This window comes from Cherax quadricarinatus, unplaced genomic scaffold (assembly GCF_038502225.1).
Source record: "Cherax quadricarinatus isolate ZL_2023a unplaced genomic scaffold, ASM3850222v1 Contig1190, whole genome shotgun sequence".
NCBI lineage: Eukaryota > Metazoa > Arthropoda > Malacostraca > Decapoda > Parastacidae > Cherax > Cherax quadricarinatus.
This window is the reverse complement of record NW_027196216.1, coordinates 1-102,066: the sequence shown is the minus strand read 5'-3', so window position 1 is coordinate 102,066 and position 102,066 is coordinate 1. Positions and strand designations below refer to the sequence as shown.

The following is a 102,066-nucleotide window of genomic DNA, read 5'->3' as shown; positions in this document are numbered from 1 at the left end:
ATATTATCATTGTACTACTGAAGGTTACAGGTTCAGGATCATAAATTTGTTCTACTGAAGGTTACAGGTTCAGGATCATAAATTTGTACTACTGAAGGTTACAGGTTCAGGATCATAAATTTGTACTACTGAAGGTTACAGGTTCAGGATCATAAATTTGTACTACTGAAGGTTACAGGTTCAGGATCATAAATTTGTACTACTGAAGGTTACAGGTTCAGGATCATAAATTTGTACTACTGAAGGTTACAGGTTCAGGATCATAAATTTGTACTACTGAAGGTTACAGGTTCAGGATCATAAATTTGTACTACTGAAGGTTACAGGTTCAGGATCATAAATTTGTACTACTGAAGGTTACAGGTTCAGGATCATAAATTTGTACTACTGAAGGTTACAGGTTCAGGATCATAAATTTGTACTACTGAAGGTTACAGGTACAGGATCATAAATTTGTACTACTGAAGGTTACAGGTTCAGGATCATAAATTTGTACTACTGAAGGTTACAGGTTCAGGATCATAAATTTGTACTACTGAAGGTTACAGGTTCAGGATCATAAATTTGTACTACTGAAGGTTACAGGTACAGGATCATAAATTTGTACTACTGAAGGTTACAGGTTCAGGATCATAAATTTGTACTACTGAAGGTTACAGGTTCAGGATCATAAATTTGTACTACTGAAGTTGTACTACTGAAGGTTACAGGTTCAGGATCATAAATTTGTACTACTGAAGGTTACAGGTTCAGGATCATAAATTTGTACTACTGAAGGTTACAGGTTCAGGATCATAAATTTGTACTACTGAAGGTTACAGGTTCAGGATCATAAATTTGTACTACTGAAGGTTACAGGTTCAGGATCATAAATTTGTACTACTGAAGGTTACAGGTTCAGGATCATAAATTTGTACTACTGAAGGTTACAGGTTCAGGATCATAAATTTGTACTACTGAAGGTTACAGGTTCAGGATCATAAATTTGTACTACTGAAGGTTACAGGTTCAGGATCATAAATTTGTACTACTGAAGGTTACAGGTTCAGGATCATAAATTTGTACTACTGAAGGTTACAGGTTCAGGATCATAAATTTGTACTACTGAAGGTTACAGGTTCAGGATCATAAATTTGTACTACTGTACTACTGAAGGTTACAGGTTCAGGATCATAAATTTGTACTACTGAAGGTTACAGGTTCAGGATCATAAATTTGTACTACTGAAGGTTACAGGTTCAGGATCATAAATTTGTACTACTGAAGGTTACAGGTTCAGGATCATAAATTTGTACTACTGAAGGTTACAGGTTCAGGATCATAAATTTGTACTACTGAAGGTTACAGGTTCAGGATCATAAATTTGTACTACTGAAGGTTACAGGTTCAGGATCATAAATTTACTACTGTACTACTGAAGAATGTTACAGGTTCAGGATCATAAATTTGTACTACTGAAGGTTACAGGTTCAGGATCATAAATTTGTACTACTGAAGGTTACAGGTTCAGGATCATAAATTTGTACTACTGAAGGTTACAGGTTCAGGATCATAAATTTGTACTACTGAAGGTTACAGGTTCAGGATCATAAATTTGTACTACTGAAGGTTACAGGTTCAGGATCATAAATTTGTACTACTGAAGGTTACAGGTTCAGGATCATAAATTTGTACTACTGAAGGTTACAGGTTCAGGATCATAAATTTGTACTACTGAAGGTTACAGGTTCAGGATCATAAATTTGTACTACTGAAGGTTACAGGTTCAGGATCATAAATTTGTACTACTGAAGGTTACAGGTTCAGGATCATAAATTTGTACTACTGAAGGTTACAGGTTCAGGATCATAAATTTGTACTACTGAAGGTTACAGGTTCAGGATCATAAATTTGTACTACTGAAGGTTACAGGTTCAGGATCATAAATTTGTACTACTGAAGGTTACAGGTTCAGGATCATAAATTTGTACTACTGAAGGTTACAGGTTCAGGATCATAAATTTGTACTACTGAAGGTTACAGGTTCAGGATCATAAATTTTATTACCTTAAGTGTAAACCACCTTGTATCATGGGATATACTAGGATAAACCATCTTGTATCATGGGATATACTAGGATAAACCATCTTGTATCATGGGATATACTAGGATAAACCATCTTGTATCATGGGATATACTAGGATAAACCATCTTGTATCATGGGATATACTAGGATAAACCATCTTGTATCATGGGATATACTAGGATAAACCATCTTGTATCATGGGATATACTAGGATAAACCATCTTGTATCATGGGATATACTAGGATAAACCATCTTGTATCATGGGATATACTAGGATAAACCATCTTGTATCATGGGATATACTAGGATAAACCATCTTGTATCATGGGATATACTAGGATAAACCATCTTGTATCATGGGATATACTAGGATAAACCATCTTGTATCATGGGATATACTAGGATAAACCATCTTGTATCATGGGATATACTAGGATAAACCATCTTGTATCATGGGATATACTAGGATAAACCATCTTGTATCATGGGATATACTAGGATAAACCATCTTGTATCATGGGATATACTAGGATAAACCATCATGGATCATGGGATATACTAGGTAAACCATCTTGTATCATGGGATATACTAGGATATACCATCTTGTATCATGGGATATACTAGGATAAACCATCTTGTATCATGGGATATACTAGGATAAACCATCTTGTATCATGGGATATACTAGGATAAACCATCTTGTATCATGGGATATACTAGGATAAACCATCTTGTATCATGGGATATACTAGGATAAACCATCTTGTATCATGGGATATACTAGGATAAACCATCTTGTATCATGGGATATACTAGGATAAACCATCTTGTATCATGGGATATACTAGGATAAACCATCTTGTATCATGGGATATACTAGGATAAACCATCTTGTATCATGGGATATACTAGAGTAAACCATCTTGTATCATGGGGATATACTAGGATAAACCATCTTGTATCATGGGATATACTAGGATATACCATCTTGTATCATGGGATATACTAGGATAAACCATCTTGTATCATGGGATATACTAGAGATATCATGGACCATCTTGTATCATGGGATATACTAGGATAAACCATCTTGTATCATGGGATATACTAGGATAAACCATCTTGTATCATGGGATATACTAGGATAAACCATTGTATCATTGTATCATGGGATATACTAGGATAAACCATCTTGTATCATGGGATATACTAGGATAAACCATCTTGTATCATGGGATATACTAGGATAAACCATCTTGTATCATGGGATATACTAGGATAAACCATCTTGTATCATGGGATATACTAGGATAAACCATCTTGTATCATGGGATATACTAGGATAAACCATCTTGTATCATGGGATATACTAGGATAAACCATCTTGTATCATGGGATATACTAGGATAAACCATCTTGTATCATGGGATATACTAGGATAAACCATCTTGTATCATGGGATATACTAGGATAAACCATCTTGTATCATGGGATATACTAGGATAAACCACCTTGTATCATGGGATATACTAGGATAAACCATCTTGTATCATGGGATATACTAGGATATCATGGGACCACCTTGTATCATGGGATATACTAGGATAAACCATCTTGTATCATGGGATATACTAGGATAAACCATCTTGTATCATGGGATATACTAGGATAAACCATCTTGTATCATGGGATATACTAGGATAAACCATCTTGTATCATGGGATATACTAGGATAAACCATCTTGTATCATGGGATATACTAGGATAAACCATCTTGTATCATGGGATATACTAGGATAAACCATCTTGTATCATGGGATATACTAGGATAAACCACCTTGTATCATGGGATATACTAGTGTAAACCATCTTGTATCATGGGATATACTAGGATAAACCATCTTGTATCATGGGATATACTAGGATAAACCATCTTGTATCATGGGATATACTAGGATAAACCATCTTGTATCATGGGATATACTAGGATAAACCATCTTGTATCATGGGATATACTAGGATAAACCATCTTGTATCATGGGATATACTAGGATAAACCATCTTGTATCATGGGATATACTAGGATAAACCATCTTGTATCATGGGATATACTAGGATAAACCATCTTGTATCATGGGATATACTAGGATAAACCATCTTGTATCATGGGATATACTAGGATAAACCATCTTGTATCATGGGATATACTAGGATAAACCATCTTGTATCATGGGATATACTAGGATAAACCATCTTGTATCATGGGATATACTAGGATAAACCATCTTGTATCATGGGATATACTAGGATAAACCATCTTGTATCATGGGATATACTAGGATAAACCATCTTGTATCATGGGATATACTAGGATAAACCATCTTGTATCATGGGATATACTAGGATAAACCATCTTGTATCATGGGATATACTAGGATAAACCATCTTGTATCATGGGATATACTAGAGTAAACCATCTTGTATCATGGGATATACTAGGATAAACCATCTTGTATCATGGGATATACTAGGATAAACCATCTTGTATCATGGGATATACTAGGATAAACCATCTTGTATCATGGGATATACTAGGATAAACCATCTTGTATCATGGGATATACTAGGATAAACCATCTTGTATCATGGGATATACTAGGATAAACCATCTTGTATCATGGGATATACTAGGATAAACCATCTTGTATCATGGGATATACTAGGATAAACCATCTTGTATCATGGGATATACTAGGATAAACCATCTTGTATCATGGGATATACTAGGATAAACCATCTTGTATCATGGGATATACTAGGATAAACCATCTTGTATCATGGGATATACTAGGATAAACCATCTTGTATCATGGGATATACTAGGATATCTTGTATTATGGGATATACTAGGATAAACCATCTTGTATCATGGGATATACTAGGATAAACCATCTTGTATCATGGGATATACTAGGATAAACCATCTTGTATCATGGGATATACTAGGATAAACCATCTTGTATCATGGGATATACTAGGATAAACCATCTTGTATCATGGGATATACTAGGATAAACCATCTTGTATCATGGGATATACTAGGATAAACCATCTTGTATCATGGGATATACTAGGATAAACCATCTTGTATCATGGGATATACTAGGATAAACCATCTTGTATCATGGGATATACTAGGATAAACCATCTTGTATCATGGGATATACTAGGATAAACCATCTTGTATCATGGGATATACTAGAGTAAACCATCTTGTATCATGGGATATACTAGGATAAACCATCTTGTATCATGGGATATACTAGGATAAACCATCTTGTATCATGGGATATACTAGAGTAAACCATCTTGTATCATGGGATATACTAGGATGTATCATGGGATATACTAGGATAAACCATCTTGTAAGTCGACTGGTGTGGGTCGCATCCTGGGGGACAAGATTAAGGACCCCAATGTAAATAAGTTAGACAGTCCTCGATGACGCACTGACTTTCTTGGGTTATCCTGGGTGGCTAATCCTCCGGGGTTAAAAATCCGAATGAAATCTTACCTTATCTTATAAGGATTACAATGCTAAGTTTACAGAATTTGGTTATTGTGTGGTTTACATGTAGTAAAATAATTACAAAGTGTACCACTAGAACACCTAGCATGGCTAGGCATTTCGGGCAGACTTAGATTAATTCTTAAATTTAAAATATTACAAAATTATGTTTATTATTAAAGATTAACCGGTATTCTCCCGGCCCGGGCCTTTTCCAAGTGGTGGCCCGGCCTTGGCTCCCTCTTTAGGGAGTGTCTGAGACCTAAGTCTCCCATGGGAGGAGGCACAAGTACCTCCTCATCTTTGGGACCAACTGTCCCCTCTGGTCTGCCATCCCCGCCCCAGGGGAGCTAATGGGAATGACAATGTTTTGAGCTGTAAGCTCGGGCTCAGGCACCTACCCTACCCCAGAAGGGTTAGGCATGGTGTCGATGCAAAATTATGAGGTAAGTTGGTATTATGGCTAAGTGACTAAATACTAGTTTGTGAGTTTAGCAATGTGAATGCTTTTGTTTTGGCACTATACATAGTTTCAGTATTGGAGTATCACAGGCCAACTTATGACTAGTTAAGATTCATTATTTTGAGATTGAGATTGATATTTCTGTTTATGGTCAAATGGGTGAGTGAGTGTAAGTGTGAACCACCAGGTGGTATTCGTGTAGTTAGTTGACAGGGTGTATCAGGGAGATGTTTTCTGATGGTAGTTTTGAAGGTGATGAATGTGTCTGCAGTTCTAGAGTTCTCAGGTAGGGTGTTCCAGATTTTAGAGCCTTTGACATACATTGAATTTTTGTAAAGGTTTAATCGGACACGGGGAATGTCGTAGAGATGTTTGTTTATACTTAAAAATATTATGGAATAACTTTTGTCATGGATTCCAAAACTGACAGAATCTCATTGTTGAGATATATATATGGTGGGCCCGGTGGCCTGGTGGCTAAAGCTCCCGCTTCACACACGGAGGGCCCGGGTTCGATTCCCGGCGGGTGGAAACATTCGACACGTTTCCTTACACCTGTTGTCCTGTTCACCTAGCAGCAAATAGGTACCTGGGTGTTAGTCGACTGGTGTGGGTCGCATCCTGGGGGACAAGATTAAGGACCATAATGTAAATAAGTTAGACAGTCCTCGATGACGCACTGACTTTCTTGGGTTATCCTGGGTGGCTAACCCTCCGGGGTTAAAAATCCGAACGAAATCTTATCTTATTACCGGAGCTCAGTTTATATTAGTTTCCTCGACTCACACATTACATTGTCTTGTGTTTTCTTTACTATGTTATATGTATCATTTGCTACGTTTTCTTTGATATATAACCAGGCAAACTTTTATATTTGGTAGTTTCTTTTTCCTTCGTTATATTCTCCATAAATATCACCAGTTTGTTGGAACTCTAAATGAAGATCATGGATAATACGAACTAACCTACTTACAACCTGGATAATACGAAATAACCTACTTACAACCTGGATAATACGAAATAACCTACTTACAACCTGGATAATACGAACTAACCTACTTACAACCTGGATAATACGAACTAACCTACTTACAACCTGGATAATTCGAACTAACCTACTTACAACCTGGATAATACAAACTAACCTACTTAAAACCTGGATAATACGAACTTACCCACTTACAACCTGGATACTAGGAACTCACCCACTTACAACCTGGATAATACGAACTCACCCACTTACAACCTGGATAATACGAACTCACCCACTTACAACCTGGATAATACGAACTCACCCACTTACAACCTGGATACTAGGAACTCACCCACTTACAACCTGGATAATACGAACTCACCCACTTACAACCTGGATAATACGAACTCACCCACTTACAACCTGGATAATACGAACTCACCCACTTACAACCTGGATAATACGAACTCGCCCACTTACAACCTGGATAATACGAACTCACCCACTTACAACCTGGATAATACGAACTCACCCACTTACAACCTGGATAATACGAACTCACCCACTTACAACCTGGATAATACGAACTCACCCACTTACAACCTGGATAATACGAACTCACCCACTTACAACCTGGATAATACGAACTCACCCACTTACAACCTGGATAATACGAACTCACCCACTTACAACCTGGATAATACGAACTCACCCACTTACAACCTGGATAATACGAACTCACCCACTTACAACCTGGATAATACGAACTCACCCACATACAACCTGGATAATACGAACTCACCCACTTACAACCTGGATAATACGAACTCACCCACTTACAACCTGGATAATACGAACTCACCCACTTACAACCCGGTGGCCTGGTGGCTAAAGCTCCCGCTTCACACACGGTGGGCCCGGGTTCGATTCCCGGCGGGTGGAAACATTCCGACACGTTTCCTTACACCTGTTGTCCTGTTCACCTAGCAGCAAATAGGTACTTGGGTGTTAGTCGACTGGTGTGGGTCGCATCCTGGGGGACAAGATTAAGGACCCCAATGGAAATAAGTTAGACAGTCCTCGATGACGCACTGACTTTCTTGGGTTATCCTGGGTGGCTAACCCTCCGGGGTTAAAAATCCGAACGAAATCTTATCTTATCTTATCTTATAATACGAACTCACCCACTTACAACCTGGATAATACGAACTCACCCACTTACAACCTGGATAATACGAACTCACCCACTTACAACCTGGATAATACGAACTCACCCACTTACAACCTGGATATGATTGCTACAATGTGTAATTCTCAAAGTATCCACTGTACTGTATATACTGGTATACCGTATACTGTATATACTGGTATACCGTATACTGTATACACTGGTATACCGTATATTGTATACACTGGTATACTGTATACTGTATATACTGGTATACCGTATACTGTATATACTGGTATACCGTATACTGTATATACTGGTATACTGTATACTGTATATACTGGTATACCGTATACTGTATATACTGGTATACTGTATATACTGGTATACTGTATACTGTATATACTGGTATACTGTATACTGTATATACTGGTATACTGTATACTGTATATACTGGTATACCGTATACTGTATACACTGGTATACCGTATATTGTATATACTGGTATACCGTATACTGTATATACTGGTATACCGTATACTGTATATACTGGTATACCGTATACTGTATACACTGGTATACCGTATACTGTATATACTGGTATACTGTATACACTGGTATACCGTATATTGTATATACTGGTATACCGTATACTGTATATACTGGTATACTGTATACACTGGTATACTGTATACTGTATATACTGGTATACCGTATACTGTATATACTGGTATACCGTATACTGTATACACTGGTATACCGTATACTGTATACACTGGTATACCGTATATTGTATATACTGGTATACCGTATACTGTATATACTGGTATACCGTATACTGTATACACTGGTATACCGTATACTGTATATACTGGTATACTGTATACACTGGTATACCGTATATTGTATATACTGGTATACCGTATACTGTATATACTGGTATACTGTATACACTGGTATACTGTATACTGTATATACTGGTATACCGTATACTGTATATACTGGTATACCGTATACTGTATACACTGGTATACCGTATACTGTATATACTGGTATACCGTATACTGTATATACTGGTATACCGTATACTGTATACACTGGTATACCGTATACTGTATATACTGGTATACCGTATACTGTATACACTGGTATACCGTATACTGTATATACTGGTATACCGTATACTGTATATACTGGTATACCGTATACTGTATATACTGGTATACCGTATACTGTATACACTGGTATACCGTATACTGTATACACTGGTATACCGTATACTGTATATACTGGTATACCGTATACTGTATACACTGGTATACCGTATACTGTATACACTGGTATACCGTATACTGTATATACTGGTATACCGTATACTGTATACACTGGTATACCGTATACTGTATATACTGGTATACCGTATACTGTATATACTGGTATACCGTATACTGTATACACTGGTATACCGTATACTGTATATACTGGTATACCGTATACTGTATATACTGGTATACCGTATACTGTATACACTGGTATACCGTATACTGTATATACTGGTATACCGTATACTGTATACACTGGTATACCGTATACTGTATACACTGGTATACCGTATACTGTATACACTGGTGAGCGCAGAAGAGTTTACCCCTCAAGGGAGATTCCTTGACGCTGGTGAGGGGCTCTTGATCTAGGGAATTGGATCTGTGCTCCAGTTCCCTGAACTAAGCCTGAATACCTTCCATCTCCCCTTCCCCACAGGGGCGGTATAATCCTACGGGTTTAGCGCTCCCCCATGAATATAATAATTACAAAAGTTCACCAGGTGCCATTCATCAGTTTCACCAGGTAAGAACTGCCATCCTACTTGCTCATCAGTTTCACCAGGTAAGAACTGCCATCCTACTTGCTCATCAGTTTCACCAGGTAAGAACTGCCATCCTACTTGCTCATCAGTTTCACCAGGTAAGAACTGCCATCCTACTTCGGCTCATTTCAAACCCAGCTTTATCTAAGGTATACTACCACTCCCAGGATGCCACCCACAACAGTTTCCTAACACCCAGGTACCTATTTACTGTTAGGAGAACATGGGCAGCAGGTATAAGGAAACATGCGGATCATTTCTACCCATGCTGGAGATCGAACCACGAACCCTCAGAATGTGAGCTGAGTGCGTTGCCAGCTAAGCTTTCTACCAATACAAACAGTGATAGTCTCTCGCTTTTCCAGGTTTAATTAAGTTTAATATGTTTATTATGCACCCCATACCCATCCTGTGGGCGGTAGTCACCCCATACCCATCCTGTGGGCGGTAGTCACCCCATACCCATCCTGTGGGCGGTAGTCACCCCATACCCATCCTGTGGGCGGTAGTCACCCCATACCCATCCTGTGGGCGGTAGTCAAAAGATTACAGAGGTACATAATGGGTCCAGAGACTGGGCCTCAAAGTTTTGATAGCTGAGCAAGTTACAGAGGTAATGAATTCACAATTTACAAAGGTAATGAACTCACAATTTACAAAGGTAATGAACTCCAGGTAGGTCTAGTCACAATCATGACAAGTTACAAAGGTATTTACAGATTACAGAGGTACACAATGGGTCCAGGGACTGGGCTCCCAAAGTTGTGATTTTCCAGGACAATCACCGAGTCAGAAAATGGTATTAAGAACTTTTATTTTTTTCAACAAAAGATCAGAGTCCTATGGAAAAAAAACTTGCAGCTGGATCGTAGTTGTCTCAATAACCATGTCCACAAATTTCGAAAATTTAAGCAGTAACAAAAATAAAACACTTATGCACTACCATACATTTACATTCATATCTATGAAAAAAAAATTTCTGGAGATATAAATATTGCCGTAATAAAAAGGAAGGTTCCAAGAAAGTCCGTTGTTAATAACCAAGCCACTGCGGGACACTAACAACAAGAGCCTAGTTGATCAGGGCACTCATTGATGATGCGTGAACTTTTTAAGCTAGGCCTTTGTGTCTTGATAAAACCCTCGAAACAGGTCACGGGTGTGTCAAAGGTAGGTGACAGTATTATAAATACTGATTGTGATATGTTGCATAATTACTGAACTCTCTCTTGTTCATATTTAACAGACCTTTGTGTTGTTATAGTCTTATTGTGGTGTTAAGTTACTCTGGTAGGTGTTAGGTTAGTGCTGAGTTACTACTGTAGATGTTACGTTGGTACTGAGTCTAGTAGGTGTTACGTTAGTATTGAGTTACTCTAGTAGGTGTTACGTTAGTGCTGGGCTACTATTGTAGATGTTACGTTAGTACTGAGTTAGTCTAGTAGGTGTTACGTTAGTATTGAGTTACTCTAGTAGGTGTTACGTTAGTATTGAGTTACTCTAGTAGGTGTTACGTTAGTGCTGAGTTACTATTGTAGATGTTACGTTAGTACTGAGTTAGTCTAGTAGGTGTTACGCTAGTGTTGAGTTAGTCTAGGTGTTACGTTAGTATTGAGTTACTCTAGTTTACCTGGAGAGAGTTCCGGGGGTCAACACCCCCGCGGCCCGGTCTGTGACCAGGCCGCCTGGTGGATCAGAGCCTGATCAACCAGGCTGTTACTGCTGGCCGCACGCAAACCAACGTACGAGCCACAGCCCGGCTGGTCAGGAACCGACTTTAGGTGCTTGTCCAGTGCCAGCTTGAAGACTGCCAGGGGTCTGTTGGTAATCCCCTTATGTATGCTGGGAGGCAGTTGAACAGTCTCGGGCCCCTGACACTTATTGTATGGTCTCTTAACGTGCTAGTGACACCCCTGCTTTTCATTGGGGGGATGTTGCATCGTCTGCCAAGTCTTTTGCTTTCGTAGTGAGTGATTTTCGTGCGCAAGTTCGGTACTAGTCCCTCTAGGATTTTCCAGGTGTATATAATCATGTATCTCTCCCGCCTGCGTTCCAGGGAATTCAGGTTCATTAACCTCAAGCGCTCCCAGTAATTTAGGTGTTTTATCTCCGTTATGCGCGCCGTGAAGGTTCTCTGTACATTTTCTAGGTCAGCAATTTCACCTGCCTTGAAAGGTGCTGTTAGTGTGCAGCAATATTCCAGCCTAGATAAAACAAATGACCTGAAGAGTGTCATCATGGGCTTGGCATCCCTAGTTTGGAAGGTTCTCATTATCCATCCTGTCATTTTTCTAGTAGATGCGATTGATACAGTGTTATGGTCCTTGAAGGTGAGATCCTCCGACATGATCACTCCCAGGTCTTTGACGTTGGTGTTTCGCTCTATTTTGTGGCCAGAATTTGTTTTGTACTCTGATGAAGATTTAATTTCCTCGTGCTTACCATATCTGAGTAATTGAAATTTCTCATCGTTGAACTTCATATTGTTTTCTGCAGCCCACTGAAAGATTTGGTTGATGTCCGCCTGGAGCCTTGCAGTGTCTGCAATGGAAGACACTGTCATGCAGATTCGGGTGTCATCTGCAAAGGAAGACACGGTGCTGTGGCTGACATCCTTGTCTATGTCAGATATGAGGATGAGGAACATGATGGGAGCGAGTACTGTGCCTTGTAGAACAGAGCTTTTCACCGTAGCTCCCTCGGGCTTTACTCTGTTGACGACTACTCTCTGTGTTCTGTTAGTGAGGAAATTATAGATCCATCGACCAACTTTTCCTGTTATTCCTTTAGCACGCATTTTGTGCGCTAGTACGCCATGGTCACACTTGTCGAAGGCTTTTGCAAAGTCTGTATTTATTACATCTGCATTCTTTTTGTCTTCTAGTGCATCTAGGCCTCTTCAAGGGGGGCTCCTTGGCGTGGTGAAGAGGCTCTTGGTCTGAGGAATTAGCCCTGTCGGTCTTCTTCCTCAGACCGAACCTAATTACCCCCCATTCTCCCCTCCCCTATCCCATCCTCCCCATCCTCCCCTTTTTCCATTCCTCCTCCTCCTCCTCACCCCTCCCTTTTGCCCTTCCTCTTTTTAGCCTTCGTGATTTCTCCCACAGGCGCGCTAGTTCCTAGGTAGGGGAAAGGACACCGGGGTCCATCCCATTCCGTTGAGGTTTCTTGGCGGTGGCGTAGTTTGCCGTGGAATCTGGATTGCCTAGGGATGTCCCGATCCCTCTCCGGTATCCCGGAGTAGCTTTGGGTGTCTTTTGGGCGACGGGTGTATCTCTGGAAGCCACCTTTCGGATTCCGGGGGTGGTGGCTGAAGGAGGTATGCTTTGTGGCGGATATCCGGCCGCCCTCTCTTTTGTCCACCGAGGTAGCTCGGCAGATGTGAGGTTGCTATCCCAGATTGCTGGTTTACTGGCATGAAGGGTAGGGTATGGCACGGGTTCCATGCTGCATCTGCGCTACTAGCGGTGTCGAGTCCTCTTGGGCGCGGAGGGAGATTTCTGGCCCTTTCATTCCTCCTAGGAACTATCCCTCCCCGGTCCCCCCTTTTTTTTTTTTCTTTTTTTTGTTTTTATTTTCTTTTCTTCTTTCTTTTTTTTTCTTAAAAACAAAAAGAAAGAAGTAACCTAACCATGGCAGCCCTAGACCATGAACCTAGTACCCCCGGGCCCCTTCTTGATACCGCACCCCGTTCTGACCCCGCCTCGTCTTTGGACCACTCTTCAGACATTCCTCATGCCTCTGTACCTATTGCCGGTGCTGTTTCCTCACCCGCTTCAGGTACTGAGGCCTCGACTGACTCCTTCGATTTATCAGACCTTCGCTCTCCTCTGACTATGCTTCCGGCCTCTCCCTCTACGGTGCGGCAATTTTCAAATCGCCGACCCGTTCCACGTCGGACCAACTCTGGTCCCACGCCTAAACGTCAACGACAATTACCTGCTGATGATACTTCTCCACCTTCACCTTCTCGTTCTTCTCAGAAACGATTGACACGTCCTTCACTACCTTTCCACGCTCAGTTTCAGACTGAACAGTGGACTAAATTCTTCACTTTACGACCAACTTCCTCTACTGCCTATCTTTCTGACCATAGTATTGGCAAGGCACTCCTACGCCATGTTGGTAAAGATATTTCTTTTCATGCTCTTAAGAGCGGTACGCGCATCATTACCGTACAGAATGCTACCCAGGCTCGTGAGCTCTCTCGTCTTTCCCATATAGATACTGTTCCTGTCACCCTTGAAAAACATCATTCCCTCAATTCTTGTAGTGGTACCGTTATTCTGCCCCATACCATAGTTCAACAAAATTTCCAGACATGTGGCACCGACATTCTCGAACAGCTGGAACTCCAAGATCTCCCAATCCTCAAGGTAGACACTTACGTTCTTCCTGCCCGTGGGCGGAGACGATACCCTAGCAATGTGGCTCGTTTAACTTTTGACAGCCGAGAACTCCCATCCTCCGTTTATATAGCAGGACATCGGTTACAAGTTCGAAAGGTGATCCCTACACCACAACAGTGTAGAAATTGCTGGCGATTTGGCCATCCAGCGAAATATTGCAGATCTATCGCCGAATGCCCAGTCTGTGGTGCCGATGACCATTCTAATACGTCTTGCAATCGATCTCCCTCTTGCCTTAACTGTCATGAGGCTCACCCTTCGTACTCTCGCCGTTGTCAGGTCTATTTAAACGAGCGGGAAATCCGTTACCTCAAAGAGACAGAAGGTCTCCCTTATGCCATGGCAGTTTCTCATCTCCGCCTCCAAGGGAGACTCCCACGTGTTTCTTATTCCCGTGTTTCAAAACGTCCCCCCACTTCTGGTATCCCATCTTCTACACCCACCTCTGTGGTTACCTCTCCCATAATCACTCCTGTATCTAATCCTTTTGCTGTCCTCGGCTCAGACGTCCCTACTTCAACGCCTCAGTCTAATCTCGCTTCTTCGAGTTCTCTCTTACAAGCCTCAGTATCGACGAGACCTCGTACGACACCTCTTCCCAATCGTCCCTCTACTTCTCAAAAGTCAAAAAAAGGTCCGGTAACACCTCCTACCCATCTTCCACCTCCTCATTTTACCCTCCCTGTCTCTGTCCCTAGTTCTTCCCCTCTCACTGGCTCGGTTACAAGTGCAGAGGTTCACCCTCCTCCTCGTAATGTACCTTCCTCCCCTGTTCCCTCCCAAGTTTCTTCCTCTTCTGCCACCTCCCAGGTTCCTGTCTCTTCTGTCCCCTGCCACGCTTCTCCAGTTCCCTCCACCCTTTCGCCCCCCCCTACCTTGGTACAGTCCAATACAGTTCCAATCTTTACTCATCCTCCCCCTACCATTCCCAATATTGTCTCCCATACGACATCTCTGAATTCCGAAACACTTGAAGCAATCTCTGAATATATTGCAGAGACCAAACCATCAATGGACACTGATCCACCTTCCGCTCTTTCTCTCTCCTCTGCTCCATCTGCGCAACTCCTTTCTTCACAGCGCACCGTTCCTTCGCTGCTTGAACATTTTCCACTGCCTCCGCATGTGGACTTTTCTAACCCTTCTAGTCCGTAGGAACCCTTACCTGCGGATTTCAAGTATCTTTATCATTGCCAATCATGGCCTTTTTACAGTGGAATATACGCGGCCTCAGGGGTAATCGGGGTGAGCTTCAGATGTTACTCTCCCAGTTTGCCCCTGTTGGTGTTTGCTTACAGGAACCAAAATTACACTCTGCTGTTATTTCTCACATCTCAGGCTATAATTTGTTGTATTCTTCAGATCCTTTTCCTGATGGGACCTTTAATGAAAGTGCCCTTCTTCTCCGCACTGATATTCCGTACCATCAACTATTTATTCATACTTCGCTGCATTACACAGCAGCCCGTATCCACTTACATAGGTGGTATACGCTCTGTTCTTTATATCTCTCTCCTTCTCGGGCATTATCTATTCCGGATTTTGCCTTCCTTGTTTCGTCATTACCGCCACCGATTCTGTTACTTGGTGATTTTAATGCCCACCATTTCCTCTGGGGAGGGTCTCACTGTGATTCCCGTGGAATTCAGTTAGAGGCTTTTCTTGCCACCCACCCCCTCCATGTTTTAAATACAGGTACTCACACCCATTTTGATCCTCGGACTCATACTCTCTCTTGCATCGATCTCTCAGTTTGCTCTTCCTCCGCCGCATTAGACTTTACTTGGTCTGTTCTCCCGGACTTACATGACAGTGATCATTTCCCAATCATTCTTTCTTCCCCTTCATATTCGCCACCTCTTCGCACCCCACGCTGGCAATTTAATCGGGCAAATTGGAACCTTTACTCACACCTGACTGTTTTTAAAGAGGTTCCTTCTTCGTCCTCCATCGATGAGCTTTTACACCTCTTCTCGTCCTCCGTTTTCACCGCAGCTTCTCATTCTATACCCCAAACTTCGGGCAGGCATTCTCAGAAATGCGTGCCTTGGTGGTCTCCTGCTTGTGCTCGTGCAGTACGTTTGAAACGCGCTGCATGGGGCAGGTACCGGTACAATAGAACCACAGAGCGACTCCTTGACTTTAAACAGAAGCGTGCGATCGCTCGCCGTGTCATCCGTGACGCTAAACGCACTTGCTGGCGAGATTATGTCTCCACCATCACCTCTGCTTCCTCTATGAGTGCAGTCTGGAAAAAAGTACGAAAACTGAGTGGTAAATATTCTCCTGACCCGGCTCCTGTTCTGCGAGTTGCCGGTGTTGATATAGCAAACCCACTAGATGTTGCCAATGAAATTGGCAATCATCTGGTCCGTATTTCTCAGGGACTCCATCTATGCCCCTCATTTCTTTCCTCAAAGTCTGCCAGAGAGTTAGCACCCTTGGACTTTTCTTCTCTCAGAGAAGAACAGTATAATGTGCCTTTTACACTTCAAGAACTGGAGGCAACACTCTCAGCTTGTCGATCATCGGCAGCTGGGCCCGACGACATTCATATTCGTATGCTACAACATTTACATCAGTCAGCCCTTGCAGTCCTATTACGCCTTTACAATCTTATTTGGTCACAAGGAGTTCTTCCACAGCTGTGGAAATCCGCCATTGTTCTCCCTTTCCGCAAACCAGGCACTACGGGACATGAAACCTCCCACTATCGTCCCATTGCTCTTACCAGTGCAGTTTGCAAAGTAATGGAACGTCTAGTAAATAGACGTTTAGTGTGGTATTTAGAGACACACAACAGTCTCTCCACTCGTCAATATGGCTTTCGTAAGGGACGTTCTACCATAGACCCCTTACTGCGCTTGGATACGTATGTTCGTAATGCCTTTGCGAATAACCACTCAGTTATTGCCATATTTTTTGACCTTGAGAAGGCATATGACACAACTTGGAGGTATAATATTTTAGCCCAAGTCCACTCCTTAGGCCTTCGAGGCAATCTACCATCCTTCCTTAAGAACTTTTTAACTGACAGGCATTTCCGTGTTCGGGTTAATAATGTGCTCTCCCCGGACTTTGTCCAAGCTGAAGGTGTCCCCCAGGGATGTGTTCTGAGCACAACACTTTTTCTCCTTGCTATTAATGATTTGGCCTCTAGTCTTCCATCAAATATTTGGTCATCACTCTATGTTGATGACTTCGCTATTGCCTGTGCAGGCGCTGACTGTCACCTCCTTACAGTTTCTCTCCAGCATGCAGTCGACCGTGTTTCCAATTGGGCCACCACACATGGGTTTAAATTTTCCAGCACTAAAACCCACCAAATCACTTTCACTAGACGCTCTGTCATCTCTGATCATCCTTTGTACCTCTATGGCTCACGTATCCCTGAACGTGATACAGTCAAGTTTCTGGGCCTCCTCTTTGATCGTAGGTTATCCTGGAAACCTCACATTACCTCTCTGAAGGCAACTTGTCACAGCCGGCTGAACCTTCTTAAAACCCTTGCTCATCTTTCGTGGGGAGCTGATCGTCGAACCCTCCTTCACCTACATTCCACCCTTATTTTATCGAAACTTGATTATGGTGACCAGATCTATTCAGCGGCATCTCCTGCTACTCTCTCTAGCCTTAACCCCATTCATCACCAAGGATTACGTTTATGCCTTGGTGCTTTTCGCTCTTCCCCTGTCGAAAGCCTCTATGCAGAAGCGAACGTTCCATCCTTATCCGATCGCCGTGATGCCCATTGCCTGCGCTACTATGTACGCTCTCATGATCTCCGCAATCCTTCCATTTATAGAATGGTCACTGATATTAGTAGACATTCTTTATTTGTTCGCCGCCCCTGCTTACTCCGTCCCTTCTCTCTTCGCCTTCATTCGCTCTTGTCTTCTCTTCAACTACCACCTTTCTATGTACATGTAGCATCTCACTTTTCCCTACCCCCCTGGGAAGTTCCAGCTGTTCGAGTCTGTTCTTTCTCCCTCCCTTGCTCGAAAGCCCAACTGTCTACGGTCGCTTCCCGCTCTCTTTTTCTTGACCACTTTCACTCTCATTCTCATGCCATTGCTGTGTACACAGATGGCTCTAAGTCTTCTGACGGCGTAGGATCCGCAGCAGTGTTTCCGGACAGCGTCGTACAAGGGCATTTACTATCTTCAGCTAGTATTTTTACTGCTGAATTATATGCCATCCTTACAGCACTTATCCGTATTGCATCTATGCCTGTGTCATCATTTGTGGTTGTCTCAGACTCCCTTAGTGCTTTACAGGCTATACAAAAATTTGATACACCTCACCCCTTAGTCCTCCGTATCCAACTTTGGCTACGCCGCATCTTTACTAAGCATAAAGATATTGTTTTTTGTTGGGTCCCTGGTCATGTTGACGTACAGGGCAATGAACAGGCAGACACTGCTGCGCGGTCAGCAGTACATGACCTACCAGTTTCTTATAGAGGTATTCCATGTACAATGACGACTTATATGGTTTGGCCTTGAATGTTGCTTCAGGATTTTTGTGAAGTTTTGAACTGCCAGTCTTTATGAGACAATGGTTGACTGGTATCAGGAAGTTAGTCTTTCTGTCAACCCCGCAGTATCTGTGAATCTCAATGATGTTTCACGTTATTACACGTGGGTGAAAATCCGTAAAGTGCCTTTCGAGGCCGAAGAATCGGATCTACGTGCAGCTTTCGACAAATTTGGCAAGATATGTATGGCTATGGTCAGGAGGGGTCTGACGGGCTGTAAGCTGGGCTTCCCGAAGGAACATTCACATTGAAGATGACGCTACGACATCCGATACCAACCTATGTTATCTTGGAAGACTTCTGCATCCATGTGATGGTGACTTACATGGGGCAACAACCTACCTGTCACTTGTGTGGGGCGTACAATCATATCGCTGCACAGTGTGATCGCCGACAGGGCCCCAGGGATGATGGGCGACGCACGGAGGCCCAGGAGGAATGTGAAGAAGCGGCTCCGCCTTGTGCGTCAGTGCCTTGGCAGGGCGCGGTGTGGTGTGTGGAGGTGGAGAGGACTGAGATGACAGAAACTGCTTGTGACACACTTTCCAGGGGACCTCCTTAGGACACAAACCCTGAGGATGGCAAGGATGTACCGGCAGTGGACGTCAGTGACATGGAGGCCTTGATCGCCTCTGTCTTGGATTATCTGTTGGGTACCCAGGGCGTGAGTGCTGTGCCGGATATTGCACTAGATCTTGGGTCTGCTGTAGATGCAAGCAGAGTGGAGGACAGTATACCGGAGGTTGGTATTGCTGCAGACTTGCAGATTCACACTGTGGAGGCAGATGTACATCAGGCCTGCCCTCCAGAGGATTTGAAGCAGGTGGACAGTAGGTCAAGGAAATGTGCAGCTGCTGCTTCTGACATGGAGGACATGCTGACACCTGCTCAGCAAAAGGGTAAAATGATGTGGGTAGATGTGACACTGAGAGGTCCCGGTGGTCCTAAGGGGCTGGGCCTGGTGAAAGGAAATTCTAAGGGGTGGGGGGGACACAGGGGGAGTAACAAATGGACAAGGAAGAAGGGTGTGTCAGTGTCAAAATGGAAAACCCCCTTTGTCTGTTTTAGGTGCCTAACACTTAATATCAATGGTTTAAGGTCTGCAACCCCTCAGGGAAGGTTACTTGATGCTGGTGAGGGGCTCTTGATCTAGGGAACTGGATCTGTGCTACAGTTCCCTGAATTAAACCTGAATACCTTCCATCCCTCCTTACAGGCGCTGTATAATCCTACGGGTTTAGCGCTTCCCCCTTGATTGTAATAATTGAGGTCTACAAGGAAGTGTAAATGGTTCCATGAATTTTTAGTATGTTACATGGTAGATGTGTTTGTGCAGAAACACAATTATAAGCCAGGATATGAGTTAACGATGGAGGGGTTTCATGTGAATGTGGCGCACATGACAAGATTGAAAGGAGGTGTGGTAATCATGATTAGGGAGACTAGCCCGTTTGTTGTGTGGCATTGTGAAGAGGGTGATCAGGGTTGAGGAGTTATGGGGGAGGGATAGGGCTGCCTTTGTGCGTGTGTATGGACTGGCAGAGGGGGATGGTCGTGTGAAGAATTGGCTCATGAGGGAGGTATTGGTATATCATCTGAGGTCACTTACTGCAGTGACAGTCATAGGTGGTGATTGGAATTGTCATCAGGGGTAAGAATGTGGAACCACGGGGTATGAGGTTTTGTTCTGTGGTTATGGGGGATTTGTTGACTGGGGTGGGGGTAGGATTAATAGATGTGGGGGATGCTGAGGGGGCTTGAGCACACTTTTGTATGTCGTGGGTATGTGGCTAGGCTTGACAGGCTGTATGTGCCTCACACAGTCTAAGTACAGCGAGTAAGCATGTTGGACGTGGCTTTCTCTGACCATCGGGTAGTCTTGGTGGATTCAGGGTGGGAGGGATTGCCTAGATGATATGGGAGTTATTGAAAATTGAATATCTGGCTGCTACAAGGGGGGATGATGGGCAGGAGTCATTTATAAAATTGTGGGTGAGTTTGTGGAATGGGGCACCTGAGGAGGGGTATTTGGTTAGTTGGTGGGAAACAGTGGCTAAGACACACATCAGGAATTGCTATGTTCGACATGGGTGGGAGGAAAATCAGCTGGCATATGGGCTTAAAGGGTATCTTGAAGAACAGCCAAGGGATTGTTATAAGGGTGGAGGTGCAGGCTACCCTGTTGTGGAAATTGAGGGGTTAAAAGATACTATATGGGTCTTGCAAAGTGATCATTTCAATGGTGCATGGGTGTTGGGAGGTTTGGAGGAGGTGCTCTGGGGGGATCAGACATTGGCTTGTGATTTGAGGGGGTAGAGACAGAGGAGAGTGGCCACAGAAGTGATGGGATTGTGTGTGCAGGCCGAGATGGAGGGGTATCGGGAGGGTCAAGTGTTGGTCATGACAGAGGGTATGGGTGGTTATGTTGATGCATGGCTTAGGTCATATATGATGAGTGTGGGTATAAGTGAAGCAGTTCTATGGGACATGGGGAGAGGTTGGATGCAATGTGTGCTTTAGAGGGAGGATAGGGAGGCTTTAGGGGGTCCTATTCTAGAGAGTGAGGTAGAGCAAGCATTGTTGGGCATGAGCTCGGGTAAAGCACCAGGCATAGATGGTTTGCTGAGTGATTTTTATGTCATGCATTGGGGGGTTTTAATAAGGTTGTTTAATGCAATGAAAGGGATGGGAGTGACGGGGAACAGTCTACTGTGCAGGATTATTGGGCTATATCACTCATGCGTGGCGATTATAAGTTATTTGCGAAAATTTTAGGAAATCGATTGAAAGAGGTAATTGATATGGTTATAGATGAGGGTCAATATGTGGGTACTGGGTAGGTCTATGTATGAGGGACACAGGTTGATAAGAGGCTTTATAGAGCAGCAGCAGGGGTCGGAAGGGGGCAGAATGTTAGCGTTGGATTGGGGGGCGGCATATGATAGTGTAGAAAAAGGAGCGTTATGGAGGTTTATGAGATTGCAGGGGTTTGGGGAGGAAATCATGTCTTGGGCAAGGATCTTGTATCAGGGTGTGTGTGTGTGTGTGTGTGTGTGTGTGTGTGTGTGTGTGTGTGTGTATGTGTGCAGTCAATGGGAGGGTGGTGACGAAAGTTCAGATGGGTAGGGGATTGCAACAGGGTTGTTCTCTCTCGCAATTATTGTTCGCATGTTTACAGGATACGTTTTATAGGGCGGTTAAGTAGTGCATGAGGGGGAGGTGGAGGGTGAGGACTGCGCTGGGTGTCCAGGTATTGTGGGTTACGTTGATGATACAACGTTTAAGGCGTGTGTGGGTGGTTGTGGCTGTGTTTGGGGAGGCAACGGGGATGAAAATTAATGTTGCAATGTCAAGTTTATAGAAATTGGGGACTGGGTTCAGGTGGAGGGGGGTGATGGGAGCAGGTGAAGTGTTGTGGATCAGGTTAAGATTTGGGGGGTTGTGTATTTGAGGAATGCAAGGGAGATAAGAGGAGTTAATTCAGAGAGGGTTGTTGATTGTGTGCTGGGGCGACTCGAGGAACTGTGGCCAACACATCTCACTTGTACCAAAGGGTGATCATGACTAGCGTACTCCTGTACAGTAAAGTGTGGCATGTTGCTGTCATGTAGCCTTTGGTGCCATGTGATGTTAGGCGATTGTTGCATAGGGGTTTTCGTTTTATCTGGGGTTCAGGCTGTGATTGGTTAAGTAGAGGGGTGGTCATGCTTTCACTTAGCCAGAGTGGGTTGGGGCTTATTCCATGGGAATGAAGATTGATGAGTGTGTATGTGAAAGGGAGTTTCCTGTGGGAGGGAGGGTTGGGGGATATGTAGGGTGCATGAGGATTTGTGACAGTGATGGGGGGGTAGGGATTTACAGGATTGTGAGGACATGTTGAGTGCTTTGATGATAGTTCAGAATCCGGTGCATATGAAGATGGGGGTTCTCAGGAGGGTGGGGAGGGGTCGGGAAGTGGCTTCTGTGGGGGGTACGGGAGGTAGTGCTTCGATTTTTTTACATGGGATTTTGCCATGATGGGTAGTTTTATTTAATAGGAGGCTGAGGGAAGTGTGAGAGTGCTGTGTGTGCAGTGGGAACGACACAGCATTTCATGCAGTTCATTTTTATGAAAGTCTTGGCGTTGTGAGGGAATGGTTCGGTCGTGTGATTCGGTTAGTGTGGGGGGTTGTCAGTCTTGCGGGTGCTAAGTTTGGATATGGGAGGGTGGGAGTGCAGGTTCAGAATGCAATGGTGTATTTGGTAACAGATTTCGTACTTATTTCTTGGGCAATTCGGGATGCTGGAGTGGACGAACTGAAAATGGCGTTGGCTGCATCTTTTTACTGGTCTAAATGCCGTAATTGGGAGTTATACGGGGAAAGATGGGAGACGGAATTTACGCTGGGTTACAGGGATTGTGCGATGAGGGCTTTATGGAATTTGTAATGTCAGGGGCTTGACGGACTAGTCTTCCAAGGGGATGGACATTGTGAATGGACATTGGCAATGCTAGTTATGTGTGTTACGTTTGTGTGCCAGGGGATGCTTCAGTGTAAGTGTGAAGATTTAATCTAGCGTGTCATAGTATTTCTGTCTGTTCTTTATGTTTCACTCAACCATATGGTTGCTATGTATGGATCGTGGCGCTTGGGGTATAGTGCTATGATACTGTATTTTTGACAGGCCTCGGGGTTGTAGCTGTATAGGCCTGTAGGCGTATTGTTAACTCGCATGACATTGTGTTTTGTATTGCATATCAGGTGTGATAATTTCAGAGTGCGTGCACTGGTTGGCCTCTTTCATGTTTTTCGTATTTATGTTCATTTGGCATGTATTGTTTTATTGTCTTTATGTATGGTGTTTTGGTTTTAACAAACACTGCATTACTCTGTATACTTTTTGTGTATTGCTATTTTATGATACTGTTCCGTGTTCCCAGTTTGTTTAGATGTGTGAGTCAGGCTTCTGCCTCACTCCTAATCGAGTGGTAATGTATGGTAGGTGTGTGTGTATGTGTATATTACGTCCTTCTTGTAACTGTGTTATTAGAAGGACGTGGGTGTTAGGGGTATTTATGGTTTGCACTTGTAGGTTGGTCCCCACCTTCATTCAAGTGAAGGCAGTGTATACACGTTAAGGGTAACGTGTGTAATACATATAACTCGTTATGTACCGGTTATATGTTGTGGCACTCGTATGGAATATTGTATGTACTTACGGATTATACACTCCTCAGTGGGGTATAATTAACTTTCAAGGCCGTAGCTAGGGCTTCATTTATGTTATACTTGTGATTTCTGTAATTGTTTATGTTTCTATTTTGTTATTGTTTTGTGATTGTTTACCTATACTGTTGGACGCAGTTGTCCTGTGTGTTGTGTGAGGTAAGAAGCGTTCTCGGGTTTGTTCATCATCTAAGCCTTATGTATGACATGGTAGGGATTTTAAATAAAATATTAAAAAATATTACTGAACTCTCTCTTGTATAGAGTTACTCTCGTAGGTGTTACGTTAGTATTTACTCTAGTAGGTGTTACGTTAGTATTTACTCTAGTAGGTGTTACGTTAGTATTTACTCTAGTAGGTGTTACGTTAATATTTACTCTAGTAGGTGTTACGTTAGTATTTAATCTAGTAGGTGTTACGTTAGTATTTACTCTAGTAGGTGTTACGTTAGTATTTACTCTAGTAGGTGTTACGTTAATATTTACTCTAGTAGGTGTTACGTTAGTATTTAATCTAGTAGGTGTTACGTTAGTATTTACTCTAGTAGGTGTTACGTTAGTATTTACTCTAGTAGGTGTTACGTTAATATTTACTCTAGTAGGTGTTACGTTAGTATTTAATCTAGTAGGTGTTACGTTAGTATTTACTCTAGTAGGTGTTACGTTAGTATTTACTCTAGTAGGTGTTACGTTAGTATTTACTCTAGTAGGTGTTACGATAGTATTTACTCTGGTAGGTGTTACGTTAGTATTTAATCTAGTAGGTGTTACGTTAGTATTGAGTTACTCTGGTAGATGTTACGTTAGTACTGAGTTAGTCTAGTAGATGTTACGTTAGTATTGAGTTACTCTGGTAGATGTTACGTTAGTACTGAGTTAGTCTAGTAGGTGTTACGTTAGTACTGAGTTAGTCTAGCAGGTGTTACGTTAATATCGAGTTAGTCTAGTAGATGTTACGTTAGTATTGAGTTACTCTGGTAGATGTTACGTTAGTACTGAGTTAGTCTAGTAGGTGTTACGTTAGTACTGAGTTAGTCTAGCAGGTGTTACGTTAGTACTGAGCTAGTCTAGTAGGTGTTACGTTAGTACTGAGCTAGTCTAGTAGGTGTTACGTTAGTATCGAGTTACTCGGGTAGATGTTACGTTAGTACTGAGTTAGTCTAGTATGTGTTACATTAATATCGAGCTAGTCTAGTATGTGTTACATTAATATCGAGTTAGTCTAGTATGTGTTACATTAATATCGAGTTAGTCTAGTATGTGTTACATTAATATCGAGTTAGTCTAGTATGTGTTACATTAATATCGAGCTAGTCTAGTAGTCTAGTAGTTACGTTAGTATTGAGTTACTCTGGTAGATGTTACGAGTTAGTCTGTAGGTGTTACATGAGTTAGTCTAGTAGGTGTTACATTAATATCGAGTTAGTCTAGTAGGTGTTACATTAATATCGAGTTAGTCTAGTAGGTGTTACATTAATATCGAGTTAGTCTAGTAGGTGTTACATTAATATCGAGTTAGTCTAGTAGGTGTTACATTAATATCGAGTTAGTCTAGTAGGTGTTACATTAATATCGAGTTAGTCTAGTAGGTGTTACATTAATATCGAGTTAGTCTAGTAGGTGTTACATTAATATCGAGTTAGTCTAGTAGGTGTTACATTAATATCGAGTTAGTCTAGTAGGTGTTACGTTAATATCGAGTTAGTCTAGTAGGTGTTACATTAATATCGAGTTAGTCTAGTAGGTGTTACATTAATATCGAGTTAGTCTAGTAGGTGTTACGTTAATATCGAGTTAGTCTAGCAGGTGTTACGTTAATATCGAGTTAGTCTAGCAGGTGTTACGTTAATATCGAGTTAGTCTAGCAGGTGTTACGTTAATATCGAGTTAGTCTAGTAGGTGTTACGTTAATATCGAGTTAGTCTAGTAGGTGTTACATTAATATCGAGTTAGTCTAGTAGGTGTTACATTAATATCGAGTTAGTCTAGTAGGTGTTACATTAATATCGAGTTAGTCTAGTAGGTGTTACATTAATATCGAGTTAGTCTAGTAGGTGTTACGTTAATATCGAGTTTAGTAGGTGTTACGTTTTCCATGTTCATGCTCGTGTTTTTTCTTATAAGACATTACCAAATTTACGTTTTTTGTTGGTGTTACTGTAACTAGTGTTGGTTCTTACCTGACCTTTTATGTACGAAACATTCTGGATAACAAAGTCTTTTAAAAGGAACGTTTACAATACTTGTAGACTATTTAGTTGGTTTAGAAAGACACGTAAGCAAACACTATAACATATTAGACAACGTTTCGGTCCTGGGACCTTGATCACTTCTAACATACAGGACCGAAACGTCGTCTAATAAATATGTTATAGTGTTTGCTTACGTGTCTTTCTAAACCAACTAAATAGTCTACAAGTATTCTAAACGTTCCTTTTAAAAGACTTTGTTATCCAGAATGTATTTATTACCAAGGTTTATACCAGACTATTTAGTACATTCAGTGTTGCCATCTCTTCCCCTCCCGCTCCCTCATCTTTTTTGTCTATTTTCATGAGTACCAGAATAATATCTATTGGGTATTGATAAGAGATGATAGTTAATGTAATCCTATATCATATTAGTGACTAGTAGAGTCAATATGCGTTATTTATACTTTCTAACCGTTTATTATTTTGGTTGTTATGGTGTATATCTGAAGAGGGTTCCGGGGGTCAACGCTCCCTCGGCTCGGTCTGTGACCAGGCCTCATGGTGGGTCAGGGCCTGACCAACCAGGCTGTTACTGTTTGCCGCACGTAAACCGACGTACGAGCCACAGCCCGGCTGGTCAGGTACTGACTTTAGGTGCCTGTCCAGTGCCTGCTTGAAGACAGTCAGGGGTAATACCCCTTATGTATGCTGGGAGACAGTTAAACAGTCTTGGGCCCCTGACACTTATTGTGTTGTCTCTTATCGTGCTAGTGGCACCTCTGCTTTTCATTGGGGGGATGTTGCATCGTCTGCCGAGTCTTTTGCTTTCGTAGGGAGTGATTTTCGTGTGCAAGTTTGGTACCAATCCCTCTAGGATTTTACAAGCGTATATAATCGTGTATCTCTCCCGCCTGCGTTTTAGGGAGTACAGGTTCAGGAACTTCAAGCGTTCACAGTAATTGAGATGCTTTATCGCAGTTGTGTGTGCCGTGTAGGTTCTCTGTACATTTTCTAGGTCAGCAATTTCACCTGCCTTGAAAGGTGCTGTTAGTGTGCAGCAATATTCCAGCCTAGATAGAACAAGCGACCTGAAGAGTGTCATCATGGGCTTGGCATCCCTAGTTTTGAAGGTTCTCATTATCCATCCTGTCATTTTTCTAGCAGCTGCGATTGATACAATGTTATGGTCTCTGAAGGTGAGATCTTCCGACATGATCACTCCCAGGTCTTTTACATTTGTTTTTCGCTCTATTGTGTGGTTGGAATTTGTTTTAAACTCCGATGAAGTCTTAATTTTTTCACGTTTTCCATATAGGAGTAATTGAAATTTCTCATCACTGGACTTCAAGTTGTTTTCTGCTGGCCATTTAAAGATTTGGTTGATGTCCGCCTGGAGCCTTGCAGTGTCTGCAGTGGAAGACACTGTCATGCAAATTCGGGTGTCATCTGCAAAGGAAGACACGGTGCTGTGGCTGACATCCTTGTCTATGTCAGATATGAGGATGAGGAACAAGATGGGAGCAAGTACTGTGCCTTGTGGAACAGAGCTTTTCACCGTAGCTGCCTCAGACTTTACTCTATTTAGTAGTAGTAGTAGTAGGGAGTAGTAGTAGTAGTCAGGGGTACAAGTACCATGTAGTAATAAAAGGGTCAAATTTCTAACAACTGATAGTCTTCTCACTGTTAACAACTGATAGTCTTCTTACTGTTAACAGCGAATAGTCTTCTCACTGTTAACAACTGATAGTATTCTCACTGTTAACAGCGAATAGTCTTCTCACTGTTAACAACTGATAGTATTCTCACTGTTAACAGCGAATAGTCTTCTCACTGTTAACAACTGATAGTCTTCTCACTGTTAACAACTGATAGTATTCTCACTGTTAACAGCGAATAGTCTTCTCACTGTTAACAACTGATAGTCTTCTCACTGTTAACAACTGATAGTCTTCTCACTGTTAACAACTGATAGTCTTCTCACTGTTAACAACTGATAGTCTTCTCACTGTTAACAACTGATAGTCTTCTTACTGTTAACAGCGAATAGTCTTCTCACTGTTAACAACTGATAGTCTTCTCACTGTTAACAACTGATAGTCTTCTCACTGTTAACAACTGATAGTCTTCTCACTGTTAACAACTGATAGTCTTCTCACTGTTAACAACTGATAGTCTTCTCACTGTTAACAACTGATAGTCTTCTCACTGTTAACAACTGATAGTCTTCTCACTGTTAACAACTGATAGTCTTCTCACTGTTAACAACTGATAGTCTTCTCACTGTTAACAACTGATAGTCTTCTCACTGTTAACAACTGATAGTCTTCTCACTGTTAACAACTGATAATCTTCTCACTGTTATCAACTGATAGTCTTCTTACTGTTAACTGATAGTCTTCTCACTGTTAACAACTGATAGTGATGTGCAACACTACGGACGTAGTGTTGCACATCACTACGGACGTAGTTATGCACATCACTACGGACGTAGTGTTGCACATAACTACGGACGCAGTGTTGCACATCACTACGGACGCAGTGTTCCACATCACTACGGACGAAGTGTTGCACATCACTACGGACGCACTGTTGCACATCACTACGGACGTAGTGTTGCACATCACTACGGACGTAGTGTTGCACATCACTACGGATGTAGTGTTGCACATCACTACGGACGCAGTGTTGCACATCACTACGGACGCAGTGTTGCACATCACTACGGACGTAGTGTTGCACATCACTACGGACGCAGTGTTGCACATCACTACGGACGAAGTGTTGCACATCACTACGGACGCACTGTTGCACATCACTACGGACGTAGTGTTGCACATCACTACGGACGTAGTGTTGCACATCACTACGGATGTAGTGTTGCACATCACTACGGACGCAGTGTTGCACATCACTACGGACGTAGTGTTGCACATCACTACGGACGCAGTGTTGCACATCACTACGGACGTAGTGTTGCACATCACTACGGACGTAGTGTTGCACATCACTACGGACGCAGTGTTGCACATCACTACGGACGTAGTGCTGCACATCACTACGGACGCAGTGTTGCACATCACTACGGACGTAGTGTTGCACATCACTACGGACGCAGTGTTGCACATCACTACGGACGCAGTCTTGCACATCACTACGGACGAAGTGTTGCACATCACTACGGACGCACTGTTGCACATCACTACGGACGTAGTGTTGCACATCACTACGGACGTAGTGTTGCACATCACTACGGACGCAGTGTTGCACATCACTACGGACGTAGTGTTGCACATCACTACGGACGCAGTGTTGCACATCACTACGGACGTAGTGTTGCACATCACTACGGACGTAGTGTTGCACATCACTACGGACGCAGTGTTGCACATCACTACGGACGTAGTGTTGCACATCACTACGGACGCAGTGTTGCACATCACTACGGACGTAGTGTTGCACATCACTACGGACGCAGTGTTGCACATCACTACGGACGCAGTCTTGCACATCACTACGGACGAAGTGTTGCACATCACTACGGACGCACTGTTGCACATCACTACGGACGTAGTGTTGCACATCACTACGGACGTAGTGTTGCACATCACTACGGACGCAGTGTTGCACATCACTACGGACGTAGTGTTGCACATCACTTCGGACGCAGTGTTGTACATCACTACGGACGTAGTGTTGCACATCACTACGGACGTAGTGTTGCACATCACTACGGACGCAGTGTTGCACATCACTACGGACGTAGTGTTGTACATCACTACGGACGCAGTGTTGCACATCACTACGGACGTAGTGTTGCACATCACTACGGACGTAGTGTTGCACATCACTACGGACGCAGTGTTGCACATCACTACGGACGTAGTGTTGCACATCACTACGGACGTAGTGTTGCACATCACTACGGACGTAGTGTTGCACATCACTACGGACGTAGTGTTGCACATCACTACGGACGTAGTGTTGCACATCACTACGGACGTAGTGTTGCACATCACTACGGACGTAGTGTTGCACATCACTACGGACGTAGTGTTGCACATCACTACGGACGTAGTGTTGCACATCACTACGGACGTAGTGTTGCACATCACTACGGACGTAGTGTTGCACATCACTACGGACGCAGTGTTGCACATCACTACGGACGTAGTGTTGCACATTACTACGGACGCAGTGTTGCACATCACTACGGACGTAGTGTTGCACATCACTACGGACGCAGTGTTGCACATCACTGCAGGCTCAGTGTTACACATCACTACGGACGCAGTGTTGCACATCACTGCAGACTCAGTGTTGCACATCACTGCAGACTCAGTGTTGCACATCACTGCAGACTCAGTGTTGCACATCACTGCAGACTCAGTGTTGTACATCACTGCAGACTCAGTGTTGCACATCACTGCAGACTCAGTGTTGCACATCACTGCAGACTGTGTTGCACATCACTGCAGACTCAGTGTTGCACATCACTGTAGACTCAGTGTTGCACATCACTGCAGACTCAGTGTTGCACATCACTGCAGACTCAGTGTTGCACATCACTGCAGACTCAGTGTTGCACATCACTGCAGACTCAGTGTTGCACATCACTGCAGACTCAGTGTTGCACATCACTGCAGACTCAGTGTTGCACATCACTGCAGACTCAGTGTTGCACATCACTGCAGACTCAGTGTTGCACATCACTGCAGACTCAGTGTTGCACATCACTGCAGACACGGTGTTACAAATAAGATAGATAAGATTTTGCTCGGATTTTTAACCCTGGTGGGTTAGCCACCCAGGATTAACTAATAAGGCAGTCCTCAATATTATCGCCCAGGATGCGACCCACACAAGTCGACTAACATCCAGGCACCTACTTGCTAGGTGAACAGGACAGGCGGTGTAAGGAAACACGTCTAATGTTTCCACCCTTGCCGGGAGTCGAACCCGGAAGCTCATCATGTGAAGCGAGAGCTTTGAGAACCAGGCCACGGGGCCCCACTGGTCACCACTTAGTAAAGCACAGGTCGCCACTGAGCAAAGTACAGGTCACCACTGAGCAAGGGACAGGTAACCACTTAGTAAAGTACAGGTCACCACTGAGCAAGGGACAGGTAACCACTTAGTAAAGTACAGGTCACCACTGAGCAAGGGACAGGTAACCACTTAGTAAAGTACAGGTCACCACTGGTTTATACCTAATGCCTGAGAATATAGATATAAACCGTTACCTTGTTTTAAGTGAAACAGTCTATCTTATTCTATAAATTTTACTGTTGAGTTTAAGAAAAATAACTCTTTGCCCTTTCTAGATGTTTTAATTAGTAAGGGGAACCATGATTTTAAATTTAAAATTTACAGAAAAGTAACAAATGACTGTTTTTATGTGGACTATTATTCTTCACATCATGATAGAGTTAAACTGTCTGTATTCTCATTAATATTTTTGAGAAATTTGCATATTTGTAGCCCAGAGTTCTTAGATGAAGACACCTTGAAGATTTATGAAATAATTAACGATCTAAAATACCCAAAACACTTAATTGATAAATCTTTTAAGGTTGCTAGAAATATTTTTTTAAAACTCCTCCCTTACCATGAAAACTTTCTTTATATACCTTCTCTAATTAAGAATTTTAATATAAAAATTGTATTTAAAAATCTTGATATAGTAAAAAAAAACTTTTGAGTAAAAATTCCCCCAAAATGCTGATGTTGTGTCTACAAGATTCCCCTGTAAAAAATGTGATAAAGTTTACTACGGTCAAACTGGGAAAAGTTTTGAATTAATTACAACAATATAAATATAGCATTTGAACTGGACAAGAGTCTAATGCTCTGTTGATTTTCAAAAGGTCGAGAAAGTTGTATTAAGCAGATCAATGGTTGAAATAAATATAATAGAATAAATTCGAATATTAGTTTAGGTTTATAGAAATTAGACTCATTTATAATTAATAAAGATTGGGAAGAATTTATGATAAATTCGATCAAGTTAAAATCTTTAACCTTGGGTAGAATATAATCTGTCTGACAGGTCCTTGACCACCTCACTCGCATCATCATAAAAGGTTCAGGTGTTGTATGTTGACCGTGAAGTGTAATCTCTCCCTTATATGCTTACTGCTAATCTTTTAATTTTATAGTTCTTTGATAGCTTGAAAGTTAATATTGAATACTAATTGCAGCTAACTTACAATTTAGAGAATTAATCTTTGACTACATTCTCTACCATTAATAAGTCATGATTGAGAGAGAGAGAGAGAGAGAGAGAGAGAGAGAGAGAGACCCGGAAGACAGGTTAGGAGAAGAGAATACCAGAAAACAAGAGAAGAAAATCAAGGTCAAGTCAATTCAGGTATTTTCTGAAGATCAGAGAATTTGTCAATGTACAGGAGAACATAAACATTATCAGAAACAAACACTCAAGAAAAGAGCGTTTGTATAGACTAAGGAATAGTTTAGCTTCTCATGGCAGAAGATGTCTTTGATATAGTGTCGTAGAACGAATGAATGACAGGAATACCTCTTCCACTCTCTCTCTTCCACTCTCTCTCTCTTCCACTCTCTCTCTCTCTCTCTCTCTCTCTCTCTCTCTCTCTCTCTCTCTCTCTCTCTCTCTCTCTCTCTCTCTCTTAATAGTAACCAGGAACGTACAGGGTAAGGTGAGGAGTGACATGTTGCCTAACACTCTTGCTCTCTCACGGACCCATTGTGTACCTCTGTAATCTGTAAATACCTTTGTAACTTGTCATGATTGTGACTAGACCTACCTGGAGTTCATTACCTTTGTAAATTGTGAGTTCATTACCTTTGTAAATTGTGAATTCATTACCTCTGTAACTTACTCAGCTATCAAAACTTTGAGGCCCAGTCCCTGGACCCATTATGTACCTCTGTAATCTTTTGACTACCGCCCACAGGATGGGTATGGGGTGCATAATAAACATATTAAACTTAAAACTCTCCCACTTAACCCTTCACAAACTCCTCGCTAAACTCGCGCGAGCCCTCACGTGCATTCAATTGATGCGGGAATTGGAAGTCAACAGGTAGGGGGTGTGTGGATCAGGTGTTTACAGTGAAACATATAAGTGAACAGTATTTAGATAAGGCTAAAGAGGTCTTTGTGGCATTTATGGATTTGGAAAAGGCGTATGACAGGGTGGATAGGGGGGCAATGTGGCAGATGTTGCAAGTGTATGGTGTAGGAGGTAGGTTACTGAAAGCAGTGAAGAGTTTTTACGAGGATAGTGAGGCTCAAGTTAGAGTATGTAGGAAAGAGGGAAATTATTTCCCAGTAAAAGTAGGCCTTAGACAAGGATGTGTGATGTCACCGTGGTTGTTTAATATATTTATAGATGGGGTTGTAAGAGAAGTAAATGCGAGGGTCTTGACAAGAGGCGTGGAGTTAAAAGATAAAGAATCACACACAAAGTGGGAGTTGTCACAGCTGCTCTTTGCTGATGACACTGTGCTCTTGGGAGATTCTGAAGAGAAGTTGCAGAGATTGGTGGATGAATTTGGTAGGGTGTGCAAAAGAAGAAAATTAAAGGTGAATACAGGAAAGAGTAAGGTTATGAGGATAAAAAGATTAGGTGATGAAAGATTGAATATCAGATTGGAGGGAGAGAGTATGGAGGAGGTGAATGTATTCAGATATTTGGGAGTGGACGTGTCAGCAGATGGGTCTATGAAAGATGAGGTGAATCATAGAATTGATGAGGGAAAAAGAGTGAGTGGTGCACTTAGGAGTCTGTGGAGACAAAGAACTTTGTCCTTGGAGGCAAAGAGGGGAATGTATGAGAGTATAGTTTTACCAACGCTCTTATATGGGTGTGAAGCATGGGTGATGAATGTTGCAGCGAGGAGAAGGCTGGAGGCAGTGGAGATGTCATGTCTGAGGGCAATGTGTGGTGTGAATATAATGCAGAGAATTCGTAGTTTGGAAGTTAGGAGGAGGTGCGGGATTACCAAAACTGTTGTCCAGAGGGCTGAGGAAGGGTTGTTGAGGTGGTTCGGACATATAGAGAGAATGGAGCGAAACAGAATGACTTCAAGAGTGTATCAGTCTGTAGTGGAAGGAAGGCGGGGTAGGGGTCGGCCTAGGAAAGGTTGGAGAGAGGGGGTAAAGGAGGTTTTGTGTGCGAGGGGCTTGGACTTCCAGCAGGTATGCATGAGCGTGTTTGATAGGAGTGAATGGAGACAAATGATTTTTAATACTTGACGTGCTGTTGGAGTGTGAGCAAAGTAACATTTATGAAGGGGTTCAGGGAAACCGGCAGGCCGGACTTGAGTCCTGGAGATGGGAAGTACAGTGCCTGCACTCTGAAGGAGGGGTGTTAATGTTGCAGTTTAAAAACTGTAGTGTAAGGCACCCTTCTGGCAAGACAGTGATGGAGTGAATGATGGTGAAAGTTTTTCTTTTTCGGGCCACCCTGCCTTGGTGGGAATCGGCCAGTGTGATAAAAAAAAAAAACCAGAATGATCGGTTAAGAACCAGGCTACCAAGTTAATATTAATAGTAGTGGTAGAAATGGAAGGCTCTCTCTCCATCCTCCACTTCCTCCAGGCACTGGCAACACGAAAATAAGAGAGAAAATATATCGTAACATAATGTACAAACTGTAGGCCGTTTTAAAAGAGATGAAACTAGCAAATTAGTTCTGTTTACATCTTAACTTTTGTTATTCCTCTGTGACTCACAGAACTGTGTGTGCCTGTGGCTAAACGTCTGGTCACTACAAATTCAGCTATGCCTTATAAAACCCTCTGTTTCTACAGCTACTATTAATATTGACTTGGTTGCCTCAACTGATGATTCTATTGCAGTCACTAAATAAACATCGGAAATCTGTTGACTTCAAATTCCCACATCTACTGAACATATGTCTGCTGACGTATATATACTCCCTCCTTCTCTCCTTTTTGTTAGTGTGACTTTTTAAATGGTCCAAGTCTGACCGGAACGTCGTCGTAAGCTTCTCTCTTCTTTGTGTGGGTTGTTTGTGTAATGTATGTGAGGGCCCATGTGTATGTCTAAACATCATTGGTTACCAGGATGTTTTATTCTCAGACATTCATTATTATGATCATTTTTAATTTACTTGTTCCCTCTACATGTTGTACATTAACATTAACATCTTGCAGGTGACCCCGTGGGCTGGCTGGCTAACTTCTCGTTTCATATACGGAGGGCCCGGGTTCGATTCCCGGTGGGGAAAAAACATTTCTAAGAAATAAGATAGGTTAGGTTAGGTAAGGTTCGTCAGGAAACAGGACAAATGTTTCCTGACGCGGGTCTTAGTCAGATGATGACCCGCCTTTGGAGCTTTTGGTCATCTGACCGAGGCCTTCCGCTGGCTTACCGGTCCACCCCTTTAAAAATTATGGTCATTTATAACCAGTCTGTCTATATAATAAGATAGATGAACTAAGATTACTTGCAAGTGCAGGTAATATAGATATTATTGCTATAACAGAGACCTGGTTCAACTTGAAAGATAGAGAAATGCCATCTGAATGCAACATACGGGATTATAAATTATTCCACACTGACAGGGTCAACAGGAAGGGTGGTGGAGTGGCGATGTATGTCAGATAATTTAAACTGTTGTGTTAGACAAGATGTGAGATTAGAAACATCGGACACAGAATCTGTTTGGCTACAGTTTCTCGAGGGTAGTGAAAAATTAATTTTGGGTGTGATTTATAGGCCTCCAAACCTTGATAGGGAGTGCAGTAAGCTGCTATGGGACGAAATTCATAAGGCATCTAGATATGAAAATGTTGTATTAATGGGAGTTTTTAACTTTAGACGAACTGATTGGAACAATGTGACGGGAAATCTTAAGTCTAGTGACTTTCTTGATACTGTTCAAGACTGCTTTTTAAAACAGTTTGTGACAGAACCAACTAGAGGAAACAATCTGCTTGGCTTGGTTCTTGCCAACAAAGAATCACTAGTTAATAATCTTGAAATTAGTGATGAGCTAGGGGTAAGTGATCACAAATCACTTAGTTTCAATATATCATGGAATTACCCAGATAACTGCAATCAAGTCGCTGTCCCAGATTTTCGCTTGGCCGACTTCATGGGTATGAGAAATTACCTGGGTGGGCTAAATTTGGACGACCTCACTATGTGTCAGGTAGGTAGAGTTGGTTGCCAATATGACGTATTTAAGAGCATAGTGCTGGCTGCCCAGACGAATTTTGTCCCGAGTAGGGAAATTAGATTTAACAAAAATTATCCCAAATGGATAAACAATAGATTAAAACATCTCATTGGTCAATAGAGAGGCATATATAGGCGTATCAAAAGAGGGGATGGGCAGTTAAGAAATCAATATATTCAATTAAAGAGAAAAAAAAGGAATAAGAAAAGCAAAAAGGGATTATGAGCCTAAAGTGGCAAGGGATTCGAAGACTAACCCAAAAGGGTTCTTTCAGGTATACAGAAGTAAGATTAGGGACAAGATAGGCCCACTTAAGAGCAACTCAGGTCAGATCACTGACAGTGATAAGGAAATGTGTGAACTTTTCAATACCTAACTCAAGAAATCGTAATGACACGATTGCAAATAAACCATACCCCGGCCGGGATTGAACCCGCGGGTTCAATCCCGGCCGGGGGGATGGTTTTTCAATACCTACTTCCTCTCAGTTTTTACTCAGGAAGATGCTAGCGAAATTCCAGAAATAATAAATTATGTAGAACAGGACGATAATAAACTATGCACGATTAGGGTAACTAGTGACATGGTCCTCAGACAAATAGAGAAATTAAACCCTAACAAATCCCGAGGCCCTGATGAACTGTTTGGAAGGGTGTTAAAGGAATGTAAAAAAGGAACTTAGCATATCTTTGGCTAATCTTTTCAATATATCACTACAAGCTGGCATAGTGCCAGACAAGTGGAAAATGGCAAATGCAAAATCTATTTACAAGGCAGGTGACAGGTCCTTAGCTTCGAACTATAGACCAATAAACCTTACTTCCATGGTAAATTTATGGAATGAGAAATTGCCGAAGCAATTCGTAGCCATCTTGAAAGGCATAAAATGATTAATGAATCTCAACACGGTTTTACAAACGGGTGTTCCTGTCTTAGGAATTTACTAACTTTCTTCACTAAGGTATTTAAGGAGGTAGATCATGATAATGAGGTAGATCATCGTAATGTGTATATGGACTTCAGTAAGGCTTTCGATAGAGTTCCACATCAGAGGCTATTGAGGAAACTTAAAGCTCCTGTATTGGAAGAGTATCTTAGGCAAACTTAGGACTAACTTAAAAATTATTAGGCAATAGCTATATAAGGAATTTTACGTTTACAGTCATTTAGGTGAGTGTAAGTGTAAATTAGGGGGAATTACAGATAATGAGAGTAAGACTTTATTGTTTTGGATGTGTTCATGATACAAAAAATGGGAGTTAGGTAGTTTTCATTTGGTTGGTTGATGATGGGGTGTGTTAGGTAGATAAGATTTTTTAACGGTAGTTTTGAAAATGGTGGTTGAGTCTGCGGTTCCAGAGTTTTCAGGCAGGGAGTTCCAGATTTTAGGCCCTTTTATGTACATCGCATTTTTGTAGAGGTTTAGCCTTACACGGGATGTCATAGAGATTTTTGTATTTGGTATTGTGTCTATGGGTCTCATTGCTACTATCAAGAAAGTGTTTTAGGTCAGGGTTAACATTTGAATTTATGGTTCTGTAGACGTAGGTTGCACAGTAGTAGGTGTGGATGTTCTGTACAGCTTTTTGTTGGGTTATTATTGGCTTTAGGTGGGTTGCTGCTGTGGATCCCCAGTCACAAATAGCACAGGTGAGGTAGGGATAGATGAGTGAATAGTATAGTGTAAGTAGGGCTGATTGTGGTACGTAGTAACGTATCTTAGAGAGGATCCCAACTGTTTTGGATACTTTTTTTCTTATTTTTTGGATATGAGTATTGAATTTCAGGTTGCTCTCAAGGTGCAGGCCCAGGAATTTGCCCTCATTACGTTTAGCAATCAGAGAATTGTCAATCGTTATGTTCAGCTGGGCATGACCTGTTCTGTTCCCAAACATAATATAGAAGGTGTTGTCAGTATTAAGTGCAAGTTTATTAGCCGTCATCCAGGTCGATATTTTTACAAGCTATTCCTTAACAATAGTGAGACAAGATTAGGGTGGGAGATGACACAAGTCTTGTCGTCAGCAAAGAGAATACTGTGTTTAAGATGTTGTGATACATCAGGAAGATCATTGATGTATAAGAGGAAGAGCATGGGACCAAGGACACTTCCCTGCGTGTAATAACTGGCTATAAATGACCATAATTTTTAAAGGGGTGGACCGGTAAGCCAGCGGAAGGCCTCGGTCAGATGGCCAAAAGCTCCAAAGGTGGGTCATCATCTGACCAAGACCCGAGTCAGGAAACACTTGTCCTGTTTCCTGACGAACCTTACCTAACCTAACTTCCCTGCGGTACTCTAGTATCCAGTGGTCTTAGTGATGAGGTTGTGTCCTTAATAGAGAGTATTGATGCCTGTTAGTAAGGTAGGATTTGAAATATGTAAGTACGTGGCCTCTTATGCCATAATGATCAAGTTTATGGAGTAGGATGCTGTGGTCTACTGCATCACAAGCTGTCCTTAGGTCCCACTCAAGGAAGATTCCTTGATGCTGGTGAGGGCCTCTTGATCTAGGGAATTGGATCTGTGCTCCAGTTTCTTGAATTAAGCCTGAATACCTTCCACATCCCCCCACAGGCGCTGTACAATCCTACGGGCTTAGCCCTTTCCCTTGATTATAATAATAATTTCCTTAGGTCGTCACACTAAACACGGATTGACTGAACGACAATAAGTGTTCTTTTTTTAGTCAACCTGCCGTTCTGAGAGACGACCTAGCTAGTGCTATATTAATTTTAGTCAATTTCTAGCCAGGTTATATCCTAGGTTTAGCCACTAAAAAAAACCATACCCCGACCCGGATTGAACCCGCGCTCAGAGAGTCTCAGACCGCGGGTTCAATCCCGGCCGGGGTATGGTTTGTTAGCAATCGTGTCATTACGATTTGGCCACTAGATGGCAGAGTCATCTGGCAACACTGGAAGGGTTGGCCTTGGGTTAGTTGTATATGACCACCCGAAGTGTGAGTATGTCGCTTACTGTAGTGAAACCTTGGCTACATCACGGCAAGTTCTTGACTAATCTAGGACGGAAATGCCTTTCCTCACCACTGATGTCATTTATAAGGTAAACAAAAAAATAATTATGTATCTATTTTGATTTGAACCAAAGGTGGAATATATGCCAAACAACCGCTGGAGTTGTTGTTTTAAGTCTTGCATCCCTTGGTTGAAATGTGTGTGTGTGTGTGTGTGTGTGTGTGTGTGTGTGTGTGTGTGTGTGTGTGTGTGTGTGTGTGTGTGTGTGTGCGTGTGTGCGTGCGTGTACGTGTGTGCGTGTGCGTGTGTGCGTGTGCGTGCGTGTGCGCGTGTGCGTGTGCGTGTGTGCGTGTGCGTGTGTGCGTGTGCGTGTGCGTGTGCGCGTGTGCGTGTGTGTGTGCGCGCGTGTGTGTGTGCGTGTGCGTGTGTGCGTGTGTGCGTGTGCGTGTGTGCGTGTGCGTGTGTACTCACCTAGTTGTACTCACCTAGTTGAGGTTGCAAGGGTCGAGTCCAAGCTCCTGGCCCCGCCTCTTCACTGGTCGCTACTAGGTCACTCTCCCTGAACCATGAGCTTTATCGTACCTCTGCTTAAAGCTATGTATGGATCCTGACTCCACTACATCGCTTCCCAAACTATTCCACTTCCTGACTACTCTGTGGCCGAAGAAATACTTCCTAACATCCCTTTGATTCATCTGTGTCTTCAACTTCCAACTGTGTCCCCTTGTTACTGTGTCCAGTCTCTGGAACATCCTGTCTTTGTCCACCTTGTCAATTCCTCTCAGTATTTTGTAAGTCGTTATCATGTCCCCCCTATCTCTCCTGTCCTCCAGTGTCGTCAGGTTGATTTCCCTTAACCTCTCCTCATAGGACATACCTCTTAGCTCTGGGACTAGTCTTGTTGCAAACCTTTGCACTTTCTCTAGTTTCTTTACATGCTTGGCTAGGTGTGGGTTCCAAACTGGTGCCGCATACTCCAATATGGGCCTAACGTACACGGTGTATAGGGTCCTGAACGATTCCTTATTAAGATGTCAGAATGCTGTTCTGAGGTTTGCCAGGCGCCCATATGCTGCAGCAGTTATTTGGTTGATGTGCGCTTCAGGAGATGTGCCTGGTGTTATACTCACCCCAAGATCTTTTTCCTTGAGTGATGTTTGTAGTCTCTGACCCCCTAGACTGTACTCCATCTGCGGTCTTCTTTGCCCTTCCCCAACCCTCATGACTTTGCACTTGGTGGGATTGAACTCCAGGAGCCAGTTGCTGGACCAGGTCTGCAGCCTGTCCAGATCCCTTTGTATTTCTGCCTGGTCTTCGATCGAATGAACTCTTCTCATCAACTTCACGTCATCTGCAAACAGTGACACCTCGGAGTTTATTCCTTCCGTCATGTCGTTCACAAATACCAGAAACAGCACTGGTCCTAGGACTGACCCCTGTGGGACCCCACTGGTCACAGGTGCCCACTCTGACACCTCACCTCGTACCATTACTCGCTGCTGTCTTCCTGACAAGTATTCCCTGATCCATTGCAGTGCCTTCCTTGTTATTCCTGCTTGGTCCTCCAGTTTTTGCACTAATCTCTTGTGTGGTACTGTGTCAAACGCCTTCTTGCAGTCTAAGAAAATGCAATCCACCCACCCCTCTCTCTCTTCTCTTACTGCTGTCACCATGTCATAGAACTCCAGTAGGTTTGTGACACAGGATTTCCAGTCTCTGAAACCATGTTGTCTGCTGGTGATGAGATCATTCCTTTCTAGATGTTCCACCATTCTTCTCCTGACAATCTTTTCCATGATTTTGTATGCTATACATGTCAGTGACACTGGTCTGTAGTTTAGTGATTCATGTCTGTCTCCTTTTTTAAAGATTGGTACCACATTTGCTGTCTTCCATGCCTCAGGCAATCTCCCTGTTTCGATAGATGTATTGAATATTGTTGTTAGGGGTACACATAGCGCCTCTGCTCCCTCTCTCAGGACCCATGGAGAGATGTTATCTGGCCCCATTGCCTTTGAGGTATCTAGCTCACTCAGAAGCCTCTTCACTTCTTCCTCGGTTGTGTGTACTGTGTCCAGCACATGGTGGTGTACCCCACCTCTCCGTCTTTCTGGAGCCCCTTCTGTCTCCTCTGTGAACACTTCTTTGAATCTCTTGTTGAGTTCCTCACATACTTCACTGTCATTTCTTGTTGTCTCTCCTCCTTCCTTCCTTAGCCCGATTACCTGGTCTTTGACGGTTGTTTTCTTCCTGATGTGGCTGTATAACAGCTTCGGGTCAGATTTGGCTTTTGCTGCTATGTCGTTTTCATATTGACGTTGGGCCTCCCTTCTTATCTGTGCATATTCGTTTCTGGCTCTACGACTGCTCTCCTTATTCTCCTGGGTCCTTTGCATTCTATATTTCTTCCATTCCCTAGCACACTTGGTTTTTGCCTCCTTGCATCTTTGAGTGAACCATGGGCTCATCCTGGCTTTTTCATTATTCCTGTTACCCTTGGGTACAAACCTCTCCTCAGCCTCCTTGCACATTGTGACTACATATTCCATCATCTCATTAACTGGTTTCCCTGCCAGTTCTCTGTCCCACTGAACCTCATTCAGGAAGTTCCTCATTCCTGTGTAGTCCCCTTTCCTGTAGTTTGGTTTCATTCGTCCTGGCCTTCCTGCTTCCCCCTCCACTTGTAGCTCTACTGTGTATTCGAAGCTCAAAACCACATGATCGCTGGCCCCAAGGGGTCTTTCATATGTGATGTCCTCAATATCTGCACTACTCAAGGTGAATACTAAGTCCAGTCTTGCTGGTTCATCCTCTCCTCTCTCTCTTGTAGTGTCCCTTACGTGTTGGTACATGAAGTTTTCCAGTACCACCTCCACCATCTTAGCCCTCCATGTATCTTGGCCCCCATGTGGCTCCAAGTTCTCCCATTCGATCTCCTTGTGGTTAAAGTCGCCCATGATCAGGAGCTTTGCCCTGCATGTATGAGCTCTTCTGGCCACTGCAGCCAGTGTGTCAACCATCGCTCTATTGCTCTCGTCATACTCTTGCCTTGGCCTCCTGCTGTTCTGTGGTGGGTTATACATCACTGCAATTATCACCTTGGGACCTCCAGAGTGAAGCGTTCCCGCTATGCAATCACTTTCTTCTCCGCTGTCTCCTCTCTCCAGCTCATCAAAATTCCATCGGTGTTTGATCAGCAATGCCACTCCTCCCCCCCCCTGTTCCTTCTGTCTTTCCTCAGGATCTGGTATCCCGTTGGGAAGATGGCATCTGTTATCATACCTATAAGCTTGGTTTCTGTGATTGCTATGATGTCTGGTGATGTGTGTGTGTGTGTGTGCGTGTGTGTGTGTGTGTGTGTGTGTGTGTGTGTGTGTGTGTGTGTGTGTGTGTGCGCGCGTGTGTGTGTGTGTGTGTGTGCGTGTGTGTGTGTGTGTGTGTGTGTGTGTATGTGTATGCATGCAATAATTTCGCAAAAATCATTCTGAACCTAACGAAGATAATATATTTCATTGTGTTCGTTTATCATTAAATTATTGTAAACTTATCTAAAATAGATTTAGTTGGATTAGGCTAAATTAAAATGCGCTTGTTATAATAAGGTTAGGTAAGTTTTTTAAGGTTCTTTTGGTACAAAATTATTATTTTTCTTTTCAAGTCACCCTGCCTCGGTGGGATACGGTCGGGTCGTTAAAAAAATGTATATGAATGGTAGATAATTAATGTACATAATTATTTTTGGATCATGTAACATGTCAATGTATACATAGCAACATGCATTTATTTCTCAGCGTATATATGTATATATCTATGCAATATGCCCTGTAAGTGTACTAAAATACCTGTTTTAAGAGATATTGTACATGAATTTAGTGTGCAAGAGATTTGTAGCCTTAACGACACACATGTAGTTGGTAATGTTTAGCTTGTACGTTTATGGTGCGTAAGAGACCGTGTGAGGGAGTTGGTGGGCGGTACAGTGTGTCTGACGCACCAGCTGCCAACACTGACCTTCAGCTACTGCATAGAACCATGCCAACAACTGTTGCCACAACAACTGTTGCCACAACAACTGTTGCTACAACTGTTGCCACAACAACTGTTGCCACAGCAACTGTTGCCACAACTGTTGCCACAGCAACTGTTGCTACAACTGTTGCCACAACAACTGTTGCCACAGCAACTGTTGCCAACAACTGTTGCCACAGGAACTGTTGCCACAGCAACTGTTGCCAACAACTGTTGTCACAGCAACTGTTGCCAACAACTGTTGCCACAGCAACTGTTGCCACAGCAACTGTTGCCACAGCAACTGTTGCCACAGCAACTGATGCCAACAACTGTTGCCACAGCAACTGTTGCCAACAACTGTTGACACAGCAACTGTTGCCAAGAACTGTTGCCACAGCAACTGTTGCCAACTGTTGCCACAGCAACTGTTGCCAACAGCTGTTGCCACAACTGTTGCCACAACTCTGTAATAACTATCTCCACTTTTCAATTATATAATCTGGAAAACGGTTAAATGATAATTATCTATAAGTAACCATAGATTTAGTTTAAATGAATTATCATTAGCAATCAACAAATTATATTAACATAAGCTGTAAAGCTATCCAACTGATGGATAAGTTTAGCCTGGTGGCTAAAGCTCCCGCTTCACACACGGAGGGCCCGGGTTCGATTCCCGGCGGGTGGAAATTCCGACACGTTTCCTTACACCTATTGTCCTGTTCACCTAGCAGCAAATAGGTACCTGGGTGTTAGTCGACTGGTGTGGGTCGCATCCTGGGGGACAAGATTAAGGACCCCAATGGAAATAAGTTAGACAGTCCTCGATGACGCACTGACTTTCTTGGGTTATCCTGGGTGGCTAACCCTCCGGGGTTAAAAATCCGAACGAAATCTTATCTTACCCCATACCCATCCTGTGGGCGGTAGTCACCCCATACCCATCCTGTAGGCGGTAGTCACCCCATACCCATCCTGGGGGCGGTAGTTGAAAGATTACGTAATGTGTCCAGGGACTATACTTCAACCTTACAGAGGCACTTAATGTGTCAAGGGACTATACCTCAAGCTTACAGAGGCACTTAGTGGGTCCAGGGACTATACTTCAACCTTACAGAGGCACTTAATAGGTCCAGGGACTATACTTCAAGCTTACAGAGGCACTTAATGGGTCCAGGGACTATACTTCAACCTTACAGAGACACTTAATGGGTCCAGTGACAACTTCAAGCTTACAGAGGCACTTAATGGGTCCAGGGACTACTTCAAGCTTACAGAGGCACTTAATGGGTCCAGGGACTACTTCAAGCTTACAGAGGCACTTAATGGGTCCAGGGACTATACTTCAACCTTACAGAGACACTTAATGGGTCCATGGACTACTTCAAGCTTACAGAGGCACTTAATGGGTCCAGGGACTATACTTCAAGCTTACAGAGGCACTTAATGGATCCTGGGACTACTTCAAGCTTACAGAGGCACTTAATGGGTCCATGGACTATACTTTAAGCTTACAGAAGCACTTAATGGGTCCAGGGAATACTTCAAGCTTACAGAGGCACTTAATGGATCCTGGGACTACTTCAAGCTTACAGAGGCACTTAATGGGTCCAGGGACTATACTTTAAGCTTACAGAAGCACTTAATGGGTCCAGGGACTACTTCAAGCTTACAGAGGCACTTAATGGATTCAGGGACTATACTTCAACTTTACAGAAGCACTTAATGGGTCCAGGGACTATACTTCAACCTTATAGAGGCACATAATGGGTCCAGGAACTATACCTCAACCTTACAGAGGCACTTAATGGGTCCAGGGACTATACTTCAGCCTTACAGAGGTACATATAGGTCCAGGAACTATACTTCAGCCTTACAGAGGTACATAATAGGTCCAGGAACTATACTTCAACCTTACAGAGGTATACAATTATGGTACATTTTTTTATATGCATATATATTCTATAGTAATAAATAATTTGTGAAGCCGTGTGCTGTGTTACTTAGTCACCAATATAGCTTAAGGCAGCCTGCTTGGCTTCAAGGTGAAGCACGTTGGAATGGGATAATTTCCCGTTGAGCGAAGGTGTTGCTGTTGCCTTGACATAGCTCAAGTATCTCATTTTCACATGGCGCTGGCTAGCCGGCGTCGTATCAATACAGTCTGTATTGAATTGACCAGTGGAGATGTGACAGGGCCATCTACGGAGTTACTTCTGCCTGCAATAATCCGTGATACCTATGGCATAGCCAACGAGGAGATTTGCAGAGTGGCGCTGAATGGCAAGAAGAGGATTTTTGTGAAATTCAGCTTGGCAAGCATGTATGAGGCAGTGGTGGATAAGTTCCAGGAGGTTGCCATACCTGTTAACCATGCTGTGACGGTGTGGATGCACGATGTTTCACGCTACTACACATGGGTTAAGATCAAGAATGTGCCGTTTGAGGCGGATGCATCTGACATTCGTTTCTCATTCAGTAAACACGGTACAATACATACGGCCACTGCAGGAAGGTAATCGGCCGGGCCGTATGTGGGGATACCTGAGGGCACGTACTCCATAAAGATGACGCTCTGTCATCCTATACCATCGTATGTGGTGCTGGATGATTTTCGAACTCAGGTTTTTGTGACATGCTGGGCAACGCCATACCTGTCGATTGTGTGGGTCGTATGATCTACCTTGCTGTGCATTGTGGTAGGGGACATGGTGATAAGGAACTGCAGCAATGACGTGATGTCTAGAGTGTGAACCAAGATCAGCCGTATGTGACACTGCCTCAGCAGAGTTTGTCATGGAGTGAGGAGGTTGAGAGGGCGGCAGAGATGGAGACGGAAGGTGCCAAGAGAGGGGGGACACCCCTTCCTTGGACGTCGTACAAGTGTTGGATGAGCTTATCTCGGAAGTGACTGACAGTGATGCGGAAGCAACGATAGCATCGGCGTTGGATGAATTTTTGGGAAACAAGAGTCTTTGTCAGGAGGAGGGTACAGATCTGGATCTTGGGTCTGCTGTGGAGGAGGGCATGGTGAAGGCAGCTCGGCCTGAGGTGTGTGACAGGGATGCCTTGTTGGTGTGAACGGTGGAGGTCGATCAGGACACCGCACCGGACGACATGATGCAGGCCGAGGGTATGACGCGAAAGCGTGCAGGAGCGCATTCTGATTCAGAGGAAGCGTTTATGCCCCCACAGCACCCTGGGAAGAAAATATGGGCAGATGTCATGCAGAGAGGTTCCAGTGGCACTCAGGGGCAGGGGTTGGGTAAGAGTGTCCAGAAGGGGGGGAGGGAAAGGGGTGCAACGAAATGATCAGGTGACAAGTCGGTAATAGTGTCAAGAGGGAAACCCCCTTTGTCAGCTTTAAGTGCTTGACATTGAATATTAATGGCTTGAGGTCGCAGAGAAAGTGTGTGTGGTTTAGTGAATATTTGATGCATCATGGTGTTGATGTAGCGTTCTTGCAGGAACACAATTATAGACTGGGATATGAGTTGAAGGTGGATGGATATAATGTGTATGTTGAGCATGCAATCATTTTGAAAGGAGGTGTAGCCATTCTGGTGAAGGAAACTAGCCCGATGGTTGTGTGGCATTGTGAGGGGGGGAAGGGAGGGTGATTCATGTGGATGGGTTATGGGGCCGGGTACAGATGACGATGGTGTGTGTGTATGGCCCAACAGAGGGTGATGGATGTGCGAAGAATAAATTTGTAAGGGAAGTTCTCGTATATTTTTTTGCGTGGGTTGCCGGGGGTAACCGTGATAGGAGGTGATTGGAATTTGTGATAAGGTGTAAGGATGCTGAACCAAGAGGGGCAGGGTATTGTTCAGGGATATTGGGGGAATTGTTATCCAGGGTAGGGTTGATGGATGTAGGCGCAGGTATGCTGGAATGATTGTACATGCCCAGAGCAGTAGTAGTGCACAGCGTGCGGGTAATGGACATGGGGTGTTTTGGCTGATATAGGTTGGGAGGGGTTGCCAAGAAGGTGTAAGGGATATTGGAAGTTAAATGTGAAGTTGTTGCAGGAAGAGGAGTGCTGACAGTCTTTTGTGCAATTGTGGGAGGGGTTGGTGGCAGAGGTGCCTGGGGATAATGATCTGGTTAGTTGGTGGGACTCAGTGGCGAAAACACGTATTAGAGAATTTTATGTCCGTAGTGGGAGGGAATATAGCAGGTTGAAGTATGGGTATCAATGCTATCTTGAGGGGCAGTTTTGAGCTTGTTACGATTGTGGGAGTACCAGTTATCCGGTGGACGATATTGAGGGATTAAAGGAGGGTATTAGGGATTTGCAAAACGAAAGATTTGATGGTGCGCGAGTTTTGGGTGGAATGGAAGAGGTGCTATGGGGCTGATCAGCCTTCATCATGCGTGTTGAGGGGCCAGCCCAAGAGAGCAGCAACAGAGATGATGGGGTTAACTGTTCATGTGGGGATAGAAGGGTATAGGGAGGAGCAGGTTTCAGCGATGACTGAGGGTATGAGTGGATATGTAGATGCATGGTCTGTCATATATACAAAGGGTGGGTATTCGAGATGTGGCATTAAAGGAAATGGAAGGATTTGTGCAGTGTGAGATTGGTGGTACAGATCAGGAGACATTGGAAGGGCCGATCACGGAATGTGAGATTTAGCAAGCATTGTCAGGGGCGAGTTTAGGCAAGGTGCCGGGTGTAGATGGGCTGCCTAACGATTTTTATGTCAGGAATTGGGAAGTATTGAGTGTGTTTTTAGTAAGGTTGTTCAACGTCATGAAGGCTGATGGGGTAATGGGTGAGCAGCAAAGGACTGCTGTCGTGGTATTAGTCCCGAAAGGTGGGCAGACCACAGTAGAGGATTACCAGGCACTTTCACTTATGTGCGACGATTATAAGTTATTTGCAAGAATATTAGGGAATAGAATCAAGCAGGTGATTGATAGAGGACATTATGGGGTGCTGGGAAGGTCAATGTATGAAGGGCATGGTATGATTTGAAGTTTTATAGAGAAGCGGGGGGAGTTGGTGGGTGGGTGTGTTTTGGCGTTGGATTGGAGGGCGGCTTACAATAGTGTAGAAAGGGAAGCATTATGGAGTTTCATGCGTTGTTAAGGTTTTGGGATGGAAATTATATCCTGGGCAAAAACATTGTATCAGGGAGCGTCTATGAGAGTACAGGTTAACGGAAAGCTAGGTGTTAACATTCAGATGGGAAGGGATTTGCAACAGGGATGCCTTCTGTCGCAAATATTGTTTGTGTGTCTACAGGATCCCTTTTATAGGGTAGTTAGGAGGTGTATTGCGGGAGGTTGGGTTGGTACTGAACGAGAGGGAGGGGTGGGTATAGTGGGATATGTGGACAACACGACTGCTTTGGTGAGGGATGATAGGGATTTGCATAGGGTAGGCAGGGTGGTGGACGTGTTTGACGAGGTTACTGGAATGAAAATTAATGTAGCGAAGTCCAAGTATATGGACCTAGGGGATAGAGTATGTAGAAAAAAAACCATACCCCCGGCCGGGATTGAACCCGCGGTCATAGAGTCTCAAAACTCCAGCCCGTCGCGTTAGCCACTAGACCAGCTAGCCACAATAAGATTCATCCAACTAGGTATATTGTGGCTAGCTGGTCTAGTGGCTAACGCGACGGGCTGGAGTTTTGAGACTCTATGACCGCGGGTTCAATCCCGGCCGGGGGTATGGTTTATTTGCAATCGTGTCATTACGATTTCTTAAGTCAGTTAGAGTACATAGAGATGGGACTGTAGAGGGTGGGTGGAGTGTGGTGGATCAACTATTGATATGTGGCATAGTGTACATGAGAGATGATAGGGTCGCGCAAGAGGCAAATTCAATGCACATCGTGGATGGGGTTTTGAAAAGACTTGGCGGTTTGAGGGCGGTACAGCTAACGCTGCATCAAAGGGTTATAGTGATGAATGTCCTTTTGTATAGCAAGCTATGGCACATGGTGGTAATATGTTCGTTGAGGCAACGTGAGGTGCATCATTTGCAGCATATGGTTTTCAGATTTATATGGGGATTGGGTTGTGAATGGCTAAGAATGGGGTGGTGATGCTTCCCGTTGGCCAGGGGGGGGCTGGGGCTTATACCTCTAGAAAAAAGAATGATGAGTGTGTATCTAAAATGGGGTTATATGAGGGAGGGGCGGCGAGGGGAGGGGGGCATGAGAGACTGCGCACAGATATGCAACGGGTGGGGGGGAAGGGATTTAATGATTGTTGAGGCAATGTTGAGAGTTTTAATGACGGTGAGGGAACCGTCTTGCTTCAAATTGAAGGTTCTTGAGAGGGTGGGGGTGAGTCAGTGGTGGCGGCAGTTGAGGGGGCATACCCAATGTATGCGTGGGGTGACATATGGAAATGTCTATGGCAATTGCGTGTTAAACCGGGTGTACGGGAGGTAATGTTTAGATTTTTACATTGGATCTTGCCATCTGGGGTTGTTATTTAATAGGAGACTAAGGGAGGGTGGGGAGTGTAAAGCGTGTGGATGTCTGGAGACTATTTTTCATGCGGTGTATTTTTGTAATTGTATAGAAGCTGTGAGGGTATGGTTAGGTTGGGTGTTTAGGTTAGTGGGTGGGGGAGGGTTCCAGGTTTTGAGGGTGTTAAGTTTAGATATAGGTGAATGCGGTTGCGTATTTGGTCACTGATTTTATTTACATGTCTTGGGCCGTGAGGGAGGTGGGTGTGGATGAACAAATAAGGGTGTTAGTGGCGACCTTTTATAAGACTAAGTGTCGCAATAGGGAACTTTATGGGGAAAGATGGGAGACAGCTTTTACTGAGGGTTACCGGAGTTTTCGGTTGAAGGATTTACGGGATTTAAGTATATAAAGTAAGGGGTAGCGGCGGGCTAGGTTCCCGAGTGTGGAAAGTGCGGATGGGCGTCTAGTGCGTGTGGTTTGGATATGGTCCTGTAACATATATGCTTTGCCTGTGGTGTGAGTGAGGTGTGGGCGATGGTATAATACATGTTTCTTAATGATGTGATGTTCATGGGTAAGAAATGTATGTGGTGTATTGACCTGGTCACAGACCGGGCCGCGGGGGCGTTGACCCCCGGAACTCTCTCCAGGTAAACACTACAACATTGTATGTGTACAAGGTGTGCGTGCAGGTATGAACATAAAGCACTTGTGTGTGTAGGAATGACTGTGCTTTCATGTAAGAGTGTAGGACATGAATAATGCATGGTGTGATGTTAGGTGGCCCGGTGGCCTGGTGGCTAAAGCTCCCGCTTCACACACGGAGGGCCCGGGTTCGATTCCCGGCGGGTGGAAACATTTCGACACGTTTCCTTACACATATTGTCCTGTTCACCTAGCAGCAAATAGGTACCTGGGTGTTAGTCGACTGGTGTGGGTCGCATCCTGGGGGACAAGATTAAGGACCCCAATGGAAATAAGTTAGACAGTCCTCGATGACGCACTGACTTTCTTGGGTTATCCTGGGTGGCTAACCCTCCGGGGTTAAAAATCCGAACGAAATCTTATCTTATTTTATTTTATCTTATTAGGTATATCTGTATTTTGTGGTTCATAATGGATCGCACACTTATAAAGTTGGTTTTCGCCAGCCTATGTAATCGTATATAATGTTTCCATAGGTGCTATATAGAGCACGTATTACCTGGTGTTACTATTGTAAGCCATCAGCTTGTTTGGAATATGTGATACTAAGTTGGGGGGTTTCCTTTCTTGTAGTGTGCGCTTTGTATGGCACAGTATCTGCACATCGGGATGGTGAGAAGCGTAAATAGGTGCAAGAGTAATGTGGCAAGGCTTTTAATTTACGAGAGATTGTATTTTGTACATAAGGCCTCACACACAATGATTCAGAGGGCCTTGTTAGGATTATATATTTTATGTCGTGTAACAACGTATGTTCAGGGGAGTGTTGTACTATATTAATCATATGCATGTTGTTGTCTTTATTTTTATGCTTCAAGTCCTCGATTAAGTGTATTATGTAAGGCAATATGTAAAACGTATATTGGTTTTGTGTAAATACATATTTTTTTGAGATAAATGCATTGTTGTTGCAGGATTGCAAACGCGTTCATGTAGGTGTGTAGGTCATGCATTTTGTACTGTATAAGGTAGTCAGGAATTTATGGTTCTAGGTGGATTCAACCCTTTTAAGAAATAAGGTATGTTATCTTTTGTAATCAAGACACAAAGCTTTCACAGATGCTACATAGAGCACGCAGTATGTGGAGTTCCTATTGTATGCCACCGTTCTGTAAGGCATTTGATGGGTGGTTCGAGGTTCGGGGATGGGGGGTCTCTTGCAGTGTATACATATGTACGACACAGTAATTGTTGATTGCGCAGGGGGAGGGTGTTAATAGGTTTAATAGTATGTGGTGAAGCATTTGCCAATAAGGGATTGCTTTTGTATATAAAGCTTAGCATACGCTGAATAAATGTGCTGGAAGTTGGATTATATGGATATGTTGTGGGTAGGTTCAGGTGCGAAGTATACTGGATTAGTGATAAGTATGTTGTAATCTTAATTGTTGTTTCACGTTGCTTAGTTTCAGTGACTTATGTTTGCATCCATGTATAATGCATACTGTGTTTTTTTTTAATATATATATATATATATATATATATATATATATATATATATATATATATATATATATATATATATATATAATTTTATTATCACACTAGCCTATTCCCACCAAGGCAGGGTGGCCCGAAAAAGAAAAACTTTCACCATCATTCACTCCATCACTGTCTTGCCAGAAGGGTGCTTTACACTACAGTTTTTAAACTGCAACATTAACACCCCTCCTTCAGAGTGCAGGCACTGTACTTCCCATCTCCAGGACTCAAGTCCGGCCTGCCGGTTTCCCTGAACCCCTTCATAAATGTTACTTTGCTCACACTCCAACAGCACGTCAAGTATTAAAAACCATTCGTCTCCATTCACTCCTATCAAACACGCTCACGCACACCTGCTGGAAGTCCAAGCCCCTCGCACACAAAACCTCCTTGACCCCCTCCCTCCAACCTTTCCTAGGCCGACCCCTACCCCGCCTTCCTTCCACTACAGACTGATACACTCTTGAAGTCATTCTGTTTCGCTCCATTCTCTCTACATGTCCAAACCACCTCAACAACCCTTCCTCAGCCCTCTGGACAACAGTTTTGGTAATCCCGCACCTCCTCCTAACTTCCAAACTACGAATTCTCTGCATTATATTCACACCACACATTGCCCTCAGACATGACATCTCCACTGCCTCCAGCCTTCTCCTCGCTGCAACATTCATCACCCATGCTTCACACTCATATAAGAGTGTTGGTAAAACTATACTCTCATACATTCCCCTCTTTGCCTCCAAGGACAAAGTTCTTTGTCTCCACAGACTCCTAAGTGCACCACTCACTCTTTTCCCCTCATCAATTCTATGATTCACCTCATCCTTCATAGACCCATCCGCTGACACGTCCACTCCCAAATATCTGAATACATTCACCTCCTCCATACTCTCTCCCTCCAATCTGATATCCAATCTTTCATCACCTAATCTTTTTGTTATCCTCATAACCTTACTCTTTCCTGTATTCACTTTTAATTTTCTTCTTTTGCACACCCTACCAAATTCATCCACCAGTCTCTGCAACTTCTCTTCAGAATCTCCCAAGAGCACAGTGTCATCAGCAAAGAGCAACTGTGACAACTCCCACTTTATGTGTGATTTCTTATCTTTTAACTCCACGCCTCTTATCAAGACCCTCGCGTTTACTTCTCTTACAACCCCATCTATAAATATATTAAACAACCACGGTGACATCACACACCCCTGTCTAAGGCCTACTTTTACTGGGAAATGTAGGAAATAATTTCCCTCTTTCCTACATACTCTAACTTCAGCTTCACTATCCTCGTAAAAACTCTTCACTGCTTTCAGTAACCTACCTCCTACACCATACACTTGCAACATCTGCCACATTGCCCCCCTATCCACCCTGTCATACGCCTTTTCCAAGGAGGTGAATGTATTCAGATATTTGGGAGTGGACGTGTCAGCGGATGGGTCTATGAAGGATGAGGTGAATCATAGAATTGATGAGGGGAAAAGAGTGAGTGGTGCACTTAGGAGTCTGTGGAGACAAAGAACTTTGTCCTTGGAGGCAAAGAGGGGAATGTATGAGAGTATAGTTTTACCACAAAGACCTCTTTAGCCTTATCTAAATACTGTTCACTTATATGTTTCACTGTAAACACCTGGTACACACACCCCCTACCTTTCCTAAAGCCTCCTTGTTCATCTGCTATCCTATTCTCCGTCTTACTCTTAATTCTTTCAATAATAACTCTACCATACACTTTACCAGGTATACTCAACAGACTTATCCCCCTATAATTTTTGCACTCTCTTTTATCCCCTTTGCCTTTATACAAAGGAACTATGCATGCTCTCTGCCAATCCCTCTTCCATACATTTATTAAATAATTGCACCAACCACTCCAAAACTATATCCCCACCTGCTTTTAACATTTCTATCTTTATCCCATCAATCCCGGCTGCCTTACCCCCTTTCATTTTACCTACTGCATCACGAACTTCCCCCACACTCACAACTGGCTCTTCCTCACTCCTACAAGATGTTATTCCTCCTTGTCCTATACACGAAATCACAGCTTCCCTATCTTCATCAACATTTAACAATTCCTCAAAATATTCCCTCCATCTTCCCAATACCTCTAACTCTCCATTTAATAACTCTCCTCTCCTATTTTTAACTGACAAATCCATTTGTTCTCTAGGCTTTCTTAACTTGTTAATCTCACTCCAAAACTTTTTTTTATTTTCAACAAAATTTGTTGATAACATCTCACCCACTCTCTCATTTGCTCTCTTTTTACATTGCTTCACCACTCTCTTAACCTCTCTCTTTTTCTCCATATACTCTTCCCTCCTTGCATCACTTCTACTTTGTAAAAACTTCTCATATGCTAACTTTTTTCTCCCTTACTACTCTCTTTACATCATCATTCCACCAATCGCTCCTCTTCCCTCCCGCACCCACTTTCCTGTAACCACAAACTTCTGCTGAACACTCTAACACTACATTTTTAAACCTACCCCATACCTCTTCGACCCCATTGCCTATGCTCTCATTAGCCCATCTATCCTCCAATAGCTGTTTATATCTTACCCTAACTGCCTCCTCTTTTAGTTTATAAACCTTCACCTCTCTCTTCCCTGATGCTTCTATTCTCCTTGTATCCCATCTACCTTTTACTCTCAGTGTAGCTACAACTAGAAAGTGATCTGATATATCTGTGGCCCCTCTATAAACATGTACATCCTGAAGTCTACTCAACAGTCTTTTATCTACCAATACATAATCCAAAAAACTACTGTCATTTCGCCCTACATCATATCTTGTATACTTATTTATCCTCTTTTTCTTAAAATATGTATTACCTATAACTAAACCCCTTTCTATACAAAGTTCAATCAAAGGGCTCCCATTATCATTTACACCTGGCACCCCAAACTTACCTACCACACCCTCTCTAAAAGTTTCTCCTACTTTAGCATTCAGGTCCCCTACCACAATTACTCTCTCACTTGGTTCAAAGGCTCCTATACATTCACTTAACATCTCCCAAAATTATTATTATTATTATTATTATTATTATTATTATTATTATTATTATTATTATTATTATTATTATTATTATTATTATTATTATACAGCTGTCAGAACACTGATTTAAATAAGGGTTGAGTATTCTTGGGGTGACCTCAAGAGCATTAAGTTGTGGTGATGCATTTCATGCATTCTCTGGTTTTGCCTACAAACAAGCAAAGTCATATAATAAGTGAACTGTAATGGGACTTAGCTTGATGTCGTCCCAACATTCTGCAGCCACGTCCAGAATGTTCTTGGAGCCGACGATGCAACTGTAACCATACATGGGCTGTAAGGGATTGGAGTATAATTTCCCCTAAGGGGTGTTGTGTCAGTATTTCATTGAATAAATAAATACTGATGAGAGCCTTATACTTACTGGTTTCGACTCAAAAGTCCGCACCTCACTGCCGACTATAGGATGATTTCAAACCCCTTGTGACACAAGAACTGCGCAGTCCTCTGCATAACAAGTTGGTTCAAAACCTACCCTGCTCTTGTAGCGTGAGCTATAGTGTTGGATGCACCATCTTCGACAGGTATTGGTAACTTAATAAAAGCTAAAGTGTCCTTGGATGTCCACGTCTTCTACAGTCTAGGAATACGCACACTGGTACACTGTGTTCCACAAGACTTGTTCTTTTCACAGTGATATAATTACAGGAAGCTGATCACACTTTTCTGTAATTGTTCTGCTGTGTCCGTCGAGATTCTTTATGCACAAAAACGCACCGATCAGTGTTCTTTGTTTGTTATCCTGGCGTTAATGTTTCCCCTGGCTGGGTTTAAAGTAACCTGACACGCCACAGTGCCTGAAGCCCTGTCGGTATTTTATACCATTTTAATGTTCAATCTGTCAGACACTGCAACACAAGGGTATCTTGGTACAGACCTGCAATCAACTTCGACAACTTCCACTAGTGAGAGGGGCTGGATTTGAGAGGGACCTGACCTCTCAACATCTGAGTTCTTACCTCTCCTAGTGGCCTACGTCTCACCTCTTGGCGCTATAAAAAGCTCCATCCTGTCACTTCTTCTCCATATTGTTTCATACTATGGAACAATGCTCTTCTCCAGACTGAGGGACTGACCACCTCAAAACTTTAAGGGTGATGGACTGATTACATCGTCTTCAAGTATCTTCTGCTTCTATCAACTTTTCTGTACTTGACTGAAGAAGCCTACTGTGTAGGCGAAACGTTTCATAATAAAGATACCTAACTGTTGCATTTGTGTCTTACCTAACAACATAAAGGAAAAGCTGATTCAAGCAAGTTTCCATTCTTTGCCAAACTTCAATAAAAGCTATACTAGAAGCTTGATTTCTTGATATGTCTTGATTACTGAGAGTTCATTATTGTCTCATTTGAATAAAGTGAGGTAGAAGTTTCCCTGTACCTTTCCCGTTGCGGTACAGAGATTAATTACTCTCGTTAACTCAGATTGGTTGCAACACTGATCTCTTGCAAAGAGGTCACATGACCATGACACACGGTCATATGCTTTCAATTAGTGTTGTTGCAGAAGCAAGACGTCATCAGCCCCTCTGGAGGGCTGAGTCCCTCAGAGGGCTGAAAGGGGCTATCCCCCTCCTGGAGAATTTTTCTCCACATGCATGTTAATTTTGATATTGATAAGTAAAATTTGTCAGGAAACAGAAGTGTTTCCTGATGCGGGTCTTGGTTATGTGATGACCCACAGCTGGAGCTTTTGGTCATCTGACAGAGGCCTTCCACTGGCTTACTAGTCCACCCCCTTTAAAAATTAAGATTATTGTTTGTCTATCTTATCTATTGTAAATGTACTTGCTTATTTCTACTCGTCTATTTGCTCTTGCTTGGTCCTGGTCCTGCCTTTTCCCACTTGCTGGGTTTTGTCCTTCCTAGCCATGTATATAGTCTACTCCTACTACTAGTTCATTTCACTGCCTAACCCTGTCACTGAAACAGTGATTACAATACCCTTGTGACTCGGCTATGTCTAATTTCACAGTGTCCTCGTGTACCTCTGTCTGCCTAACAACAAGTTTGTCCCTGTTTATCTTGACACATTTTATCTAATGTTACGTTCGGTTTCTATAGTCTGTTTTCACTGCTCATTCTCATTCATAGTCCCTCATAGCTCATTCTCATTCTTAGTATGCTCTGTAATGAGTGTTCCACACTGGTGTTGCATACTCCTGAATGGACTTACAAATGGCGGCTCGTCCATAGGAGCTGCAGAGCTGCAGTCCCCTCCCCTAGATGCTCACTGCCAGACGTATAACTTCAACAACTTTACGCTAAAATAATTTGCAACTAACAAATATATTACAGGAAAAATATGTAGTATATTGTTTTCAGTGTATTAATAAGCGAATTTTTAATTGTTGAAACAAGATAAAAAAATTATTAAAAATAGAAGTTTGATGCGGTACGATCATCATAACTCATTCTTGAGTTCAATGACCACTTGTCTGAGAAGTCCTGTACAGCGGGTGGGAGAATAATATGGCACTGACTCAGGGTGCCTGGGTTAAGGTGGTGCCAACTGTCGATTCTGATTAGAAAGTTATCTTTGCCATCGAGTTTACGAAGAATTAAAATATTTGCTGAATCATTTTGAAATTATTCTCCAACGAAAACCTTTCAATTAATTTTCTCAATGTAACAGCATCGTTGTCAAATCTTGTTTGTGGCGCTGATAATTATTTAAAACATTGCCAATATTAGTGATCACCGCAGGGCGGAGCTTTCAAGGATAAGGTCTCCCGTAGCTCGGTTACTAGCGTACTCGGCTCACACACTGAGGTCCAGGGTTCGATCCCTGGTGGAAACATTAGGCCGTGTCTCCTTAAGTCGCTGTTCACCTAGCAGTAAGTAGGTAACTGGATGTTAGTAGACTAGTGTGGGTCACATCCTGGATGTTAGTAGACTAGTGTGGGTCACATCCTGGGTGTTAGTCGACTGGTGTGAGTCACATACTGGAACAAATTGACCTAATTTGCGGGAAATGCTCAGCATAACAAGTGACTTTCTATATAGTAGTATGTCATAGATGTCAGCTATGGTCTGTATACCTTGTACATGTACTGGTAGAAATAAAGATTATTTCTATTATGAAGTTAATACTTATCTGGGCTTCATGATAAAGATGGACTGAGCGGGTTGACAACTTCGTCAGGTGAATGTGTCATAGTCGAGGATTTAGACCTGGATGATATAATGCCAAGATTCGCACTTTTAAAGACACGAAAAGTTAATTTTTAATGAGGGAATTTTAACAACCTTGTTGGTTACTAATGCTAGGTTAGGTTAGGTTAGGTTAGGTTAGGTTAGGTTAGGTAAGGTTCGTCAGGAATCAGGACAAATGTTTCCTGACGCGGGTCTTAGTCAGATGATGACCCGCCTTTGGAGCTTTTGGTCATCCGACCGAGGCCTTCCGCTGGCTTACCGGTCCACCCCTTTAAAAATTATGGTCATTTATAACCATTTTTATAATATATTTATAATATTGGTTACTAATGCTATTTTTTCATTGAATATATAATTAATAAAATATTATTGGTTTTGTTTTATAATTTTATTAAGATATAATGAAGGAGAAATAAGTTTATATTACTTTATTTTTTAAATAAAATACGCGAAGAGGATCAGTGAGAGCGCTACACCCGTCCGAACCATCCGTGTGTATTCACCTAGTTGTGGTTCCAGGGGTCGATTCATAGCTCCTGGCCCTGCCTCTTTGCTGGTCGCTACAAGGCTCACTCTCCCTGCTCCATTAACTTTATCATACCTCTTCTTAAAACTATGTATGGATCTTGCCTTCACTACTTCACTCTTCAGATTGTTCCATTTCCTGACAACTCTATAACTGAAGAAGTACTTCCTTACATCCTGGAGTTTACCTGGAGTTTACCTGGAGAGAGTTTCGGGGGTCAATGCCCCCGCGGCCCGGTCTGTGACCAGGCCTCCTGGTGGATCAGCGCCTGATCAACCAGGCTGTTGCCTGTGACTCCTCTGAATCATCAGCTTCCAGTTGTGACCCCTTGTTGCTGTGGCTCATCTCTGTAACATCCTGTCCCTATCCACCCTGTCAATTCCTCTCAGTATTTGCTATCATGTCCCCCCTATCCGTCCTCTCCTCCAGTGTCGTCAGGTTGATTTCTCTTAACCTCTCCTCGTAGGGTATACCCCTTAGCTTTGAGACTACTCTTGTTGCAAACCTTTGCATTCTCTCTAATTTCTTGACGTGCTTGGCCTGGTGTGGGTTCCATACTGGTGCTGCATACTCCAATAGGGACCTGACGTACTTGATGTACAGAATCTTCAATGATTCCTTACTCAGGTGTGGAAATGCTATTCTTAGGTTTGCTAGGCGCCCATATGCCGTAGCAGTTATTTGGTTGATGTGCGCCTCAGGAGATGTGCATGGTATTATACTCACCCCAGGGTCCGTTTCCTTGAGTGAGGTTTGCAGTATTTGGCCCCCTAGACTGCACTCATTCTGAGATCTTCTTTGCCTTTCCCCGATCTTCTTGACTTTGCACTTGGTGGGGTTAAACACCAGGAGCCAGTTGCTGAATCAGGCCTGCAGTTGCAGTCTGTCCGGATCCCTTTGTAGTCCCATCCGAGCCTCATCCGGTTGATTTCTCCTCATTAACATCACATCATCTGCAAACAGGAACACTTCTGAATTTATCCCTTCCTTCACGTCATTCACATACACCAGAAACAGCACCGGTTACCTTTGTAAATTGTGAGTTCATTACCTTTGTAAATTGTGAGTTCATTACCTTTGTAAATTGTGAGTTCATTACCTCTGTAACTTGCTCAGCTATCAAAACTTTGGAGTCCAGTCTCTGGACCAATTATGTACCTCTGTAATATTTTGACTACCGCCCACAGGATGGGTATGGGGTGCATAATAAACATATTAAACTAAAACTCCTAGGACTGACCCATGTGGAACCCCGCTTGTTACAGGGGCCCACTCTGACACCGCCTCACGTACCATGACTCGTTGTTGCCTTCCTATCAAATATTCTCTTATCCATTGCAGTGCCTTTCCTGTTATACCTGCCTGATCCTCCAGCTTTTGCACTAATCTCTCTTGTAGAACTGTCGAAAGCCTTACAATCCAAGAAAATGCAGTCTACCTCTCCCTCTCTCTCCCTCACTCTCTCTCTCCCTCTCTCTCACTCTCTCTCTCTCTCCTTCTCCCTCTCTCTCTCCCTCTCTCTCTCTCTCTCTCATGCCCTCTTTCTCTCTCTCTCTCTCCCTCTCTCTCTCTCTCTCTCTCTCTCTCTCTCTCTCTCTCTCTCTCTCTCTCTCTCTCTCTCTCTCTCTCTCTCTCTCTCTCTCTCTCTCTCTCTCTCTCTCTCTACCTCTCTCTCTCCCCTCTCTCTCTCTCCCTCCCTCTCTCCCTCTCTCCCCTCCCCTCTCCCTCCCTCTCTCTCTCTCCCCTCTTCCCCTCTCTCTCCCTCTCTCCCTCCCTCTCTCTCCCTTTTTTTTTTTTACACAGGGTTTGACAAGGTTAGGTTAAGAATCCCTAGCTTTATTGACAAGCTATTTACAGGTTAAGGATTCCTAACTTTATTGGCAAGCTAAGAGCTGTTACCTACATCAGCTCATTTGAAAGCATTTTTATTGTTATGAGACATACAAGGTTACTCTGCTGCTGATCTGTTGTTAAACCTCTCCACTAAGTGGCACCAGTCACTGGATGAATGCAAAGTCATCTGTGTGGTAGCACTGGACATTGCTGGCGCTTTCGACCGGGTGTGGCACCAGGGCCTCTTAGCAAAACTTCAAGCACTGGGAATTGCAGGTTCTACGCTAAGTCTCCTCAGTGATTACCTTCATGGTAGATCTCTAAGTGTAGTTCTCAATGGAACGGAATCAGCAAGACATCCTATTGGGGCGAGTGTTCCACAAGGAAGCGTGCTGAGACCATTGTTACGGAAAGTCTACTTCAACGACCTTCTTCATCTCATCCCAGAATCACATGCATATGCAGACGACTGTACACTGACATTCACTTATCCAAGAGAAGAAATGGCAGCTGCTCTAAGCTACATTAATCACCAGCTAAGAGCTATATCAGCTTGGAGAAATAGATGGCAAGTAACATTTGCACCTGAGAAAACGCAAATGATGATGGTCTCTAGGCACCATGATGGTAATGCTGGTGCAGCAGTAAGGATGAATGGGAGGGTGTTGGCACCTGGAGAAGAAGTTGATATCCATGGGGTGAAATTTGACTCCCTCTCCCCCTCTCTCCCTCTCTCTCTCCCTCCCTCCCTCCCTCTCTCCCTCTCTCCCTCTCTCTCTCCCTCCCTCTCTCCCTCCCCTCCCCTCTCCTCCTCTCCCCTCCCCTCCCTCCCTCCTCCCCTCCTCCCTCTCTCCTCCCTCCCTCCCCTCCCTCCCTCCTCCCTCCCCTCCCTCCTCCCTCCCTCCCCTCTCCTCCCTCCTCTCCTCCCTCTCTCTCCTCTCTCTCTCCTCCCTCTCCTCCTCTCTCTCTCTCTCTCTCCCTCTCCCCTCTCTCTCTCCTCTCTCTCTCCCTCTCTCCCTCTCCCCTCTCCCTCTCTTCCTCTCTCTCCCCTCCCTCTCCCTGTTTATACACAGGGTTTGACAAGGTTAGGTTAAGGATCCCTAGCTTTATTGACAAACTATTTACAGGTTAAGGATTCCTAACTTTATTGACAAGCTAAGAGCTGTTACCTACATCATCTCATTTGAAAGCATTTTTATTGTTATGAAACATACAAGTAAGGAACAGGATGAAGCTGAAGCCATCTATGGGCCAGTATTTTCATTTGATCAACTGACTTTATCTCGTTGACATCATAATGCTGTACGAATATGTTCCAGACTGGAGTCATCCTGGGAATATATGATCTCAGATGGAGTGATGTTCTGGAGAAGGTTACAGCCAGAGTGAAGTTGCTGCTTTCTGCCCGTCTTGTTTTATTGAAGCTTGCTTCACGCTGTCCTCGAAGTGGATCCAAGTGTGGTACTTTGACAATATTGGCCTTGTACATAACAGTAAGGCCACCCACATCCCTCCTGTGTTGAAGGCTCTGCTGAAATGACAGATCTATCCAGGATGGGTCCAGGCGAGAGATGAGACGTCTTGCTCTGTTCTCTACTGTCAAGCAGTCGCACATGAGAGGGGGGGGGGGAGGCAAACCAAGAAAGTGGAGCATACTCAAGGTGTGAGCGTACTTGTGCCTCATACAGAATCTTGCAACCCGTACTGTCAACCAGATGTGAGATACGGCGAAGTGCTGCAAGCTTCCTGGCTGCCTTGTTTGCAAGATCTACAACATGGTTCTTCATAGTCAGTTTGGAGTCAAATTTCATCCCAAGGATATAAACTTCTTCACCAGATACCAACACCCTCCCATTTTTTTTCTCTCTGTCTGTCTCTCTCTGTCTCTTTGTCTCTCTGTTTCTCTCTCTCTCTCTCTCTCTCTCCCTCTCCCCCTCTCCCCCTCTCCCTCTCTCTCTCTCTCTCTCTCTCTCTCTCTCTCTCTCTCTCTCTCTCTCTCTCTCTCTCTCTCTCTCTCTCTCTCTCTCTGTCTTACTGCTGTCACCTTGTAGTAAAACTGCAGTAGGTTTGTGACACAGGATTTCCCTTCCCTGAAATCGTGCTGGTTGTCATGAATAAGCTCATTCTTTTCTAAGTGCTCCACCACTCTTCTGATAATCTTCTCCATAACTTTGCATACTATGTGTGTTAGTGAGACTAGTCTGTAGTTTAATGTTGTGCGTCTGTCTCTTCTCTTAAAAATTGGGACTACATTTGTTGTCTTCCACACCAGCCCCATTGCCTTTGAGGTACCTAGTTAGCAGCCTCTTCACTTCCTCCTCGGTTGTGTGTATTGTGTCCAGCACTGGTGAACCCCACCGCTCCTACTTTCTGCAGCGCTTTCTGCCTCCACTATAAATTCTTCTGTAAATCTCATGTTGAGCTCTTCACATACTTCTCGGTCGTTTCTTGTGATCTCGCCTCCTTCCTACCTCAGCCTGATTACCTGGACCTTAGTTGTTTTCCTTCTGATGTGACTGTATAACAGCTTCGGGTTAGACTTGGCTTTAGCTGCTACATCATTTTTGTATTACCCCTGAGTCTCCCTCCTTACCTGTGCATATTCGTTTCTGGTTCTTTGATTAATTCCCTTATTTTCCTTAGTCCTTTGCCTTCTATACTTCTTCCATTCTCTGGCGCACTTAGTTTTGGGCTCTCTACACCTTTTGGTGAACCAAGGGCTCGTCCTGGCCTTCCCATTATTTAAGTTGCCCTTGGGTACAAACCTCTACTCTGCTTCCTTGCATTTTTTGTCACACATTCCATCATTTCATTTACTGATTTTCCCGCCAGTTCTCATTCCCACTGAACCTCATGCAGAAAATTCCTCATGCCTGTGTAGTCTCCTCTTTTATAGTTTGGCTTCTCTCTTCCTGCTCTTTCTGCTTCCCTCTCCACTTGTAACTACTATGTATTTAAAGCTCAGGACCATGTGATCACTAGCTCCGAGGGGCCTGCCATATGCAATGTCCTCAAAGTCTGAACTACTCAAGGTGAATACTAGGTCCAATATTGCTGGTTCGTCCTCTTCTCTCTCTCTCTCTCTCTCTCTCTCTCTCTCTCTCTCTCTCTCTCTCTCTGATATCTCTAACGTATTGATGCATGAAATTTTCCATTACCACCTCCATCATCACAGCCCTCCATGTTTCTGGGGCCCCCATGTGACTCCAGGTTTTCCCAAGTTTTCCTTGTGATTGAAGTCACCCACTAGTAACTTTGCCCTACCCATGTGGGCCCTACTGGCCACCTCAGCTAATGTGTCAACCATTGCTCTGTTATTCTCATCATATTCTTGTCTTTGCCTCCTGCTATTCTGTGGTGGGTTATACATCACTGCAATCACCACCTTTGGACCTCCTGTCTGGAGTGTTCCTCTCATGTAGACCCTCGCTTCTCTCTTCTCTTTCTAACTCCTCAAAACTCCACGTCTGTTATCATTTCTGTGAGCTTTATTTCCATGAGATCTATGATGTCTGGTGACGCCTCTATGATTCTTTCGTGCCATTCCTCCCACTAATTCCTTATAACATTGGTGTACCGTACCTTCAGTTTCCTCTCCAACACTGTGTTCTTGGGGGTTTGTGGGGGGCTGGGGAAGTGGGGAACCTGGCAGGGTGGTATGGGAGTCTTCTGCCTTGGGTGGGAGGTTCGCCGGTCTTGTCCCGGCCCGGGTCTTTTTTAGATGGCTGCATTGGGTGAGGTGGGGGTCTGTGAGTGTGGAATGTGGTTTGTTTTGTGATATGTTTGGTTGTGGGGTTCTGTTGTTGTTTACGCTTGCTGTTCCACTCGACTCTGGTTGTTCCCTACTGACTCTAGCCTTGTCTCTCTTTCTTGCTTGTGTGTGTGTTCACTTATATGTACTCACCTATATGTTATTGTAGGGGCCGAGTCACAGCTCTTGGCTCCACCTCTTTGCTGGTCACTACTAGGTCCACTTTCTCCCGACTTCGAGCTTTATCGTACCTCTTCTTCGCGCTGTGTATGGATCCTGTTTCAACTACTTCACTCTCCAGATTGTTCCACTTCCTGACAACCCTAAAGCTGAAGAAATACTTAACATCCCTATGATTTATCTAAATTTTCAGCTTCCAGTTGTGTCCTCTTCTTACTGTATCCCATCTCAAAACATTCTGGCCCTGTTCACCTTGTCAATTCCTCTCAGTATTTTAAATGTTGTGTGTTCCCTATTTCTCCTGTCCTCCAGTGTCGGGACATACTCCTTATATCCAGGACTAGTCTTGTTGCAAACTTTTGCACTTTCTCTATTTTCTTGACGTGCTTGACCAGGTCTGGGTTCTGTGCTGGTGTTGCACGCTCTAATATGGGCCTGATATACATGGTGTACAGTGTCGTGAATGATTCCTTACTAAGGTATCGAAACGTTATTCTTAGGATTGGCTGGTGCCCATATGGTGCAGCAGTTATTTGGATGATGTGCACCTCAGGAGATGTGTTTGGTATTATACTCACCCCAAGAACCTTTTCTTCAAGTGATTGCAAGTGGTATACATGAGTATACTTATATATTGCTGACAGCTCGTTGCATGTTATGGTATGTCTATCCCAACATGCAGACAGATAACTAATACAGTATGGGCGGAGTGGCAGACTCAATGGGCAACAAGGAGTGATTTTATACAATACAAAGAATGTTGTACAAGAAGATATGGTATAAACCTTGGTAATAAATACCGACAAGTTGGTTTAGAAAGACACGTAAGGCCAGTAGGCCTTCTACAGTGTTCCTCCATTCTTATGTTCTTATGACATTCCTCAGGTCACGTGCGTCACATCTCACTCTCCGCCTATATATATAATGTCTTTCTACCTCTGTATGTTAGAAGTGATCAAGGTCCCAGGACCGAAACGTTTTCTAATAAATATGTTATAGTGTTTGCTTACGTGTCTTTCTAAACCAACAAGAAGATATATCTTCATTTACTGTAAGTACACGTACACGATACACAGGCCTAGCTGACATCAATGACAAACTACTATATAGAAAGCCCATTGTTATGCTGAGTATATCTGGCAAATTAGGTCATTGTCCCACACCAGTCGATTAACACCCATTTTACTAATGGGTGAACAGAGACAACAGGTGTAAAGAAACACACCCGGTGTTTCTTCCCTGGCTGGGAATCGAACCCAGACCGTGTGAAGCGAGAGCTTTAACCACCAGAGCCCATACTCTTAGATCATATGAAAGTATAATAAATCAAGGTAGGTCACTGATAATGTGAGATTGGTTGATCGCTGTTCAGGTGGTCTGTGGGTTCTCAGGATAATTATATACTAAAGAATAAAGTACTTAAGAGACGAGACAAACTTGGCACACACAAGTTACTTCTGTTTCTCAGAACTCAGAGAGGACATGAATCAATGTACAAAAATAATGTACAAGAATGTACAATGTACAAAAATTGTGATCTCGCAAAGCAATTCATAACATCTACATCTAGAACTAAACGTACATGAGTACACACAGGGAAAAAAAATTTTGAACAAATTATATGTTCTAAATTATATGTTCTAAACATACCTGGAGTTTACCCGGAGTTACATGGAGAGAGTTCCGGGGGTCAACGCCCCCGCGGCCCGGTCTGTGACCAGGCCTCCTTAGGTCAGTGTCCCAGGATGCGACCCACACCAGTCGACTAACACCCAGGTACCCATTTTACTGATGGGGAACATAGACAACAGGTGGAAAGAAACACGTCCAATGTTTCTACTCTGGCTGGGAATCGAACCCAGGCCCTCACCGTGTGAAGCGAGAGCGTTAACCACCAGGCCACCAGAGCCCCTATACACAATATTTACACAATACTGCACGAATCTGAGGTAACACACAGTCATAGATGACAGAGTATTGCAAAATTACAGATGGTAATGACTTAAAATGGCGAATTATCTATACAATGCATTGACATTTAATCCAACTCTGCTAGGGAATCGGGAGGTCAAATTCGGTAACAATGGCTAACACTTGTTGTAATTGAGAGGAATCAACATTAATTGGATTGGTTAAAACCTGAGGTGTCCTCAAGGATACCTCCTGTTCGCAAGGAACAGTGACAGAAGGAACAAGTGGTAGAAGGTACTGGGTCAGACGGGTGATGTAGCACTGTCTGGGTGCCACAAGTCTCATCAACATGGTTCCAGACTATTCAGTTCAAGAAATGGCAAAGTATTTTATCCACAGTGGTATATTACAGACCATTCTGGAGAAATACCCTGACTTTGCTAGCTGTAAATAAAGCATTATCACGTGTGTGTGTGTGTGTGTGTGTGTGTGTGTGTGTGTGCGTGTGTGTGTGTGTGTGTGTGTGTGTGTGTGTGTGTGTGTGTGCGTGCTTGCTTGTGTGTATGCATATATTTGTACGCTCGTGTGCATGTGTCTGTGCGTGCGCCCTCGTGTGTGTATGTGTGCGTGCTCGCGCTCGTGTGGGTGTATGACCCACTTAATATTTGTATTTATAACTCATTACAATTGTGACCAGGTGTGGACGTATCAGTGGTTCATTACTTTGTAATTTGTTCATGACTGTAACCATGTATAGGAGTGAAGCTGATTCATTACCTCTGTAACTTGCCATGATTGTGACCAGATCTACCTGGAGTTCATTACCTTTGTAACTAGTTCAGCTATCATAACTTTGGGGTCCAGTCCCTGGACCCATTATGTACCTTTGTAATCTTTTGACTACCGCCCACAGGATGGGTATGGGGTGCACAATAAACATATTAAACTAACTAGACTAACTTCATGTGGTCTAGATGTGACTCCTTGTACTGACCACTGCTGATTTCTCTAACCTTATACTTATTACCTCTTACGTGTTCAGTAACTCGATAGGAACCAACAAACTTTTCGTCAGGCTTCGACATTGCAGATGTTAGGTCGAAATCAGTTAACATAACTCTCGAGCCGATTTTAATTTTGGATAACATTGGTCGAGCATCGGTTGTAACTTTGGTAAATTCTGCTGCTAATTTTCAAAGTGTATCCTTAAGGCATCGAAGGAATTCTGGACGGGGATGCAGTACTATCAGTTACCATCCTAACTGGACGTTCTGACTGGGGCACACAGATTTCCCCGAACCCAGCGCCTGAGGCGGGTTCTGGATATTACGGCCGCGACCTCTCCTGCGGCCATGAGAGAGCTCGCAAAATATGCTCTCCATACGAACAGAACTGTGAGAAGTTGGATGACCATGTGTCTTATGAAAAGTGCAATATGATTACGGCACTTCTTCAGAATGCCCCAACAATTCGCAGCTATATGTCCCTTCTTGCCGGAATTGTAACGTCCTGATGTTATTACTATATGTATTTTTGACACCACAGGCTGAGTGAGAACTTGTTGCATTAGCTCTAGATGAGGGACGTAAATGCATGTCAGATTCGTCCTGAAAAATACAAGTTATCGCCGACAACAGAGTGAACTGAAGAGTTAGCAAATCCCATTGACATTAGAATCCAGAGGAGGGAAGAAATCTTAAGCCAGCAAACGATTGCACCTAAAAGAGAACAGACAGTTGGCAGAATAACTAAGTACATAAGCAAAGCAGGTGGTAACACTGCAGCGAGTTTGTCAATGTCAAGGGCATACTCTTTACAGCCTTCACATATAGTGAAAGTTGATGACTTCGTGGATGCTTGAAATGCTCATAATAGCTTGTCTAAACGATATGAAAATTGTGCTAGTTTCAAGAGCGGTTCAGAAGAATTAAGTGGCGCAGCAAGTATGGATCAGAGGCAGTCAGTGGAAAGTAATACTTCACCAGTTGGTGAAGTTATTACAAGAACGAGAATGAATAAGTGTAGCATCATCTTCAGGCGAAGGAGAGCAAGAAAGGACTGTCATTGGCTTGTAAAATAAGTTAAACCACCAGATGCATTGATTACCTGACTGTCAGATGTCAACGGAGTATCTTCAGGGTCATGAGTATAAGCAAGGTCTATGAGTGTTGTGATGCATGGAAGAAGGTGAGGTACCATTACAGTCCTGACATGTCACATGTGCGTCTTGGGTTATGATGTCTGTATTAACATTAACACCAGAATCACGAGGGACAGTTGATTCAGATCATGGTTACAGCAAATATGTAAAGAATATGAAAATGAAATGAAACGAGCCAAATTACGAAAGAGAAAAATAAATGACACTAAACTAATTCTGCATAAAAAATATATAATGATTAATTAGAGACGATAAGCTCGCTGCACACAGCAAAATTTAAGCAAAGCTACGTAAAAATGAGGAAAAAGTAATGCACTTTAAAGTTTAGTTAGTTGGTGATGAGTTATCTCTACTCAAAATGCAAAGAAAATTTGAAAAAAAAAATGGAATTAATAAGTATACTTGCAAGGAAACGACTGAAAATGGAAATATATAAAACACAAGGATATTAATACGTGTGAAGATAATTCAGAATATAATACAGAATGTGCAAATATGGAATCATGTGAGAAAAATCAATATAAGTAATAATAAGATTAATCCAACTAGGTATATTTCTATACATTATAGGGAGGTTAGCATGGGCCACCACTGTGACCACAAATACAAGTTTTTACAGACGGATCTGTCTCCAGCCAAGAGGAGCAGGGAACCACACCCAGGTTTGCAATAACTCTGGTCGGAAGCTACAGTCCTGGTTCCTTGCTCCTCTTGGCAGGAAAGAAATATTTTAGAATCGGCATTTATAAAACATGCTTGACGTTCATTACATAATAATAATTTCGGTTTGTTCAAGCTTGATTTCTTTGTAATTGAAGGCATTGTACATAATCATTGTACATGGACTGTTGCAAATGCAGTTCAACACTAAAGAATTGAGGGTCAGCCTCTGTAAGTATAGGATCGGTTCCCTCTTGCCACTTGCCCTAGACCCATTTTATTTAACAAAATGAAAGGAAAATTCTATTAAATAAGTGTTAGATACTTCTGGAATCAGAATATTAATGTCTTTTATGATGAAAAGATTTGGAGTCTAACGGCGCGTTTGTGATAAGTGACGTATCACTAGTATTGTGCTCCCCTGATCATTACCACATATTCAATGTTTATGATATATATATATATATATATATATATATATATATATATATATATATATATAATCACCTAATTGTGGTTGCATGGGTCGAGACTCGGCTCCTGGCCCTGCCTCTTCACTGGTCGCTACTAGGTCCTCTCCCTGCTCCATGAGCTTTATCATAAGTTGAAGATTGAGACATTTATGCAGCATATGGGAATCTTTATTCAGGAAACGTTTCGCCACACAGTGGCTTCATCAGTCCAATACAAATAGGAAGGCGTAAGGAGAGGAGGAGAATGAGGTAATCAGTCCCTCAGCCTGGAGTCGATGTGTTCAGTCCATCAATCTTGTAGAATATACAGCATAGGGCCGTAGACGTGGCTTATATACTGTAGTGAGGTGAGGTGAAGCAGGCGGAGGCGGGGTCATAGTGGTACCATCCACTAGTCGAAGTAGGTCTTTGTCCAAAGGTTGAACAAGTGTTGAAGAATTCTTTGTAACAAGATCCCATGATGCTGCAGTGTCTGACAGTTGTGATGAATGGTTTGAAAAACCGACAAGTTGAAGATTGAGACACTTATGCAACATATGGGAATCTTTATTCAGGAAACGTTTCCTGAATAAAGATTTCCATATGCTGCGTAAGTGTCTCAATCTTCAACTTGTCGGTTTTTCAAACCATTCATCACAGCTTTATCATACCTCGTCTTAAAATAATATATGGTTCCTGCCTCCACTACGTCACTTGCCAGACTATTCCACTTCTTGACAACTCTATGACTGAGGAAATACTTCCTAACATCCCTTTGACTCATCTGGGTCTTCAACTTCCAATTGTGACCCATTGTTTCAGAGTCCCATCTCTGGAACATCCTGTCTGTCCATCTTATCTATTCCTCGCAGTGATGAGATTAAGACACATGTGCAACATCTGGGTATCTTTATTGTAGACGTTTCTTAATCTCATCTTGTCGGTATTATATACCATTCGTACACATTCCTCGCAGTATTTTGTATGGCGTTATCATGTCTCCCCTGACGTTATTCTCAGGTTTGCCAGGCGCCCATATGCTGCAGCAGTTATCTGGTTTGTGTGTGCTTCCGGAGACGTGCTCAGTCTTATACTCACCCCACGATCTTTCTCCTTGAGTGAGGTTTGCAGTCTTTGGCCACCTAGCCTATACTCTGTCTGCGATCTTCTTTGCCCTTCACCGATCTTCTTGACTTTGCATTTGGCGGGGTTAAATTGCATTTGGCGGGGTTAAATTCGAGGAGCCCGTCCAGATCACTTTGTAGTCCTGCCTGATCCTCACCTGATTTAATTCTCATTAACTTCACATCATCTGCGAACAGACACACTTCTGAGCCTATCCCTTCCGTCATGTCATTTATTTATATACCAAAAATAGCACTGGTCCTAGGACTTACCCCTTTGGGACCCCTCTCATCACAGGCACCTGCTGTGATACCTCATGACGTACCATGACTCGTTGCCTCCCTGTCAGGTGTACTCTGATCCATTGCAGTGCCCTTCCTTTTATACGTGCCTGATCCTCTAGCTTCTGCACTAATCTCTTGTGAGGAACTGTGTCGAAGGCCTTGCAGTCCAAGAAAATGCAATCAACCCATCCCTCTCGTGTCTTATTTCTGTTACCTTGTCATAAAACTCCAGTAGATTTGTGACACAGGATTTGCCTTCCATGAATCCGTACTGGATGTCGTTTATAATCTTGTTCCGGTCCAGGTGCTCCACCAATCTCCTTCTGATAATCTTCTCCATGACTTTGCATACTATACACGTCAGTGGCACTGGTCTATAGGTTAGTGCCTCGTTTCTTTCTCCTTTCTTAAAAATGGGGACTACATTTGCCATCCTCATTGCCTCAGGTAGTTGCCCAGTTTCAAGGGATGTGTTGAAAATTGTGGTTAGTGGCACTCAGTGTCTCTGCTCCCTCTCTAAGGACCCACGGAGAGATGTCCTGTATCGAGGTATCGAGGTCACTTAGCAGCTTCTTCACCTCCTCCTCGGTTGTCTGTGTTTCATCCAACACTTGTTGGTATACCCCTTGTTGGTGTACCTTTCTGTTCTGTCTTCCCAGAGTTCTTTCTGTCTCCACTGTAAATACTTCCTTAAATCTCGTGTTGAGCTCCTCACATACTTCTTGGTCGTTCCTTGTGAGCTCACCACCTTCTTTCCTCGGCCTGATTACCTGGTCCTTGACTGTTGTCTTCCTCCTGATGTGGCTATACAACAGCTTTGGGTCAGACTTGACTTTTGATGCTGTCATTTTCGTACTGTCGCTGGGCCTCCCTCCTTATCTGTGCATACTCATTTCTGGCTCTTAGACTAATCTCTCTGTTTTTCTGGGTCCTTTGCCTTCTGTACTTTTTCCATTCTCTAGTGCACTTAGTTTTTGCCTCCCTACACCTTTGGGTTAACCAAGGGCTCGTTCTGGTCTTCCCATTATTTCTGTTGCCCTTGGGAACAAATCTTTCCTCTACCTCCTTGCAGTTTGTTGTTACGTAGTCTATCATTTTGTTTACTGACTTTCCTACCAGTTCTCTTTCTCACAGGAAGTTCCTCATACCTGTGTAGTCCCCTCTTTTGTAGTTTGGCTTTCCCCATTCTACTCCTGTTACCCTCTCCACTTGTAACTCTACTAGGTATTCAAAGCTCAGAACCACATGATCACTAGCCCCAAGGGACCTTTCATATGTGATGTCCTCGAACATTGAGGACATCACAAATGAAAGGCCCATTGGAGCTAGTGATCACGTAGTCCAGAACATGTTGATGCGCACACACACACACGTTAGGGACTCGACACACACACACACACACACACACACACAATCTATTACCAGAATTACACAGCCGCCCCTGCAGACGAGGCCTAGAAGCTGTCGAAACCATCTCAACATGGGCTGTCAAAAAAATATAATTTGTAAGTATATAAATTACCCCTAGGGGGTGTTATGTCAGCATATTTCATTCGATGATGGCTGACGATATACTTACTTGTTTGGACTCAATGGTCCGCATATCACAGGGGTTTATGGTAAGTTTCTAACTCACGAATTTATACTCAACTGCGCAGTCAATAGTAGTACATCACGAGTTAGAACACATACCTGGGTATATGTATCTGACCCGTAATTACGCCCGGATATCCGTTGAGTTGATTGAAGAATAGTGTTCTTTGAAGAATGTCGCACTACACTCTGTTGGATCGCAACACTCGTTGTTACACTGTTCATCAATAATTGTTCACACAAAGTTATCACTGGAGAAGCTGATCACACTTCTCTTAAGTGTTTATTGTGTTTTATGAGACACTTTGTTCACACTAACGCACAGATCAGTGTTCTTTGCTGGTTATTCTGGCGTCAGTGTCACTCTCTCTAGAGTCAAAGTTAGTCTGGCGACGCCACACCGCCCCAAGCCGTTGCTCCCCTAATACACAAAAAAAATGCTGACCTAGTACCTTGCATCCTTGTCACCTCCTCGATGAAGCAAAGCAGAATGTTTGTTTCTTGCTGTCTTAAGCATAGACAACAATGTACACTATCTTTACTATGGTAATAAAGTGGGAGCAGGATTTTCCTTAATTGTCCTGCTAAAGTAAGAATGTACTGTCTCTTATAAAAATACACTTTGCAACACCGCTGCAAGGAGCAGAGGTCATTTGACTACGTGGCATAGCATCTGTGATCAATTACTCACTCTAGCAGTAAACAAGATGCTCGCCCCTTCTGAGAGGGCTTGGCCCCTCAGGGCTGAAAGGGGCTGAAGGGGCTGAAGGGGGCTGATACCCCCCTCCTGGAGAAAATTTCTCCACACTGGGGGGCGGCGGAGGTTCGCTGCAGGTGAACTATTCATCACTTAACATTAATTTAATTTTCTCACTCGCCACCACTGCTGCTTGTCTTTTCTGAACAGCTTTAGTCTGTGTGGTTTCTGGAGAATCACTAATTTTGTTTTCAACACTGTGTAATTCTAACGGCACTAGTTTATTTATTGTCCGCTTATTCACTACACCTTTGCTCAAAACATCAACTGTCCTGATGATTCCATTTGCATCAGGATATATGGTCACAATTTTTCCAAGTGGCCATTGGGACCTCGGACCATCATTGTCGATAATCACTATGTCACCAGGTCTTAAGGACTTATGATTTTCAGGAACACCAGCTCCATAGAAGTGTTCTCTCAATGAGGTGAGATAGTCTTCTCGCCAAATTTTCTCCCAACGTTCAATCACTTTATTAAGGTGTTTGAATTTACGTCTGAGTTGCTCAGGTTCGAAATAAGTAGGATCCTCTATGATTTCTTTATCATTCATGGGAGGAACAGGTTCGAGCCTTCTGCCATGGAGTAAATGAGATGGACTTAACACTTCTAAATTGTCCAGATCATCGGTAACATAAGTTAGAGGTCTGTTGTTGACTCTATTTTCTATTTCAGTCACAACTGTACGGAATTCTTCTAAGTCGATTCTCTGACGATGAAGAGTCTTCCTTAAACAACGTTTTACAATGCCGATCATTCTTTCATAAAATCCGCCGTGCCATGGAGATTTAGGAGGAATGTATCTCCAACGACAACTGCGTTGATTCAGCATCTGTTGTACTTCTGGTTGATCAAAGATCTTGCTTATATAAGCAGCACCAGCAACAAAGTTCGTTGCATTATCTGAAATCATCAGTCTGGGACATGCCCTTCTGGCTGCAAACCTTCTGAATAATTTGATAAAGGTTTCAGCAGACATGTCAGTGGCTACTTCTAGATGTACTGCTCTAGTTGTAGCACAAGTGAACAAACAGATGTACACCTTGATGGGAACTTTGTCAACTGTTTTGGTTAAAATTATTGGTCCAGTGTAATCTACACCTGTCACCTCAAATGGAGTGATATGACAAACTCTTTCAGAGGGATATGGAGGTGGACCTGGATACTGACATACTCGCATATCGTAGTGACGACAAGTAATACAGTCCTTTATTTGTTTTTTCACACTTTGTCGACCTTGAGGTATCCAGTAGGATTGTCGTATATGACAAAGTGTGTCAGCTACCCCACCATGTAACACGTTACTGTGGGCGTTTTGCACAATCAGTTTTGTTAGCCAATGATTCTTGGGGATCAATATTGGATGTATGGCTTCTTTAGGTAGTGAAGAATTATGAATTCTTCCTCGACATCTTATAATCTTTTCTGAGTCGAGATAAAGTCCTAAAGAATTAATCATGACAGGTTTCTTTGGGGATTTATCTTGTGTTTCTAGAAATTTATATTCTGTAGAGAAAACATCTTTCTGTATTAGTTTCACCCAGTATTTAATGGGTTCAAGACATTCATAATCAGGTTTTATTCCTTTAATGAATTTAAAGACAAGAGCTGTAACTCTTAAGAGTTTACCCAAAGATGAGTATTTAGATCCATCAATGACTATTTCTGGTGTGGCTCTGCAGTATTTACACAACTTCTTCTGCTGTGTTCAAGCAGACTGTTTCTTCTGGCATAATGTGAGCTTTTTGCTGAGGCCAGTTATTTTCATTAGAGAGCCAGTTCGGTCCGTGGAGCCATAATTTATTATCCACAAATTTCTTGAGTGGGACACCACGTGACAACATGTCAGCTGGATTCTCTTGGGTAGAGACGTGAAGAAAGAGATAATCTCTCTGCATCTCTTTTATTTCTGCTACTCTGTTCTGTACATAGACCAACTTACTCTTATTATTTCTTAACCACTGGAGAACTGCTTCATTATCACTCCAGATCACGGTTTTCTCAATAGTGAGATGATCAAGTACTTTGTTGAGATAGACAGCTAATTTTGTACCTACATAGAGTGCTGTCAGTTCCAATTGTGGTACTGTTCTGACCTTCAAGGGTGCTACCCTGGCCTTTGAAGTAATTAGTGTACTTCCTTCAGCATTACTCATGTAAGCTACAGCGCCATAACCTCTGGTTGACGCATCACAGAACACATGTAATGTGTACTTGTTTCCCTCTTGACCTATTTGTCTGGGAAATTTAATTTGATGAAGTTGCTTAAACTCCTTGGATATTTCATCCCATGCTTGACTCATTTCTAGAGGCAAGTTCTCATCCCATCCAATTTTGAGTTTCCATGCATCTTGCATAAGCATTTTACCTTTTATGGTAATTGGTGAGACGAGTCCTAGAGGATCAAAACATTGTGATACCTCTGACAGTAAACTACGTTTAGTGAGTGTACTGCATGATTTATTGTTTATCCTTTTGAGACTCAAAGTATCTTCCTGTGTGTTCCAATTAAGTCCCAGCATATTGTTGCAATCAGGAATTTCAGTTTCAGGGAAATCTTCTTTGATAAGTTCCCTTAATTGCTTTGAATTTGTATTCCACATCCTTAGAGGCATATTTGCTTCTTTCATCTCCTTGTTAGCTTCTCTGTATAAGGATTTCAAATCCTCCTCTTTATTCACAGTACCTTGAAGATTGTCCACATAGAAACTTTTCTTTAAGATTTCTTTGAAGGGACTTTCAGATTTCTTCAAATGTGTATTTAGAGTAGCTTCTAATAAGAATGGAGAGGATGTTGCACCAAATAATACTGATTTGAAACGATAAGTTTTCACAGGACTTTGAGGATCATGTGGATTTTCAGGCCACAAGAATCGAGTATAATCTCTATCTATTTCTTGTAGTCCTACTCTTAAGAAAGCTTTGGAAATATCAGCCGTGTAGGCATATGGGTTTGTGCGAAATTTCATAAGCACGTCTCCAAGCTTCTCAGTTAGTGAGGGTCCGGTCATCAGACAGTCATTAAGACTTGCTACATCTTTATTTGCACGTGCGCTGCAATTATATACAACACGTAGTGGAGTGGTTTCAGAATCCTTTCTGACTCCATGGTGCGGGAGATAATGAGCTTCTGTCTTCAACTTATCTTCGACTATTTCCTCAATGAATTTATTGTCCAACTGTTCTTGTATGATATTATCATAGACAGTCAGTAGCTCTGGATTCTTCCTGAGCTCATGTATTTGTGCTTTCATTTGTCCGAAAGCCATGCGATAATTGCTAGGCAGATGTGGTGGATTTAATTTCCATGGTAACCTAACCCAATACTGTCCATCTTCATATTTGACAGTGTCCAAATATTGGTTATAAGTCTGAGACTCTTGTGGGCTTGGTTTATTTACATCAATACCTATCGCATCTAAATCCCACAACTTATCAACTGGTTCATTCATTTCTTCCAGTAATGATAATTTTTGCTGTGGTACATGATCAGCGGTTATTCTCGTAACTAGTACATTTTCCACTGAATCAATATCAGCTTCTTTCCCACTTTGAGAGGGAATGGGACCACATATCATGTGGCCTCCTGATGTTTTCAGCAAGTGAACATCATGTTTACTTACTATATTTTGCACAAAACAGTGATAATAATCACTTCCAATGATTAAATCAATTGGACTAATTGTGTCCGTCTGTATGTCAGGACAGGCTAACTTGACCTTAGCTGCTTTCAGTGCTGCAATTGTTTCTTTTAATCCCTGGATCTGCACAGACTTAGGCAAATCATCTACTACCACAGCTTCTACTGTCTTTTTTCTGTTTTCTAGACCAACAGTGATTCTGGCTAGGTCATATGTCTGTTTACCAGAATTATGGAAAAAAACAGCTATATCTAACTGTATTTTGGCATAGGGTTGTTTATTCAGTTTCTGCAACACTGTTCTTCTTATGAAGGACCTTTGTGAGCCTTGATCAAATAGTGTTAGCACATTGGTTTTGTGTAATTTATTAGATAACTCAACTCGAGCTATCGGGAGAGCAGTTGCTTTAAACTTATCTCTCACATTTAATGCTGTTGCTTGTTGACTTCCTGATTCTGTGGAAGTCTGCTGCTGTTCAGCAAAAGTATTTGGGCATAATGCTGTATGATGCATACCCTTGCATTTAAAACACTTCTTCAGTGAGCATTTACCTCCCTTGTGTTCACCTAAACACTTGATGCATCTTTTCAGCTGATGAACACGTTGTTTACGTGCCTCCATTGATGTGTATTGAATACAATACTGTGCCCAATGTGTTCCATCACAAAGTACACATTTTGGAGTACGTTTATGTGTGACAGTCTGTTTACTGTCTGTTGTATTCACAGCTTGATAAATGCCTATATGGGATTTCCCATTATGTGGTTTAGTGGGAGTAGGTATACTCTTTTTATACTGAGTTGAAGGTTTATTATCCACTGGATTTGTGGATTTTTCATCTTGTCTCGTTGCTTGCATGCATGAAACTATTGTTTGTAAACCATTGCTAATTTCTTCACAAGTGAAATAGCGTTTATTGAACATAATATTTAATCGTTCAATAGTTTGTGGTGACAACTTATCTTGTACAATACCACTGATAAACCAATCACATTGCCTTAGGTCATATTTAGCACCTAGAGATCTGAGACTATTGTCTAATGTGATTCTAAATGCCTGTAAGTCTGAAAAACAATGTTTGGGTGGCTTCAAGCTTGATATTAAGACTGCATGTCTAACTCTAGCCTTGTCAGCATCGAAGTAATTGTCTGCTAAGACACGTAAGGCTATTTGATAATTACCTTTAACCACCGGAAATGACTTAATCAGTTCATAGGGTTCTCCCTTCACAAGACATTTAAGATAATTGAACTTAGCAATCTCATCTATGTCAGTTCGTGAATTTACTATGGATTGAAAACCACTAATGAATTCTTCATAATTATGACCTTGGAAAATAGGTAATGACAATGTAGGTAAGCTTGGTAATGGGACACTTGTTGTTGTTACAGGTGTAACAGGTGTTTGACCACTAGTTATAGTAGGTCTCTGTGACAGAGTTTTGCGGCAGATAGCCTGTACTCCTGTCCACCTTAATTGTTGATCACTAAAAGTATCCAAAACATTTTTAATTTCATCCTCAGATGGATCTGATTCAAGAAATTTATTTTCATAATGTGTATAGTCTGAATTAATTATTTTCATGCGTTGTGTAAATAATCCAAACTTGACCTCAAGATCATCAAAATCTATGTTTGTATCTTGAGTTAATCCTATACAGACTGAAATTAGATTTTCTAATTGTGTAATCTTAGTCTGTAAAGACTGAAACTGAGTTTTCAAACAAGCCATTTTAATGGTATACTGAAAATTCTAGCACCACACTTAGAGTGTTTAAAAAACACTGTACTGCTATAAACAGCTGAGTTTTTGTTATGCTTAAGTCAGCAATAATCGAGTCAGACACTACTGACCCACTAAGCTTAACCTCAGGGTCAATGACCATGAAGGGTACAGAGTACATGTGGCTGGTGTTTATGGCTTGAGTTTGCTGTGTCAGCCTGACCACGATGATTAATCGTAAATAACGATGTTATACACTTCATTCACTATACACTATAAATGTCACTGTATAACTGTAAATCACACGTGAATATTACTTACACATATATAAATTTCACTGTTAATATATATTTGAAAGCTTACACTGGAGAGAGTTTCGGGGGTCAACGCCCCCGGGGCCCGGTCTGTGACCAGGCCTCCTGGTGGATCAGCCCCTGATCAACCAGGCTGTTGCTGCTGGCTGCACGCAAACCAACGTACGAGCCACAGCCCGGCTGATCAGGAACTGACTTTAGGTGCTTGTCCAGTGCCAGCTTGAAGACTGCCAGGGGTCTGTTGGTAATCCCCCTTATGTGTGCTGGGAGGCAGTTGAACAGTCTCGGGCCCCTGACACTTATTGTATGGTCTCTTAACGTGCTAGTGACACCCCTGCTTTTCATTGGGGGGATGGTGCATCGTCTGCCAAGTCTTTTGCTTTCGTAGTGAGTGATTTTCGTGTGCAAGTTCGGTACTAGTCCCTCTAGGATTTTCCAGGTGTATATATAAGTTCATTTAATATAACAGGTATATCTATAAGAAACAAACTTTAACACAATCTTGTCTCTTAATTTCTGTCTATAAACATTATAAACACTGTGTATATATATACACTCAGACAAACAGCATCAGTTGGGTAGCTGTCTTAATCAGCATTTCTCGAGATTGGAGCAGTTGATGGAGGGTGCAGGATACCATCCCCCGTCTTCTTGTTGGGTGAGTCACCCTGCTCCCGTTTTCTTTTGGGTGAACGCTGGGTGAGCGCCCGTTTTCTTTTGGCTGCCCATTCTCTGTGATTGAGTCTGGAGGGACTCATTTATACTGATTTATATTGTAAAACACTAGTTTTACAGCTTTTTTCGAAGGACCTTGGCTCATAGGTTATTTGTACACTGTAGTACAACATATTTGGACCACAGTGTGGTCTTTATCCGGTTCGAGCACGACCAATTCTGTTGAAGATATTGGCCTTACCAGCTAAGATATAATTTATAAATTTGAATATGAACACTTAGCTGATAAAGGACAGCAAATCGTCTACACAGCCGCCCCTGCAGACGAGGTCTAGAAGCTGTCGAAACCATCTCAACATGGGCTGTCAAAAAAATATAATTTGTAAGTATATAAATTACCCCTAGGGGGTGTTATGTCAGCATATTTCATTCGATGATGGCTGACGATATACTTACTTGTTTGGACTCAATGGTCCGCATATCACCGGGCTTTATGATAACTTTCTAACTCACGAATTTATACTCAACTGCGCAGTCAATAGTAGTACATCACGAGTTAGAACACTTACCTGGGTATATGTATCTGACCCGTAATTACACCCGGATATCCGTTGAGTTGATTGAAGAATAGTGTTCTTTGAAGAATGTCGCACTACACTCTGTTGGATCGCAACACTCGTTGTTACACTGTTCATCAATAATTGTTCACACAAAGTTATCACTGGAGAAGCTGATCACACTTTTCTTAAGTGTTTATTGTGGTTTATGAGACACTTTGTTCACACTAACGCACAGATCAGTGTTCTTTGCTGGTTATCCTGGCGTCAGTGTCACTCGTAGTCGAGTCAAAGTTAGTCTCGCCACGCCACACCGCCCCAAGCCGTTGCTCCCCTAATACACACCAAAAAAACGCTGACCTAGTACCTTGCATCCTTGTCACCTCCTCGATGAAGCAAAGCAAGATGTTTGTTTCTTGCTGTCTTAAGCATAGACAACAATGTACACTATCTTTACTATGGTAATAAAGTGAGAGCAGGATTTTCTTTAATTGTCCTGCTAAAGTAAGAATGTACTGTCTCTTATAAAAATACACTTTGCAACACCGCACTGCAAGGAGCAGAGGTCATTTGACCACGTTGCACATTCGTTCGGCATCTGTGATCAATTACTCACTGTAGCAGTAAAGACGCTCGCCCCTTCTGAGAGGGCTTGGCCCCTCAGGGCTGAAAGGGGCTGAAGGGGGCTGATACCCCCCTCCTGGAGAAAATTTCTCCACAGAAGCTGAGACAAGCTAAATTTTACAACCTAGTTACTTTGTGTTTCATAAGGAGAATTGATAAGTGTTAGAATTACTATTCGTAGTTTTAGAATTACTGGTATTAATACTGGTATTTATTAGCAGTATGAATACTTAGAAGTGGTGGCACACACACACAGGAACAAGCAGTCAGGCACTTGTAAAAGCTGTAGTACACAAGCACACGCATACACAGGATTTCACACCTTCCTGTTAACTGACCTGAAATCCCTCCCTCTAACATTCCACTATCCCCCCCTCTCTCTCTCTCTCTCAATACCTGTCTCTCTCTCTACCTCTACCTATCTCCCTCTCTCACTACCTGTCTCTACTGTTGTGATAGAAACAAAGGCCTTATCTCTAGGCTTTATTGAACATAGAATCTTCATAGTACTTCTGCAACAACAAAATATAATGACTAGTACATCTAATAACTGCTTCTACAGGGATGGTGATGTCTTGCATATGTCAAGAGAAAAGTTATAACTACAGGCCACATATTTAAACTCACCATGTAATCTGCATCACTAATATATGGATATAATAGAAGAGAATCACACACCATGTGTTGGAGCCCATGACACACACCAAGCTGTTGTTGTTGTTAAGGGCCCCGAGGGGTGGTGCAGCATTATCCTGCTGCTGCTCCCCACGGAGCAGTATCACTACAATCTCCCCCTTCTAAAATATCAGAGACAGTAATCTCCCAAACTGTTAGGTGGGCGACGTATACGTCCCGACCTTCGTAGCCCTTGAGCCTCTTCACCAGCGGGGTTTGACTAACTGCTGGAGCAGAATTCTCTATTTCCATAGGGGTAGTCTCAAGGGGCTTTCCAGGAGAAGAAGCATCTTTTGCATCTATTGGTGTATCTTGAGATTCCACACTAATGGGGATTTCAACTGGGGCTAAATGTCTTGTAGATACTGTAGTCTCTTCACCATTTTGGTAGCGAATGTGGGCGTAATGAGGATTAGCTTGCAGGAGCTCTACCTCTTCCACTAAAGGATCCGTCTTGTTCATCCTACGGCGACTCTTCAGGAGAATGGGTCCAGGATGACATAACCCAGTGGGCACGGAGGCTCCCATAGAGGAACTACGTGAATAGTTAAGGAGTCTTTCATGAGGGGTTGCATTAGTAGCTGTGCACAGCAGTGATCTAATAGTGAAGAGCATCAGGTAGGACAGTTTGCCAGTGTTGAACAGGTATACTACGTGACTTCAGTGTCATTGTAACTGCCTTCCATATAGTACCATTGAACCGCTCCACTTGATCATTGCCTTGAGGGTCGTATCTTGTTGTTCTGCTGCAGGCAATACCTTTGCTAGCCAAAAACTCCTGAAGTTCGTTACTCATGAACGAGGATCCCCTGTCTGAATGGATATAAGCTGGCATACCAGAAATAGAGAACAACTGTGAAAGACAACTAATAACAGTTGAAGCCGTCATATTTGCACAGGGGAACACAAAGGGAAACCTTGAATATTCATCTACTATGTTAAGGAAATATCTATTCTGATTTATGCTTGGTAGAGGTCCTTTGAAATTTATATTCAGTCTCTCGAAAGGCTGGGTGGATTTTATGAGATGAGTCTTCTCTGGCTGATGAAAGTTTGGCTTGCACTCTGCACATACTCTGCATGCTCTGATCACTTGTCGCACATCTTCCACTGAGTAGGGCATGTTCTTTGATTTGACAAAATGGTACAGGCGCGTAACTCCTGGGTGACACAAAGCCTTGTGAAGCGCTGAGAGTGATTGCAAATCATGACATGCTGCTCCACAATGGGACCTAGAGAATGCATCAGGTGAGATGTTCTTTTGACCCGGTCGGTACAGAATATCCAAGTCATAACACGATAGTTCCATCCTCCAGCGTAATATCTTGTCATTCTTTATCCTACTTTCTTGCTTTCTTGTCGAACATATACATCATAGACCTTTGGTCAGTCCTTATGGTGAAATGTCTACCAGTTAAATAATGCCTGCAGTGGCGAACTGCTTCTATGGTGGCCTGGGCTTCCTTTTCTGCAGCAGCGTAACACTTCTCTGATCATTGAAAAGTTCTCAAAAAGAAGGCTACTGGTCGTCCTACCTGAGATAAGACTGCAGCAATGGCAATGTCAGATGCACCCGTTTCCACTTCGAATGGTAGGGACTCATCAATGGCTTGAACTACTGAGTTTTCAATGTCCTGTTTGAGAGTATGGAAAGCGGCTTCTGCTTTCTTTGTCACAGGAAATGTGGTAGCACTCAATGGGCAGACTTTACTTGAATAGTTGTAGATCCATCGTGAGTAATAAGCAAAGAGACCAAGAGTTCTTCGGAGTGATTTTTTGTCTTGAGGCATTGGAAGTTCCCGTAGAGGTCGTAGTCGTTCAGGGTCTGGGAATATTGAACCTCCTTCCACTACATAACCAAGGATACTAAGCCTTTTAGTTGAAAAAGTGCACTTTTCCTCAATGTAACTGATGTTTTTCTTCTTGGCAGCTTCCAAAAACTTATCAAGGCTTGCATCATGTTCCTCCTGGGTCTTGCCACAAATGGTAACATTATCTAAATACACATAAGTTCCCATGAGTTTCTCTTCCTGAATGAGTGAATCCATAATTCGTTGGAAGCAGGCTACCCCATTGGTGACTCCAAAAGGGACTCTGGTAAACTGATACAGGCCATCACTAGCCTGAAACGCTGTATATTGTTTATCTTCATTCCTTATAGGGACTTGATGATAGGCACTCTGTAGATCAGTTGTGCTAAACACATAGTACTGAGCAATTTTGTTCACTGTATCATCAATTCGAGGTAGAGGGTACCCATCAAGAAGTGTAAATTTGTTGATTGTCTCAGAGTAATCGATAGCCAGTCTCCGTTTCCTATAATCATCCTTAACAACAACAACCTGTGCACGCCAAGGGGAATTACGCGGTTCTATAATACCCTCCTTCAGCAGCCTCTGAGTTTCTTTCTCAATGAACATCCGATCCTCATAAGAATAGCGGCGTGACTTAGCTGATATAGGATGGCAGTCCGCGGTAAGATTTGCAAACAGCTTTGGTGGGTCTACCCTTAAAGTGCTAAGTCCGCAGACAACAAGAGGAGGCAGTTCACCTCCATATGTTAAGGTGACACTACCATGCAGCTTCTGAAAGTCCTGACCAAGGATAACATCAGAGCACAGTTGTGGCAGAATAGCTAAATGTACATCTTGATAGTCCTTTCCATTAACTCTGAGATTTACCTTACAAAATCCTAAGGTCTGAATAGAGAGAGATGTTGATGCCATGGAAACCGTACCTAATGAGTGATGTACAGTCAAGGAGTGGCGTTTAACTAAGTCCAGGTTGCTGAAACTCTCTGAGCTGCCACTATCAATAAGACCATCTACTTCTGTTCCTTTGATGAATACTTTCACAACTGCCTTTGAAAGTGAATTTGGAGTAGCCGCAAAAGTCACTGTTGCTAGAGTCGCATGATCACTGGAATGTGTGGAGGCACTAGCTCTTGTTGATGCATTAGCACGACATACTTTAGCAAAGTGACCTTTATTGTGGCATTTATGGCACATTGCTTCACGAGCAGGACACTTTGGACGTGGATGTCTTGAAAAACCACAAAAGAAACACAACTTACCTGCTGCTGCTGTCACTGAGGCAGGTTCCACAGTAACTTCATTGCAAGAGTCTTGGTCAGGAATTGCAGCACTTATCACTCGAGAAGGCTAGGTGGTACTGTATACTTCAGAATTCTTCTGGGCTGAATCTAGAGCTCTTGCCTGGTCAAAGGCAGTGGCTAAGTCTAGAGTTTTATTCTCCAATAAACGCTGCCTTATTATTGGTGATTGCAGGCCACTGATAAAAGCATCCCTGATGGACTCTTCACAATACTGAGCAGCTGTCACTGCTTGGAAGTGACAGTCCTTACCTAAAATTTTCAGTGCTTGAAGGTATTCCTCTAAGGATTCATCAATCTGCTGGCGGCGAGTTGCAAGGCGATAGCGTGCGAAGATTTCATTTGTAGGTTTAATATACTGAGACTTGAGGGTTTTGATAGCATCTTCATAGGTATTACACTCAGAAATAGCCTCATATATTTTAGGTGACACAAAATTGATGAGCAGACTTAGTTTATCTAGATCTTCTTTAGGAAGGGCTCCCAAGAAGTTTTCGAAAGTCTTAAACCAGTGCTTCCATTCCTGAGCAGCTGTTGATAAGTTGGGGTCACAGTCTAGCCTCTCAGGTTTCAGTAAACGCTCCATGTTGTGATGTAGTCTAGCGCAGGATCACCACCAGGTAGCCCAGGATTCTATGTTCAATAAATTGTTGTGATAGAAACACAGGCCTTATCTCTAGGCTTTATTGAACATAGAATCTTCATAGTACTTCTGCAACAACAAAATATAATGACTAGTACATCTATTAACTGCTTCTACAGGGAGGGTGATGTTTTGCATATGTCAAGAGAAAAGTTATAACTACAGACCACATATTTAAACTCACCATGTAATCTGCATCACTAATATATGGATATATGAGAAGAGAATCACACACCATGTGTTGGCGCCCATGACCCACACCAAGCTGTTGTTGTTGTTAAGGGCCCCGAGGGGTGGTGCAGTATTATCCTGCTGCTGCTCCCCACAGGGGCAGTATCACTACATCTACCTATCTCTCTCTACCTATCTCTCTCACTACCTCTCTACCTATCTCTCTCACTACCTATCTCTTTGCCTATCTCTCTCTCTCCCCTCTCCCATCTCTCCCCTCTCCCATCTCCCCCCTCTAACGTCTCTCCCCCCTCTAACGTCTCTCCCCCTCTAACATCTCTCCCCTTCTAATTATCTCTCCCTTCTCCCATTTCCCATCTCTCTCCCCTCTCTTCTATCTCCCCCTCCCTCCCTTTCTCCCCTGTCTCTCCCCATCTCTCCCCCTCTCTCTCCCTCTCTCTCTCTCCTTCCTTTTCCCTTCTCACTCTCCCCCTCTCTCCTACCTTTCCCTTCTCTCTCTTTCCCTCTCTCTCTTTTCTCTTTCAAAAAAGGAAAAAAAAGGAAGAGGGAAAAAAGGAAAAAAAAGAAAAAGAAAAAATGGTGGGTAGTGGCAGGACCCAGGGATCAGATGAGAATGGTTCTGGTAGGGAGGAGTGGATGGAGGAGCAGTGGAAAAGGATGGAACAAGAGTGGGAGAGAAAATTAGGAGAGCTTTCAGAAAAAATGGAGACAGAGCTTTCTGTGAAATTAGAAAAGAGGTTGGAGAAGGAGAAGAAGAATTGGGAGGCGAGGACGAATGAAGCCAAACTAAGCTAAAAGAATCCTTTAGGAGTCAGGAATCGCGGGAAGAACTAAAAACCATAAATGAAATCGAAAGAAACCCAAAGTATTTCTTCTCCTATGCCAAATCAAAATCGAGAACAACGTCCAGTATTGGGCCCCTACTTAAACAAGATGGGTCCTACACAGATGACAGCAAGGAAATGAGTGAGCTACTCAAGTCCCAATATGACTCAGTTTTTAGCAAGCCGCTAACCAGACTGAGAGTCGAAGATCAAAATGAATTTTTTATGAGAGAGCCACAAAATTTGATTAACACAAGCCTATCCGATGTTATCCTGACGCCAAATGACTTCGAACAGGCGATAAATGACATGCCCATGCACTCTGCCCCAGGGCCAGACTCATGGAACTCTGTGTTCATCAAGAACTGCAAGAAGCCCCTGTCACGAGCCTTTTCCATCCTATGGAGAGGGAGCATGGACACGGGGGTCGTCCCACAGTTACTAAAAACAACAGACATAGCCCCACTCCACAAAGGGGGCAGTAAAGCAACAGCAAAGAACTACAGACCAATAGCACTAGCATCCCATATCATAAAAATCTTTGAAAGGGTCCTAAGAAGCAATCTAGATCACCACCCATCTAGAAACCCATCAGTTACACAACCCAGGGCAACATGGGTTTAGACCAGGTTGCTCCTGTCTGTCTCAACTATTGGATCACTACGACAAGGTCCTAAATGCACTAGAAGACAAAAAGAATGCAGATGTAATATATACAGACTTTGCAAAAGCCTTCGACAAGTGTGACCATGGCATAATAGCGCACAAAATGCGTGCTAAAGGAATAACAGGAAAAGTCGGTCGATGGATCTATAATTTCCTCACTAACAGAACACAGAGAGTAGTCGTCAACAGAGTAAAGTCCGAGGCAACTACGGTGAAAAGCTCTGTTCCACAAGGCACAGTACTCGCTCCCATCTTGTTCCTCATCCTCATATCCGACATAGACAAGGATGTCAGCCACAGCACCGTGTCTTCCTTTGCAGATGACACCCGAATCTGCATGACAGTGTCTTCCATTGCAGACACTGCAAGGCTCCAGGCGGACATCAACCAAATCTTTCAGTGGGCTGCAGAAAACAATATGAAGTTCAACGATGAGAAATTTCAATTACTCAGATATGGTAAACATGAGGAAATTAAATCTTCATCAGAGTACAAAACAAATTCTGGCCGCAAAATAGAGCGAAACACCAACGTCAAAGACCTGGGAGTGATCATGTCGGAGGATCTCACCTTCAAGGACCATAACATTGTATCAATCGCATCTGCTAGAAAAATGACAGGATGGATAATGAGAACCTTCAAAACTAGGGAGGCCAAGCCCATGATGACACTCTTCAGGTCACTTGTTCTATCTAGGGTGGAATATTGGTGCACACTAACGGCACCTTTCAAGGCAGGTGAAATTGCCGACCTGGAAAATGTACAGAGAACTTTCACGGCGCGCATAATGGAGATAAAACACCTCAATTACTGGGAGCGCTTGAGGTTCCTAAACCTGTATTCCTTGGAATGCAGGAGGGAGAGATACATGATTATATACACCTGGAAAATCCTAGAGGGACTAGTACCCGACTTGCACACGAAAATCACTCACTACGAAAGCAAAAGACTTGGCAGACGATGCACCATCCCCCCAATGAAAAGCAGGGGTGTCACTAGCACGTTAAGAGACCATACAATAAGTGTCAGGGGCCCGAGACTGTTCAACTGCCTCCCAGCACACATAAGGGGGATTACCAACAGACCCCTGGCAGTCTTCAAGCTGGCACTGGACAAGCACCTAAAGTCAGTTCCTGATCAGCCGGGCTGTGGCTCGTACGTTGGTTTGCGTGCAGCCAGCAGCAACATCCTGGTTGATCAGGCTCTGATCCACCAGGAGGCCTGGTCACAGTCCGGGCCGCGGGGGCGTTGACCCCCGGAACTCTCTCCAGGTAAACTCCAGGTAATGAGGAACTTCCTGAATGGGGTTCAGTGGGACAGAGAACTGGCAGGGAAGCCAGTTAATGAGATGATGGAATATGTAGCAACAATGTGCAAGGAGGCTGAGGAGAGGTTTGTACCCAAGGGTAACAGGATTAATGAAAAAGCCAGGACGAGCCCTTGGTTCACCCAAAGGTGCAGGGAGGCAAAAACCAAGTGTGCTAGGGAATGGAAGAAATTTAGAAGGCAAAGGACCCAGAAGAATAAGGAGAGCAGTCATAGAGCCAGAAATGAATATGCACAGATAAGAAGGGAGCCCCAACGACAATATGAAAACGACATAGCAGTGAAAGCCAAATCTGACCCGAAGCTGTTATACAGCCACATCAGGAGGAAAACGGTCAAGGACCAGGTAATCAGGCTAAGGAAGGAAGGAGGAGAGACAACAAGAAATGGCCATGAAGTATGTGAGGAACTCAACAAGAGATATAAAGAAGTGTCCACAGATGAGACAGAAGGGGCTCCAGAAAGACGGAGAGGTGGGGCACACCACCAAGTGCTGGACACAGTACACACAACCGAGGAAGAAGTGAAGAGGCTTCTGAGTGAGCTAGATACATCTAAGGCAATGGGGCCCGATAACATCTCTCCATGGGTCCTGAGAGAGGGAGCAGAGTGCTATGTGTACCCCTAACAACAATATTCAATACATCTATCGAAACAGGGAGATTGCCTGAGGCATGGAAGACAGCAAATGTAGTCCCAATCTTTAAAAAAGGAGACAGACATGAAGCACTAAACTACAGTGTCACTGACATGTATAGTATGCAAATTCATGGAGAAGATTATCAGAAGAGTGGTGGAACACCTAGAAAGGAATGATCTCATCAACAGCAGCCAACATGGTTTCAGGGACAGGAAATCCTGTGTCACAAACCTACTGAAGTTCTATGACATGGTAACAGCAGTAAGACAAGAGGGAGAGGGGTGGGTGGATTGCATTTTCTTGGACTGCAAGAAGGCGTTTGACACAGTTCCACACAAGAGATTAGTGCAAAAACTGGAGAACCAAGCAGGGATAACAGAGTAGGCACTACAATGGATCAGGGAATACTTGTCAGGAAGACAGCATCGAGTCATGGTACGTGGCGAGGTGTCAGAGTGGGCACCTGTGACCAGCGGGGCCCCACAGGGGTCAGTCCTAGGATCAGTGCTGTTTCTGGTATTTGTGAACGACATGACGGAAGGAATAGACTCCGAAGTGTCCCTGTTTGCAGATGACGTGAAGTTGATGAGAAAAATTCATTCGATCGAAGACCAGGCAGAACTACAAAGGGATCTGGGCAGGCTGCGGACCTGGTCCAGCAATTGGCTCCTGGAGTTCAACCCCACCAAGTGCAAAGTCATGAAGATTGGGGAAGGGCAAAGAAGACCGCAGACGGAGTACAGTCTAGGAGGCAAGAGACTACAAACCTCACTCAAGGAAAAAGATCTTGGGGTGAGTATAACACCAGGCACATCTCCTGAAGCGTGCACCAACCAAATAACTGCTGCAGCATATGGGCGCCTGGCAAACCTCAGAACAGCATTCCGACATCTTAATAAGGAATCGTTCAGGACCCTGTACACCGTGTACGTTAGGCCCATTTGGAGTATGCGGCACCAGTTTGGAACCCACACCTAGCCAAACACGTAAAGAAACTAGAGAAAGTGCAAAGGCTTGCAACAAGACTACTTCCAGAGCTAAGAGGTATGTCCTACGAGGAGATAAGATAAGATAAGATTTCGTTCGGATTTTTAACTCGCAGGCTTAGCCACCAAGGATAACCCAATAAAGTCAGTGAGTCATCGAGGACTGTCTAACTTACTTCTATTAGGGTCCTCAATCTTGTCCCCCAAAAGGCGACCCACACCAGTCGACTAACACCCAGGTACCTATTTGCTGCTAGGTGAACAGGACAATAGGTGTAAGGAAACGTGTCGGAATTTCCACCCGCCGGGAATCGAACCCGGGCCCTCCGTGTGTGAAGCGGGAGCTTTAGCCACCAGGCCACCGGGCCACTAAGGTTAAGGGAAATCAACCTGACGACACTGGAGGACAGGAGAGATAGGGGGGACATGATAACGACATACAAAATACTGAGAGGAATTGACAAGGTGGACAAAGACAGGATGTTCCAGAGATGGGACACAGCAACAAGGGGACACAGTTGGAAGTTGAAGACACAGATGAATCACAGGGATGTTAGGAAGTATTTCTTCAGCCACAGAGTAGTCAGGAAGTGGAATACTTTGGGAAGTGATGTAGTGGAGGCAGGATCCATACATAGCTTTAAGCAGAGATATGATAAAGCTCACGGTTCAAGGAGGGTGACCTAGTAGCGACCAGTGAAGAGGCAGGGCCAGGAGCTTGGACTTGACCCCTGTAACCTCAACTAGGCGAGTACACACACACATCCATGTGTGTGCATGTGTAAAAAATCGTGAACAAGCGATGCAAGATGCAAAACAACCTCGAGGAAAGTTGAAAGATAGCTCTAGGCCTTTTGTGTTGCAATCAATACATTAGGAGTTTGCAGTGTTGCAGGAAGCTAAAATCTGAGCAAACATATACAGAGTGAGCATTTATTGCTAGAATGAGGGGGAAGGGAAGTAGAGAAGAGCCCCGGCATGCCACCTATGCCAGTGCCTGGAAGGTTAACTATTTTTTTACGGCATTACAAGACTGCCATCCCACAAGCACTGATGGTACCGTGGCAGCACGACGAGTGTAACCATTAGCGGCATGGTAATCATTAAGAATTCCGTTAACTTCGATATAATGTAAAAGGCTTAGCATTCTAAATATTGATATCTGGCAACTGTCTGGGTATTTTCCATACCTTAGAAAACAGTTTACGGCAACTCAAGTTGCCGTAAACTGACCATAGTTAGGTCAAGGTTCTTAGGGAGACTGGTCTAACAGTCAGAACCAACCCTATCCTCCTCTGTGCTATATTTAATACAATCAGTCGCATTTGTGTAGGCTATGAACTATAGCCTCCACTATGAACGAATCTAATTTGAATAAACCGCCTCTATTATTATATAATGAAAGTGTATATCATGTTTTGTGATGGTTGATTCTATAATGTTTCGTCCATGACAAGTGGAACAAGGTACAATAACACTAGCTTTCGGCCAATTTGCCATGTTATTGCAGAGACTAATGTGGCTAAAAGTTTTATTGGAATCTTGGGCAGTTCGTATCGAATATTTGTGTTGTAATATCCTAATTTCTATGATAACTTTTTTTAGCTGCCAGCAATGCTGATTCCACAAAAAATCTCTAGATATTAGGATATCACAACACAAATATTCGAAACGGACTTCCCAAGATTCGAATGTCATTTCTAGGCACACACACATACATACATACATACTAAATATATAATGAATAATAAGGTGGGGAGAGAGATGGCAAGTGTGTTGATGAAGGTGAGGGGCTGTTGATCTACGGAATTTGAGGTACTCTCTCCCTTGGATGTAACCTCTGTACCCGAGGCTCTTTACCTCAGGCGCTGTGTGAAACTTACGGCTTCCCCATAATAATAATAATAATAATAATAATAATAATAATAATAATACTGTAGAACCTCTCTGAACATACTGGACCTCCAGCAAACCAGAGTCCGAAAATTTTGTTCAGAAAAAAATTGACCTGGCCTTTGAACACGAAAGCCCTGTTTCAAAAGCGCTTTGAAGTGGCCTCGTACACTGATTTAACTCTGAGTTTTGGAAGAGTCAGTTCAATATCCTCCAGTGTGCGAGGCTGATAATTAAAGCCTGGGAAATACTGTTCCGGACATCGATTATAATTATTATAATCGTGGGGGAGCGCTAAACCCGTAGGATTATACAGTGCATGTGGGGGGAAGATGGAAGGTATTCAGGTTCAATCAGGGAACTGGACCACAGATACAATTCCCTGGATCAACAGCCCCTCACCAGCGTCAAGGAACCTCCCTTAAGGGGCTCGGACAGCGAACTTTTCGCAGTTCGAAAACCACCTAGGAACCAGTTAACTTCCAACACCGGAGTTTCACTGTAATAATAATTTACTTTTCTTCCAGGCAGCGTAGTAGTGAGACACTTACTTGGAGCTATGTGTCCAACCCAGGCACGCGGCCCTTACTGGGGATACATATGGGTAACATGGTGGACCGAGCCGAGGACATGTTTGGTGACAGAGAAGCCATTGTCTCCGTCCAGCAGGGCAAGAGAGCAACATTCTCGCAAGTTAAACAAGAGGTAATGGCAGCAGCTGACAAGTGGTGAATCAAGGACTCATAACAGAGTAAGGTGATGTTTCGACCACTGGTGGGCTTAGTCAAGTACATGGTAAAGTCCCTCAGCGGCCGAAACGTCGCCAAATAAGAGACTTACTCTGTGTCTTTAATTCTCAAAGTTAAACAAGAAGACAATAATCTTTCATATCTTACTTTTGTTGTGCAGTATTTTTCAGTAACAACGAATTGTAATCAGAATTGCATGTTCTAATCTTTTCAGCCATATATGTGATCCTCTTGTTAGGCTAGGCTACGCTAGGCTAGGCTAGGCTAGGCTAGGCTAGGCTACGCTACGCTAGGCTAGGCTAGGCTAATAAAGTACATAACCAGGGAAGAAGCATTAACCTCTTAGATCAATAGATAAAAATTTAGATAAGTTACATTCAGGTTAACTTTATATATTACAGATTCATATAGTATATTTATACACTGATAAGAAACTTAGTTCTCAGGCATATATTGGTGGTATTTTTTTTTTTTTTTCATATTTAGCCTAGAAATGTATCTTGTTCTTCATATAAACTTGAATTATTGATAAATTTGTTATGAGATACAGATTGTTGGAGAAAGACAAAATGTAAACAATTGGTAATTTAATGAAACTGTTTCGGTCGTGAACCTCGGTCACTCCTACATTTTAAGTGACCAAGGTCAGCGGACCGAAACGTTTCCAGTCGAGTCATAGGGTAGAAGTTCTGAGTAATTTATTAATTTCAGAGTGAGGAAATAGCAAGTGGTCTATTGGCTCTGGGTCTTGAGCGTGGAGATCGTCTTGGTATCTGGGCGCCCAACACCTATGAATGGTACCTCACAAAACTTGCTGCTGCTAAGGCTGGACTTGTACTGGTGAGAGGTATTGATTTCTTAAGTCATCTCCCCACAAAGACTGGGTAATCCAAAGAAGAAAGCTCATTCGCCATCACTTGCTCCCTGACTGTCTTTCCAGGACACAGATATAACAGTCTACTGATGAGTACTCTCAACCAGAAGGTGCCTTGATATTCAATTCAAAAATTCAAATTCAAAGTTTATTCTCTATAAGGATTACAATGCTGAGTTTACAGAAATTTGGTTATTGTTTGGTTTACATGTAGTAAAATTGTGATTACAGAGTGTACCACTAGAACGCTTAGCATGGCTAGGCATTTCGGGCATACTTAGTTTTATTCTTAATTGTAAAATATTACAAATTATGAGGTAAGTTGGTCTTATGGCTAAGTGACTAAATACTAGTTTATGAGTTTAGCAATGTGAATGCTTTTGTTTTGGCACAGTATATAGCTTCAGTATTGGAGTATCACAGGATTCATTATTTTAAGACTGAGATTAATATTTCTGTTTATGGTCAAATGAGTGAGCGAGTGTAAGTGTGAACCACCAGGTGGTATTCGTGTAGTTAGTTGACGGGGTGTATCAGGGAGATTAGATGTTTTCTAATGGTAGTTTTGAAGGTGATGAATGTGTCTGCAGTTCTAGAGTTCTCAGGTAGGGTATTCCAGATTTTAGGGCCTTTGACATACATTGAATTTTTGTAAAGGTTTAGTCGGACACGGGGAATGTCGTAGAGATGTTTGTGTCTGGTGTTATGCCTGTGGGTTCTGTCCCAACTATCAAGAAAGCGTTTTAGGTCAAGGTTGATATTAGAGTTTAAGGCCCTGTAGATATAGATTGCACAGTAGTAAGTGTGGATGTACTGAACTGGGAGTAAGTTTAGATCTTTGAAGAGTGGGGGGGTGTGCTGCCAGGGATGGGATTTAGTGATTATTCTTACTGCAGCTTTTAGTTGGGTTATTATTGGCTTTAGGTGTGTTGCTGTAGTTGATCCCCAAGCACAAATAGCATAGGTGAGGTATGGATAAATAAGTGAGTGGTATAGTGTGAGAAGGGCATTTTGCGGCACGTAGTATCGTATCTTGGAGAGGATCCCAACCGTTTTGGATACTTTTTTGGCTATATGCTGGATATGGGTATAAGCCTAGGAATTTTCCCCCATTATTTCTGGTAATTAGAGTGTTGTCAATCTTAATGTTAATTTGTGCATCTCCTGCTCTGCTACCAAACATAATATAGTAAGTTTTGTCAGTGTTAAGCGTAAGTTTATTGGCTGTCATCCAAGTCGATATTTTAATCAGCTCCTCATTCACAATGGTGTTGAGGGTGGCAAGATTAGGGTGAGAGATGACATAAGTCGTGTCGTCAGCAAAGAGAATGGGTTTCAGGTGTTGGGATACGTTTGGAAGGTCATTGATGTATATGAGGAAGAGCAGGGGACCAAGGACACTTCCCTGCGGAACTCCAGTATCAAGTGGCCGTGTTGCTGATGCTGTGTCTTTAATGGTGACGTACTGATACCTATTAGTAATGTAAGATTTGAAATAAGCAAGCGCATGGCCTCTTATACCGTAGTGGTCAAGTTTGTGGAGTAGGATTTCGTGGTTTACTGTGTCAAAAGCTTTTCTTAGGTCAATAAAAATTCCTAGTGGATATTCCTTATTTTCCAATGCTGTGTAAAGCAGATCTAGCATTTTTATGATTGCATCATTAGTGCTTTTATTTTTCCTGAATCCAAACTGGCAGGGGTTGAGTATGTTTTGAGCCGTTATAAATGAATACAGTCTCTTGTACACGAGTTTCTCAAAGATTTTGGATAGCAATGGTAAGTTAGATATTGGCCTATAGTTGTTTAAGTCTGTAGGGTCACCACCTTTATGTATTGGTGTAACCCTTGCCATCTTGAGTAGTTTCGGGAAGGTGCTAGTCTCTATTGACTTGTTAAAAAGTAATGAAATAGCATGCGAAAGGACATGGGCCGCTCGCTTGTACAGTAATGGTGGGACATGAGACAGATTCCCCGAGTTATTTTTAAGTGACTTTATGATCCCAATGACTTCCGTGGGCTCAGTTGGTGCAAGATAGAAGGAATTAGGGAAATTACCATCTAGGTAGTCCCCGGCATGGGCATTGGTATGTGGGATTTTACTGGCGAGATTAGATCCTATGTTTGAGAAGAAGTCGTTTATCTTGTTAGCTGTGTCAGTGGGATGTAGTGGTGTTTCATTAGGTTTAGTTAGGACAATATTCTTGGTTTTTCTCAGTTTGTGGGTCCCTAGAATCTGAGAGAGTGTTTTCCAGGTCTTTTTTATATCTCCTCTAGTGTCTGTGAATCTACTGGAGTAGTATAGTTGTTTGGCTTTTTTTATTACTTTGGTGAGAGCTGATGAATAGTGTTTAAGAGTATCTTTGTGTATTAAGCCCTGTCTATATTGCTTTTCATATTGGTGTTTCTTGTCTATGGATTTCAGAATGGTGCTGGTTAGCCATGGGCAACCAAGCCGTTTGTTTGTGATCTGTTTTGTTTTTATAGGACAATGTTTGTTGTATAGTCTAAGTAATTTGTTAAGAAAGATGTCTGTCCAGTCATCAATACCATTGGCCTTGGAGAATTCTGTAGGCCAATCAACAGTCTCTAGGTCAGCTGTGAACTTCCTTACTGAGGCCTCGTCATGGAGTCTAAATGAGACTTTGTTGTATTCAAGTGGTGGTTTACTAATGTTTGTCAGGAGGAAGGTAGGGTAGTGGTCTGTAGTGCTATCTGTGATTATCCCTGATTTAAGGGGGGCTAGTATATTGGTCCATATGTGGTCTATTATGGTTGCACTTGTCTCAGTGAGCCTGGTTGGTTTAGTTATTGTTGGTATGAGAAGTGTGTTGTTCATATTGTTGATGAAATCAGTTACAGGCTGATCATCTAGTAAGCCAAGGTTGATGTTGAAGTCTCCAGCTAAGAGAAGGTGGTGCTTATTCATTTGTCTGTTTGTTATTAGTGACTTTAATTTCTCACTGAAATTTGGGATGTTTGTGTGAGGTATCCGGTAAATGGCACCGATTGTTATAGGCGTCCTAAGGTTTTTTACAGTAAAATTAGCAAAAATGTATTCCCCATATTCATCACTAAAGCAAGTGGTGCTAAGACAAGATAATTGGTTAGAGTAATAGATTGCAATACCACCCCCAACTTGGTTTGTTCTGCAGTTGTGAATTGCTGTGTATCCTGGTAGAGGGTAGATATCTATTGTGTCCTGCTTAAGCCAGGTCTCAGTAAGAATAATGCAGGAGAAGGGTGTCTTTAGTGATTCAAGGAGTGCTAGGAGGTCATCATAGTGTTTGCTTAAGGACCTGATGTTGTAGTTAAGTACTGATAGACTTTTAGCATTGTTTAGGATAGTGGTGGCTTGTGATGCTGTGTAATAAAGGCAGTTACTTTCCAATAGGTTTTGATTGGGTGTCAGATTATGGAGGTTTAGATCAGGGTCAACGTGATCAATCATCTTCTAGGTTTAGAATTATGGTTATTTATATCCTGAGTTGTGTGTTGAGTTCTAGTACTGATATCTGTAGTGGTAGGAAGTTTGGACAAGTATATAGCTAGAGTATTTTGGTCATGTAGGGTATAGTCACTACTACACATAATGAAGTTGATGTTGTCTGTGTGTTGTGCTGGAATGAACTAAAGTACAACTAGGTATAAACTAGTAATATAAAAATACAAATTAAAAATAGAACAAGACTCTCACTTGTAATTGCACTAAGGTCTAATAATGACTTTTGTGGAGTCTATGTTTTGAGCTAGAGTGAGCTAAAGTACAATAGGTTTAATCTAATAATATAAAAGTACAAATTAAAAATAGCACTAGTCTCTCACTAGTAATTGCACTATGGTCTAATATAGTGAAATTGGTATTGACTATGTCTTGAGGTAAAGAGCTCTTGATCCAAGGAAATTAACATTTTTTTTCTCATGGATTATCGTTGATTGCTTCCCATTACCCAGGTTCTTTATGTACTCTATGGGTTCAGTATTACCGTTTTGTACTCAACTGTAAGACGGAATTTCTCACCTGGGGAAGGTGGAGACGTCGGTTGTTTTCTTATACCTATTCCCCTGTTCACTTAGTAAATGGATGCAAGAGTTATTATAGTGTGTTGTGAGTTGCATTCTGTGGGATGATAAACCATAGAGAAGACTAAGCTTTGAATCAAGTTGAGGTAGAATGACTGCTCTTAACCTGTAAATTCAGCTGGTCAAGGAAAACAAATCTGAGACTATTAGCCTTTACTGTCAGCTAAGAGACTCGTTCAAGCCTGTAAGATGCTCTTCCTTATTTGGTTGTGCCCAATGTTCTCCCATTTATATGTACCCATTTAATCAACTTTTTCGATTCTTTCTACACGGCCAATATATTTCAAAATACCTCTTATTACCCTCAAGGGAGGCGGCATGTCTTCATGATGGCGAGATTCTTGACCCAGTTGAAACTCTCATTCTCTATTTTGACTAATCAACTCGATTGCCTCTCATTACCCATGTGTTTAGTGGCTCCTAGGAAGATAAGATAAGATTTCGTTCGGATTTTTAACCCCGGAGGGTTAGCCACCCAGGATAACCCAAGAAAGTCAGTGCGTCATCGAGGACTGTCTAACTTATTTCCATTGGGGTCCTTAATCTTGTCCCCCAGGATGCGACCCACACCAGTCGACTAACACCCAGGTACCTATTTGCTGCTAGGTGAACAGGACAATAGGTGTAAGGAAACGTGTCGAAATGTTTCCACCCGCCGGGAATCGAACCCGGGCCCTCCGTGTGTGAAGCGGGAGCTTTAGCCACCAGGCCACCGGGCCACACACGTAAGACTAATGGAGTACTGCAGCAGGCCTAATGACCCATGCTAGACAGGTCTTACTCACACCTACTGGGAAGGTGTGAGGGCCCTTCAAACCCTCGAAGAGCTTTCGAAGTCTCACCCTCCTTATGAAAAGAAAACAGAAAAATAAAATCATAACATTTTAAGAAGCATCTTACTGAACATAAACAAAAATCTTAAAATATAAAACAAACATTAAATCGTCCTAACTGAAGCAGTTGCTGGAAAAATTAAATAAATGAATGAACAAGATGTTCTGAGTGCCGATGTTATGGCAAGTCGCACCGAAGTAGCTGGAGTGTAACTGGACCATGGAGATAGAGTAAGGAGGTCACAGATAAATAACAAAAAAAGACAATACCGTGAGTGGAACGATACACAAATAACTCGCACATAGAAGAGAGCAGCTTACGACGACGTTTCAGTCCGACTTGGACCATTTACAAAGTCACACTAACGAAAAGGAGAGCAGGAAGAGTATATATATATATATAGGTCACAGGTAGTCGTGCCTATTGTGAAGTCCAGCTCCAGACAGTTAAAATGTCTATGAAGGTGCTCATCTAACAGCGTTGGTAACTGAGCTGCCGACAGTAGTAGTCGACTGGAAAACGGGAATAGATTTCCAGTTGCCGAAATGATAGCTCTTTCCTGGTGGTATAGAAAGATAGTTCTCAAGCGAGACCTTTGACCTACACCGAAGTAGTGCAACAGCAGAGTTCCTGTATTTCCTTGCAAGTTTACATTGAGATTCTGTAATTACAATAATGAATGGCAGTGCAGAGAGAGCCACTATCGTGCCATGGCATTATGGCCAGACTAAATATAATGGCTTACAGACTATTTAATACTAGAGAAATTGATCATAGTTTTGTACATCTGTTTTCATTTCTAGCAGACATTAAGTTTACTCAAATTACAATCTGGGGATATTACATTAGGACAAGTTGTAAGTATTTTGAAGGTTGTGTATATCAATAGTAAATATTTAAATTATATTACTGGAATATAATATTGAGCGTTGGTGAGAGCAGTTTACAGTATGAGAATGATACAATTTGGTGTAAGGCAGTTTGGTTTTGGGCAGGTATTTGTACTACAGTGTAGTAAGTATTAAGTTATGTATGAACTTTGAGTAACTTGGAGATCTTTTGGTAAATTAAGGTAATGAGTATTTAGTTTAGGGTGAGTAGATGGTTTTTGAGAAGTCTTAAATTTATGTTCAGACTGGGCTACTTGAGTATCTACTGGTAATGAGTTCCAAATTTTGGGGCCCTTTATGTGCATAGAATTCTTAAATAGTGTGGTATGGTCATGTGTGCTGTTAAGGTTGGTGAAGAGAAGTTTGAGTGTAGTGTTGTGTGTATGTAGTAGGCACAAGAATAAGTATGGATGTTCTTAATAGTGATTAGTTTTAGACTTTTGAATATTGGTGGAGTATGCTGTCGCGAGTGGGAATTTATCATTCTGACTGCAGCCTTTTGCTGGGTTATTAGTGGTCTTAGATGATTTAATGTTGTTGATCCCCATGCACAAATTCCATATGTGAGATAAGGGTAGATGAGTGAATGATACAGTGCAAGGAGAGATGATTGTGGAACATAGTGCCGTATTTTTGATAGTATGCCTACTGTCTTAGAGATTTTCTTGGAAATTTGTTGTATATGTGTCTTTAATTTGAGGCTACTGTCTAGGTGGATTCCTAATAATTTTCCCTCTGTGCGTCTTGTGATGGGTGATCCATTTAGCGTTAAGTGGAACATTTGTGGCTCTATTTCCAAACTGAATGAAATAGGTTTTGTCAGTATTGAGAGTAAGCTTGTTAGTCGTCATCCAGGTAGATATTTTCTGCAATTCAGCATTAACAGTGTTGGCCAATATGACTGGGTTTGGGTGAGAGAAGACGTATGTTGTGTCATCTGCAAAATAAAATGGGTTTGAGTAGTTGTGATGTATTCGGTAGGTCATTGATGTAAATGAGAAAGAGGACTGTAATTGCTTGTGTGGAAAAGTTAGCGCCATTTTTGCACACATATTGGCTTCTCTTACTAAGGTATGACTTTAGGTAGTTGAGAGAGTGCCCTCTTATACCATAGTGTGTTGTTTTAATGTGCAGCAAATCATGGTCGACTGTATCAAAAGCTTTACGTAAATCAATGAAGATTCACAGCGGGACTTCTTTCTTCTCGAAAGTGGTGTATATTAGTTCTAGCATTTGTATTATAGCATCATTTGTGTTTTTATTATTCCTGAATCCAAACCGAGGAGTTGAGTATGTCGTGCGAGAGACGAGGTAGGAACATCTACCTATGACTTAATTTTTCAAAGATTTTAGAGAGCAGAGGTAAGTTAGATATTGGTCTATAGTTATTCAAGTCTGTTTGATCTCCTTTGTGGATCGCTATTTTTAGAATTGATGGGAAGGTAGATGATTCGATGGATTTGTTAAAGAGTGTTGCAGTAATTGGTTACAGTACTTGAGAAGCTTTTTTGTACATAAAAAGTGGTAAGTTGTACCTCCTGCCTTGTATTTAAGGGTGTTGATGAGTGAGACTTCTGTTGGGTTGGTTGGAGCGAGGAATAGTGTATACGAGTAGGTACCCGTGAGGTAGTCTGATGGACGGGTGTTTGATCTTGGGATTTTGCTCGCTAGATTCTTACCTATGGTGGAGAAGAAAACATTGAGTCTGTTTGCTGTTTCAGTTGGTGGTAGTTGGGGTTCATCTGGTTTTGTTAATTTGATTGTTTTGTTTTTGGATATCTTTTTAGTTCCTAGAATTTCAGATAGGGTTTTTCGGGTCTTTTTCATATCACCTTTTATGCTATGTAATCTGTTCTCATAATTCAAATTTTTTGACCTTATCAGGCTAGTAAGGATTGACGAGTAGCGTTTAGAATAGTCTCTGGTTATTTGGCCAATTCTATACTGTTTTTCATATAGGTGCTTTGTGTTAATGGATTTAAGGATGCTGGGTGTTAGCCAGGGACTTTTCAGTCCCTGAAGGAACAGCAGAGTTCACAAAACTCTAAATTTTTCAGTTTCTGATCTCTTATTAGATCGTCTCGTCTCGCATCTGGTGGGTGACTCAAACCATCTAACAAGGCTGAGAAGAAAATAAAAAGAAATTACGAACTGGACAAGGAGTCATTCAGATGATAGGATGGAGGCCTTTATAAGAAATGATGATAACTAATATTACCTTCTAAATGTAATTCTATCCAAGTCTGGACAAAAGGCAAAAATCCTAACAAGAGTATAACTCTTGACTCTGTTAAGAAAACAAAAGCTAAACATAAAATAACTAGTCGAGATTGGAGCTCCATATTTATAGAATTGAGAGCAGGAAGCTAAGTGACTCTGCTCTGCCAGCAAGGGTCCTTTGTTTCCCCTTAACTGTCACCTGTTGGATGGAGGGGGTTAAAGGTAA

General features: G+C 42.7%; 1 protein-coding gene across 1 annotated transcript; it reads left to right on the top strand.

The window, feature by feature from the left end:
* The first annotated feature begins 39,546 nt into the window (after window positions 1–39,546).
* LOC128705738 (medium-chain acyl-CoA ligase ACSF2, mitochondrial) lies at window positions 39,547–93,907 on the top strand. The gene is made up of 3 exons (XM_070080887.1): window positions 39,547–39,705; window positions 92,721–92,898; window positions 93,654–93,907. Exons 1-3 carry the CDS (start codon window positions 39,587–39,589, stop codon window positions 93,828–93,830), a joined length of 474 nt encoding a protein of 157 aa, XP_069936988.1. The 5' UTR covers window positions 39,547–39,586; the 3' UTR covers window positions 93,831–93,907.
* Window positions 93,908–102,066: the final 8,159 nt, after the last annotated feature.

What these genes read in the sequence shown, in the direction of transcription:
- LOC128705738 (XM_070080887.1), top strand. Translation starts at nt 39,587, where the DNA reads ATGACCACCCGAAGTGTGAGTATGTCGCTTACTGTAGTGAAACCTTGG. An exon ending in CCACTGATGTCATTTATAAG is followed by an intron (nt 39,706 to 92,720) that starts GTAAACAAAAAA and finishes CTTTTCTTCCAG; the next exon opens with GCAGCGTAGTAGTGAGACAC. An exon ending in TCTCGCAAGTTAAACAAGAG is followed by an intron (nt 92,899 to 93,653) that starts GTAATGGCAGCA and finishes TATTAATTTCAG; the next exon opens with AGTGAGGAAATAGCAAGTGG.